Source organism: Perca flavescens, chromosome 6 (genome assembly GCF_004354835.1).
Source record: "Perca flavescens isolate YP-PL-M2 chromosome 6, PFLA_1.0, whole genome shotgun sequence".
NCBI classification, from domain to species: domain Eukaryota; kingdom Metazoa; phylum Chordata; class Actinopteri; order Perciformes; family Percidae; genus Perca; species Perca flavescens.
The window spans coordinates 27430533-27573613 of NC_041336.1; the positions used below are offsets into that span (position 1 = coordinate 27430533).

At 41.3% G+C, this 143081-nt stretch overlaps 10 protein-coding genes across 19 annotated transcripts; 7 read left to right on the forward strand and 3 right to left on the reverse strand.

Moving 5' to 3' along the window:
* The first annotated feature begins 9344 nt into the window (after positions 1 to 9344).
* Positions 9345 to 13656, forward strand: LOC114557401 (kelch-like protein 38). Its single transcript, XM_028580830.1, has 5 exons — positions 9345 to 9497; positions 10554 to 11774; positions 11885 to 12026; positions 12175 to 12280; positions 12496 to 13656. The coding sequence occupies exons 2-5, from the start codon at positions 10555 to 10557 to the stop codon at positions 12816 to 12818; spliced, it is 1791 nt and encodes a 596-aa protein (XP_028436631.1). The 5' UTR covers positions 9345 to 9497; position 10554; the 3' UTR covers positions 12819 to 13656.
* A 4294-nt stretch (positions 13657 to 17950) lies between these two features.
* On the forward strand, positions 17951 to 25794 carry fbxo32 (F-box protein 32). The gene is made up of 9 exons (XM_028580691.1): positions 17951 to 18247; positions 18708 to 18829; positions 19179 to 19228; positions 19358 to 19450; positions 22026 to 22119; positions 22794 to 22978; positions 23453 to 23635; positions 24186 to 24329; positions 24478 to 25794. Exons 1-9 carry the CDS (start codon positions 18129 to 18131, stop codon positions 24565 to 24567), a joined length of 1080 nt encoding a protein of 359 aa, XP_028436492.1. The 5' UTR covers positions 17951 to 18128; the 3' UTR covers positions 24568 to 25794.
* Positions 25795 to 27628: 1834 nt separating this feature from the next.
* prelid3a (PRELI domain containing 3A) lies at positions 27629 to 32952 on the reverse strand. Of its 6 annotated transcripts, none has more exons than XM_028580738.1 (7): positions 31972 to 32322; positions 31362 to 31530; positions 30712 to 30801; positions 30477 to 30547; positions 30321 to 30360; positions 29467 to 29541; positions 29217 to 29307 (listed from the first exon to the last, which is right to left on the reverse strand). In XM_028580738.1, exons 1-6 carry the CDS (start codon positions 32001 to 32003, stop codon positions 29482 to 29484), a joined length of 462 nt encoding a protein of 153 aa, XP_028436539.1. In that variant the 5' UTR covers positions 32004 to 32322; the 3' UTR covers positions 29217 to 29307; positions 29467 to 29481. The 6 variants fall into 6 exon arrangements, with proteins under 6 accessions (XP_028436535.1, XP_028436536.1, XP_028436537.1 ...); XM_028580737.1 differs by having other exon boundaries at positions 30258 to 30360; XM_028580734.1 differs by lacking the exons at positions 29467 to 29541; positions 31972 to 32322 and adding an exon at positions 32894 to 32952 and having other exon boundaries at positions 27629 to 29307; positions 30258 to 30360.
* Positions 32953 to 33170: 218 nt separating this feature from the next.
* Positions 33171 to 40554, forward strand: elovl4a (ELOVL fatty acid elongase 4a). Of its 2 annotated transcripts, none has more exons than XM_028579610.1 (7): positions 33171 to 33203; positions 36111 to 36193; positions 36858 to 37045; positions 37290 to 37370; positions 37997 to 38168; positions 38672 to 38799; positions 39457 to 40554. In XM_028579610.1, exons 2-7 carry the CDS (start codon positions 36127 to 36129, stop codon positions 39772 to 39774), a joined length of 954 nt encoding a protein of 317 aa, XP_028435411.1. In that variant the 5' UTR covers positions 33171 to 33203; positions 36111 to 36126; the 3' UTR covers positions 39775 to 40554. The 2 variants fall into 2 exon arrangements, with proteins under 2 accessions (XP_028435411.1, XP_028435409.1); XM_028579608.1 differs by lacking the exon at positions 33171 to 33203 and adding an exon at positions 34894 to 35110.
* Positions 40555 to 49164: 8610 nt separating this feature from the next.
* On the forward strand, positions 49165 to 53689 carry mtcl3 (MTCL family member 3). The gene is made up of 10 exons (XM_028579607.1): positions 49165 to 49294; positions 49483 to 49707; positions 50022 to 50180; positions 50727 to 50798; positions 51127 to 51446; positions 51735 to 51870; positions 52362 to 52431; positions 52646 to 53186; positions 53306 to 53440; positions 53575 to 53689. Exons 1-10 carry the CDS (start codon positions 49259 to 49261, stop codon positions 53687 to 53689), a joined length of 1809 nt encoding a protein of 602 aa, XP_028435408.1. The 5' UTR covers positions 49165 to 49258.
* Positions 53690 to 55497: 1808 nt separating this feature from the next.
* Positions 55498 to 72210, forward strand: mtcl3a (MTCL family member 3a). Of its 3 annotated transcripts, XM_028579606.1 has the most exons (8): positions 55499 to 56735; positions 57127 to 57294; positions 63378 to 63680; positions 65846 to 66397; positions 67739 to 67818; positions 67925 to 69779; positions 70671 to 70706; positions 70789 to 70880. In XM_028579606.1, exons 1-7 carry the CDS (start codon positions 56322 to 56324, stop codon positions 70698 to 70700), a joined length of 3402 nt encoding a protein of 1133 aa, XP_028435407.1. In that variant the 5' UTR covers positions 55499 to 56321; the 3' UTR covers positions 70701 to 70706; positions 70789 to 70880. The 3 variants fall into 3 exon arrangements, with proteins under 3 accessions (XP_028435405.1, XP_028435406.1, XP_028435407.1); XM_028579604.1 differs by lacking the exon at positions 70671 to 70706 and having other exon boundaries at positions 55498 to 56735; positions 70789 to 72210; XM_028579605.1 differs by lacking the exon at positions 70671 to 70706 and having other exon boundaries at positions 55498 to 56720; positions 70789 to 72210.
* A 5236-nt stretch (positions 72211 to 77446) lies between these two features.
* Positions 77447 to 80933, forward strand: echdc1 (enoyl CoA hydratase domain containing 1). Its single transcript, XM_028579786.1, has 7 exons — positions 77447 to 77520; positions 78038 to 78109; positions 78589 to 78755; positions 78918 to 79060; positions 79171 to 79223; positions 79812 to 79892; positions 80022 to 80933. Exons 2-7 carry the CDS (start codon positions 78039 to 78041, stop codon positions 80437 to 80439), a joined length of 933 nt encoding a protein of 310 aa, XP_028435587.1. The 5' UTR covers positions 77447 to 77520; position 78038; the 3' UTR covers positions 80440 to 80933.
* Positions 80934 to 82227: 1294 nt separating this feature from the next.
* Positions 82228 to 86454, reverse strand: LOC114556748 (E3 ubiquitin-protein ligase rnf146). The gene is made up of 3 exons (XM_028579784.1): positions 86253 to 86454; positions 85556 to 85619; positions 82228 to 85124 (listed from the first exon to the last, which is right to left on the reverse strand). Exon 3 carries the CDS (start codon positions 85110 to 85112, stop codon positions 83958 to 83960), a length of 1155 nt encoding a protein of 384 aa, XP_028435585.1. The 5' UTR covers positions 85113 to 85124; positions 85556 to 85619; positions 86253 to 86454; the 3' UTR covers positions 82228 to 83957.
* On the forward strand, positions 86427 to 88046 carry mdh2 (malate dehydrogenase 2, NAD (mitochondrial)). Its single transcript, XM_028579785.1, has one exon. The coding sequence runs from the start codon at positions 86579 to 86581 to the stop codon at positions 87590 to 87592; it is 1014 nt and encodes a 337-aa protein (XP_028435586.1). The 5' UTR covers positions 86427 to 86578; the 3' UTR covers positions 87593 to 88046.
* Positions 88047 to 88806: 760 nt separating this feature from the next.
* On the reverse strand, positions 88807 to 104113 carry rspo3 (R-spondin 3). 2 transcript variants are annotated; one of them, XM_028581761.1, is made up of 6 exons: positions 103189 to 104113; positions 98537 to 98731; positions 97878 to 98021; positions 97516 to 97662; positions 96032 to 96217; positions 88807 to 89894 (listed from the first exon to the last, which is right to left on the reverse strand). In XM_028581761.1, the coding sequence occupies exons 1-6, from the start codon at positions 103286 to 103288 to the stop codon at positions 89680 to 89682; spliced, it is 987 nt and encodes a 328-aa protein (XP_028437562.1). In that variant the 5' UTR covers positions 103289 to 104113; the 3' UTR covers positions 88807 to 89679. The 2 variants fall into 2 exon arrangements, with proteins under 2 accessions (XP_028437562.1, XP_028437561.1); XM_028581760.1 differs by having other exon boundaries at positions 97516 to 97665.
* Positions 104114 to 143081: the final 38968 nt, after the last annotated feature.

Here is a 143081-nt window from a genome sequence, read left to right on the forward strand (position 1 = left end):
GTGTTTGTCAGTAAGGTGGGTGAGGCCCTTTAGCCGGTTTCCGTTAACCTTCAAAGGAGACGGTCCAGGAACACAACATTCCCTTATCATGCAGCTGCTTCGACTCCCTCTAACTCTAGAGAAGTAGTCCTAAACATTTTAAGGCCAAGGACCCCTAAGCTGAAAAAGTGACGGAGAAGGGACCCCTTGCTATATATAATGTATAAAATTGAGCTGTATATTAAACTGGGATTACAATAGCATATAGTGCAGCCTAGAGCCTTTAAATATACATTTTGATGCATACAATACTAAGCTATTAAAATAATTGTTAACATATTCATATATTTATACATCATGTTTTAATGTTAAAATGTGGAACAGTGAACCCTTAAGCTTAACTATATCTGTGGATGGCTACCTTACCTATAGGCCAGTAAGCCTATCATCCATGTTGTGTAAATTTAAAAAAGATTTATCTTTCCAAATAATACGTTGGATTCATGTTAATGTATATTTTCAGACCTATACAGTACAGGCCAAAAGTTTGGACACACCTTCTCATTCAATGCGTTTCCTTTATTTTCATGACTATTTACATTGTAGAGTCTAACTGAAGGCATCAAAACTATGAATGAACACATGTGGAATTATGTACTTAACAAAAAAGTGTGAAATAACTGAAAACATATCTTATATTTATATACTTATACTTTGAGGAATCTAAAATATAAGACATGTTTTCAGTTATTTCACACTTTTTTGTTAAGTACATAATTCCATATGTGTTCATTCATAGTTTTGATGCCTTCAGTGAGAATCTACAATGTAAATAGTCATGAAAAGAAAGGAAACACATTGAATGAGGTGTGTCCAAACTGTTGGCCTGTACTGTATATATATATATATATATATATATATATATATATATATATATATATATATATATATATATATGTGTGTGTGTATGTATATATAACATGACCTGTGACCTGATGTAACCTACGTTTTTTCCTTGCCAGTTCAGCATAATGAGAGAAGCTCAGTCAGATCAGCAATGGTAGGTCTGGGCTGCCACAGGGATTGGCATTAAGAGGTTTTCTTTGAACAACAATTAAGTTCTGCATTAGAAAGTAATGCTTCCCCTAACTGAGGGGCCCTTAAGCAAGGCTCTCAATTGCTGAACTGCTCAGTGGACCACAGAGTCAGATTGTGGTTGCACTTGGCAGCGCCCAGGTGTGAATGTACACTCTGAGATTCTGAACAGCATGTTTCTAAAAAAGAAACAGTTGTTGCAGATTGGGCAGACACAGAGCAACATTATCATCCATTTGGAGTCCCGTTTTTGGCCACTTAGCTTTGTTTTTGGTCTCCACCAACTCCTGAGGAACATACCCTGGCTCTTTAGCTGCTGAGTGCTCCACTATGTTCACTTGCTAGTTCTTCAAACAGTGATGATAAGGAAAGGAATTCTTTTTTTCCATCAGAAACTTGTTACCATCTTTGTAGAGAGTAAGGTACGATAAGTATAGAGTTGAAGCCAAACCCCTTTAGAAGTGTTACAGCATTTTTGATTGGTGGTCTGTTTAATGGCAGGCCGTGCCTTTTCATGTCTTTGTAAATTATTCTTTTGTGTTATTATGGACTAACTGACCCTAACTGAATCTTAAAACCACTAATTTGCTCTGTTTTGAAACCTGACATGTTCCACTGCTTGTCCCTGAATCCACCACTCCATCTGTTCCCATCTGTTTCTCTGTCTGTCTGTCTGCCTGACAGACAGAATACAGAGGGCGAAGACTTGTTTCACCTCCAGAAACCCCGCAAAAGTGTTCTTTCTCTTCATCCCCTCTCAATATATTTTCTCTCTTTCCGTCTCTCTGTGTCTGCCTATTCATCTCCTCTGCCTTTGTATTTCTGCTGTCTTTCCTGGCCCCTCTCTTTTCCTCTGTATATTTCTATCTCACACCATTGTTCCCTTTCCTCGCTTTCCTCACTCGCCCTCTCTCTTCTAAACCTCGGGTACACCTGGCTGGCTGCTGAGGGCTGACACTTTAAAGACATTGGCTTCAGCTTCGGCTGCTAGTGGAATATCAATATCTGTTGCACACACGCACGCACGCACGCACGCACACACACACACACACACACACACACATACACACACACACACACACACACACACACACACACACACACACACACACCTACCACCCTCCCTCCTGCACATGTATAGCACACATAAAGGCACACATACATCAACAAACACCCCCTTCCATCTGCACACCACCCACTAACCCCCATAGCTGACTCTATTAGAGCAGACATATATTGAGGCTAGCTGCCATGTTGCACTGAATGCCCGCCATACTAGCAAGAGGGGAACCTTGGGAGAGCTACAGTGGAGGGCACAATGAGTAAACATAACGCATTCCCCCCTCCACCTCCACATTTTTTTTGTCGCTACAAAGCACTTTTTTCTCTCCAAATAACATGTCCTGCATGTGTTGGTTACATCTGAAGAATTTTAAGCAGCTAACTGTAAGCCCTTTAAGACCTCATCCCTGCATGTGAGGATGTAGAGAAACACACACACACACACACACACACACACACCTCCCCACAACCCAACTCTCTCTCTCTCATTGTCTCTGTAGGCTCCTCAAACCTCCCTCTCTCCTCTTTGCTCTTTGTTGATTTACGTGGACGTCTCTCCATCCAAGCCAGATTACTGCTCTTAGCGTTGCCTGGCATGGATCTCTCTGCACTTGGGAGTAATAGCCCGTGGCAGATTGACTCAAGAGGTTATCATATGATTCTCACTGTCTGTTTCCATTGGTTTGGCTATCTGTGTCTGAGTAAATGGCCATTTAAAATTCTGCACTATACGTGCAATGTTTGCAGCAGTAGATAGATTGGCGGATTACAGTTTTTTTTCGATTCCTGAACGACAGTGAGCACAACTAGAGACACATGTGCAAAACCCTAACCACAGTCTGCACAGTGGCAGTTCATGTGGACCAAACTCTAGTTTCATTGCTTGAACACAGTTTCAAAAGTCTCCACACGTGTCTCATGGCTTTAACCACAACATGCACAACACTGCCTACAGCACTTTGTTCAAATGCTAACACACTGCTGTCAAAACTGTTAACAGCACATTCAAAACAACTGATATCAACCCGGTGCATATCAAACACTGCTGATTGCAATTTCAGCTGATAGTCTTGTTTTAGACTTGTTAGTGATCATATACAGTACATATAGGGAAAGCTCAGAAAGACTTTTTTTTTGGAAATAAATCAAGTAAGAATGAAACATTTATAAATTGTACCGTTCGAGAGAAACAGGTAAAAGATACCAATATGTCCAGGTAAGATGTCTGAGGTTCCATACACAGCTATCAAAATGTGAAAACACTAGCTGTACTACGGTAAAACTGCGCACTTTCAGAAAGTAATGGAGGTGGAAGCAATGGAAACACCACATTCATTTGTATTTATAGATGATACAGATGCATGGCAAGCCAGGACATCCAATGTGTTGATTCAAACTTGTGGCTTGATGCTGGAGACAGGTAGGATTAGCCCCACAATTCTTTGTTACTATTACATACGTTTATTTTGTAATAATAAAAAAATAAAAAATAATATATATATATATATATATATATATATATATATATATATATATATATACAGTACAGGCCAAAAGTTTGGACACACCTTCTCATTCAATGCGTTTCCTTTATCTTCATGACTATTTACATTGTAGATTCTCACTGAAGGAATCAATCACCCTTTGCTCAGCAAAGCTGTTCACGGTGGGAACCAGGCATGTAGAATCCATCTGTTCACCTTTTCTGCGTCACACAAAGACACGGTGGTTGGAACCAAAGATCTCCAATTTGGACTCATCAGACCAAAGCACAGATTTCCACTGGTTTAACGTCCATTCCTTGTGTTTCTTGGCCCAAACAAATCTCTTCTACTTGTTGCCTCTCCTTAGCAGTGGTTTCCTAGCAGCTATTTGACCATGAAGGCCTGATTCGCGCAGTCTCCTCTTAACAGTTGTTCTAGAGATGTGTCTGCTGCTAGAACTCTGTGTGGCATTGATCTGGTCTCTAATCTGAGCTGCTGTTAACTTGTGATTTCTGAGGCTGGTGACTCGGATGAACTTATCCTCAGCAGCAGAGGTGACTCTTGGTCTTCCTTTCCTGGGGCGGTCCTTGTGAGCCAGTTTCGTTGTAGCGCTTGATGGTTTTTGCGACTGCACTTGGGGACACATTCAAAGTTTTCGCAATTTTCTGGACTGACTGACCTTCATTTGTTAAAGTAATGATGGCCACTCGTTTCTCTTTACTTAGCTGATTGGTTCTTGCCATAATATGAATTCTAACAGTTGTCCAATAGAGTTGTCGGCTGTGTATCAACCTGACTTCTGCACAACACAACTGATGGTCCCAACCCCATTAATAAGGGAAAACATTCCACTAATTAACCCTGACAAAGCACACATGTGAAGTGAAAACCATTTCAGGTGACAACCTCATGAAGCTCATTGAGCGAACACCAAGGGTTTGCAGCGCTATCAAAAAAGCAAAGGGTGGCTACTTTGAGGAATCTAAAATATAAGACATGTTTTCAGTTATTTCACAATTTTTTATGTATGTATTATGTACATAATTCCATATGTGTTCATTCATAGTTTTGATACCTCCAGTGAGAATCTACAATGTAAATAGTCATGAAAATAAAGAAAACGCATTGAATGAGAAGGTGTGTCCAAACTTTTGGCCTGTACTGTATATATATATATATATATATATATATATATATATATATATATATATATATATATATATATTTATATATTGAAGCAAACATTCCTTCTTATTTGCCTAGAACACTGGTTATGTTATAAAACAAAATAAATTCATGTGAAAGAATTTCACTCTTTTCTTCAAAGAAAATATTGATTGAAACTGTAAAGATGAAAAGTTTCTTATTTCTGTATTGGTGTTTGATGCTAGTGTTTTTACTCTCCGTGTGTTCTGAGTGACAGTGTGTGTTGTCTCAATGAGGATTGTTCAAAGTGTTTTGCTGCACTGAGTCTGTTTTGAGAAAAGCAGTGGTGTACGTGATACGCAGGTCTACACAGTATACCCACAAAGAAAGATCCAGGATTTCCATATACCCACTTAAAAATGCCCAATGACACGCAACAACATACTTCCCATTATATTTTTGATATATTTTGAATGTCATCTGTGTTTTTCTTCTTCGCATAGGCTAAATAAAGGTATTTCCACTGTAAATTGGTGCATAAAAGTGTATCCAAATGCAGGAAATTAAGTCTTTGACGCTCAAAATTTCCCTGGGGGAGGACACCCAGACCCCTTACTATGATATGCCCCCCTCCCCCCTCCCCCAAAGGCAGATTCTGGCCCATATATATATATATATTTATATACAGTACAGTATACCCACTACAATACATTAGACTACACCACTGGTGAAGAGCGGTGTTGTTTGGAATGAGTTTAGCAGGTGATGTGAAGTATTTAGCTCAGGTGACTGTTGGTAATGCAGACTGTAGTTAGAGTTTTGCACATGTGGCTCCAGTTGTGACCACTGTCGTTTAGCAATTGAAAAAAAAAAACTGTAATAGCGTCATGTTCTTTCTGTGAATTCTTTAGAAGAAATAGCCTAAAAATAGTTCAAATGATAGGGAAACAATTCTCATCGTACCAGTTTCTGCAAATGTTGTGTTTACAGACTGAATGTGAGTTTAGCCTTGATAGCTTCTTGGAAGACACAGGGGACAAAGTCAGCTTTTCACTACTCTGACATTTGCATAACGTTGGCCTGACACCTAGTGGATACAATAATTTTGGTCTAAAGGGGGAAGCAAGACACTGAGAATCTGTTTTCTTAAAATCAACAATCCCTTACAATTCAGCTGCAATATGACATCAGTTGTGTGCACTCTACTCCTACAAAATTAAATACAGTATAATAGTCCATAGACATAGGAGGTGTCAGTAGGTGTCTGACTTGAACTGATGTTTAATTTACAAACGGGACATAAATGTTAAGTCATGTTAATACCAATCATCCAGGTCATTTAATACTTTAAGATGTTATCAAACATCTGAACCAGAACAATATCAGCTGTGTGAAAGGCCATGTAATCTTAATGTATAATGCTTACAATTTTTATCATTTTAAACCATTTTTGGATGCTATTCATGGCTGCTATATCCATTGGATGAATATGCACTCATCAATTTCCTCTTTATGTAGAAGTTAGCGATGTAAGTGTCATTCCTGTGCTGGGTTCAAATGGTGTGCAAATGCACAAGAGATTCAAAAGAAAAGATGAATGCACATACTGGAAGAAACTTTTGAAGATGGTGGACAGGGATGCACACATTGCACATAATTTGTGCACGTTATGACATAATCTGGAAGTGCAGAACAGCCAGTCCCGGTCATTTTGAATTTGAAGAGAAACATATTTGCATCAGTACGAGTATAACTACCACGACCCACAAGCTGCGTGGGTTGCTCATTTACCTCTGATGTATTTCTGACAGAATAGCTCTATAAACTGAGTTTCCTCCTGGGCCGGCCCTGGTGATAAATAAATGTGTCATTTCAAACTGAAATCTAGGAGTTGTATTATTATGACATTCTTGTACCTTTACCACCAGTAATCATGGGTATCGCTAAATCAACCAGAACTACAAATTACCCGACCTAATGGGGGCATTTATGGCTCAAGTCTTCTTGTCTTCATAAAGCTTTATATTGACCTTGTATAGCTTAGATAACAATCCATTCCCATTAGGAATGTAAGAATCATTAATTGTATTTTTTCTACTCAAAAGTCAGGGACACAAATCACAAGCGCTGGCTAGTCTTCTTTGACACTGCTGTGGAAGCGAGGCTTGTTTGGGCTGCAAGTCTCAGCGAGCAATTCTCAGTCAAGTGCAGAATCGATGTTGCCAGGGCCAAGGCAAGCTTTATTAACAGACATGACAAAGTGACAAACCAATATACTTCAGACCAAGACTTACATTTATAATAAAACACCAGGAAATAGAGTCAGGAAGAATTGAGGGATAGAAGCAAGCTCCATACAGAGAAAAAAGCAAGGTCTATAGAGTGGTTAGGGCTAGATTAAGTGCTGGTGAGCACTGTAATCTCAAAAAACCCAGTTGTCAGGAAACCTTATTGGTTTTTAACTTTTACCTGATGGGCTGTGGAATAGCACTGTACATCGATGATACAAAGGGGTTTTATTCACATTCAAATTGATTTAATAAAAAAGGATTTGCATTTAAAAAAAACAAACAAAGGTCTCCACATGCAAAAACCAAATATTACCTGCAGCTCTGCACTAAGTAGAGTACAATCAAATGAAGTCAAGTACAGAACAGAATATAGACTCATGTGAACTCACAGTCCATGTTGCTTTCAAATAGTGTTTTATTTGACCAAGGAGAGCTGTCTGCCACACACACACACACACACACACACACACACACACACACACACACACACACACACACACACACACACACACACACACACTCACACAGACAATACTAATCAGTGAGATCTAAATCCCCTGGGTATAGGCTCTATTAGACCATGTGCTTATGAGAAGATAATCATTCAGTGATATGAAGACAGCACCGGGCAGTGGGTGGCAACAGTAATGCTGCTGAATGAAAATGCTCTGCTGCACACTGTGTGCCAAAGCCTTAACTTTTAATATAAGTTGTTGCCTGAAGGCAGACATTAATGAGTCCTTTTTGTCAAGGTGAAGGAGCAGAGATAGCAGACAATGTGTTCAACTTTAATGGATGCAATCACAGCTTTGAATATATGAGAGTGAGGGTTATAAAATGACACTGCTGTCCTCTGGGCAAACAAGTTAAGCTTTAGCCCTCGGCTAAACAGATCAATAAGATAGTTTTAATGTCAATATCACGGCAGATTTTGGACATTTTATTTAATGACACAGTCAGGGTTGTCCTGCAAAAAAGTCACAAATGCCAGGGAGTTAATTAGAAAAAGAATAGTGTTTGTGTAGACACAAACACTAGATGGTGCTGTTTAGTTTTGACTGCTTGTTTCATGGTGCATCACGTGTGAATATTGTGACCTCAGTTTTCAGTATCACACGTAAGTTCTCAGTCTGCCTTGATATATAGTTCCCTTTCTTGTCAAATTTGTTGCATCAATCAAATTCATGCATGTCGTTTGGCCATTTTAGAGTTTCACTGAATGTATTTGGTGCAGTGTAGTCCACAAACACACAACATGACAAAGTGTCAACAAAAGGCTGGTTTTTGGTCTCAGCTAGTGATTGTTGTGCAATCCACAATTAACAGCAGTCTAGTGGTCGTCGAAGCTCAAGTAGCTATTTATGGCTGATTTGCCGAGCTCTGTGTTAACAAGCCTAAGTACAAGAAAAAATGTCACATGAAAATGCGCTCTAATGTTGTTTTTATGTCGCCACACAGACCAGCGAGCATTGATTATTCTCCGGCTGTAAGGAATGGGAACCTTGTGGGATGCACTCCATGAAAGCTGGAACTATAATGAATACGCCTGCTTTGTTTCAGGGAGCATGAAACAAATGAGATGGAAATGAGCTTAACAAATACAAAGGATAGGAAACACAAGCATCTGTTGTTGATGTGCAGTTAAATGAGGACATTTCTTTACGCTTAAAGGATGAATGCCATAATAAAACAAATTTTTCTCTATTAATCTGAGGCTCTTGGTAAATCTGAAACATATTCACTGCACTCATGGCGACTTTGTTGTGATGCCAATAGTCTTAGCCAGTTTTAAATGGGGTTGCTATCTATGTGTTTATATTGCTTCTACAGTAACCTAATCCTGTTTTTGTATCTCTGTGTTTTCAACCAGCACACCGTTGGTGTGAGCAGCCAAAAAAAAAGGGTGTTATCAAGTATCAGTGCTGTTTTCACAGCTACAATCACGCAGCAGACAGAGATAGAAATGGTGGAGTAAATAGGAATGCCCTTTATACAGAAGAAAGGAGAGATCAGGCCAGGAAGCACTAAAGTAAGTGTATAATAAAAGGGAAAGAGGGAAAGAAAGACTGAGAGAAACAGAAGGAAAGACAGATATTAAGTGAGGGAGTCAGGCACATACTGAGAAAACGCTCTGTAACATGTGACATGCGAGTCTGGTGCTGTCTTGCCAAAGACAGGCTCTATTTTTAGGGGAGGAATGTACACAGAGGCCTCGTGGAGGAGACCATAACAAACAAACAGTACGCAGCACGCTCTTACAAAGAGACAGCCCCCTTTGAATCACTCACACAGCATCAACACGAGAGCAAAGAGGAAGAAAGTACAGGAAAATCAAAAATCAAGGCATCCGATTATCTGCGGAGATCTTGCTTCGAAAACAGAGCGGGACCCGAGAATACATATATATATATATATATAGAGAGAGAGAGACGAGAAACAGGTAAGTGATGTATTCCAGTAAGGCTTCACGAGCTGCCAGGATGCTATGCTGTAATGTTGGCATGGATTTAAATACATTAGATGTAAATATTAAACAAAAGCTTTTTTTATACTTAGTTAAGTGTGTACAACCATCTGTTAAAGTTGACATTTTGTATTATATTGCTTTAAATGTAGACTAATACATTTATTTGTTATTTTACACATTTATCTAATGCATGCAATGGAAAAGCTGCAGTAAAATGTATCCAGTTTTTAAGCCAAAATGAAAACCGATTTGTGAGGCTCCACATAAAATACCATCATCTAACAGAAGCACCACTTTTTCCATGACAATGAATCCAGCAGCAGAAATAGTTGTGCAGGTGTTTCTGGAGTAATCTCCTTAGACACCTAGTCTCCAAAGTAATCAGTCAGGCTTCTGTAGGCCCTATTTGGAAAATGTCTGAGTGCAGCAGCGCTGAATTGGGCCCATTCGCCCGAAGGCAATGATCTAAAGCCAATATGATAAAGTTTCTGTTATAGTTGAACAGGTTTCAAATTACTTGCAATCTGTAAGCTAGACAATAAGCAGTGGTTTGGGGGAAAGCTTACCAAGAATATTTGCAGGCTATATGTGAATACATGATACAAGACTTTATTAAATCTAATTCCACTAGCCTGGTTGTGTGGTAATGTGTTTGTTTCACTACCCTTATGATGTTTGTAAATTTTGAGGATTTTAATCAGTATGGACAGTAATTAATTCTAAGACGTCTTACGAGCAAATGTGACATTTTCTCAAAACCTTTTTATTGCTGCCCTAAAATCTATACTAAAACTAAATTGTAATCCAGTTTTGATGAATAATTGATAATAGTTCTTTCACAGCAAGCCCTCAAATGGCTACTTAGTGAGCGACCATATGGCAAAAATGCTTGAGTTTGAAATTGTGTAAGAGTATGTGACTGCTTATACAAGCTGATGGAGGAGGTTTGAGCTTCAATAAAAAACATTTTTTAATTAAAATAAGCCTTAAAACCAACCGAGTTAATAATAACATGGTCTCTCTCCTCAGCATGGAGCGACCAGTCAAGGTCTTCCACTACAAAGACCAGGAGCAGTCGTCCAGCCTGCTCCTGCAGCTCAACAGACTGAGACAGGAGAACATCCTGACTGACGTGTCACTGTGTTCAGGGACCAACACAGAGATCCCATGTCATCGCAACGTCCTGGTCTCCAGCAGCCCCTACTTCAGGGCCATGTTCTGCAACAACTTCATAGAGAGACAGCAGACCAAGATCACCTTGAAAGGCGTCCCATCGGCCATTCTGAGCAGCATCATTGACTATGTTTACACAGGACTCATCAGTATCAGCATGGAGATTGTGCTGCCTCTGATGCAGGCGGCTTCCATGTTGCAATATGGCCGCCTTTTTGAGGCCTGCTCAAGCTTCCTTCAGGAGCAACTGAGCCCTGACAACTGTTTGAGCATGATAAGACTCTCCGAGATCGTGGCTTGTAACAGTTTGAGAGACAAAGCAAAGGAGATGGCCGTGAAGAGCTTCTCCGATGTGTCGGCATCTGAGGATCTGTGTGAGCTCTCCCTACCAGAGCTCATGGGATACCTGGAGGATGATGGTCTTTGCGCGGAGGAGGAGCAGGTCTTTGAGACACTTGTTGCTTGGATCCACCATGATCCTCTATCAAGGCGTGGCGCCATCAGTGACCTTTTTAAGAAAGTTCGCCTACGTCACATCCATCCCACCTACCTCTTCCAATTCATAGCCAACGACCCGCTGATCCAGTCCTCCCCGCTCTGCACCGAGCTCATAGAATCTGTGAGACGCCTGATGTTTTCCGGCAGCACAAAATGCAACGGGGACTCAGCGGTTGGCTTCAAACCCCTCTGGGTGGCACCGAGGCGCTACTCCTACCACGACATGTTGGTGGTTGTGGGAGGGAGGAAGAACAACGAGCAGACCTCGAGGGAGGCCCTCTACTTTGATGAGAAGATCGATAAATGGCAGTGGCTCGCCAAGCTGCCCATTCGTCTGTACAAAGCCTCCTACGTCGCCCTTCACAGTGTCCTGTATGTTATTGGAGGCCTGACCGCAAACACAAAGTGCAGCCAAGTCAGTACGACTGTCTACACACTCTCCCTCAAGACCAACCAGTGGCGGACGGCAGAGCCCATGCTGGAGCCACGCTTTGCCCACCAGAGTGTCTCATATCTCCACTTCATCTTTGTCTTGGGGGGCCTGGGGCCTGACAAACGACTGACAAGCAGCGTGGAGAGGTAAGGTGGACCATAATTACCCTCAATCAAAAACTTCTGTTGGTAATAGCCTACAACACATACAGCATACATGTGGAAAATAATAACACATCTGTCAATAATGCTTTCAGGTACAACAGTATGTTCAACCAATGGGAGACGATGGCGCCCATGCCCGAGGCTGTGTTGCACCCTGCAGTGGCTGCTACTAACCAAAGGATATATGTGTTTGGAGGAGCGGATGCCATGCAGAACCCAGTCAGAATAATACAGGTATGACACAATGTTCTTTAATCACCAAGTCACGGTTTATGTTTCGATTAGTCTGCGGCCCTATTCATTCACCCATCTATCCATTCTCATTTATTCACTCATGAAGCATCTATTTCCCTTCACCCCTGCTCCCCCTCCCCTCCTGTAGGTGTATCACATTGCCAGGAACATGTGGTGTAAGATGGAGAACAGAACAGTTAAGAATGTGTCTGCTCCTGCGGCCATTGTTGATGACAAAATCTACATCATTGGAGGTAGATACTAGCGGTGATAAGAGCTAAATAATGTATACGCATTGGACCTTTGATTCAGCTAAGAAAAGAGGGGAAAAAAATAGAACCTTATTCATTTTGCTATAATTCATTACTATCGATTTATGTCTTGATGAATCAGATTGTAGAGTTACATCACGGCATTCTGCTTGAGCCACACGTGCTGCTCTCTCAAATGAACGTCTCTCCTGTCACAGGATACACCAGGAGAATGATCGCATACGACACCAAGGCCAACCGGTTCGTCAAGTGTGCCAACCTGAAGGAGAGGAGGATGCACCACTCTGCCACCGTTCTCAACGACAAAGTCTACGTCACCGGAGGACGTCACATCAACGGCCACGACGTCATCGAGGACTCAGACAATTTTGAGTGCTATGACCCGAAGACAGACACTTGGACATCTAAGGGGTCTCTGCCGTATAAACTGTTTGACCATGGCTCGCTGACTCTGACGTATTTCTCAAACAGACATGGGCAAAATCAAAGCTCTGATTCATATTCTAATGGTATTATTTGAAACCGGTTTATTTATAACTGACGATGTAGAAAAAAGGACTCATTTTAGATGATTTCATTTTGTAGCAGATCTGCACTATTCCCACTTTAATGAGTAATGGACTTATTAAAAAGTCCCTGACACATTAAATCAAGCATACCTCAAGAAATCAAAATATATATATTGTGTGATTTGTTAAATGCGTAAGTCATTTTTATACCTGGAAATATACTTTTATATGTATAACATTTATATGTTTTATATGTCTTTCTATGTTGTCTGTGTACAACTAAACCTATGAAAACAAGCTATCCTGCTCCGCATCCCCTTTTCAACCTGTCTGACTTCACAAAGAGTGAAAGTGCTATTTTCAGCCTGCTTTAATCATGAGATATGTCATGTTTAAACCCCGGGGCTGTGTACGGTTTGGTACAAGTCAAAGCTGTGCTCAGCTGTTAGGTCTGAAACTACTGCTGTGTCTGGTGAATGTTTGGATCACTATCTGTTGCTTCAATGCAAAATGATGAAAATATTATGAGACATCAAAAATCCAAATATTTCATGCAGTGTTGAAATCAAAATAGAAGCAATGAAATGTAGCTTTAGACTAAATTCAAACAAAAACTTTGGTAGTGTTTTTAGGTTTTGTATTTTTCCACTGCTGTGGACCCATTACCCTATGTAATATATTGCACAACATAGTTCTGCATTATCAGCATATATATCTACTGATATATATCTACTGTATGCTGAAATAATACCTGACTTTGCTTTATGCATCTGTGGCTAAAGGAAAAGCCTCAAATTCTGTATTTAGTAAGGTACAATTTAACCTTTTTTTAAAAATGTTTTTGTACAGTTTTTTTCTGGTTTTGTTTACTGATTTTTCACAATAAAAAATTCAATCCATATATGAGGCCTCTCCATCTGTCAGTGCAGCATGTCTTCACAGTGTTTAGTCAGTTGACAGTGAATGCAATCTGAGCGTCTGTGTGTCCTGTATGTGTCATCATGTGTCCGTTTCCACTCCTGTCCACACAGGCCTTAACATGCCCAGGCAGGTTCCTGACATCCACACACAGGGGGACACACAGGATATTATAGAAAATGTATAATTTTACAAAGAACAGCTTTAAAAATGATCCAGCGGGGAACAGGATGAAATGGCTTTGCTCTACCTGTTGCAGGTGGAATTAAAGCCAGGAGTGCCCCAAGGGGTCTCAGCTGGCTAACATGAATTTGTATGTTTCTGCTCATACAGAAAACTAATGAGCTATGTCCCAATCAGGGGCTGCAGCCTTCGGAACTGCATTTGTAGACCGATTGCGTCACACCGGCGCAACAAAGGCTGTCCCATTTCATTTCATTTCGAAGGCGCCTTCAAATGCGGTCGACAAATGCGGCCTCCTTGAAAATGGGAGACATTAAAGCAACACAGAATAACAATAATACTACTAAAATGTTCATCAATTTAGAGGGCTGGAATTGTTAATATATATTGATGCAGACAATTCAGATCTTTAGTAAAGTAAGAATCAGCAACAGCGATTACATTACATTAATTTCATTCATCAATTAAATTTAGAGACCAATGTCAGCTGTTTTGTGTGGAGTAAACATAATGTGACCAGACGATATATTAACACAGGACTCTCTGTGTGCATTTCTTTAAAACTAGAAGTAACTGGGTCAGATGTTTCAGTTGCTCACTGCCAGCGAATAGAGTCCAGGGGACAGTGGGTGGAGCGGCTGAGAAAAGGTGGGGGACTGGAAAAACTATAGGTGATCTGATGTTATTTTGAGAAACAAACAAGAGGGTGAATGTTACACCATGTGAGGCACATGGTCCTGCCGGTTGCCACGCAAGCTGGCAGATGTGAGAGACGACTTAGAGAGAGAGAGAGAGAGAGAGACTGATGAGTGGGGTTTCACAACAGAGAATCTGAGCGTGTGATGAAACTCATCCAGGAGGAACAGCAACAGGTGTGTGTGTAACTATGTTTATATGGGAGAGTGTGTGTGTGTGTGTGTGTGTGTGTGATTAAGGTTTTTGGAGGATAAGGACAGCTGTCTCATCTGGTCACAACATCACAACAAAAACAGGGATCATGGACAGAGGAGAGAGAGAGAGGGAGTGGGATGATTCACTACTAACCTTTAAAATCGCTTATCGTTTAATTTGCTACTTAATCTCATTATTACAAACCACTAATGTGATTTAGTAATGAATATGGTTTTTAACAAAACATGAGAGAATAAGTAGTGACCACTTTTAAAAAGCTTCATTACAACTAAATCTGGGTTTACAGTGTAGGCAACAAAACGACTTAGTTAAGTTTTAGTTGAGTAATAAGATCGTCGTTTGGGTTAAATCAGTACATTTGTTAAGCTTCTTCTGGTTACGCGCGTGACGCAAAATGTGATGTACTTCTGTTTGTTACGCCATTTACTTTTAATTTCAAACAGGAAACGGAGTCTCGTGTTTGAAAGCCTGTGTTTGTTTGACCTATCCAGCAACCTAACCCAACTCGTTACGCGAAGGCACTCCCGTCATAATTTCTAAAATTAAAAATCAATTGCTGACATTAGGAGAAACTCATAAGAGGTAACATTAATATGACCATATGGTTTGTAATTGCTGATTGTACAGACGATTTATGAAGTCGTTATTATGAAGGAAAGTCTCACAAAGCCACATCACTAACACTAAACCATGCAAATCTCTGATTCAACATTGTTTGTGATTCACTGAAAGAACTAAACTGATACTCTTTTCAGCAGTAGGTCATAGCTTCCTTCTCAGTTAGTCAGCCACCAACTGACCAGACACTTGCAGGGACTTTCCATGTAATCCTGTAGTTTGGCCTAGTCTAGAAAAAGACATAATTAAATTTCAGGGACTCAAAACGTCATACACATCACTGTATACCCCCTTCACATAATTCACATAATAAGTTCACATAATAATAACTTGTATAGTCTCAAAGTTCCACTTTCTACACACCACTGGGCTCTGTGTGGTTATATGCATGGGGAACTGTTGAACTATTTCAGCGTGGCTCACTTCTGCAGTGACTGAAATTGTAAGTCATGATCAGTACATCTAGTCAGAGTACATCTGCTCAATGTGCTTTGACATATTCTCCTGTGACGTCTTGTTGACAGATTTTAAAATGCAGAGTGTGTGCAGAGCTTTGACCTCTCGCATATATCAGGGTGTTACATCAAAACCAGCAAGACACACAGCCCCAGATGCACCTGCTCCAAAAACCTCAGCAACACATGATCTGTAATGAACAGTGCAGTAATGTTTGAAATTTCAATGATTTCAATAACACTGAGATTGGTATGCACTTTTGCTGAGGGAGAACCACTTACCATACTTTATCGTTCTTTGTGAATGTCACAATAAGGCAACTAATTAAACAGAAGAACAGAAGGAATCAACAGAGCCATTGTCAAAAATAAGTTCACTTTATAGCACAAAATGGTAGTTTGTAACCACAATTGAAGAGCCTGCATTGCGTAAACCAGATTAGTTAACAAGCCTGGTTATGCTATACACACGATGTGTCCAACACAAGCACTGAATGAGGTGAAATACTGGCCTGTTGGTTCTTGGAAGAAGTGCACATTTGTTGTGCACCATGTGATGCTGCTGACAGGTTTTCCAGATTGTAACCGCTTATATTTCCAGAATGTGTCATGAATTATGAGGACCCACAAGGTAAGAGACAGGTGAGACATTAACAGCAATTCCTCAATTGATGCCTTTGCTATTATCCTTACTGTATGCTGATAAAAAAAAATCAAATACACAACACTTTGGTCTTTCCCGAAAGCCTCACAGATGAGTGTGCAAACATGTCTTGTGTTTAATTAAGCTGATAAGAGTTGACCCAGTGGCCTGGACAGACTTAGTTACATAATGTCTTTGATGACACCATCCAAAATAAACAAAATACCCTGATTCAGTCTTTACAGATCAGTTTTGGGATAATTGAAATAGAATGGTACGCACACACACACACACATGCACACACACACACACACACACACACACACACACACACACACACACACACACACACACACACACACACACACACACACACACACACACAATCCACAATCCACAATGCAACATGATACTCTGGAGGACAACTTGATCTATTTATAATACCAGGAGTGACTAAGAATCAGGGGACTTTGTAGCTACATTACTGTGAGGCTGGATTTTTCCTTTATATTTACAATAACATAAAGCCAGTACTGAAAAGCCTGGGCAAAACACTTCCTGAACAGTAATTACTTTTATCAACACCAATACATTAGCCATTAAAAACTGTAGTGCTACTATTGTTATAGTCCAGAGGTTTTCAAACTGTGGGGTTCCTGAATGGGGTCTGTAACAAAGTCAGAAGCAGGCTGCAGTTTGGTTTCACTATTATATCACATACTTGGATGAAGAGTGTATAGGGATGTAAGCAAATTGGCAATACCACAATATAAAAAAAGCTTTAAGGTTCTGCATAGACAATTCTACTTCTGTAAAAGGACATAGTATTACAGGGGCTTTTGCTCATTTTGGTTGTGGGACAGGTTACAAGGCAGGGCCTTTAATATGGTCCATAATAATGTATCATATTTTATAAGTTGGTCATATGTTTGGGTCAATGTCTCTACAACTACAAAAGACTCAAAACAACTACAGAGACACAAAACAACTACAAAAAGGCTAAAAACAACAACGACAGAGCGACACAAAATTAGTAGAGACACGATAATCGGTCCCTGACTTGTTAAATAAATGTAGTGAAGTAAGAAGCACAATAGTTCTCTCTGAAATGTGGCAGAGATGAAGTACAAACTATCAAAACTTGGTAACACTCAAGTAAATGTATGTATTTTCAAAGTGGTTAACCTACACAACAGTCTCCCAAGCCGTTTCACATTTAATACATGTATTAAATGCATCGGGGATGCATCTTATTAAAATCCTTCCAAATTAAGGTGTCCTCTGTCTCTACCTTTCCATGACATGACACAGTTGTGTTACCTCGGCTGTTCTCTCCAAGAGATTTTGCAACGCTCAAGTTGATAAACAAAGCCACGTGTTGCGGGGAAGTTTCCAAAGAGGGCGGAGCTCATGTATTTCCGGGTTCTGAGTTGAGGATATAAGAAGAGCTGCGCAATGACAACATTAGACCAGAAATACGTCCCGAACACATCGCTTTCACGAAGGGATACACATTAACTCAAACAGGGACTGTTTCCTGCTATTATTATTATTTTTTTAGATTTATTTTAACTCGACGTCATCGAACCAGGATGCCTTTCCTCGGACAGGACTGGAGGTCGCCGGGTCAGAGTTGGGTTAAAACCGAGAAGGGGTGGAAAAAGACCACAGCAGACGAGAAAAACAACAACAACAACGTCTCCGTGGAGAGGTTGGTCATAAAAACAAGTCCTGACAAATGTCGCTGTCTGCATCAGCAACAGTTTGCGCAACTCTTAAATGCGCCATCATTAGTAGTGAGAGGAAGATGGGGGTGAGGGGAGGGGGGAGATATTTTAAAGAAAGTCCAAGCAGCATTATGAACAAAGGCAGAGTGGTGGACACATAGAAGGCCTAACACCTTCATGTCTTTTTCCCCCCATCTTATTAATCTCTTTTTTTTTTTTTTTTTTTTCTGAGGCCATATGTTCCTTTTCCAGGCTAATCACTGAGCTATTAATAAGTTCACAACAAGCCAGGGGATTAACAAACGTCTGTTGAGTCTGTCCACTTTCCAAAATGCCCACACACTAACACGAAAAGCTTGTTGTGATGAGTATGCCCTCTGTCCTGAAAAAGAAAAAGAAATTGTAACGTGGTGGCTTAATGAAATATGTGTGGTGTTTTTCCAGCTTCTGCAAAGCCGAGAAGGAGGAGTGTTTCAACAAGGAGAACCTGCTGCTCTCTCTTAGCTTCGACATGTCTGCCAAGAAGAGGAAAAAAGACCAAATGAACAACAACACCAAGGTCCCCTGTGAGTCAAACATGAAAGGGGCCACACAGTGCAAAGGATAATATTTTGTAATTTAATGTGTGTGGTTATAAATCGCATAATAAAATCCCAAAGTTAACTTCCAGACCAAAAGTATTGACAGGAGAGGGTTGTGAGGATGTTATGCAATGTTCATGAGGGGAACACTTCCCTGATAATACTGTTTTATGATTAATTTTCCATCATTTATAAACTATTTCAAGAACTATACTGACTTTGAAATTGCTTACTTATTGATGCTGTGTTTGTGTGAGTGTTTGCATTTGTCAGAATGCTTCTAAGCTGCTTAATGAGGGCAGGCCACTAATATAAACATTCTGCTTTCTCACAGATTTCCACAGGGAAAACTGGATTTATGTTCATAAAGGAAGCACCAAGGAGGTAACCAACCAACTCATTCACTTTCCCATCAACTTTTCATATCAACATTGCTAATGTAAACATGCTGAGGAAACCTAGTACTCCTGCCGAGGAGCTCAATCTAATACCCTGATAATTGAATTTCCCCAGCGCCACGGATATTGTACACTGGGAGAGGCCTTCAACCGCTTGGATTTCTGCAGTGCCATCAAGGACACAAGGAGATTTAATTATGTCGTCAGAGTGAGTCCTCCTCTCTTTCTTTTTCTTCCAGTTTCTTCTGTCCCTTGTGTTAATAGGTCATGTTTTGTCAGTGGCAGAGAAGAGGTTAAGGTTAAGCGGGGGTGTTTGCTTCTGCCTGGCTCTTATCAATGCTCTGCAGACAGAGCTCTCTCAGTGGTGAAGGTACCAACCCAGGGAGTGTATGTGTGTATGTGACATAGCATGACCTTTTAGCTGTAAAGCCATTTGGCATCCCTAAATTGAATCAACCCAATGCTTTCATTTAAAAATCCAATTCCTGTTTGCTAACCAGTGCAGTTTATTCACTTCAAGCATTTTATATGACTCTGAATTCGAAGTGTACACCTGATGCACTACGTTTCCATAGTACACACACTTGGGATGCCAATAGGCTTTGTGAAAAATGTCCACTAGAAGTAGGATGTGACATCGTCAACCTTCATTATATCATTATCAATAATGTCATTGCATTATGGGATATCAATAGAGAATCCCTTAGTTGAATTTGGAGCTTTTCCCCTCCACGTCAAAGTGTCATCACACTGAACCAAACACCAGCTCTCCCACATGTGCTCCCATGTGAGCTGGATGCATGGGGTGTTCTCCTGTGCCGGGTTGGGCGGGGTGGGGGCTAAGGGCGGGCGACAGCTGTGCGGTGAGGTGCAACCACTCGACAGGGGTTTATGAAACCAGACCCGGCAGTTGCCAGGGGATACACACACACACACACACACACACACACACACACACACACACACACACACACCCCCCTCTGGCCTCCTCCTTTTGCGTTAATCCTGCTTTCTTTTATGTCTCTCTCTCTTTACCAAACCTATGCCTCAATTTTCTGTTGAGCTTCCTCGTTCCTGTTTTAAGTGCCAGCCTAATGAATGTGATGGGATGTACCAATTGCTGCTTGACCAGGAGGAGACATACTGATTTTCCATTTTGGCCGGACAGTAACATTGCAGAGGATCATGTTTTATGACTTTTTTTTTTTTTTTTTTTTTTTTTTTTTTTTCTACACAGTCATAAACACAAGTGTAGGGTAGATATATCCAAAATATAAAATAATTCATGGTTCCACAAGTGATCTAAGTTTCTAATCTCTTCACACAGAACTTTCAACAGAAAGTTTGACATTTGTCTCTGAAGTTTTGAATTGACCTTTTAGTGCAGGTTTCAGCTAACTAGTGCAGTGCAGTGTGGTAAGCCCAAAAAACAATATCGCTGTGTAACCCTAGCATCTAGTCTGGACACGGTGTCCTAGGTCACTGCTCTTCACTGGTTGTGTCTGATGGCATTTGCGGGTTCATTTAACTCCGTCTCCGTTACACGGATCGGGTTCTTCCACAAAGAGACAACAAGAGGTCCTCTCTTTTCTCAAAGCAGACAAATGGAGGCTATTTCAAGGAGACAGAAACCTTAAAATGAACGTGTTTTAGCAGAGCCATTATAAAATAACAAGAAGATGCAGTGCTTCTGATACTGTTGGTGTGTTTCTGGAAAACTATTGAGCCGCGCACCAAACTGTGAAGTGCAGTTTAGCGAACAGTAGGAGCTAAAAGTAGATATGGAAACGCACATTGTTCTGCGCCGCTGCTCTACAAAGAGAGGAGTACTTGATGAGCTGCTAAAAGAAGAAAGGCATTGGATTAGGTTTTAGGAATGGAGCTGAAAAAAAAATGTAAAAGGGGAGCCAGAAGGAAGCAAAGAAGCTTAAAATTGGTAAAAACACAGGCACGAAGGGTGAGGATGTAGCAGAAGTAATTTAGTTTAAAGTTGGGTACTATTAAAACCCCCAAACTCATCTACTTTTCATTTAGGATTTGGCTGAATGCTTACTTCCAGTAGGCCCAATTTGTAGTAATGAACCTGCATCTTTTTGTTAACCAGTTTTATGAGCTTAGATTTATGCAGTGAGGAATGTTTGTGCTGTCTTCTTTTTATGCCTCCCATAACTTACTATCACGAGCATCCCCTCCAGTTTACCAGAACGCTCCCAACAATATGTTGACGTTGGAATGATGACCAAGGTCATATGCTCCGCTCAGAATTGAGCAAGGGGGAACTTAAGTTTCTCCATGATGTCACAGACATGCCACCTTGGAACCCACTGTTTGTCCGCTAGCCAATGGCAACAACTGCACACACACACCCACACACACACTCATGGACGCATGCACAAGTGCAGACACACTCTGTCAAATGATTCAGACAATTCACATGACCGGAGGGTCAGGAGTCAAATGATTATACGCTTGTTTGCAAAGGCTGATGATGATGACAGCACGGGCTGTTATCCAACACCTTTCCAGTAACCTCTTTCCAAAAAGAGACTCTGATCAAGAGTAATCAGAGCCAAACATGCTGTTATGTGGTTGTTGGATCCGTTGAGAGTAATGACCGGTCGGAGCGGCTCCAAATTTGTTCTGGACAGCATTTATTGTTAGGATTGCAAGTGCCTTTTCTAAGAATGCAGCATAACAAACAAAGTATCGAGGCAGTGGAACAGAGAGTCTCAGCAGCTGACAGGATGAAATTTATGTTGTGTTTCTTTCTTTCTCTGCTCTAGCTCCTGGAGCTTATCGCCAAGTCCCAGCTCCCCTCGCTCAGCGGAGTGGCGCAGAAAAACTACATGAATATTCTGGAGAGAGTGGTACAGAAAGGTGAGCCCTGTCGCTCTTCTCCCATTCTTTTAAATTCATACTCAACTAGTTTGCCTCTCAGTTTCTCTCCACGGGTTGATTTTCTTTTTTTTTTTTTTGCTACACACTCATACGTACATCTTCCATGCACAACAATACACAAACTTACAAATTGCCCCTCATTCAGTCGATTTCATTTTCTTCATTGTTGGATCAAATGTTAAGTAGACTCCTCGTCTTTCTGATAGACTTAAATTCATACGAATGAGGCCTTCCTGCTCTGTTTGCAGCAGTAGGTGAGGAAATGAGCCCTAACGACCTGTAAAGAAGGCAGAGGAGTGAATTGAGTGCTTTTAATGGCACAGTGAAAAACCCTGACGGTCACCAGACTCCTCAGCAAGCCTCAGTGTAAACTAAATGTTCCCTCTGCTAAACAGAGCTTCAGGTTGTTTAGGTGGCGTTCTGAAACCTGTTGGCCAGATATTATAAACGTCGCAGGCGAAGAGTACAGCTGCTCCAAAACATTTGCTTTAATAATGTGCCTTTCGATGACTCACAATACATACTTCACTTTTTAGCTGTTTGCATGGGAGCTGCTAATTTATCTGTAATACCCAGGCTTTAAAACCTCACTTATTAGTCACGATTGGCGTAATAAATTGAGGTAAATGAATCTCTTTTGATTTCCTCCATAGTTCTGGATGACCAGCAGAATGTTCGCCCCATCAAAGAGCTGCTGCAGACGCTCTATGTCTCCCTGTGTGGTCTGGTTCAGGACATGGGCAAGTCTGTCCTGGTGGGGAACATCAACACCTGGCTGCACCGCATGGAGAACATCCTGCAGTGGCAGCAGCAGCTAGACAACATCCAGATCAACAGGGTAAGCATCTGCCCAAAATACAGGGCTAGGAGCCTGATTCACCAAAGTTCTCTGCACAATTAATTGTAATTTTATCGCAATATGGACTAGTGCAATATCCCAATAGCAAGGGGCGCAACTATTGTTAAAGGCAAAATGTGTGTCAAACAATTCTTAATTCGGATGGTGCTGCCTACAACGGCATGTCCCGGCCTACAAATGCTATCCTATAGACTAAAGACAAAATCTTTGTTTGGTACAGATCCTCGCAAAAATCCCACTATAATCCTTTTTTCATTTTTAAAAATTTAAAATTTTATGAATGAAATGATCATTCCCTCCAAAATCGCAATATCAGTCAAAATAATCGCAATTAGATATTTTCCTCATATCGTGCAGCCCTACTTATGATCGAACATTTTGCCTTTTGGCCTAAATGCAAATGTCCTCCTACTGTATATTCACAACTTTCCTTATGCCTCCTGTTTTCTCCAGCCCACATCTACAGGCATGACCCTGACCGACCTGCCTGTCAGTCTCCAGTTGAACATCATGCAGCGTCTGACGGATGGCAAGGACCTGGTCAGCCTGGGCCAGGTGTGCCCCGAGCTGGGGGGCCTCACTGAGGACCGGCTGCTGTGGAAGAGACTCTGCCAGTACCACTTCACAGACAGACAGGCATGTAGAAATGAATGGATGATCCCTAAATGCGTATAAAATGAGATTGATGCCCTCTTCCTTGCCCTTTACACACATTTGCATACATGGCATGTTGCCAGTGTTCCTTGTTGTCTTCACAATAACAAGGTTACATACTTGAGACCCTAGACAAATAAGACGACAGAGCTGTCTTTTCGACATACACGTCATTAAAATCATTCTACGAGAAGTTCAAGCATCTTTGATAAACGAGACTTGCTACTGGAAAATAGTAGACCTTAGTGTGCATACTGACACTACAGTAACCTAGCACCATGCTCAAAAGCATGCACTTGATAAGCGAGACGTTCTCAGGCGTTAAAAGTAGGTTACAGTGAAGCTTTCCTACAGGTTGGAGTGGTTTTAGATTTAGTTGTCCTATCTATTAATGCTCCATCTTTTACTCTGTGTGTAGTAGCAAATTGGGATACAAAAGAAATTCTCAAGAACGTTGACATTTAAAGTAGATATTTCAAAGTATTTTTCTCTCCCCGGGCCCTGTCTTAAAGTCAGTTTACCTCTTCTTTAGATCCGGAAGCGCCTGATGGTGTCAGACAAAGGGCAGCTGGAGTGGAAGAAGATGTACTTTAAGCTGAGTCGCTGCTATCCTCACAGAGAGCAGTACAGTGACACCCTGCACTTCTGCACACACTGCCACATCCTTTTCTGGAAGGTAGTATTTATTTTATTTTTTTATTTTTTCTTCTCCTGTGCACTTGATCAAAGTGGCTAAGAAACTCAAATGTCACTATTGGTAAAGCTAAAACGGAAAATAAACCATTTAATATTGATTGTTGTGTGTCTTTGGTTTCTTTTCTCAGGACACAAACCATCCCTGCACAGCCAACAACCCAGACAGCTGCACCATGTCCCTCTACCCTCAAGACTTTATTAACCTTTTCAACTTCTGATCCCCCCCCTCTAATCCACATGAACTGACTGTACATACTGTAAATAGAAATGTACAACATTGTTTTTGTTTAATGGCACAATCAATTCCTGGATGTGTTTTTAGTTGAGGTGTGACAGGAGGGGGTTCAGGCAGTGGGACATTATGCAATCGAGTTTCTTTTGAAACGGTACGGAGACCTCTGGGAGAATTCAGTTGAAAGCAAGTGAATGTGACGGAGAGGAAAAGAGATGTAGCAGTCAGTCGGCCCGTGGGTGAAGGAGTGGCGGATAAAGGCAACACTCAGCTGTCAAGAGTTTAGTCTTAGATCAGTTTTTTTTTTTTTTTTTTTTTTTTTTTGGAAGTACACCTCCAAAGTAAACAGTAAACCTGTTGACCTCAGATGTGTGCACTTGTTTTTCCCAATTTGGTTACGTTTTATTTTTGGTTTTCAACCCTTTTATTTTTTTTTAATTCAAACCTGTTTGAAATTGTGATTTGTTATTTTATATTACAAAGCCTGCTCACATGGGGGAGATGCCACGTGTTGACGTTCAGATCCAATAATATCCTGTGCACTGGGACGGAGAGATGGAAATCTCGAGTTGCTGCAGAGATAATGAATGTAAGCAAGGGAGTCAAAATTGATCAGTAGACTGAGTGATGATTCCATATGTTGACACACCACAGTGTGTTTTCTATTTTCTTTTGTTTTTCACTTTTATAAAGATTTGATATGTCTTTTTATTGTTGTTATTATTGTGTGTTGTTTTCTGCTGTGGCTGCTCTAGCAACAGCACGGGAGTGCAGTATTACCAAAGATTGTAATCAAAGTCCGTATAAAGATGGCATGTGCCTTATCACGAAACTTGAAACCGGTACAGCTAAATCCTCATTTGCAATGTTTTCAGATCCTGATGCTGTTATTATCCTCAACAAATGTCTCCTTTACAGAAGAGTGGTATTTAAGATCTGATGCTCTGATACCAAAGTTGACGGTCTTGTTGAAACACCTTGTTTTCTTTCTGTAGCCTCCTGCATGATTTTTTTATTTTTTATTTTTTAAACACCCAGCTGATTGTGTTTACTTATTTATTAAGATTCTGGCAAGGAATGGAAATATTTGTATAAAGGTGCAATTTGACCCAGACTGTCCTCTATTACTGCTCAGACAGTGAGGAATGATGTACATGCTATGCAATGCATTCTGTTTATGTTCTGTTGAATAAATAAAAGAAAATAAATCTTCCCTCCACCATCTGTTTTTATGTAGTCATCCCATCTTAAGCACACACTGAAGCATTATGTAGGACAATTGTTGGTGAGTAAGAAGCCAGGCTCTGGCCGACGGCAAAATTGTGCTCTCTATTGGACAAATGCTGAACTGCAAGGTAGTGGTTAAAATAAATCCGAAATCTTGGTATGGGTACTGTTTGTACTCAGGACATCCTTACAACAACTATCTCTATGAGAGATGATGTTTTCTCTGCCTCAGTTTCCATCTCTCTTCATACTCGAGTGTTCTTTTCTGGAGCAGAGAAGTGGAACGTTGCTTAGACGATGAAACACTAAGCTGAGGCTCTAATAAAAAACAAATTGCATTCCCCTACCACTCGTAATCACTATCTTCAAATGCAAGTGGACCTCTCCAGTAATACCTCTGGTGCATTAGTGTTAATTAGGCAGCAGTATAATAACACTAGGTTGATAAACAATGACCTTTTTGATCAACAACACTATGTTCTAGGCCAGTGGTTCCCAACCGGGGGTCCGGGCACCCCTCAGGGGGGCAGCAAAGATAACAGGAGTCTTTTTCTGGTTTGAGGTTGAGGTAAAAAAAAATGTTTGCACATGTTAAATTATGATAATACTGCTACAGCTCTGTGTCTGTCCCTCTACTTCGGTTTCACTCACCTCTGAGTCTGACTTAATGTCCCGCCCACAACACTATCGGACTATCTTTTACTGTGTATTATGTTGAAAGTTTCTAATTTATTAAATAATTGCAAAAAGCATCTAAACAAAGTTTTATGTTGGAGCTTGTAACATTCCAAAATCTTAAAGGACAAATCCGGCGCAAAACGAACCTAGGGGTTAATAACAGATGTGTACCCACCCGATTGATGTTTTCATGCTAATCGAATGTGTTTGTAGCTTGAAACAAGCTAGCGCGGACCGCTGATTAGCTGACAACGCTAGTATTCGGGGCACAGGGAAAGTAAAAACGAATCGCTATTTAGCTATACCACTAAAAAGGCTCAAAATATCACCACACTTCAACGGTAGGATAATGAGGGTTCCTACATGTTAACCGAAGCATTGAGAACATTGTAAGTGTATAGACAGTTTATTAAAAAGTTTAGAAAAAGTTTAGAAAGACAGTAGCTCCCAAGACGGCGGCCGCCTCTATACGAGTACATGACTGTCTTTATAATCTATCTTTTTAATAAACTGTCTGTACACTTACAAAGTTCTTAATGCTTCGGTTAACATTTAGGGACCCTCATTATGCTACCGTTGGAGTGTGGTGATATTTTGAGCCTTTTTAGTGGTATAAATAGCAATTCGTTTTTACTTTCCCTGTGCCCCGAATACTAGCGTTGGAAGCTAATCAGCGGTCCCGCTAGCTTGTTTCAAGCTACAAACATATTCAATTAGCATGAAAACATGTCCCAGAGAACGATCGGGTGGGTACACATTGAGCCGGAATTGTCCTTTAAGGCAACACTATGTAACTTTTCCCACTTCGGTCCCCCTACAGGTTGTCTCATTGGAACTACAGCTCATGCTAAAAGTTACATAGTGTTGCTTTAATTTTGACTTAAATATTTTCATTTTCACTGTAAATGCATATTGGTTCCAAATATCGTTTAAGGATTTCATTAACTACTAATAATTGGTATCAGTATCGGCCTTGAAAACGAGTATCGGTCGAGCCAGCTTCAGAAAGTCATTTTCTCAAACAATTCTTTTAATTTTCAATAGGAGAACAGTTGAAGTTAAAACAAAATGTAAAAAGCAAATGGAACATGTTTTTCTGCATGACATTCAGACAATATAAACAATGTAATAATTGACTGCTTGTTACACAATGTTTTTTTAAATAAATAATACTTCTACAAATATGTAAATATTATTCATTTTAACAAAGAAATATGATTTAGCACATACGTCATTGTAATTGTGTGCATCTTCCTCTGCAGTGTTGCACACACAGTAGAGCCCTGCTCCTCAGGGTGTGTAGGTAGCTTTTACAGAGAAGTCCAACATTTGGTAGCATCGTGTGCGTGATTTGCAAAGGCATGAATAATACAGCTGCCAAAGCAATAATACACAGGTATCATTTAAGGCCATTTAAAAAAAAGAATCCTGCCCACAGATTTTTTTACTATACTGGTCACAAAATCTAAACATACATCTTCCTCTTTAACACTTTGAGGGCTAAGAGCATTTTCACATATCTACATAAGTTGACCTTTTTTAGGGTATTTGCATATACCTGATCCCCACGTGTTTCATATCAAAATGTTCAGAACAAACTCAGCTTTCCGTATAGTGATGCCTAAATTTTTTCTAGAGCAATGTGTAAAGAGATAATTTGGCGCTAAAGCTGGAACGTTAATGTTGGCTTTTTGAAAGTCCTCAAAACTATTTTGAAAACAAACCTTAAGTTATGATGTGTTTTACAAGTTGTTTCAGTGCTTAAAATGAATTGACCAAAGTCTTAGGTTATATATAATTAAAATAGTAAATAAATGTCTGAAATGAAATTTTGTAATATTGCTTTTTGAGTAGGAGTTTTGTCAAACATTGTTTGGACGCGCCAGTGCGTCTTTCATCCTCAGAGGGTTAACCCAGCTACAAATCGGCTGGTTTAAGGCAGTAATGCCCAGAATGTGTACATCAAAAAGGAGCCCCTGTATTGTTGCCTTGACAGCAGAAAAAGAAGGCAATATGTCAACGGTACATTCCCATCTTTTTTTTCTGACATAAACAATATCATTTCTTTTAATTCTTTCTATCTAAAGCTGCATTAGCAAATGTATAGGCCACTACTACAGATTTTTCTTTAATTACCCGCCTCCCCTTCTTTTTTTACGACTATCATGCAAACGTATCATCAACAGTTTGTGCCTTTTGAAACACATAAGCACCAGTAAAAAACTTTCAAATCTAAACTCCTGCAATAGGAGTCTCCCGTGTTTGACATTACAGAAGAATTACATCAGTTCAAATAAAAGTTATGAAGTTTGTTGCATATTGTTATTGTGCCATACCTTGCCTTCTAACAATGTGTGTACCTTCTGCATTCCTCCTCCTCTGCATCTCTTCCACAGTATGCTAAGCTATGACATGAGAGCAACGGAAATGTGGGGTAGTGATATTATACTTCCAACCAGTGAAGTCTCATGATGTTGACAGCAGCACCCTTACATTTTAGACCTTCAGTTTATTTAGCAGTACAGCTTGTTTAACACATGGAGGGAAAAATGTCCTTTTCACCTCACTTGCCTCGATTAGAATAGCTGTTAATGGGTTTTAAAGTACTGAGTTAGCACTGAGCCACACCTACTAGACTTGGAACCACAACCCTTAAATCCAGCTCTATAACCATTCAGCTTTGGCAACATTTCACTGTCTGTCTGAGCTTCCAGTGCATGGCGTATAAATACCAACTGCAGAGGATCCCGAGACGCTGAGAATCCCCCGGTGGTGTATGAGGTGTAGCGGGGAAAGCAGTTGTCACTGTAGAACTGCAGTCCTGTGTATGCAAACAAATGAGCACTGAGCATCATGTGCCACGTGCATACACACATGGAAGACTTTTGATTTTTGTAGTTTTGAGAGAGAACAAAAGAGTGTATGTATAATGATCTGGTGAGACTGAAGGTTGCAAAGGAAAAATAAGGAGAAGAGTTACCAGAGTTAGTAAATGTCACAGAGGTATGTTCTCGCTTTCAGAGTTCTGAATAATCCACTCAATAGCATCCCAACCCTACAGATCCACACAGAAGAGAAGATTAAAGAGGAGAAGAAAAAGTCATACACAGTGATAGACAGCGCTGGAAATAGTAACTTTTGACTGAAGGTCCAGGGAACTCGCCCTGTAACTGCAAAGACAGTGAAGTCCCAGTTAGAAGGCATGCAAAGCAATGTGTTTATAACATGCATCGAAGTTTAGACTACATGCAAAAGATACAAAAAACATATAAGTATAAATGTACTGATTTGTATTACCAGGGTTGTTCCTGCATTTTTGGCACCCCCAAAGAGGTTATAGCCAGCCCAAAAGGGAAATCAGTGCCAAAATGAGAAGAATTGAGAGAAAAAATAACAATTCAAATCTTCTTTGACTGTGTTTAATAGCAATTTACCAAACAACAGTTGAAAAAGCAGAACATAAACTTAAATAGGAGTGCTGATATCAGTTTTACCGTCCAGAGTCTGGCTCTGTTGGACTCTGGTATTTAAATATTAATATTACTTTTTTAAGCAGTTTTGTTGATTGGGGTTTCACTTACTCAGGTGGAATCAACGTTTTTGTTTATCAAATTATCAGAAATAACAGGCAAATGCGTATCGATTTCTGTCAAATAAGGTAACACAGACTCATTGCTTTTACTGTACGCGGACAGATCATGCTTACTGTTGTGCATAGTCGTCCCCCCCCCCCTAAAAGGCCCATTCTGAGACAGGAAAAACCCTGGTTACCTTCCTGGCGTTAGCTGACATTCTCCTAGCCATCATCCCCTCCAGGTAACTGCTTAGACTCACTCCCTTGACTGTGATGATGGCCTCCTGGGTCAGGACGGTACTAAGGAGGGAGGGGGACAGAATGTGATTACTGTAAGACATTAACAAATAGAATAACACACTTACCTGTACCCAGAGATGTTTCCAGAAATGAAATAAAGTTGAACAAATACTTACACCTCGGGGTTGTCTGGGTGCGGTCTGTAAAGAAGCCTCTCATCCACTGAAATCAGGTTGGTGAGAGTAATCTGGAAGATAAAATACATTTTTAATTTCCTTATTTATGGAATACTATGAGGCAAACACAGTGCAAGCCATTGATTTGGAAATAACAATTTCTATTATAATGTACCATGGTATTTCCTGTAAATTAGGTTTATGTTGGCAGTTGATGGACTCAGTATTAACTTACATTTGTTGAGCACAGCTCCATCTTTTTCTCCTCTGGGTCCACTATGGAGTGTTCCTTCACATACGTCTGCGTATGGTTGGTTCCCAGTATCTATACACACACACACACACACACACAATAATACACATTGAGTACAATAAAATCATTCAAAATATCACTTGCCTTGTGTATGCACGTGCCACAACTTTTAATTTAATTTATTAATTTAATTTATACTGTTTATTGATCCCCAGTGGGGAAATTACAATTTACACTCAGTTTGTTAGAAATCACTACACACAGGCCTGAAATAATACAGGACACATTTTGAATTTTTGCTCTGAAGACCTTGATGGCACGGCTGCTGAACGACCCATTCTAGAAGCTGTGGTTTGTTTCTACAGTGCGGTACTGTCGGTGGGGAATGGACAGAATATACAGTCTATGGGACAGAGTCAAACGGTTGTAAATTACTTCAGATGAATAACAATACATTAGCTGTCCAGACCCCTGCAGGTCTCTGAACACCCAGTCAAGGATTCTGTGTCTTAGTGTTCTCCATGTATGCACCTCACCTGTCTGCCTCTGACTGTGTATTCTTCTATATTTCTATACATCTCAATGTGTGTGTGTGTGTGTGTGTGTGTGTGTGTGTGTGTGTGATGACTTACCGCTCGCACAATGCCCGGGAGGCCCCACTCTGTGCTGAGGAGTCTGTGGCTGTGCAGGCGTCCCTGTGTATCCAGGCTGCGGTCCAGAACATCCACCCCGACCACATTAGTGTTCATGGGGTTTGGGTACTTCCTCATGGCAGCCTTAATTACCGTCTCCCATGGGTAACTGCACACAAAACATCCACATATTCAATTTTACTACTGGCTAAAACATGCTGGGCATCTTTTTGATAAACTGACTTAACTGACAGAGTGTATGGAACTATGTTTTATGATCTCCTTATTAAGTCAAGTGTGCAGGGTTATTGCAGAAAGTGATCAAAAACCTTCCCTAATGTGCTTCTCTGGGACAACACTGTGACTGGAGAGGCTATGGTTGCGGCTGACTCCTGATGTTAAAGACTCATAGTGATCACCATCACCATGGGCTATAATATAGAGCAGGTGGAATTTACCGACCAGAATCATAAAGTCGCGAGCTTCAGAGTTCTGTTAAATTCAGATTTTAAACTAGTAATTGGAGTTGAAGGTCCCATCAACCTAGCCCTATATGACAGACCAGTTCATTCTGCTTTAGGAATGTCCTAAACAATAACCGATGACCAACCTGAAAACATGTTCCGTGCTCCAAATTTTCATTTTTCAAAAGACAAGTCTTGACCTTAGCGCTGAGAATCCCTTCCGTGATCGGAAACTACATTTCACCGGACCATTTTCATATGAGGAACTGGCTCCAGTAATCAGATAGTAACGTTACAGGGCCTATGATGGAAGCTCACGACCATCAATGAAGTGAGTCCGGAGAGCGCATCTCTGCTTTTCTTCGCATATCAACCTTGCGTAAAGACTGCGCAATATGCTCTTCTGATCCCCCAGTCACAGGAAAAACAGGTAATTCAGAGATTCGAACAGACAGCTCGTACAGTAGAGGACAAGAGAGACGCCGGCTGGTGCAACAGCGGGGAATGTCAAGCCAGACAAAGTGAGAAAGCCTACAGGGGTATTGTCAAAGATTTCAAAATAAAACCATTCACCTGTCACGATTGGAACTTTTGTTTAACCGACATCATCCTCAGCCTTTGAAATATCTGATAAAGATATACAGCCTATGGTTTTAGAAACGTTATACAGTTTGAGGTAATTAAAAAGGATGTTAGACGAGGCCTTTTCTTTGTAACACAACAAGTTTGTAGGCCTACAGGCTAGTTTAGGCCACCCTTTTGAACAGCTGGGGATCAAAATACTTTAATAGCCTACTACCTATTATCTTAATAACCAACTCCTAAACTCATAAACATTTTTGCTGGGTGAGTCATTCAATAGCCTACGCTTTATTAGGCATATATGCATATATCCATTACCCACTTCTATCATTAGACCTTAATGCACTATATGGTGCTATTCTCTTGGATTTATTTTACAGCGATGCTGACTCACTTTTAATGTGTTATGTCCACCAAGAACTTGTATGTACAATTGTTATTTTTGTCCAATTAGGCGACACAAGACCAAAGCGTTTCCTGCCTTACTCTGGTTGTGACTGGCTGACTTGACGAAGCTGATATGTAGCCTTGCTGCTGCTGCATCCGCCTCCATTTGTGCGCATGCGCCTAGCATCTTTCCATCATCCCGGTCAAGTGGCACCAAAAGAGCAAAGCTGTATCAAGCTAGACACAGGCAGCAAGAAGCAAGCAGGAAATATAGTGACATCGCTTTCAAGCAAAAGGATTTGGTTTGGAGACTAAAAGAAGAATCACTAGGGGCCAGTTGTTCAAAACATTTAATCTGGATCAAAATGATCCGGATTTGGAAATCCCATTTTTTGCTATTCAGGATCAGGTAATGTCTTACTTTTATGCCGGTTTTTCAGAGCAACCTTGGACTGGATCACCCTGATCCAGATACACAGTTTTAAAGATTACCAAATCCAGATTACCAGTGCTCTAAATGGGACAACATATCACAATGTGGGCTACCAGCTATGTAAAGAACAGTTAGAAGAGCCAACATGGGGTCACTGTAAGTATTTCTTATTTTGAGACAAAACACAAAAACAACATAACCATCCACTTCCATTCATAATTTCTTTTATGACCCCTCATCTGAGCCACAACAAATAAAAACAAATATACAGTACATTAACAAATACATTGTGGATATTTTGAAAACTTCTTAAAAAAAACAAAAAGGCTAAATGTCCAATAGTTAACTAAATAAAGAATGTTCAGGGTTCTTCATCTGAAGAGGAAAGACCAGCATTTCCAAGCCCTGCTTTTAGGAGGTGGATCTGAAGTTTGGCTTTGGTTTGCTGCAGTTTGGCCAGCTTGATTTGTTCCTCTGGCAGGAGTATTCTGCTCTTTCAGTTTCTCATTTAGACATGGGGACAAGATCATTTTTATTTTTATTTTAACTTTACTATACTGAATAGCTTAATTGGTAGCCTATGTCTACTTTATCTACTTTATCACTGTTACTTGGTTACACAAGTCAAGTGCAAAATATAAATAAAAGTATACACTAAATGATACAAATGTATTATTTGACTAATTTTAAAGTTTTACTACATTTTCTTCATGGAATCCACCTTGAAATCCTACCCCCTGTTGGGATAAGGATAATCCTGTTTTTTTGGATCAAAGTTATCCAAATCCTACTGACAAGTTTTGAACAACACAAACTGAAGGTTTGATCCAGATTAAAACTAGGATTGGATTCCGTGATCTAATCTGATTTCAGAATCCTTATTTCCCTTTTGAACAACCCATTTTCAAGATTTGATCCAATCCGATAACCAAAATCCGATCAGATTACCTTTGAACAACTGGCCCATGAACATGCCCTCTAACTGCAGTAGTAAAATACGTGAAGGATAATGTAACCAGTGGTGTAGTCTAATGTATTGTAGTGGGTATACTGGACTATATATTGGCCTATAAATATGGGCCATAATCTGCCTTGGGGGTGGGGAGGGCATATCATAATGGGGGGTCTGGGTGTCCTCCCCCAGGGTTATTTTCAGCGTCAAAGACTTTATTTCCTGCATTTGGATACACATTATGCACCACTTTATGGTGGAAATACTTTTATTTAGCCTATGCGAAGAAGAAAAACACAGATGAAACTTGAAGATATATCAAAAATATAATGGGAAGTATGTTGTTGCATGTCATTGGGAATTTTTAAGTGGGTATATGGAAATCCTGGGTATATGCTGTGTAAACCTGTGTATCATGTAGACTACAACACTGAGTAACAAATCATTGCCATTTAGGTTTCAACTCTAATTTAGGATTTCATTCATTTTTTGGTTGGATTATTATTAAAATAATAACATAAGATACAATCTTTTTTTTTATTGAATTGATTTAATGGCTATGACACATTACACATTTTGTAAATTAACATTGTTACTGTGCTGTAAGGAAAACCTGCGTTAATGCATTTTTATTTTGAAAGTTTGACCGGTAGTGTAAGGTGTATTCTCGTTGTCTTGCCGTTGGTGTTGTGGGGGATCAGAAGAGGAATTCAGTGAAGCAGACGCGCAGTGTAGGCTAGTGTGGTCCGTTAACGAGGAATTCATGCCATCACCGTTTATCCAGCGGCCCGTTTATTTCCCTCCGGATACGGAACACTCCATCAATCCACACATAGAGAACAGGCTCAGCCGATCACAAGCCGGGATAACGCACGCTGCATGACCTTGCATTGAATGTCATTAGACGGGTTTTTTTTAAAGCACCGACACGGTAAGGTAATAAGCATCTTCATCCGCACGGAGTAGCCTACAAGGCGAGACCAATGTCGATATTACGGGGATAGTATGTCGCCTGTGTGCCGTCCTGATTTTGAGATAATATCTTTTATGGACTGTAATCGTGTTGTGTTACAGATATGTAAGAGGAAACAGCTCAGGCGTTTTGGAAAAATCATATTGATGATAGGACTGCTCATGCAGCCTAGGTGAAGGCCGGACTGCATAGCCAACCGCAGAATGCAAATATTCGCCTCTCACATAGTTAATAGTCCTGTTGTAAATGTATGAGCCTTTAAGCCTTTTAGAAAGACACAATTTGCGGTAAAATGCTTATTCTAACAATGATGTATGGTTTATTCTCAGAGCGGTTTACGAGGACAGCGCGTGCGGGACTGAGGCAGATGCTGCAGCAGCGCTTGATCCTCTCAGGGCGGAAGAGAGAGAAATAGGGGGGGGCGTCATCTTTTTAGGGATCATTAAATCACACTGTGTCCGACTGTACACCCTGCTACTTATCAGCGTCGGTCTGGTGCCGTATACGAGATGACCCATTTCAATGTAAAAGTGGGGCACGGTGCCCTTATAAGGGCACACCAGGTTGGCTGCTGGTCGTGTTCACGCCAAAAATCTGCTGACACAATGCGCTCTGCCGGCCGGTGCTCCCCAGCTTTTGTGCGTAATGAAGCCTATAGCCCACCTATCATGGCCTCATGAGGCCACAGGCTCCTAGGCTTTCAACTGGCCTTGTGATGGCCTGGGCTCCTTTCTTTTAAACTTCACACTATTTAAAGATTAATCATAAAAAAAAACTAAAAAATGTTTATTGTTATGTTTTACTATAAAAACAAGCATATGGGGACATTGTTGATTACTGATCTTTTGGAAGATGACACCATTCTTACTCAGTGGATCCAGCGCTCTAAACTAAATGCTGGTTAAAAGCTGAGATTTTATAGAGGCCTCTATTCTCACACATGTCTCTTTAATTCCAGGTCACTGGCCACAGCCATGGAGATTGTCACACATTTCATTAATGACACCATAGAATTCTACAAATGGACCCTAACTATTGCAGGTAATAATCTTGTATGTTTGTCATTGTCAGATCTTTTTGAGAGGAATTGTGTTTTTTTGCAAGTGACTAAATACGCAAGTTCTTGTGTGTGCACTTGTATACATCTACAGGTATGTTTTTCCTGCAATGAGTCAGTAGATGCATGGATGGTGCTTCGGTGGGAATTTGCGAGAGGATGAGTCAAAGTTGCACCATTGTTGAAGAATGTGTGTATGTGCTGGGACATTGACATGAAATATACAGCAATATATTGATACTTAATGTGTATTGTTCCGTTTGGCTCCTTCATTTGTACCTTCTTTTTATAATTAAACTGGAATCAGTAGGCCTACATGAAAACATGCAGTAAAGGATTATATCTTTCACTTTTATTCACCCACTAAATCAATGTATGAATATTGTATCCTTCACCTCATAAGATTATTAAAATTCACACTCATATATAACATTCTGAACATACCACATGCACTGTTAATTAAACAAGGGTGTCTACATCAAACGGACCCCCAGACAACTCACCTCTGGACAATATCTGGCATCTGTCCTCCTGCTGTGTTTGACCTGCACTCCCCTTAAAATAAACTGCCATGGAACCCACGCTGTGTCAGTGTAACGCAAACATTAAGAATAGTTATGTAATGCTATGAGAACCTCTGTCCCACAGACAAGCGAGTGCAGAAATGGCCTCTGATGGACAACCCCCTGCCTACGCTGGCCATCAGCATCTCCTACCTGCTATTCCTCTGGCTGGGGCCCAAATACATGAAGAACAGAGAGCCCTTCCAGCTCCGCAAAACCCTCATTTTCTACAACTTCAGCATGGTTTTCCTCAACTTTTTCATCTTTAAAGAGGTAGGTTACTGGTAACTAGATGTGTTTCTGTTTAACGGCATGTGTGCAAAAACTGTAGTGAGTAATGGTGAATCTGTGGAAGTCTATCCACCCCCCTCCCCCCCCATAGATTTAGATTAACCTTATTACAGTATATCCAGCTTTCTGCCTGTACTTAGTCTCTCTGTCACTTTCACAGTGTGACTCTGCCTTTGTCCATTAACATCAGTGATTCAGTAGAGGTATTCTCTGTTTGTTTTTTTAGCTGTTTATGGCAGCACGGTCAGCGAGCTACAGTTACATTTGTCAACCAGTGGACTATTCAGAGGACCCCAATGAAGTCAGGGTGAGTGTTTGCAGCTGAGACACACAAACAAAAGACGGGGTACACACGTACACCCACTTGTGTTAAAACGAAAATGCAACATTTACCACAAAGGATCACACTGCACCTGCCCTATTATGTAACTTACTTTCTTATGGTGTACTGTGTGCAGTAATTAGCTTCCAGAAGTAACAAGACACCTCTGCTAATTTATTACGTTGTAACATGTCTCACAGATACATCTAACTTTACTTCAGTGCTCTACCAGTACTCCAGTGATTAAGAAAATCCTTTCCAGCGTGCCAGGGAAGCTTCACGCTTAGTGGATTTTAGAAACATGATCAGCTTCTGTTCGTTTGGACCAGGCTTTTGTTATCAGAAAAAGTGCGAGCTGGCAGAGGGATCATAGAAGGTGTTTGCTTTCACTTTCCTTCCAACTGCTCCATGACGTAGTTACACATCTGACACATATGTTGCTGGGTTCTCAGGTGACGTTGTAGGATTAGAAAAGAAGTTAGAAATGAGAGTCCAACTACTCTTCTATTTCTCTAACTGTCTGTGTTTCCCGCTTTGTTTCTATTTCCTTCCTCCACCTGTGTCTATTTTCTCCCATCGACCTCCCATTTCTCATGATCTGTGTGAGACAGGTGGCAGGAGCTTTGTGGTGGTATTTCATCTCTAAGGGCATCGAATATCTGGACACAGTGTTTTTCATCCTGAGGAAAAAATTCAACCAGGTTACTTTCTTGCATGTTTACCACCACTGCACCATGTTCACGCTCTGGTGGATCGGCATCAAATGGGTGGCAGGAGGACAGTGTGAGTAGCTCATGCTACAATAGAGTTCTATATTGTGCCCAATGCTTAATTCTTAATAATACATTGTCACTCAACAATGAAAGTTGTGGTCTTTACCCCCTATTTCCTATAGTTCAAAGGGCTTGATTGTGTGTTTTTGTTTTGCTCCTGATCCTAAACTGAGTCCTTTCCTATTGAGCTTTTTGTGGTGGTAAGGTAGGAAGAGGAGTCTTTTACATGTCTGTGCCCAGACTCTTTGTGTCACAATACGTCCATGTCAACAGTATTAAAAAAATGTGTGCCAAATTATTTCTTGGTAAAAAAAACTGTTAATGTGTGTCACTCTTAATCTGAAAATTAATCAATACTGTCAATTATTCACAATTTGTCGTTATATTATTAAAGAAAACTACCATTATTGACCTTAATTGGAAAAAATTACAATAAAGTGTTAATTTGTGTAACAAAACTGTATTCTAGCACCACAGTTAGCGTGACAAAACTAAACTTTCTTTTATTTGCAGCATTCTTTGATGCACACATGAATGCGGCAATCCATGTCTTGATGTACCTGTATTATGGCCTGGCCTCCTGTGGACCTAAGATCCAAAAGTACCTGTGGTGGAAGAAGTACTTGACCATCATCCAGATGGTAAGCTATCACCTTACCATGTGGCTAATCGAAATGAATTAATTCCTTTAAAGTGCTCATATTATGCTCATTTTCAGGTTCATAATTGTATTTAGAGTATATTGTATTTAGTTATATCAGAATAGGTTTACATGGTTTAATATTCTAAAAACACAACATTTTTGTTGTACTGCACATTGCTGCTGCTCTTCTTTTCACCCTGTGTGTTGAGCTCTCTGTTTTAGCTACAGAGTGAGGCATCTCACCTCTGTTCCATCTTTGTTGGGAGTCGCACATGCGCAGTAACTAGGTAAGGACTACTAGCCAGTCAGGAACAGAGTATGAGGGAGTGCCACGCTAGCAGCTAGGCGAGCATTATAACGTGTTACAAAGTGACGCCCGTTTGTCTCTGAAGTAAAGGCTGGACTACAACAGAGCCGTTTGGAGCAGTTTGTGAACAGTGTTTTCTGTTGGAGATGGTAAGTCCCTTTGGGGTGGACTTTAGACTTTTTTACTTTGTAAACCTATAACGTGCACAAAAAATATATATAACACAATAAAGGAAAGGGGAAAAGCCAAAAAGCATAATATGAGCACTTTAACACATTTTGGAAGGTTAACCCTAACTCGCGTCTTGAATCTTACAGTGAATCTCACCGATCTCTCTTTGTGTCTCAGATCCAGTTCCACATCACCATCGGCCACACAGCCTTGTCCCTCTACGTCAACTGCGACTTCCCCCACTGGATGCATTACTCCCTCATCTGCTACGCCATCACCTTCATCATCCTCTTCGGCAACTTCTACTACCAGACCTACCGCCGCCAGCAGCCCAGACGCGACGCCTCCTCCAAAGCAGGCAAGGCCCTCTCTAACGGGACCCTCAACGGGCTCAGCAAGGCCGCCAACGGAGCAGCGCTGACGGGGAGCAAAGAGGAGAAGCCCCAGGAGAACTCTGGGAGGAGGAAGAGGAAAGGAAGAGCTAAGCGAGATTAGAGGAAGAGGAGCGAGAGAGGTAGAGGTGAGGTAGGGCCTTGCTTTGGGTTCTAGGTTGACAGTGCTAAAAACATTAAAGACTTCATCTGAGTACGATTTAGATGGATGGATGCGTTAAGGCGAGATGTGTTTATTTAAGCCATGATCTGAGTTGTTGTAGATAAAATATGAGACAGGCTTGTGTTGAGAGAGGATCATTCTGTTAGTAAGAGGTGTCAAATGCCATGCCCAAGGTGGCTGTTCTCACAAATAACCCCAAATACAGTTGTGTACGTTACGGTACGGGATAGATCTTACAGTAGTATTCCCTCTCTTTATTGTGGTGCCAAGTACTGTAGTTCTGGTTTAAAAAAGTGACTTTCAGCTACTAATAAATGAGCCTGGAAAGGAAACAAAGAGTCGACCAGGCCCATTTGGCATGCTGGGAAAGCTACTTTAATGCGCCTGAGCTGCTTGAAAAAGATGATATACAGTACCATTTTTATTGTTACTGCTGTATTGAGACAGGAATACACATAACACGTGCACACAACCATTCATTTATATTTGAGCTATTATTTTTTGTTCTTCACCTTTCCAGATATAACTGATGATAATGTACAGTACCATGTCATTTTTGTCCTCATCTTATTCAAGTTGTCATTGATGTTCCGTGAGAGAGACTTACGTTTACAGCTCTTGTTTACTGAATAGACACCTCTGCAGTTGTCCACTTATTTGTGAACATTGAATTGTCTTATTTATTCTTATTTATTTCTAGTTGTGGACTCAGCTGCCACTCATATTTGAGCTGTCACCCATTAGTGTACAGTGACATTCTGAAGAAGGAAAATAAATCAATATCCACAGGTAAAATGTACATAGAAATAGAAATTATAGATCTAATCCTTTGAGACTTGGATGAGATTGTTCCATCACTGGTTTCTGATGGAACAATCGCCAAGTGTATCTCATAGAAGGTTAAAAATGTTCTATTTCTGTATACATCCATAGCAGGTTTTATATATCCCTACTTGTATGTAATGCGATGAAATGTAATGAATATTATCCAGAGAAATGATGGATCTGATGATTAGCTCAATGTTTCCCGTTTTGACAGAAAAGCCGGTGGACTGAGTTTTGTCGCTGCAGATGTTTACCTGTCTTTTTATATTATAACTGACGTTGTTGTTTGTCTTACATGCTGGTGAAAATGTGTGCCGAACAAAGAAATGATGGTGGAGAATTCAGAACTAGCTTACAGCCAGTTTTTATCAAGTTAGTTAGGCCTACCTTAAGCACCATTTTCTTCCCATGTTCAATCAGATATCTTTTGTGTCTATGTTTTCAGGCTTAATCTGAACTGGCTTGAATGTACATTTATCAAGGGAAAGATTTGGATTTAAGAAGATAAACGTTATGAATTATATACAAAAAGAGCTGGTGGACCTCTATAGTGACTTTGTATGTTATACTATGATGAATAACTTTGCTCTGCCTGTAGTATATAGAGTATAATTCAGTCGCCGGCTCTATATCAGCAAATCAGCTTTATGTCACCCATTAACCAATGCATTTTGATGTTATTTATTGTTGTTTTTTTCTATTTATTTTTATGTAAATACAAATTTTCATGTTATTGAAAGTGCTTGTCTGTGTATTTGTGTTATTTTTGTGTTGTACATATTACATTGTGATATTTTGTACACTACACATTTGGGAATGTTCCCAGCTTGTTAGCTTGGACAAAACACCTCCACATTGCTTCTGTGTTGTTTTTTTTATTTTTATTTTTTAAAGTATTATCATTTTGAACTCTCTTCAAATTGAATTAAACTGAATGCCTGTACAAATGATGGCTTCCTTTTGCCACTTCATTTCACTGGATACATAATGTACATAATCATGCTTCTTTAATGATGATATACATCAAGGCTATGTTTTGACATTGATGACTTGAAAAGACGTTATGTAGTAATGTTACTGATTAGCAGAGTGGCTTTCCAACACTAGAGGGCACCCTGTTTGCATGACAGTAAATTAACATCAATGTTACTCTACAGTATGCTTACTGTGTTCCCCACGATTTCAACCAGCCACCGTTATTATGTCTTATTTATGACTTCTCCCCAAGATAAAGAACATAAAGTTTCAAGAGGATTACAACATAAATGCGACCAATATATTACATGATGTGTGTGTGTGTGTGTGTGTGTGTGTGTGTGTGTGTGTGTGTGTGTGTGTGTGTGTGTGTGTGTGTGTGTGTGCCAATACAAATACAGTTAAAATGAGCTCCACCTTGACCAACTACAACATTACAGCACTGCTTCCATGTTAATGCATTGGCAATACTAATTAAAAAATCATATTTTAACACTCTGAAATGGGACATTCGGCCAAATTAGTTATTTATTTACTTTTTATACTTTAAGAACATTTAGGTAAGACTACTCTTTTACTTTTCCCTAAGTAACAGTTAATGCAGGACTTCTACTTGTAATGGAGTATTTTTACATTTTGGTATTGCTACTTTTATTTAAGCAAAGAACCTGAATACTTCTTCCAACTCTGTGGAAGCCAAAATAGATACCTTGAGTTTAATTTGTAAATATCTTTTCACGGGTTTTCCCAAACTGTTCAGCAGTGAAAGAAATCCTGGTGTGAAATGTGTTTAGTAGGCCTACTGTTGCGATGCAGCTTCAGCTTTTCACTTTGCCATATATGTCTGTTTGACAGTTTTGTTTGGTTATGAACAAACTAAATAAACTAACAACATTACAATTTTTTATTGATTTTAAAAGGCCCCTACCCCTTCAGCAATCCATATTTATGGCAAATAAGCATAACAAATCTGTAGCGGTATAGAAGTGTGGTTCCAGTATAGGGTGGAGTCATGTCTTGAGTCATATGTTGCTTATATGTTACTTGCCTGATAAACTGATTTTTTTTTTTTTATTTAATAACTGTGCTAAAGGTTAATCTCTGGAAACCTGTTTGGTAGACAAAAAGAGAAAACCCTCCTAAAATTTAATTTATTACATTGCTCATCCCATCCCTGAATTCTCCTCCCATTTTGACGAGCATAGACAAAGGTTTCCATGGAAACCGTACACAGCAGCTGCCTGACCCCTCCTACCCACCCATCCTCCCCCTCCCAAATACCTTCCAACCCCACCCACTGCATCCCCTCCTCCTCCTGCTTCTGAATCAGCTGTGGTCTATGTGGGAAACAGTACCAACGCAATAAACTATTTAACAGTGTTTTAGTGCTTGTGTGTGTGGGGGTGGGTGTGTGGATTAGAGATTGGAGGGTTCATGTGTGTGTGTGTGTGTGTGTGTGTGTGTGTGTGTGTGTGTGTGTGTGTTTGCTTGTGTAATAGGTGGAGAGATTGAGAAACACATTAGTATGTGTGTGTGCGTTTGAAATCCCCCGCAGAGTTTATGAGTGGGAGGCCTCCACTAGCAGAGGGGTATTACATGGATGATGTTTGTGTTATTCTTCAACCCAGAGCAATAATTTCACAACTCGGTAACAGAAAACCATAACATCATCATCATCAGCAGCAGCAGCATTTCCCTTGGATGGTGGCCCCATATCCTTCCAACTGTTTCAGCCCTTTCCTCCAGTCTCTTCTGCTTGACAAACACAAGCGCCTTGAAGTCCTTTTTAAATCGTAAGCCATTACACATCTTTTATAATGGACACAATGGCAGATTTGGCCTGCGGGCATCACTAGCCTTGTCTGCCAGTTTATCGGTTACTGTGTTAGTTTAAACCCTAATTAGTGTAATATCATTAATGTGTAGCTTTTCAATTTCATGTCAGTCAACCCAATGCATTCACTCTTTTCTATATCTTCACACACAACATGAATAGAGCATGAGCGCTAAACACATCTAGATTGTGTAGGCCATTATGCATATATGTCTATGTGTTTGTGTCCACAACAGGATTCAAATGACTACATCAGCATTTATTTAAGTGGGTGTCTTTGTCTGTGCAGAAGCACCTCCTTCAGTGAAATCCCATGTGGATTTCACAGCAAAGTAAAAACATTTTCCTGCCTGTCAGAAGCTCAGTTGATATCTGGAGCACAACAACTGAGACCGGAGACAGGTGTGTTTCTTTTATGCCTCATGGGAGAAACGTATTGCACCAATAAGGCACAGGCTTCACAAAGCCCTCCTCTGCGTATACCTGCCAGAATAAGGGCATAAAGACTTATTTTTCATTTCCTCATTCATGGCATGGCATTGTTTTAGCAATAATTATTAATGAATAATGAAAATGTCTGTTTATGACTTACTGTACGTGAGTTGTTCTCCCCCTGATCTTTGTTCTTTTTCAGAAAAATGTATTTGTTTACACTGGAGTTTAAGGCCAAAACCAACAATCTCTATGTGAAATTCTGTGTGTCCTCTTTTAATATGGCACACTTAATATGGCAATTATGCTAATGTGTCAAACTTCATGTGGAAAGGATAGGATGCAAAAAACGTTTTATGCAGCCATCTTAAATAGCACATAGCAGTTTAAAAAATAGGAAACTACAGCATGACACTGCAGATTATTCCTGACTGTGTAATAAACAGTGACGAGTACAGCGCCTGGGATCCCCCTCTACACATGGTGTTACTGTGATGATCCGGGGTAAGGGTGTTTGTGAATAATAGAGAAAGTGAGAATGAGAGAGAGAGACTTGGGAGTGTAAAATGAATGAGGGTGATATTTTTAGATGAAAGTTTATCAAGGACTCTCTCTCTCTCTCTCTCTCTCTCTCTCTCTCTCTCTCTTTTCTCTCTCTCTCTCTCCCTCTCAAACCTGAGCGCTCTCACCAGTAAATGATGTGGGATGAAGGACTGGGAAGTGAAAGATGTACTACTCAAGATGGACACAATGGGAAAAACTAAAACAATTGTCAGTTGGGGTTGCATATAAGTCATGTCAACATGTTCTGTCATGGGATAAGATACAGAGAGGCAACTTAAAGTGCAGAAATAAGTGTTAATAATGTATTTTAACAAAAAAGACAAGATAAGACATTTGATCCACGTTGAAAATTACAGTCGATTAATGTATTTCGTCCAAACATTGACTTATGTCCACTGTAGTGGACATTTGAGTTTCATTCCTCTCCTTGGAATCTTTTGTGCAAGTCTCTTAATTCCTGCTGTACTGTACAGAGGACATCCTGGGCTTTTCAGTGATGTGTTATTTGATTGGCTGGGAGGCCAGGAACCGCCTCTATCTTTCAATCCAAAATGGACAGCATAGGAACAAGCACATTTTATGGAAAGATAAGAGATGAGTCAAATATTATTTGTCTATGGTTTTGTTACTATGATAATCATATATTTTCTTGTTCATTAAGGTGTTAGGAATCATATATTGAGTTCTGATAGAAACTACATTATGTATCTTTTGAAAAATTTGCCATTTTATGAATGTCAATTATAGTGGACATCAGGACTATCTTCATGTAAATAATGACTCCACATCTACCAAATTTGTCTTTTTTCGTACTCAAATGATCCTGTTGTCCACTACAGTGGACATTCTTTAAATAAATAAAAATAAAAAAATGTAAATTGTAAGATGTTTTTTTAACCTTAAACAGTTATGGAATCACAAAAAAATCTGATTAGGAAAAACAAAATTTTCCTTGGTTCTCAGGAGGACTGGATGGGGTTTAATGTAATTATGAAAGAAACTGATGTCTTCTCAGAGCGTGAAATGACACTTTCTCACCCTTTTTTGTTTTACTTCAGACAAAGCAGTATTAGTCATCTTGTCTGACACATTGGAGCCTCCATGATGCAGACATCTGTCACTTTAATGCAAGCAAATGATTGAATAGGGGCAGAAGGAGAGGATAGGTGGGGGGGGAGTGGTGAACGTGTGTCTATGTGTGTGTCACTGTGAAAGGGAGTGCAAAACCCCAAACATCTGTTGTCCCATTCAGGGAAAATGGATCATCATTCTTGGCCAAACTGGCTGATTGGCAGTGCAACATCTTGTCGGGTAATTAAAATGTGATTACAATAGAGAGCAGTCTTATTTCGGAATAGATCAAGATGTAGTGTTGTAAAAGCCTACAGTGACAGAAAGCAAATGGATTGCACAGAGGTAGGAGGCTAAGAGCAGCTGTGGTTAATGAAGCCTTAGCAGTGCTGTGGAGTTAGGTCTGGCAAAGGCCGACTACTGAAGCCTTAACAGAAGCTAAAATCCATGCCATAAAACTTCCAGAGCAGAGAAAATCCTAGCTTTCTCACAAGTCAATCCCTTTCTTCCTGCAAACGTACTTGTTAATTTACTCAGGAATGATTCATGCAACACCAGTCCGCCTCCTTTGCCGTGTATCTTCAAACAACATTGGGTGTGTGTGCTTAATCTTGTCGGCACTGGGCCAAGAGTTAAAAAGTCCACATGACTGGTGAGATGGGTCTGGTCTGCTGTAATGTAATTCAATCAAAGTGAAGACGCCTTAAGGAACCAATGAGAGTTGGGCCTGTTTCCAAACAGAATAAAAAGTCCTCAGTAACCATTTCCATTGGAAAACCTCACACATGAACCTGTTTTCAAACCAAATCCAATATCATTGCACATTTCCAGTTTGTTACACAAGATTTTAAAAAAAAAAAAAAAATTCTGGGAGAAATGAATGGCAGGCAGAACTCCAAAATGAAATGTCTTATTTATCCCTTGACAACGTTAAGTAAGGCCCATTCGCCCCTTTCCAAACACTAAAGAGTTTGAGAAATAATTCTTGTGCATTTATGGAAAACCTTTGTCCAACGTCTTCAGTTTGTGGTTTGAGAGAAAGAAAGAAAGAAAGAAAGGAAGTATAGGAAGAAAGGAAGAAAGGAAGAAAGAAAGAAAGGAAAGAAAGGAAAGAAGGAAGAAAGGAAGGAAGGAAGGAAGGAAGAAGGATGAGAGATGGGAGAAAGCGGACAGCAGCCAAGAAACAATATATATATAGCATATAGAACAATGATGGCCAAAACTGTATGAGACAATCCATCATCACATCCTGTACAGTGTGTTGAAAATCCTAAATTCTTGATAAACATGCTGTGCGTTACTTGCTGTAGTTCGATGACAGCGGTTGAATATTGTCCATTGAGGTCTTAGTCCTTTTTTACTGGCATAATGTGCAATGCTGTTCCCTTGGAAAGTTAAACGTTTTATAAAACTTTGGAAGAGTCACATTCTCTCTAGTGGTTAATTTAAATCCATATACTTAAGGTCACATCCAAATGACTGAATGCAAGGTGAATGCACAGTTGCAAGTGGCAGCATCTAATCACTGTTGAGACAGCCAGACAGAGAGAGAGGGAGAGCCAGACAGAGAGAGAGGGAGAGAGAAAGAGAGAGAGAGAGAGAGAGAGAGAGAGAGAGAGAGAGAGAGAGATTGGGAGGGAGGGAGGGAGGGAGAGAGAAAATCCAGTTTTCTTCCAATGAGAGCAGCGTGCTGCGTGCAGCTTCACTTCCGTGCAGCCCCGGCCCTCCCAGCGATGATGTAATGTCATGAATATTGAAACAGGTTGTTTGGTGATCGGGAGGCGCTCCAGTCAGCATCCCTTCTGCCTCCCCATCACCATTACCCTTCAGCATCCGACAAAACACCCAGAAAAGGTAAGAAATTGATTTGGAGCTTCATGATTTTCACGTGATAATCTATTGTCTTTGAGCACACATGCGTGTTTTAGATGAATGTGACAACAGTAAACTGTACGAAGGGCAAATGTCTGACTGTGGTCCACCCTGTGTTCTGTGTACTGTCAGGCCTCCAAGGTGGTTTGATTGACTGTTGCTGCTCCCAGTTGTTTATATGAAGAAAACACGAAACGGGGTTATGCTTTCTTCCTTGTTTAGACTAATTTGATATTCTTTATTTAATCAGCACTGAGTGAGAGATTGTGTGGCTGGCAGTCGGTTTTTTTGTGTGTGCTTTTAATACCAAAGAGACAAAAGAACAAATGCATAAACTGTGGAACAGGTCAAAGCAGCGTTGTGTCCGTTGCTTCTGATACTTTCATTGCTCACCTTCCATCCACTTGAGTAATGATTCATCAGGCATGTTGGATATATGAGGAGTAAGATGACGGCTGACGGAAAACGGCAGAACTCCTGTAAGCCTGCATGTGGCTCATCAGATCTGATCTATCAAGAAACTGGACCGTGCTTTGTTTCTTTTGGGTCGATCGAGGATCAGATCAGAGGCCACTCAAACCCTTATTCTTGTCAAGTGAACAGGCGGCGCGGATGAATTGGCTGGCTGCTGCTCCAGGTTTAACAGCCAATGACATTTTTCTTCTCTTTGCTCTCTCTCTCTCTCTCTCTCTCTCTCTCTCTCTCTCTCTCTCTCTCTCTCTCTCTCTCTCTCTCTCTCTCGCCCATTGCCCATTCGGAAGCGCACATGACGCAAATGGCTGTCTAATTACCCGAGCTGCAGCTGATCTCACACTCCTCTCATCAAACAAGGGCTGAATGGCCGAGTGCATAATCACTGGTGGTCACGTCCCTGTCTCTGGGCGTCAGCCTGATTAGCCTCGCTTTATGTAGCCTAAAAACCCATCTAAATCATTCACGGTGCGTTTTTGGAGTGCCTGTTTTTCAATAACCACATCTTATCGTTTTTTTTCAATCTGGTGAAAAACTTGGACTATTTGGTCGACCTGTAGAGAATCACCTTTCATTGTTGAGTTTTTTTTCTTCCAACTGCAGGGATACTGGAGGAGGGGATGGAAGTTGTTGGTGAGGATGAGCTGAACCTCTGACACCATGATGAACCCATCCTCTGCCGACTCACCGCGGCAGCCAGACAATAGCAGCCGGAAGCAGCAGCGATCGTCGTCTCCGGCCGGGCTCAAAGACAGTGGATCTAAAGCTACACAGAAGGGCAGCAACCCGTCCAAACCCATCACGTCAAAGCAAGGAGGAGTGGGAGGGGGAGGGGGAGGAGGAGGAAGAAACAGCCGAGGTCATTCTCCCGTTTCCACAGGCAGGGAGCGGCAGGCCGGAGGCTCTCCTGCCGTCAGAGGCGCGGCTGCTGTCCAGGCTGCTGGTGCTGAAAGCCCGACGCTGAGCAGGCCCGCGGCGGCAGACAGGGGTGGCATCCAGACAGCAGAAGACTCCCCCCGCCTTGTCGCTGACACCTCCTCATCCTCTAGAGCAGATGCGAACCGCGTCGTCTCCGACCAGCCCTGCGCATCCAAATCCCCAAAACTAAGGAGCAAAAATCCGAGAGGTGGGGAGGCGGCAGCGGCGACGAGCGGCAACAAGAAGAGCTCCAAAGGCACAATAGGATGCGGACCCGGTTTCTGGAAGGAGGGATGCTTGCAGTCCGAGCTAATACAGTTTCATTTAAATAAGAGCTTGGGGAAGAAAGGGACAAAGATGCAGACGAAATCATCATCCCCGCCGAGCTCAGAGCCGGAGCTGTCACCCGAGCGTGACAATCCACGAGCAGCTCCACAGCCGGACACGAGACTACAAGAAGATATGGAGAGGCTGGAGGAGGAAAACGAGGATCTTAAGGTAAATTGGTAACATATTACAAGCCTAACAATTTGTATTTGTTTATAGAAGTTGCCATTTTTAGCGTGCGCAATGGTTGCACCTGTTGAATTTGGTTACCGGCTGGATAATGACTAGTCCTTTGGAGGGCCAGGTTGGATTTCATTATTTTGAGACGCATTTTCGTATTTTTCTCCGTGTTTTGCTAGATTGAAATCGAGGAGATGCGGGCAGAAATGGATGAGATGCGGGACACATTTTATGAGGAAGACGCGTGCCAGCTGCAGGACATGCGCAGAGAGCTGGAGAGAGCCAACAAGAACTGTAGGATCCTTCAGTACCGACTGAAGAAGGCCGAAAGGAAGAGGCTCCGGTTCGCAGAGAGTGGCCAGGTGGATGGAGAGCTGCTCAGAAGTCTGGAGCAAGACCTCAAGGTGAGTCTGTGGCGGGTTGAGCATCATTATATTATATCCTTCTCACTTTACTTCTGCCCAGGTGAATTATTATAATCATCTATTTTGAAGTACACTCTTAGACGTGTATATATATATATATATATATATATATATATATATATATATATATATATATATATAGTATATGTTAAATATAGAGTATAAGTTAAGCACAAAAAGTAAAAGTATACTTAGTAGTAGCAATACATTTTGTATACTTGAATTTTATTTCTAATTCACTAAAGTATACTATGTTTTCACCTGGATGTCTTCTGTCTCTGTCCCTCTCCCAGGTGGCGAAGGATGTGTCTGTGCGCTTGCACCACGAGCTGGAGAACGTGGAGGAGAAGAGGACGAAGACAGAGGACGAGAATGAGAAGCTGAGGCAGCAGCTGATAAAGGTGGAGGTCACCAAGCAGGCCCTGCAGAATGAACTGGAGAAAGCCAAAGAGGTGAAGGGATAGTGACAGTTGACAGTGTTGCGTATTGTTTTTTTCACCTACTGTGTCAGTGTGCTTATTCAAGTGCAATGCAAATTTGGCCTGAACCATATTAAAGGTCAGGTTGAAGATATTCCAAAATGCCAGAGCAAGATATAGCTTATTTTCGAGGCGGTAATGGTGCATTCCCATTGCCCAGATTTATGTCCTAATATCCTTTGTACAGTACAATTTGTGATATACTCATTCATACTTACAAACATGACAAAATGAAAAAAACAAATACAATTTCTTTTTGGGGGTATTTTTCACTTTAAGCCTATACAATCACACTTGCACTTTCAGATTAAATTGAATATTTTCATTTCATTTCATTTATTATACAGGAAAGAATTAAAAGTAACATTAAGTTACAGTTTAAACGGGCCTTTACCAGAAAGGTTCTTCCTGTTTTTCCAATACTGAGTCTTCAGTGCTCCATAAATCTGGATGATATCATTGCCTTCAGTAAGAAAACAGTGAGCTGATGATAATGATGTAACCAATGTTTCCCTGCAGCTTTCGCTGAAAAGAAAAGGAAGCAAGGATGGGCAGAGAGCAGAGAGAAAGACTCCACAGACCCCCACCGAGGTGAGTCAGCAATTACATTATTAAATCATAAAGTTATAGACTTCGATGAAGATGTTTAATAATGAGGTTGTTGTTGCAATGCAATTTCCAAATAAAAACAAAATGTTCCATGCAGAACTAGGCATTAGAGAGTCACAATTTGTAGTGAGTGCAAGTAATATAAGGAAAAATGTGCTGAGGCAATGAAGCTGATCCCAGGAATGTACATTCATAACTTACACGTGAAAAACTACATTGCTAGTTTTTTTTTAACTTTGTGATATTGTATTTACAACTCAGAGGACTGAAAGTAATGGGCAAATGAAGAATGGTTCCTCTCTCTCCACAGGAAGAAAATGATGATTTAAAATGCCAGCTGGCCTTCATCAAGGAGGAAGCCATTTTGATGAGGAAAAAAATGGCAAAGATTGACAAGGAGAAGGACCGACTAGAACAGGAGCTGCAGAAGTACCGCTCTTTCTACGGGGACGTGGACAGCCCTCTGCCTAAAGGTGAGGCTGGAGGGCCTCCCACCACCCGCGAATCAGAGCTGAAACTCCGCTTACGCCTGGTGGAGGAGGAGGCAAACATCTTGGGGAGGAAGATTGTGGAGCTGGAGGTGGAGAACAGGGGGCTGAAGGCTGAACTGGATGACATGAGGGAGGACAGGTACTTTGCACTCACTCATTAGATCTTGATCTTGATTCACAAGACTTGGTGAAATGTAGTAATAGTTGTAATGGAAAGGACGTGAATCATATTCCCATATTAGGGAGAATTCAATCCTTAATTTGTGACAAGGAAAATAATTTTCATTGTTGAGTTTATCCAGACTGTATAGTGAAAATATTGTTTAAAAGAAAAAATGGAATAGAAACGAGGGGGCTGTAAAAACATTCAGTCACAGTTATCAATGCTTATTTCCTCTCCTAGTCTGGTGGCAGCAGGAGTGGACAGCTCTGGGATTGGAGGTCAACAGTGCAGAGAGCAGGGCGAGGCCCTGTCGGAGCTGAGGCAGCAGCTTCAGCTGGTGGAGGATGAGGCAGAACTTCTCCGCAGGAATTTAGCAGATGTGGAAGAAGAGAACAAAAAGGTAGATGGATTAGACTGTGCTCCAAAAAGGGCCAATTTCCTCAGCAGGTCCATTGCATTGTTACCTAAGATCCAAGGACAAAACTACTCACAGTGGGACTGGTATACAATAACAACTTTATACATCGAATGGAAATACTTTCCCCTTAGTTTCTCTGTCTGGGACTGCTATCTATATAGTTCGCCCTCAATTTAAAGCCTTGTTAAGCATTGTGACAATTTAAATGTTTCAGTCAAAATGGCAACAGACTGTAAATAGTATATGACGTATGTTTTCTGATATTCATAAAAATGTTGCTTTAATTTCAGCGATGTAAGATGTAAAGTGTCTCCTCTTCCCTTGAGCTATTATTGGTATCATCAATGACTTTTGATGCCTTTTATAAAAGCCGTCTGTTATCTAAGCCTCATACATAAGAAATTTGAATGTGTGAACTAATGATACTCGCAGCACTAAATACACTTGGGAATAACATTCTTTTCCATCTTTAGGTGACTAATGAACTCAATAAACTGAAATACAAGGCTGGATCCCATGAAGCTGGATCGAGACATGGAGGAGGTTTGTTTAGTTTTCATCTTTTCGGTGTCTGTCAGTAAGTCATTGTTGCAGGAGACAAAACAACTGCGCTGCAGAGCGTGAGATATCTGTGCTTTTTTTCAGCTTGATAAATCTCTATCGGATGCAAAATGTATGTTTCACAAAGCCACCAGGAGCTCTCATTTGCAGAGGTGTTCCACTTTTCATTGTTGCCTTCTTTCAACCCCAGGAGGAGCTGACCCCGCTAAAGTGGAGGCCCTCCAGGAGGAGCTGAAAGCGGCACGTCTGCAGATCAACGAACTGAGCGGCAAAGTCATGCAGCTCCAGTACGAGAACCGCGTGCTGCTCTCCAACATGCAGCGCTATGACCTGGCATCCCACCTGGGCATCCGCGGCAGCCCTCGGGACAGTGACGCAGAGAGCGACGGAGGACGGGATGACGACACCCCCTCAGCCTCGGCGTCCTCCCCCCGCCTCCTCCCTCCCCACCGCAAGCGGGAGGGCCCTATTGGAGGGGAGAGTGACTCAGATGAGGTGAGGAACATCCGCTGCCTCACCCCGACACGTTCCCTTTACTCACCTGTAGACAGCCGTTTTTTATCCAGAAGCCTGAAGGACCGGCAGCACATGATAGACATCCGCATCGAGGCGGAGAGGCTGGGTCGGACCATCGATAGGCTCATCGCTGACACCAGCACTATCATCGCCGAGGCACGAGTATATGTCACCAACGGGGAGCTGTTTGCAAGGCTGGATGAGGATGAGGAAGGTGGCAGGTATAAACATATGACAGCGGTTAGGAATCATAGTATTTCCCCATTCAACTCACCCTGACCCCTAAAGCATGTCAAAGCGCTATTTCGAGTCCAAAACACACTCTACCTGTGCTCAACAGGATCCGAGAACATGAGCTGCTGTATCGTATCACCGCGCAGATGAAAGCCTTCAGGAAGGAGTTGCAGAGCTTCATAGACCGGCTGGATGTCCCCAAGCAGGAGGACAGACAGGAAGAGGAGCCACTGTCTGTAAGCTGACGCAAACACATGAACGAATGACATGAATGACTGCAATTTCTGTGTTCTCCAATATTCACTTTTCTTACGAATTGTCAATCTGCCCCTCATTCCCTCTGCCCCCCAACCTTTTAATTTACCTGTCATCCATCAAGATGTTCCAGCCCATTATTTTGCTGATCCTCATTCTTGTTCTTTTTTCCTCACTCTCTTATGCTACCATTTTTAAATTGGTATTTCTTTTCACCCTGTTCTTTGTTCTGTAAAGCACACCCTCAATATCATATTATGTACATTTTTGAATGGGTTCTTTTTTTTACTTATTCATTGATTTTTCATTTCTGTTATTTTGAACACATCACATAAGGTCACTCAAGGTACAGGACATTATCATTTTTCCATGTATGATCCAAGCCACTCATCTACTCAGATGCTTTCAACATTTATTGGAGACCAAACACCTTGGAGCGACACTAGACTGTTAGGTGAGTAATGAGCTTTTTGCTGTCAATCTGATTTCCTTACCTGATTAGACACTTCTCGTGATCTGTCTCACTTTCCTGTTAGTTTACACTTTTTTTCACTCTCATTGGAGATTGGGGGCATTATGTAATTCTCCCCAGCATAGCTTGGTCCAATTTCAGCCTAAGCAGACATCTAATCAGCCACAATAACTGAAAAACACCTGTGTGATGGGTGTTCAGGGTCTTTTATTAGATTCAAAATGTTATGTTTATAGTGGAGATTTGAATGGGTCTGTAAAGCCAGAAAGTCAAAAAAAATGGTTTTACCCACACAGATACTTGAACCATTAGGCTACTGCTGCAAATGTCTATCTACAGTATGAAGTTTTCACATGACCGCAGCAATAATCAGGTCTGTGAGCAGTACATTGTAAATACTGACGTTTGTGTTATGACTGTTAGGGCAATGCACACAGACTATACACAGACACTGTGCGTGCCCAGTCACAATAATTACATTATTATTACATAACATTGTCATTCACACACTCACACACCATCTGACATCAAAACAAACAATAGGCTGTGTCTTTCAAGTTCTTCTTCTGCAACTGTCTTGAGTCATGATGGAATGTCAACATAACCTGTAACAAATCATACAAATGCCCATGGGGAATATGATAGGAGCGTTGGCATTTGGATTTGACTTATGGGACTCTTAAAATGCCCTTGGGTGGGTCTGAATAATCAAGGAAAAAAATGTGCTGATCTGTTTAACCAACGGACCTGACCACCAGGACGGGGGCGGAACAGGTCCACTTCTTTCATCCCACCGGTGGGAGGTTTTACGTCACATATTAGGGCCAGCTGTGGAGAGAGAGAGAGAGAGGGAGAGAGAGAGGGAGAGAGAGGGGGAGACATAGGAAAATAGAGAGAAAGGAGGATTTTATTCCCGTTAATGAAAGCATCATTTCAGCTGTAGGCTGTCGCTCTCCAGTTGTTTTTGCCACCGCATTCCAGCCCAGACTTCATTTCAACTACTTCGTTGGCTCTTGTGCCTGTTTTTCAAGGATATTTATTGCAACTTTCAATATTAGAGGAAGAGGTAAGAGGGTCGCTTCATCCAAATGGCACGTGCTTCATATGGTGAGAGACGGGAGTCGTTTCAAGTTTGTTTTGGCGCTCGAGCGGAACAAAAACCGTCAACATCAGAAATTTTGTGTAGAAAGCAAGCTAACTCGCGCGTTATTATTACTACTTAGCTAGCCTACTACTAACGTTACTTCGCCTATAGGCTACTATGTCGCGAGTAACAAGAGCAACGGGTTACTTTTTTCACAGACAGGCTACAGGTCCGGCTACTTGTTATCTCAATCAAGATGAAAAACCCCACCCTACCCTCTCTCTTTCCTCGTGATACTCATCCCCTTCTCAGGCTAAGATAGCAGATGAGAAATGGCAGAAGAGTGGGAGTAGCTACTAGGCTACTGCTACGGATGAGAAAAGAGGAAAGGTAACGTTAGGCAAAATAGTTTTTTTTACGGGCAATGTAAGACCAACCGCTTATTTTGCGAGGGGCACTCTCATTTAGTGCAGCTTACAAATACTGCCCTCAGGTCGTAGCCTACTAAGTGGTTTATTGCCTCTAAAATGAGTGACAGCTACTGCTGTTTTGTTTTTAGCCTACTATCAACGAGTCTACCACGGCGCAAATTGATTTGTTGCCATGGATACAGCGCACGGGGGTATCCTGCGACGTAATTAGAGCAATCCGGTGTTTACTAATTGTCGCTCCTGCTGCTTCTTCCAGCTAATCTGGCTCTAGGGAAATACTCATGGTTACAGTGGGTAAAAATACTCCACTGCTCTTACATCAGTGCGCTCCGTGTCCGTGATATTTTTGGGAACTTCTCCATTTGCGTCGGAGTGGTATAAGCTACGGTGTCTGTCTTTGCCAGCCCTGGATTGTCGCCTGCAACGACTCGCGTCCTGTGATTTCGAGATAAAACATGTAAAAGGAAAACAGCGCAGGGGTGCAGCAGTGAGGACGTCTTTGAGATAAAAAAAAAAAAGCACCGTGGAGACTCTGGCGCACGAATGGCGGTTTGACCTTGTCTCTGTGAGGATATGGAAGGGACCAAAGCGTCCCGTCCCCGTCGCCTGTATGAGCACAGCGGGGGCTGCTGTCCCGAGCGGTGCTGTGCGGCCGACGGGGGATTTGGCCGGGTTTGGATAATTGACGCTTTCAGTTTGTGACCGGTCACCAACTGAACAACAGTTTCAACAGGAGATGGCTGAGTGAACTGCAAAAAAGTATTTCACTGTATGCTCACAGAGCAGAAATGGATACTTACAAAATAGCTTGGTTGCAACTTCCGATAATTTATCTCATTAAGTTTTTTTTTTTTTTGTTTTCTTTTAATGCGCTGGAGAAATGTGGAGTGCGTTTATGAACGGCTCGGGGCTGCACAGCGGGGGCGGTGCTCGTGGGGGCTACGTCCCGTCTCAGGGATGGGAGTTTGTGCCCTGCTCCGGGATGGAGAGGGCAGATAGAGGCAGGGGCAAAAGTCGCAGCCCGTCGAGGAGGATCTCTTCTCCGCCCACCGTCTTCAGTCACATCTACGATTCCCAGTTCGGTGCTTCACCGGATGGTAGAGAAGGTGGAGCAGGGACACAGCTTGAACTCCTCAGGGGACAAATGTGGCCGGGTCCCGAAGACCAGCAGCAGCAAACACAACACACGCGGCTTAAAAAGAAATTTGAGGATTTGAAAAAGCGACACGTACAGGATAAGGAAGGATGGATGCGCGAGAAGGAGTCATTGTTGAGAGAAGTAGCTGACATACAAGTGATTGAACATATTTACTACCCCTGGGAAAGCTATATCTGTGTTTGCCTTTAATGCGTCTGTAGTAAACATGCCTTCTTTTTTTTCTGTGCCAGTATAGCCTATTAAATGGGAAGTTAGTTTGTCAATGGTACACGTGTTCACAGTGAATTTGTTGTGTTTTATGGTATCATCTCTTATATTCCCAGAATATTCCTCAGGGGTTCAAATAAAAAAAAATAATGATATACTTTGATACACCATTGTAAACATCTGTTTATTATAAAGTACTGATTTCCTTAGTTCTTCTCTGATTGCACTGTGTGATAGCGTACTGACTGACTAACTTTTAAAAATATGTTCATCTAGCATATTTGGTTGACAAGATTGTTGTCAATGTGTTTCCATGCAGGGGGGGGAGAACAGAAGGATTCTGCTGGACCTGAAGACGGTTTTGGAGGAAGTGCAGGCAGAGGTGAAGAAAGAGGAGGAGAAGAGGGGCGAGCTCCAGCTGCAGTACACCAGAGACAGATGTGCCTGGGAGCTGGAAAAGGCCGAGCTCAAATGCAGGATTGCACAGGTAACTCAGGAATGGTGATGTGTGGGTTGGTTTTGAGGGTTAAGTCTGTATTCAAAAGCATCTCCAAACAAATAATTAGTCAGTTGCAATTTTAGTATTTGTGTGTTAGAGCAATGTATAGCTGTGCACGTCTGGTGTGTGTGTGCTTGAGGACAGTTGTCCAAATACAAATTAACACTAATCTTGTTTAACAACAATATCTAAGGAACTTCACATAAAGTATGCTTTATTGCTGTTAATATCTATATTGTTTCTTGTGTGTATTATGTTTGTGTATTTTGTCATGTCTTTGCATGTCTGGCCTCCAGTTTGGTGTAAATTGGGATCGCCACGTTTGCCACCCACATGGCAGGGTGATAAGTCACCCTGGAATCCATCCAACTCAAGCTTCAGTTTAGACAAAAGATTTGCACCAAGTAGACAAATGTTATCCCCGCTCGGCTAGACACAGACGCCCAACTTGGCTTTTAACAGCTAACTCTAAGAAGGTAAAATATTAACCTATTGTTGCCTTTGGACAGCTACTGTTAAGTGTTTCTTGAAATGGGCAGAAAATACTTACAGAGTTAAGTTTGCATACCTGTGCCACGCTGTGTCAGGCATTGCACGGAACACTTGAAGGACCATGGCTTTTCTTCAAAGCATTTTAGGGATTTAGTTTTTCTCTGGTTATATCAGAAGATGGATTTGTATGGTTGCCCAAAAGGGGCTGTACTCAACATACTAAAATAAACAGCTGGCTAGGATTGCCACCACAGGGCTCTCACAGACCGTTCCCCGATACATGAACTATCTAGTGAAGTTGACCTTTGACCTTTTGGATATAACATGTCAGTACTTTATATTTTTATCCTATTAGACATTCGATTAGCGTAGGAATTCCTGAGTTATGGCTAAAACCGTGTTTTGTCAGGTCACAGTGACTTTGACCTTTGACCACCAAAATCTAATCAGTTCGTCCCTGAGTCCAAGTGGACGTTGTGCATAATCTGAAGAAATCCTGAGAAATTGTGTTCCCATGAATGGGAAGGGTGTACGTACAAACGGATGGACGGAAAACCAGAAAACATGATGCCTCAGGCCACGGCTATTTCCGACGCGGAGGCATACAAATTAAATGATTCTCTGAGTGAAGTGATGAAGCTCAGAAATGTGGTGCTGGAAGGGAGAAAAAGGTGGTGTGCAATGACACTGCAGAGCAGTTGGGCGAGACCGCTGCTAACACGACGACACAGGAATGCAACATGTTAGCATGGCTTTCCCGGACACAGATGGTTTAACTGCCATAATGTCATTCCCTCTATGTGAGTAGATGGCACAGTGTTAGTGTTCAGCTCTTCTCTTTGTCCTGCTGGCTCTGTGCCTTCTCACAGTGTGGTTGACAGAGAGCCTTATAAAAACAGAGACTTTTACTGTTCTGTTTTGTGTTTGTAAAGCCCATTGTGGCAGTGGGAGAAAGAGGCTTAATCTACTGCAGGAGGTTATACCATAATCACACACACACACACACACACACACACACACACACACACACACACACACACACACACACACAAATGTTATCCCTGCTCAGCCAGAGAGACACCCAACTTGGCTTAACAGCTAACTGTAAGACCCCTTTCACACTGATGGCTCAATTAGGGTTTATACCCAGGTTGACTGTGTGTTTGAATGGGGTAACCCTCATCGATCTACTCGGCTTCCCGTCCCATGTCGCCAGGTGGGATTGATCAGGGTAGACTAGGGTTGATTTCAATGTGAATTGCGCACGACCTGGGCCGCTAACAGCCTGGCGGGGCAAATTATGTGATTGGTTGGAAATGACAGTTGGACAGTCGTCACAGGTCCCCGCACACTTTGAAAAAAACAACAACATAAACTTTGTCTCACTGTGCTTTACACTAGGTTTTCACCATAAAACTAGGATTTTCACAGGCAGCTTCAACAACAGCAGAGTGGGTGCCTGGATGTTCCCTAGTCTGCCTTTTGCAGAGCGGTAGCGGAGTTTTACAGGCAAAACTGCCTGTAATCATTTGTTTGGGACAGGAGAGATGTCTGAATGATTTGTTTCTTTACATATTCGCAAAGTGCTTATGGAAGTCTTTGTGTTTTTACTTGTGTGTGTGAACATGGGTCCACAATAATTTGGAATGGAACGTGAACACACACACACTATGCAGAAATGTCTATATTTGTTGCACAAACAGACCAAGGGGAAATGTGACTTGGAGTTAAGCCATGCTGGGCGGGGATTGCTCCATTGTAAAAGTTGTTTTGTCTTGATGCCACATCCTCCAACAATTTATAGTTTTGGGTATGTGTTTACGAAGTGGTAATTTGGGGTTGCTCATCAGGTTCAAAACACATCAAGTCAAGTTTTCTGAAATCATTAGCAGCTCAGTAATCAAATGACTAATTTACAGACTTTACAGATTTCTAACTACCTTGCATCCCTCATTGGGCAGTTTAGAGTCAATTTTTAATGAGTCTTTAACCAAAGTTTGGTCAGCTTTTAGTTCAAGAAAGTAGAATTAAACAGAATATGGCTATTGATCTTAGACAAGGTTTTTGAATCCTATTTTCTATAATCAATGTAATTCACTCTTTTATGCTACATCAGACAGAACACAAAAATTAATAGCCTGATAATCAGACTGAATTGCCATTTTGTTTCACTTTCATTCATATATATATATATATCCCTTGTATTGTCCTTCGTGTCGTGGGTACTTTTTAGTTTATTTACATTTAGTATTAGCCTGTCCAAACACGTTCGATCACAGCACGGGTCTCTCTCTCTATATATATATAAAAGGCTGAACAATGTGGGGGAGTCGAAGAAATGGACAAGAATGCATGCAAACCAATGCAAGGAGGTCAGTAGAGCAAATGGGTGTAACTTTATTTCACTTTGAAATGAAATGTGTACAGTTTGGTGCGAGCAGCTGTGAAACTCCTCTCTCATTTTCCACATAGTTGGCTTCACTGTACCAGTGCAAAGGAGATCCCATTCATTTTTAGCTCAGATGGAGAGCGAAAACAGAGGGTGTTAAAGAAGGTAATTGTTAGGTAATTGTTTGAATGCTGATACTGATCATGCTTCTAACAATCCAGAATAGCGTTGATTTGAAAAGTGATTGTACAATTATAATGTATGTCTGAGAAGAGCCTTTTGAGGTAATTAGCTGAATGAGTCATACAGTAAAGAGGGCTCAGCTGAACTCTTTCTTGCAGTTTGCTATGATAAGCTTGTTGGTATTGCACTGTTAGCTGGACAGCTAGCTTTTGTTCGTTATTGCACTTTGACTTTAAAAAGGTAGCACAAACCCATAAGGAGGCGGCCAGAATACTGTAGAGGATTATCCAAGCAGCCAAGTGTATTATACAATCCTAAAGTAATGAATGGAACAAGTGGTGGCTACTTTAGGACCTGGGTCTAGGAAGTTGGAATTTTGAGGTCACTTTAAGGGAAATGGCATTTGCAAATCATGTGTCATAGTGAAGATATCCTTATCTGTACTTAACCAGGAGAGTGTGATTGAACCCACAGACTAAAGTGCTGCATAATTACCTTCCCCAAAAGGTTATGTTTTCCGTTCAATTTGTCTGTTTGTTGGTTTGTTTGTCTATCAGCAGGATTATGGAAAAACTACTGGCCCGATTTTCTTGAAACTGTGGAAGGGTGTAGCATTGGCCAAGGAAGAACATTACATTTTGGAGTGAATGCAAATCACGGGCGGACACACAAACTATTTATCACTTTCATTGGCTTTGCAAGATAGGGCGATTGTGCTGCATTCATGTGGTTTCAGAATAATCAAATGACTGAATAAAAATGACTTCCCGACTGGGAGAATTCACACTGCATTAACATTGTAAGAAAGGGCATGCCTTGGTGGAGGTCTTCGCTCTCCCAGTGCCCTTCTAGTTGCTTTTTAATCAAGTTTCATTCATAAAATTTCCACATCTTAGATATTTTTATGTATTTCTTAGCTGTGGTTAGCAGCCAGTTTACGTCCCTTTTGTGGGTCAACTGATTGGTTGAGAAACTAAAGATCGGTAGCTACAAACAGTTACATGCTTGTTCTATTCTTGCGATTTTAATTACACACCTTTCCTCACAGTAGGATATGGGTGTGAATGTAGCTACTGTATGTCGGTTCCACATCCCTTTTGGGCACTTCTACCACCAAATACCAGGGGAGCATCAAAGGTCCCATGCCGGATATTTCCTGGCATATTTCTTCGCATGCCACTGATTTATGAAAGCTGCGGGCAGCTAGTAGACATGTCACTCTGCCTTAGCAGCCAACTCCCCTCCTCCTTTTACCTCGACTCCCCACCTCCTCTCGGAATGTGACATTGTACAAGGCTGTGTGTCCACTATTTATAGTGGGTCACCGTGGTGACACAGTTACCTTTATATACCCTGTGCCATACAGTGACAGAATGGGTGTCCAAGGCTAGCAGGAGATGGCTCTGATAGAGTTGTGTGGGTGCATGCATGGGTGTGTTTTCCCTAAACTGGCTAAAATGATGTTGACCCGTATCCCTTTAGAGTTTTCTTTTTAAGAAGACACTTTTTCTTTGCTGTCTCAAATAATAACAAAACGTATGTGCAAAAACCTCTTATTTTTGCACTTTCACTATTTGTTTACATTTGGATGTTTAAATAGACTGTGGACAGCACCCATCAGCATCCGTCTGTAATTGTGGAGAACTTTGAGAAGAGCCACAGGCAGACAGAAAGGGTTGACTTGTTTTTCTACACCATAATTTCATGACCCCAGGCCACAGGCAGAAATAGCACCATGACCGAGGCTTGTAAGAAGGCTTTGGTCGCTGTCTGTGACTGAACACTGAAATAACACACTCAGGCATGCTCATATGCATTCTCTCCCTTTTTCTAACACACACACACACACACACACACACACACACACACACACACACACACACACACACACACACACACACACACACACACACACACACACACACACACACACACACATATGTGCATATGCTCAGGCGTTGTCTTGGGCTCTTTCCAGAAAGCCAACATTTCTTTCCCTTTTTTTACGCGCAACAAAAATGCACATATTTACCACAGAATGCACAGATCTATGCACACCCTTATCCTTAAATACTACAAAAAAAGGGAAAGCGTCTATATCAGATAATTCCTTTGCATTATCTCGTTGGTAGAGGACATTTCAGATTAGTTTTCCTAACACCATTATCTTATCCAGATGTACAAATCAGACCACCATGACAAACCTTTGATGTTATCAAATTCAGTCCGTTTTTCAAGCCCTTTTTTCTAGCATTTTTTGCAATATTTCTTAGTCATTCTCAGTAACGTAACAACATTTCTTTGGCTTAAGTTTTTGGCCCAAACACAGTGAAATTTCCAGGGGAAATGCCCAGGCTATTTAGCTTGAAAAGGGCATTGTGCAGGGGCACTCAGTAATATTGTCATTAAAACAAAAACATCCAATTGAACTAATAAAATTGGCATTTTTATAATGTGTTGAAAGGAATCGGAAGTCCTGTCATATCTGTGTTGAAAGATCCTCTTTGTCTGAATCTGTGTTTCTCTGAAAACGGATTATCATTTGACTGAGGCCACATGCATCCTCTGCAGACACATTTTTTCTGTGCCTGAATCTGCCATATCCTGCGCTGCATCCTGTGTTAGTGAAGTACCTTAGAGAAGAGACTAGAACCCATGAACCATGCGTGTGAGTTCTTACAGGATATTTTCATCTCTCTTCTCTCTTTTCTCCCTCTTCCCTCCTCTGAACCCACTCACACTCGTTCCCATGGTGCATTATTCCCCCACTTCCTCCACCTTCTCTTCCTGCCACTCCTTCATTCTCTTAATTCCACTTTTAACAATTTCTCTTCACTCCTTCCTTGCTTGTCTTATCATCTGGCTCTCATCCTCTTTTTCTCCAACTGTAATCTACCCTGTATCACCACTGACTGTTTTCTCCCACTCTTTCCCATTCCATCTTCCTGCTCCCTTCTCTCTCCTCCTCTGTGCCCTCTGCACTCCCTGTCTGTTTCCTTCGCTTCAGTTGGAGGCTAGAGAGGGTGCTGGCTTGATCAGCGGAGGGGTCCAGTCAGCAGCAGGTCCTGGCTCTGTGGCGTCACGGAGCGCTCGAGAACAGAACGGCGAGACATCCATGCTCCGCCGGGATAGGGAAGAGCAGCGGAGGCTCCTGGCGGACACACACTCGACAGCCATGGACCTGCGCTGTCGCCTGGAGCACAATGAGAGGGACTGGTTAAGGGAGAAAGCCGAGCTGCTGGAGAGGTTCGACGTGGAGAGGAGGGAATGGGAGTGCCAGCTGAAGGATATGCAGAAGAAAATTGAAGAGGTGAGATACTCCAAATGTGTCCAACTGAGAATATTTCTGCATTTTGTCTTGGTTTAATTATTTGCTTTGGGGTTAAGGTTGGATTTAGGTAAAAGCTAGGCAAGTGAATGACTAGATAAAGGAAAACCCTCAAAAGTACTGTATGTAATGCCATTTTCAAACGTATGAAACTTTGCTCCATTTTTTGTGTATGATATATGGCTTCCAATGCACTGAGCAGCCTACAGTGTGTAACACTTCCCTCCTACACATCCTGTTCACCATCAACACTGTCAAAACAATATCCCTGATCAGTGCAGCTGCAGAGTATGAGGAAAGGAAGGAGGGCGAGAGTTCTGCTATTTCTCTGATCTCTGTGTACTGGCAGGCTATGACCTGGACTTATGTAGACAGAAGCTGGCATGTAAAAAAAAGAACATTTAAGAGAGAGATTACTGTAATATACTCCTCCATAGGTGGCTATGATCATATGTGATAGTCAAAAGACCAAAACAGAAAAGCTTATTTATTGACAGTCACATCTTTTCATTTTGTTAAATTGTTTTCATTATTTGTTGCATGTATTCACAATGTGCATTTACATGATATAATGACAAATGAATGAATGAACAAGAACTTTAATGTTCTTCTTCGTTGTTTGTGTTTGGAAATATTCCCGACTACGTCAGTTAGAGCAAATTAAATATTTAATTGATTTGTTTGTATACTTAAAATGCTCATCGTGCGTCACTTTGTAACACAGGTTATAATGCTCGCCTAGCTGCTAGCATGGCACTCCCTCATACTCTGCAACTGACAAGCTGATGTGCGACTCCTAACAAAGATGGAATAGAAATGAGATGCCTTACGCTGTAGCTAAAACAGAGAGCTCAACACACAGGGTGAAAAGAAGAGCTGCAGCAATGTGCAGTACAACAAATATATGGTGTTTTCTGAAAATTATACCACATAAACCTATTCTGGTACAACCTCTAAATACAATTATGAACCTGACAATGAGCATAATATGAGCACTTTAAGCAGAAACGTGCTAGGGGGAATATGAGAAATAGAGCTAAAACAACTAGTCAATTAAACAATTAGTAGAGTGACCAAAAAGTAATATTTTACAATTTTGTTAATCAATTAATTGTGAGCTCTAGGAACTTGTTATAAGCCTATTCCATTATTTGACAAACCAAGCAATCAATCAATTCATTGACCAAGTATTCAGCAGATTTATTTATAATAAAATTAAATGTTAGCTGCTGCCCTAATGACAAAGTTGAACTTTTTCAGCTTGTTGGGTTGAAAGGCTCGACTTAGATGAGAATTAGTAGATAAGAAAGTATAACAGGATAAGGCCTGTCAGAAAGGGAAGTAATTCAGAGTAAATTAATGGCCCTAAGAGAGAGGGACAAAGCATGGGTTGTGGCAAAGCCCAAGTCAAAATCTGACATGCCCAGAGGAGCAGATTAGTGTTTTTAATGAGGGAAGCCATACAAAAGTAGTTGGACAGAGTGCGAAGGCACTGGAACAATTTTCTATGAAAAGAACATGTGGCTCTCATTTGCCCCTCTGAGAGCAGAAAATGAGAGAGGAAAACACCAGAGGAATAAAGCAGGCGAAAACGCACTAGTCCCATCTAGACTTTGCGTGAAGGGAAAGGAGCCCAGTCAACATGAAATAGTTACTATTTTGGGATCCCATGGTAGGAGGCCAGAGGTTATCCAATTTTATTTGAAAGAATTCTTTGAATGTTTTTTTTTTTTCAATCCTCTGTGGCCATTGCCATTCTTTATATTCTCTCACCTCATTCTAAGCATCCAGTGAGAGTAGATTCCTAATGTATGCCCCTTTAAACACAATACTCTACTTACTACTCTACTTAGGTGTACCTTCTTGATCTAATAGACAATATAATAATATCATTAGATCAATAAAAACAAAAGAATAAATGTCAATATTTAAATAAGTTTTTGTTTATATTTGGTGTATTTGACTGATATTTGATTTGTTGAATGTAATATTGCGTTTGCTCAGTCTCTGCCAAATCTAATGTTGAACTCTAATCTTTAAAGAAAACATTTTAAAATGACAAAAGGGTATTGTTTGTTTCATTCAACATAAGAGTAATGCAGTAAGGCTAAAAAAAGATGACCTCTATTTCCTCTTCCTGTTTCTAGCTGTACTGTGATGTGAGGATCAAGCGAGAAGGGACCGGACTAGACAGTGGGAGGCAAGCCGACGATAATGTGCACAGACTCAGCGTACGCTCAACCAGCACCGGATCCAGCCTGCTCAGTGACAACGAGCCGCTGAGCAGCAGCAGTCTGTCAGAGCCAATCAGACATCCACCTTTACCTGGTTTTGGTCGCAACAGAAACATCAGTGGCAGCGATTGCGTTGGCAGAGATGGTCACCACTCCACTTGCTTCCAAGCAGACAGCCTCTTTGAATTTGGTGTCGGTGGTCAGGCCACTCAGAATGAGCATTCACAACCTGAGCAGCTAGATGAGTTAAGATCCAGAGGCACTTGGCAGCAAGACTCAGCCACTGATAGCAAGGAAGCTGTGGATACAATGGAGCTGAATCCTATGCTTCCTGGAGCTCCTAGATGTGGAGTGCCACAGAAGAACGTCTCATACGGGAATGAAAACAATTTTCGTCCTGAAGAAAGTCCTCTTCAGCTGAGTTACAGCAGCGACAAGAAGAAGAACACCACTGCTCTCAATGCTGTGAGTGTTTCAAACCATGTTTCTATATGGTATAGACATTGGTGTGGTCATCATTCCTTGCCTTATCTTTTTTCTTTTTTTTTGCTATGCAGTTTTGGCCATTTCTTCGCTGTTTTTTGTGCTTTTTGCTGGCAGGTTTCTCTATAGCGCTCCCCCTACAGCTTCGGTATAGATATTTGGCAGCTCTGATGTTTACTTGTGTCTGACTCCTCGCTCGGTCAGTTTGCTGTTTCCTCTTTCTCTGTTCTTCCGACAATGCTTTCCTAGCTTTCTGCTTCTTTTTTGCCGGCTCAGCTATGACGATAGTGTGAAAAACTCATAGACAGTATATAATGGACCAATAGACCCCGTTGCTCTGGACGGAGACCAGTGAAGGATATTAGAAGCACTTTTCCGGTGATCTCTTGCTTTACTGCGCAGCCTCCAACTGAGAGAGACAACGTAAATGTGACGTGAGCAACGTGTCTGAAAGTTGTAAGTCTTCTTGTAGCTGTGCCAAGAGAAATCTCAATCATTCCCAATCTTACAGAGATGGAGAGCTTAGGTATATGTAAGGAGATAACATAGGCACAGGGTAATTATTGCTAACTAAAATGCTAGTTAACATTAGTAATTAAACCTGAAACAGCTCATGTAAGTCGAAACTGCCTGCAAGCTTCTCCTGTACTATACGGTAATTCCTCTACTATGTGACACAATCTTTAGCCTATTTTTACAAAACCGTCTACTACGGAGCCATAACGTGAGGTACAAGGTAATGGAGCCTTTTATATATTGTCATGTTTCTCTAGAACTATGGACAAATAAAGTCTTTAAACGCTTCAGATGGAAAGTTATTTGCTGTCAATTGACGTCAAAATGAATGCTAGTCAGTGGAATGCTAACGGGAGGTGATACCTTTGTAGCATCAAAATGGCGCTATAGGAGGTTTCGAGTTCCGAAGCGAAGCTTACCCCCTTGGAAAAACTCCATCGCTACCTTGTTTGCCGGTTCCTGAATGGGCGTATGTGTGCAGTGACGTGAAGCAATTCGTTACATTGCGAGACCTGATATCACGCGATACTTCATGACGCTGAGTAAGTTGCAAGGGTGGTTATAGTCATATAACCATTCCAATGACTCCGAAGCTGTTCAGTTAAGGTAAATTAAGCTAAAAAAACAGCATAGTTCCCCTTTAATCATCAGTGTTACTGTACAGTCACTCCTTGGTTTCTATAGTCTATATAATCCTCTTAAACTACCTCATCATCAATTTTAAGTTTTATTTTTACGGTACTTCAACAATACACAGTATCCAGCATGTCTGATTGTATCTCTGTCTCTCCCTTATCTGTGTCTCAGGCTCTGAAGGAGATAGCTCTTGTAAGCGAGGAGCTTTGCAGCTACCAGGATGAGATCAGAAAGAAGAGTGGGGATAAGAGGTAATTAAATCCCCTTTGCTATGGAACTATGGTAATCACTGTGCCTGTTATGTCTTGATGCTCTTACTATAAGAGTGAATGCATTTCACCGTTTCATTCCCTTCAGGAATCGGTTTGAATCCCTCTGCCTACCTGAGGAGAGTGAGATGTTGTTTGGCCATGATAAAACCCTACTGGAGGTGGAGGAAGTTCCCTGCGACCTCAGCCAGATTTACGAAGACCTCCGGGCCTTGGAGAGGGAAAACTGGATCACCCAATCACCAGATCACACCTGGCACGCCGACAAAGGAGCAAGCAAATCCTGGAGAGCAAACACTGTTGATCCAGACAGCTATGGAGAAACACAGACAAGCCCTGGAGTACTCTCTGAGATTGATACGGCAGGTCCACCCATCCCTCCCCGCACCTCCTCCTGGAATCTGAGCTCCCCCACCCATCCAGACACAGAACTCCACATCCTGGAATCCCCCGTGATGACAGTGAGGAAGTGCCATAGCCCCTGTGTTCTAGTGGACAAAAAAGGTAGCAGCCCGTCTATTGTCAGGAAGTTCGAGGCCATGCTACAAGAAAATGAAGGAAAAGTTTTAATAGACGGTGTTGTAGCATCGTGCTCTGTACCTGCTAACCCTGAATGTAATATGGGCTGCTGCCACAACCGCTGGTCCTGTGATGCAAGCAAATTCACTAGCAGTAAACTGTCAACATACGGGACTGTCCAGAAAAGCTTCTCTGAAGTCAACATATTGACTGCTGGAAAAGACTTGCGCTCAGAGTACTGCCCTGGTTTCGGGAACTTGAAAAGCTCTGAGCAACAAATGCCTCAGATTGTCAAAGAGTTGCCTTTAGATTTGCTCTTGTCCTCTCTCGAAATACCACCTGCCAGCCCCAACCTCCAGGGCTCTAAAAGAAACATAATGCTGGAACAAAAAACAGCTGAGTTCAACAGAACTTTGTTTCAGGCTGAGATGGGCCGTGGTGTAGATGAACCAAACAGTTTTATACATACAGATGCCGGCTCAGTGGGTTGCCAACCAGTCTTTCCCCCAAGTTGTGCATCAGATGAGATTTTACCTCCCAGGGAGAAAACATTTCAGCCTAATTGTACTGATGTCACCACTAGCGTCATGGGTGTGCATCCTGAAGTCACATTTTCTACAAGTCAGAACCCCAAGCTCCAACCAAGGCGAATGAGATGTGGTACTGGAGGTCAAGAGGTTAAAATGAAGCAAGAAATCCTTTCTGACCATTCATCTGAACCACAGCCACAGATTATAAGCTCTCAGAGTCCAGCACACCATTCTGAGGTCAAGCACAAAGTTCCAACAGCAAGCAGTCCTTCCAGGAAAACACAGCACAGAGGGGCCACAGAGGATCTCTTTTCTGAGTCTGTCTTGCCTGCAAACACCCAGCCAGGTCCGAATGTGGACAGTTACAGCTCCAAGAATGAGAATCCCCATGGAGCAAGGTCTCAGTCGGCCAGAGCTGGTGTTTCACTCCAGCAGCCGTCTGCTGAGAACAAACAAAGACAGATGACACAGCCAGGGCAACAGGCACAGCTAAGGCATGCGTCTGTTCTTCCTTCCCAGTCAGACTCCTCCAGACCTGGGCTTCGAATGATGAATGACCATCCCTGGAGGGCCCTTACTCTGGCTGCGTACCCACGGCCTGAGGGATCCAGATCCAACTACGGTGCAGTGGAAAGGATTCTGAAGAATTACGAGAGTGCAGCCCGGGCTCAACAGAGCCAGAGCCAACCGAACGAGATGGCTTCAAGTCCTTGGGTCAGTCTCAGGCAGGAGGAGAACGTCACAGAACTGGACATGCTGGACATGGACCCTCTGCCCTTACCACCCACTGCAAGACACACACAGACTTCACACACCTCACAGACGCACACCACACATGCACAGCTCAGCAGCCACTGCGCCATGGGTGTGAAAGAGATACATCTAACAGTGCAGGTGGGTAGCATCTGAAAAATACAGTCTGCATTCACACTTTCACATATAAGCTACTGCCTTGCCACTCAGCAGGTGTGCTAATCACTCTACAGATGTTAGGATTTAGAGGCACTCTCTTGGAATAATAAAATATGAAAGTCTGCACTTTATTTGACTAAAATACAATTAAGTCAAATTATATTTTCAAGCCCAATTATACCAGTGGACCTGGGTGAACTTGCACATTTCGTTCTGTTTCATTCCATTCTGAAACACTAAGCGATTGCCCTTGACTGAGTACAGCTCCGGTGGGAATGTTGTTTATTTCTGGTATGTGCTAAGAGACAGAAGCAGGCCAGAGCCTCCATTATTATCTGGGCATCTGGGCCATTTCATTGCTTAAAGGTTCCTAACAAAAGGAACTGGCAGTGTGGCATATAAAATACTTGGCAGGAGGTTTATCACCCTCAACAACTTGTCTTTCATCTTCCAGTCTTTCTATGGGGCCTCGTAGTGGAAGTGTTTTTCTGGCCTTTGTGTGGTGATTACAGAAGTATCTGCAAGAAGCCAGCTGAATAAATGCCCTTGGCAGAGCACAGAAATGATAAAAAGCCGAAGTGATTATGCTGCTTTAAAGTCATGCAAATGTTAACGAAATCGTTGGAGCGATTATCAAACCAATTTTATTTGACCTCATAGAAAAAACGTATTAGAAGGCACCACTTTAGATTAACCTTAACCCAGGAGCACTGTCCAAAATAAAATGCTGAAGATTCTGGCAGCAGAACCACAGCACGTGTAAGGTATTCCGCTTCAGATGCTGTTCTCTCGACCAAAAAGAATGGGATCTACTTGTGTGACCTTTCCACATGAGCATGTTCCTGTTTGAAATATGCCTGTTGTTTCCCCCAGGGTCAAGAAGACTTCCGATGGAACACGTGAGAAAATGTAAAGTATCTGAGTGTGTGAACTGAATTGTTGATAGAACGGTGTGATAATCCTAAATGGTAATTCATTTGTTTCTCCACAGGAGAAGGAAGAGACCTCTGTCTCCTCCTCCGTTCAGAGGAGCTTCTCGAGACCTGCCCGTCCGGCCAACCGACGCCTCCCCTCCCGATGGGCCAGCCGCTCCCCCACTTCCTCCTCCTCCGCCTCCCCCTCCCCCTCGCCCTCTACCACCCCTGTTGTGCCTCCAACCTTCCCCCTCCAGAAACACAGCTCCTCTTTTACCTACTCACACGCCTTTCACAAAGAGACTGTCATCATTTGACATCCACCTCCCCGTATGATTGAACCGACAAGAAGTCTTCAGTGATAACCTCTGAACATTGAACGTTCCCTTTTCATTACTGTTGTACATACCAAACCCAGACTGCTTCTCCACTCCTACAGACTCAGAAGTGCTTTAGTTGTGAGTTCATCCACTCACCTTTTAGAATGTATGTGGCATCCAGTGGAGCCTAACTGACCAAGGAAGGCAAGAAAAGGATCTGAAGCAGCTTTACTTATTCATTCAGCAGTTTGCTCCCATGAACCTGCCAGGCATCATGCATAGACTCAGAGGACAGTGAAAACATCCCATCCACTGATCATGCATTCATGCCAACCATCTGAATGGATGCCCAATGCTCAGGTCTGGATTCTAGCCTTGACTAGTGTAGCCTTGCAGATCTACCAACAACACACCCTCCTTCTGTTCTATAAACTGTTTTTACACCTTAAAAGCGATGCTTGCTCATATTCAGATGATCCAAAAACTTCCAGCCAAATGAAATCCAGAGTGATGTATGTAATATGTACTGTATTTTGTATTTTGTGCGCAACATGTTTTGTGTGCTTTTTGCACAAAATTTGATGTTACAAACACAACATGCAGCATCATGCTGGGTCGGAGATAAAGTGGCAGTGAAGGAGACATTCCCCCCTAGCCCTAGCATCACTCTGTGTGCTGAATAAAGCAGTGTTGGTATCTGCCTTCTTGAATATTACCTACAGTACATGCCTGGACTGTACCTTGCCTGTGACTTTTGACATTTTGCTTTCCATCCATGACTGGCTTTACATGTTTTTCATGATTACAGTAACACAAATGTGATAGTGAGTTCCTTTTTTTTTTTTTACAACTTTGTACCAAAGGCTGGTTTCTTTATATGCATTTTCCTGATTTCAAAGTGAAATGAATTGTGTGGAATGGCTTTAATTTCTTGCTATCAACTCATTGCTAATGTTTTCCAATCAAAATGTAAAACATCATTCACGAGAGCCTGCTTTTGTGCATAACAAATAATTATGCTTGTGACCATTTTTCTACTTTTACTAATTCTGAATGGTCATATATCAGGACATTACTCAGCTGAGTAGTACAGTTTTTTCGGTCAAAGTAGTGAATCATATGATAGAGGTGAGGCCTTTGCTGTTCTTTTTGTGTAATAAACATAAGGACTTAATGCTTCCTCCTCTCTTTTCACATCACATACCAAAGTATCTACATTTGTAATAAACTTGCATTATACTGTACAGTATGTGATGTTGTCATGCTGTGCAGCTTTGACTGATTGAATACTGATTACACTTCTAAAAATGATTTATTGGCATCTTAAACCCATTTGTGAAGCGTGACTGTGAAGGCACCAGTACAGCATAATGCATTTTGAAGAGAGCGTTATTATACAGTAGTGTTTCAAAAGTTGAGTAACCCTGTGCACAGCGCAGGCCTCTTTAATCCGTAGCCTACAATTCAATTAATCAAACATGGCACAGAAATATTTCTGCATCAAGATGAGTCCTAGGTGACCGTCCAGCTCACAAAGATGAAGCACCAGGACCAAATGACTGTCTGGCTCCTTCAATCTTGTTGGCTGACATCTCTGGTGACACTGTGATCTCTTCCTCTGAGTGATGGCTGCAGAGCTACGTGACAGCGGCACAGGGACCATCCATCCCTTTGACAGCGTGGGTGTGTGTTGTTTTTATGTTTGTGTTCAGTATGTATGTATTCCTCCATAAATGTGTGATGCATTGTGTTGTCTAAATGTGTGTGATTCTGTTTACGTTAGATGTTGTAATAAGCGCCATTTTACTTATTCATGTTTCTGTTTGCCTGTCTGCACTGTCTGGTAAATTATTTAGTTTTGCACCTACACACAAATATGCCCATTCATTATATAACATACAAAGGGACACACACATAGACACACACACACACACACACACACACACACACACATACACATACACCCACACCATACACATCCTTGGCCCTGAGAGGGATGGATACCCAACCCATCACCCTGAAACTTTGCACCCTAGGCTGACTGGAATAACAGGTGCAACAATGTTATGGTGCCAGAAATCCTACCCTGGCGCTGATATAAATATAAATATTGTCATCTTCTCAATGCCTAGCCTATAGCGCTCTGTTGGCTGTCTCTCACTGTTTTCCTGCGTCAAGGCTGGGCAGGAGCGTGGATTCCTAGTACTACTGGCCTGTGCTCAAGTCTGGAGGTTTCCAGATGCTGAAACCATTATATAATCAGTACTAACTGTTTTAAATCAAGTGCTGCTTAAAACACAGTAACACTGAGAAGAATGTATGGAACAATGTGTATTGTATCATACAAACACAGAACACAGGTTCAGCCAGAGACATGGGTCTAATCAGAATGCTGATACAGCTTGTTTCCATTGATGCTCCAATAAAGGTCCACATAGACAAACCCATTGGCCATGTACACTGTTTGATCTTATTTGATTTGATTGGTAGGCCAGTACTTTCTGTAATCCTTTTACAGCCTTGAGTAGAAGAACTGAGATATAATTTTCATACAAACAGTATACATAGTTAAGCTTGATTGGCCTGCAAGGAAGCTCTTGGCCATCTTTAGCACTGCTATGTCCACTGCAGTGCATAGCCAACCCATTAGGTAGATCTTTGCAGAATATTTCCCTCTTATGTCAACAGAGATGAGGGTCGTATCAGATACCTTAGGAATGTTTTTGACTTTTTAATAAACCCGTTTGAATTAATACCACTTTTGCTATTTGGTCATATGGTTTTTACAGTTTAGGACGATTGAATTTTGTCTTTTAATGGCTGAGCACAAGGAGTTGCTGCAGACACATCCCAGTTGCTGCTGCTGTGGAAAAGTGTTTATTGGCACTCCAGCGTCTCCTGGCTCTCTGCCCTCCAGCTCCACTGACCTCCCACACCTCATAGGAAACCTCCAGGCCCCTGTGAGTCTCTGGCACCTGCCAACCTGCCATTCTTCCTGCCCTGAAATAGACCCTTACTGGCACATATCTGGTGTGTGTGTGTGTGTGTGTGTGTGTCTGTGCGCATTGGTATAGAGCAATGCTGACTGCAGTGCATTCCCTGACTTCCTGTGGAGCCCCAGACAGCTGCATATTGATCAGTACACTGATGCATCACTATAGAGGCTACATACAGTACACACAGCACAACACACTGAAACACACACACAAGCAAAGGCATTTGAGCATGCATATAGACAAATGTGAGACATGTGTATGTCTCTCTCTCTCTCTCTCTCTCTCTCTCTCTCTCTCTCTCTCTCTCTCTCTCTCTCCTCCCATTAGCCAGTTTGTAATTCCAGACAGGCCTCCATTATCAGCTGGAGTCTGTGGCTGCATCACTGATATCCGGACAGATCATAAACCAGCAGGGCTGACTTGAATCAAAATGACTGAAAGGGCTGAGCGCAGGATGAATGGAAGTGGACAGGCACAGTGAGATAATGGTTAGGGAGTAAGTGTTTTTGAAAGAGTACAGGTAGCCGGTCCATCACTTACCTAACACACAGACACAAACTTGAGGGCAATTTAGATATTATGTATGCAGATTCCATGAAGCCACCATGTTCTCCAGGTGCTGCACTTCACAGAGATATGTAGAGACAGGTTGCAGGCTAGCTGACCTAGCTGAAAGAACTGTACAGAGCAAGAAGGAGAGTCAGCGTGTCTGGAATGCATGCCTGGGATGAGTCCCACCGACCTTTTTGAATTCCTTCCCCCCTTTTTAAATAGACCGGAGAGGTATGGACTTTTGAGTCTATTGCAGTCTTGGATGCAGTAGAGTACACTGTATCCTTGTTGACCTTTTTGCAGTACAGTCTTGAATGAACTTGGTTCCACAAAGCCATCCATTTAGGGGAAAAAAAAACAACCTTTGATTGGTGATTGCAAACACATAATATGATTTAATCTAATTCAATGGTGATTATTATGTGAATACAGTACAATACACAGTAAATTTTGCTACACTTGAAGGAGACATGCTTCATTTCAGATTCATACTTTTATTTAGGGGTTTACAAGACAATGTTTACATGCTTTAAAGCTTTAGTGCGTAACTTTGTTTCATATCAACGAACGTCCGTTACATTCAAGCCATTTCCAAATGAGTTGATACAAAGCTAATTAAAATCAGTTTCACAGAATACTCTTTTTGTTAATATGGCGGTGTTTAGAACATGGTGTCGTCGGGAAACTTCTGCACGCAGAAATTCAAGTGAAGATAATTACCTCTTCTGTAGAGTCCATCATGTTTTTTTAATCCTCCGTGTCCTCCTTGACTACAAGTAACTGTGTGAAGGAGGGGTGGGGGCGGTGAGCGATTACGGAAGGCTTGTGTCATGTGGATGCAACAACAGTGGTGTTGTCTTTACTTAGAATTCCTCATGGGGGCGACAGAAACTACGCACTATAGCTTTAATGTTCAAAATAACACATTTTTCTTATTCTGTCCATTGCTGCAAAGAGCAGAGAGGCCACGTCCCTCCCCTTTAAGGTGTCCCTAATGGGGCCTTATTTCAGAAGAAATATGTATGGTAGTCAGTGGCGAAAGATAAATAATTTTTCAATCCTGTTTGAATGTGCCATGCATTATACATATGATGCTTGCCAATTTTCAAGATAATTTTGCAAGTGAAGAAAGTCACAGTTTGTCGTGAAACTGTTGAAGTTTTGAAGGGATGGTCAACTAGCTGGAGGTGGTTCTATGGCACAGAGAACCCCATGTGATGCTGTAAGGAGCTGCAAGTCCCACTGGCTCGATGTTACACACGTTTTCTGATAGGTAGAGACGGAGAAAAACAGAGAACATGGTCTTTTGTCATACTTTGGGGTTCTCTAGACACACCAGGGACACATAGTCTATTTATGTTTAAAAAAAACATGAAAAAATGTATTTTGTATAATATATCACCTTTAAATTAATTTTAGACTTTTGATTCACCATGTCTCTGGAATCCTCAGTGTTTGTTTACACAGATATGTTCAGGGCTGTGAATAGCAGTCAAGGAAAGAAGTGAAGGATTTATGCTCCCAGTAACTATAGATCAGACCAGGAAGTGTCACCCTTCCTCTGTTTTGGCACATTTTTCTTCCTTTTCCTGCACATCTCTTGGTCTTTAGATCCTCCTCTTGTTCTTGCTTGTTAATGCTTGTTTCTGTTTGTCTCACTGTCTGAACAACCTCATTTCTTACTCTCACTCACTGAATATTACACTTATCTCATATCTCACCAACATTGTACAAATCCTTTCCAAACCTCAGTATTTAGACAGATACTTCAGTTATAGTCAGACAAATTATTTTAATAACACGCCTACAAGTCTGTGGTAGTTTAAGTCTGTCTGTGTTTGCACAGTAGAATGATCCCATAGCAATTCACACATTTTACTGCCCTTCAGAAAGGTGGTAATCCCTCTTGGTATGTTATGTTGAAGAACAAGACCATTTCTCAAATGTGGGTTGCATTTTCTAAGGATGCTTTTTAATGCCAAAAGTGCAAAGCTAGAAAAAAACTATTCCCCTTAGATCAATAGTACAAGTAGCTAAGTGTTGCTTAACCCAAATCCTAACCTCAATTGTAATATTATTCCAACCCCATTATGTTATATCTTTGAAAACAATACCTATTATGTTCATCATTGGAATCTGAAAATGTATTTAGTGCGGGTTGTTTAGCCTGACACAAAACCAAATCTAAGAGCATGTTTTCACAGTATTATTAGACCTGAAATTGTCCACAGCGATGTTACCTTTAAGATTTAATATCAATATCATAATAATAATATAATAATCAGCTCACTGGTGTCAAGAAAATGTGTTTAAGGGCTTAAAAATAACACAAAAACCTGCTATTATGATGTTTTAACTTCACACAGACACAGTACAATAATGCAAACTTAAGTTGACAATAGGCTAAGTTAATATAGCCAATATCCTATAATATAATTGTCAGCTGCCTTTGCCAACGCTGTATTATAACTCAAAGGCATTATTTATAGCCCTCTGTCCATACTACTGAATAAGGACATGTCTGTAGAGTCACTTCCCCGGTATTCTGTGTTTATTCTTGTGACAGACAAAGAGCAGATCTTTCTGCGCAGTGCATTGGCCAATGATGAATAATATTACAGTTCATATTGAATAAATAAATTATTAAAATATAGCTTGTAGAGTGTTGTGTAAAATGTGTTTGACCCAAAAATCACAATGACATACTGGTAATTAATGGATATATTTGCCTTTATGCAAGAGTTGATAGAATAGGCCTACAATTTAACCCCAAATCACATTTTTTCTGCGTGGCCAGAGCCGTATACGGCTCTGTGCGTGGCGGTATTATTCCGCCCCCTGTGGGGACGTTGAGGAACTACATTTGCTTGCCATTATCTGCTTCCTGTGACCGCTAGTTTCCGGGGGGACGAATTTCAGAGTAACACCACACGATAAGAAGGTTGGTGCTGTGCCTGCATTTTTTGTTTCTAAGTGGTTTGTAATTATTTTAGTGTAATGTTAACAAATTAAAAAAATAAAATAGTTTTACGGAATGTATTCATTTTCTCAGCAGCTCGTTTTATGCGTAACTTACGTAGGCTATTAAACGTAGGGACACTTAAACCTCGTATGACAGTCATTTTCCAAATAGTCTCGAATGGTTTAACGTTACCGCAAAATAAGTTTTTTTAAAAACTTCGATGAAAAGCTAACTTGTACAGCATGCTAAAAAAAACAATAGCTGCTGCAGTTAAAGGATAAAGGTGCCTTGCCTTGTTGTCATAAGAATTATTTTCGGTCAGTGGGCTCTCTCTGTCTCTGTTCGACTCCGCAGGGTACATTTTGGCAATGCTCCCTGTACTCAAACTTTGATCCCCTGTATGTGCCCACCTCCTTTTTTTTTCTTTCTTTTTTTTAAATAAAGTAATATGTCTGAATATTTCCGCCCACATTTCTCCATCTTCATGCTGCTGCAGGATGGTACTGTGTGCAGTGAGGAGACATCTCCTAAAGAGCAGCAGCAGCAGCAGCTGTGGAGCCTGGGCCAGGTAAGGGCTCAGCCGGCGTCGTTTATCACCATGCAGGTCACAGCAAATCAAGTCATTCATAAAGGAACAACAAGTCTACCGAGTTGAACCTGCATTATTTGTTCACAAATCATAAACAGAAACCAGTCAACAGCCAAAATGCATTTCTGAGGTGCTTTTTTTTTAAATTCCAATCTATAAAAGTAATAACTTCTCATTCTTGTAAGTTTGTTTGTGTGGCTCTGTGCTATGCCTCCTTCAGGCTGATTTACAGGGAGGTAAGGGAGTGCATTAAAAGCATTCCTCCTCCTCCTGTTTGTGAGTGCAATCATGAACGGTCAGTCCTGAGCAACACAAGTCTGATTTCCATTAGTTTTCGTGCCGTTTGTTTATACCCTTACAATTACACATGCATTTTCATTTTGATTTGAAATAATTTGATTGATTTGATTTTAAAATCACTCTAATATCATTTACTTTATAAATGCTGTTCGTCCAAGGCTGCTCCAGAGAGGTTGTGTGTACTCCAGTGTCCATTGCTCGGACCAGGGGGAGATCAGAGAGAAGCTGCAGGCCTTTCCTGGAGGATCCGTTGACCTGCTCAAACAGGAGTCTGGCATCGCTGTGCTGACCATCAACTACCCGTCCCGCATGAATGCCTTCTCCGGTAGGGTGACTGTACATTTAACACTGTGTATATTCCGATTGATTACTGCCGATTTTTTTTGTTCTCAGGATGAAACTTGTTTGTACACAGTCAGTTGTACACAAACTTAAACACATGACTCTGCAGCCCAGTTTAGTGTTGTGAGTTTTTCCTTCCTCCCAGGCAGTATGATGGTGGATCTGGAGGAGAGGGTGAGCCAGCTGGAGAGCTGGATAGACTGTAAAGGCCTCATTGTTCAGGGTGCTTCTGGAACGTTCTGCTCTGGATCGGACCTCAACGCTGTCAGGGCGATATCTAACCCACAGGTGGGAAAAGTAAAGTAGTTTACAGTATCTCTCTGCTGTGACTATCTGCATACTGCTGCAGGCAATCTCTCTGCATCTCTTTACCGTGGTCTCTGCTTATTTGCTTGTAGGATGGGATGAAGATGTGTATGTTCATGCAGAATGCTCTTACAAGACTACTCCGGTAAGGGCTTTCATTTTCCTCTCTACTGCTCTAGTAAATATCAATGCAGATCCACGATGTTCCACTTCCGGGATAGCTCCGGTGCCGACGGAAATACGCCGGATGTCCGTTACCTTCCGCTTTCCATGTGTTGTAATTTCCGGTGGATTTATGAGGACTATGGTTAACTCCTCCTCAGATCTCTGCAGGGTAAATTGAGGCAGCTAGCTAGACTGTCGAATCGAATCAGAATTTTCTGTTGCATGACTAAAACAACTTTTGAACGTACACGTGTTCCACCAAAACAAGTTCCTTCAAGAGGCTATTTTGCAGCGGCGCCGTGGCTCCGTCTGGCGCTAAGCACGGCCCAAGACGGTTGTGATTGGTTTAAAGAAATACCAATAAACCAGAGCACGTTTTTCTCCTATCCCGGGAATGCTGTGTGGACAAGCCAGACCCTCCTCCTCAGCGCTGTGGAGGAAGGTCTGGCAATGCGAGACTAATGCAGACTAAATCAGCAGCAACCCATCTGAGATAAAGGAGTTGGAGGTCAGCTGTCATGTAACGTGTGCACCACAGTATGCTGACAGAGTAGTTCTCTCAGTGCAGGCTGCCTCTGATCTCTGTTGCTCTGGTGGAGGGGAGAGCGTTGGGAGGAGGTGCAGAACTCACCACTGCCTGCGATTTCAGGTAATCTTTTCTTAATACAAACGAAAAAAAAAGTAAAATCCCTTAGGATCTCTTTTACGCCATCACCTTTCATCCAAAGGTTTGCTAATAATCTAACTTGTGTCTGTCATCTCTCTCTCTCTCTCCTAGGTTAATGGCATCTGGCAGTGTGATCCAGTTTGTCCATAAACACATGGGCCTGGTCCCAGGCTGGGGCGGCGCCGCTCGACTTGTCCGCATTGTCGGAAGCCAGAATGCACTGAAGCTGCTTGGTGGTGCTGTAAAAGTGGATCCCGAACTTGGCCTGCAGATTGGACTGGCAGATGGAGTCCTGGAGGTTCCCCAGGCAGAGGAGGGTGCCGGGACTCTCCTCCAGCGGGCTGAAAACTGGCTCAGTCACTATACAAATGGAGCTGCCCCAGTGGTCCAGGCTGTGAAGAAGGTAGTGCTGTCAGGGAGAGAGCTCCCTCTGTCAGAGGCTCTGAGGACTGAGAAGGATATATTTGGTACGGTGTGGGGTGGTCCAGCTAACCTGCAGGCTCTGGCCAGCAAGTCCAAACACAGATGAGTGTCTGTGTTCACTTTTCTAAGAACTTTCTTAGATCAGCCAAGATGTTCAACTGACACATTTTTGGAAAGCCCTGTCCAACGTCACAATTGTGTGGAAGAGAACTGCTACAAACTGACTCTAGATTAATTAAATTAAGACACTTAGTTAATAATTAATAATCTGAATGTTTTATTATTTTGCTTGCAAGGACACAGACTTAAGCTGCATCATTGTCTCTAATCCACTGATTAGAGATCAGTCATTGTAGCATACGTTAATGGTTGTGATGTATTTTGTTTGGTATCTGTCTATGTGACATTATAGCTCATTATCACAAGAGGAGCTGAGATACAAATTTATAAACAGTGATACTGATAATGTGCTTGTTTTGTTCATATATTGCAAACATACCTCTGTGGGAAACGTTGGAATTAGGGGAGTTTTATTATGGGATGAAAACTGAATTAACACCATGAATAAAAACTCCCTTCCTTTGGGGTTATAGTTTAGAATCTGGACTCTGCAGCCTCCTGTTTACAACAAAACATGTATTAGTTGTGGTGCAGCGTCAGCTGACCTGACAAATGATTTAGTTTCATTAATACTCTGTACACTGATTCCTGTATATGAAGACTGAACGGTGAATATGCTATATTATATATTATATTCTAGTCTTATATTTTCAGTATGGATGAAAACAAGGGCCTAAAGGACTCTGTACTCCATCATCTAAATCCCTTGATAAACACCAGGTCCCCTGAAAAAGTGATTATGGTAGTGATGATTAGATCATGCCAGGGTGAGCCTAACTGAAGCAGACCGATACAGTAGCAGCAGACACATGCTGATGAGGTATAACAAGCATGAGGCATCAACATCTGTAGAGTTATGCTGCTGCACCTTTTTCCGCTTTCCCTACCAGTTTTGTAGGATGGCTCAGCGGATCCTTTAGATTCCTCTGTGCTCCTTGTGTGTCATCGAGCATCCCCACACTTTCTATTTTACTGGGAGATTAGTATTGTAGCTGTAGGTAGGAGCATTATTTGGTTCTGCACATGCACATTTTTTTGTAAGGTCAGGCACCAATTTGTAGGTCATTTTTCATTTCACATTTAAATTAGCCCATGCAGCAAGTGAGGCATTACAAAAGTGCACCGACTGAAATGTCAGGAATAGGACAGATCCCTGGACGACGCCAGGCCTTTATCTCCTGTCTCCCTTCCAGAGCTCGTGTTTCCTGGCCAGACACCCAGCTGGAGTGTTGATTGCTGCTGCGGCCAGAATACCAAACACCTACAAGGTGAGTGAGGGAAAGTCAGGAGTTGACCTCATTATGATATGCAGTTATACAGCACATAAACACTTGTTTGTATATGGTTTCCCCAACCACAGGAAAAAAAAAGGTTGTGTTCTTGTGTTATGGATGAGTTATCAGTATCTTTCTTGTTACACCTTTGCTGACAATGTATTTATAGCTACCCAGGAAAACCACCATGACTTCTCCTTATTCTGAAATAAGTTGGTTTGTCAATGTGTCATGTGGATGCTTTTGTTATATGAAAAATAGATGAATATTTCAGCTGCATCCAGTGGGAAGAATGTTTCCCCCCCCCTACATAATACTTGAGGTGGTAGTGTGGAAAAACTGTGGTGAAATCTTACAATGGGTCCATTGATGGTGCTACTTATGTAACACGATATATTCTGTGTATATATATTTATTAAAATTAACAAACTCACATGCACCCTATTACACAGTAAAGAAAGCAGAATCATATACAAATAATCAGACAAGGTGCTCAAATATCATTTTAGGATGATGAAATGACAATTTATTCTTAAATTACAAACCATGTAACAAAACGTTGCAAAGCAAAACCTGTTACACACTAACTTTATTCTCCAGAATGGAAAGTCAGACTGAGCTGATATCGTAAGCATGTAAGAATTATAAAAAAAAAAAATTAAAAAAAAAAAAACATAACTTGAAACCTCTGCAGCATGGCCAATAGCAGTGGCATGTTCTTGTTCTCTTACTGCCTCAAGATATCATAAGAGGATTTACAACTTTAAGGAACGCATAAAAACAAACCAATGAAACAAAAAGACTTACTCAAACTCAACCAAAAAAAAAATATTTCTCATCATCCTGCCAACCAGTAGTGTTCAAATAACTCTCTCTTCAAACATGCACAAATCACAACACTTTAGAAACACCAATTGAGAATACTTTAGTCCGGGACAATGAGAATACTAACGAGGCTACAGAGGCCTCAACAGCTTTAAAATGAAAACACTGATACTTCACATTAAAACGCCAATTATTTAAAGCTGGGAAAGGTTAAAATAAATTTGATATGTATGTACTTCTATTACGCACTTTCATGTAAAACATTATTTGTAATCTACACAGATTTTAGAAGCTGTAGGTTAATTGAAATCAAAGACAAACCACCAGACAGATAATCCTGTGGGCTCCTGTTGTTGCACATTTAAAGACCTACATTGCATAATAGCCTACATTGCTTAATAGCGAAGCACTTCTGTGTCCTTTATCTGGATAAACAACCTAAAAGATTTTTGTCGATCCACAATCTGCTCTGAAATGACACACTTTCAAAAGTTAAGTTACATTTCAGAATGTTTAAGGAAAGGCTTCATAATCAGTTAAATCTTCAGTAAGGAAATTATTTATTTAGGTATGGTGATGTTGGGAAGAAGTTATCAACGATTAAATTTGTTGCAAGAGTAGTCAGATGGCTTGAGCTCGAACGAGCCCAATTCTGCGTGCTATGTTAGCGGAGAGAGTTAACGTGTAGATGATTACAATGCAGCTGTTCATGATGATACGGACACAGTTCCATTTCCAGGAGTAACATCCCCCATTCATGCTTTCTCCCTCGACCGTCACAGATCTGGCTGAGACTCCCAGAGACCCTCCGGGTATTAGGATAATCGATTTAAACACCAGACTACCTTGGATAGGCAGAAGCAGGTTGCCAAGCCATTTTTTTTACATTTCAAATCCCACTTTTGTGGAATTTAAAAAGAACACTCGATATGCCTGCGACCAAATGGCAAAAAGTGAGCAGACCGATGGCAGCTGAATGTCATAATAAGTCTGTTACCTCACATGATTGGCTGAATTGGCAATCAGGAAATGCCACGGCTCACAACAACATGCTGTATCCATCGGACTCATTACCAAGCTGTACCTCCCGTCTCAGTACTAGAACGCTCAGTACCAGAGCTGAAAACCCAACATTACTTCTACTTACTCTATATCTATTGGATGAGACTGACAAACAAGTCATACAGATACAGCCACAGTCATTGTGAGCCAAATATAGGCACCAAATTTGACAGCTAAAACAGAGTCGTTTACCTAAAAACATGGGAGTATGTTATGCTTAACTTCTTTTACCAAGCAATCCACCCACATCCGATCCGTGACAGAATGAATGACAGCATACAGTGAGGAATAAATTAATGAAATGGAACATAGCCGTTGGGTGATGATGGTATCTTTGATGACATCACACTTCAGTCACTGTACACTGGCCATCAGGCATTCTGGACCTTCCACTGCTACTGGATGAAGAAGGGGGAGAGGCGGACTCTGCGCCAGGAGGGGCTCTGTCCTCTGGATTCAGTCTTTGCCGCCGTGGCCTATCCTCCCAGGGCTCCACGCGCTCTCCATCTCCCCCCTCTTCTTCTTCTTCTTCCTCCTCCTCATCGTCGCTCCAGTCGCCAGAGCCAGACTCGTCCACGGAGGTGTGAGGGTCAGAGGACCTGGAGGGTGAGGCCTCCTCTTCCTCATCTTCTTCCTCTCCTTCCCCAGCCTCAGACCGCTCGTGAGAAGGTGTGGGCCTGGGGCTGATCTGCAGTTGGGAGAGAGCATCCTCCAGAGTGGGGCTGCTGCTGCTGCTGTCAGGCTGACCACCAAGGGAGGTGGGAGGTCTGGCTGGGGCTGTAACAGTAGAGGGGATACCTGTAACCGGCTGCTGTACACCTGCTACTGTGGTATCAGCCCCATCAGCAGAGTTCTCTCGACCGGCCGCCCCAATGGCACCAGGAACAGTCTCAGTGTCCAAACGCAGTCCCGCCACTCCCTTCTTGGGGATATCCAAAACGTCCCTCTTCATCTTGCGTCTACGGCCGTGCTCGTTGCGCCTGTACTGCACCATGTTCTCCAAGTCGGCTACATACAAAAACCCAGCAATCAGCATTTCAGCCGTTTTCTTGCCCTTGGAGAAAGCGTCCTCCAGCTCGCGGCTGGTTCGCTCGTCATACTGCCACCAACCATTACGGCCCTCATAATACCAGGCATGATCACTTGCAGCCCCACCCCGACCACCCGCCGATGCCTTTAGCTCCTCCGGAGAGAGAAGTGTAGGCCTTTCCAGGAAGTCATCCGGTACTTCCTGTCTGCAGAGAGCACATCGTTTGCTCTGCCAGGATGCTCCCTTCACACACAGGAAACAGAAGACGTGATGGCATGGCAGTTGGACCGGGTGGACGCAGCTCTGCAGACAGATGGCACACTCTGGTACAGACAGGGCTGGGGATGAGTTGCTGGAGCCAGAGCATGAGGATTCTGCACTGTTCCCACTGCCACCACCGCTGTTGCTGCCTTTCTTACTGGATGGAAGCGAGCTAACAGAGTGGTCTACCTCCCCACAACTAGCCATCCTTAGGAAGTACTAAGGAAAGGGGACAATGGTAAATAATGGTTATAGTGAGCATGTTAGTTGTTATCTTTTTTATCAGTACTATTCAATTAATTAATTAATTATATATATATATATATATATATATATATATATATATATATATATATATATAAATAAAAGAAATCAGTATTTAAGATCATTATTGTTGTTTTAAGGTCCACAACTGATCAAAACTTCTAGTGAGACAATATATAATCTGCAATGACAGCACTTATATATATTTTACTGCTGGTGTCCATGATCACATCAACTGCAGGTCACTGCCACTAAACAGCAAAAAGTCCCAAGATGAAGTTAAACTAAGAATCATAAAGTATAGCATATAGTATCGAATGATACTATACTCTATATGTCATATGTAACCTCAAACAGGGCTGACAGACATGCTATTTGATACTTACTGGAATTACCCTTAATTCTGATGTATCATTAGGAGAGCCGATGGACCTTCAAGCTTGCCACTGCCTAAAAAAAGAACAGTCGGTGAAATGCATTTGTTTTCAGACAGTCCTGAAAATAGGTACAATTGTGATGCATAATATCAAGTTATTCCTTATGTAAACCTTATATGACAAGCTGGCCTGATGTGAAAACGGATTAGCTAACGTTACAAGCGTTAATTCACTTAGCTATGACTAAAATGCAAGGGTTTACTTAAGTCTGTGGAACAAAGGGCTGCTCTGTTAACTGACTACAAACCGTAAACTGTGTCAGCTAACTAAACCCAGCTGACTTATGACAGCGGTAATGATGAACACAGCTATCGCTAACACAGATCTAATATTCGCACTAACTGGTGACAAACTAGTTAATAGCTAACGTACAAAAAAAGCAAGCGGTTTGTTGTTACAAAGTACAAACACAGGTCAAACAGTAAAGAAGGATTTCTCGACTGGCAAAGCGTTCATAACAATAGGACCTGTTGTAGCTAACTGGCCAAGCTGACGGCAGCATTCTGACTCCAGCAAATAGACGGAGATCATCTGACGGCGCTAGCTTCTTTTTTTTTTTTTTTTTTTAGCAGGGAGACACAAACAACAAGGATAATCGTTTTTTTCTCACGATAGAGGCAATACAACGACTGCGTAGGTAACGTACCTTTAGATGTTGCTGCGTTGGTCTGGTATGTATTTACAATTCGTGTAACGGCACTAATTTCTATCGCTAATTTACCGACTTCCAATGTTAACTGGCTTTGTTTTCCTCCGAAAAAGGAGCTGAGATAAAGACGACGACGTAACAGTACGCACTGACGCAAATTGACGTAAAAACGCACGCCCTTTATACTCTGTACGCATGACAGTGTGTGCTTGTCTTCCTGGTTGCTCGTGGCTAGAGGACGTTGGAGTCACAGAAGAGAGCGGCTCGTCAAACATTTTTATTTTCACTAAAGTAAAAAAAAAAAAAAGAAGTAACCAACAAAAATGTTTGCCCGTGCAGTGAGACCGACCGTGAGCCTGGCTCGGAGCCTTTCCACCTCGTCGCAGAACAACGCCAAGGTGGCGGTGCTGGGAGCGTCAGGCGGCATAGGCCAGCCGCTTTCTCTGCTTCTCAAGAATAGCCCCCTGGTGAGTCACCTCTCCCTGTATGATATCGCCCACACCCCCGGTGTGGCTGCAGACCTCAGCCACATCGAGACAAGGGCCCAGGTGACCGGCCACATGGGTCCCGACCAGCTGGATGCTGCTCTGCAGGGCTGCGATGTCGTGGTCATCCCCGCCGGTGTGCCCAGAAAACCCGGCATGACCCGCGATGATCTCTTCAACACCAACGCCACCATTGTAGCCACCTTGGCCGATGCCTGCGCCCGCAACTGCCCCGAAGCCATGATCTGCGTCATTGCCAACCCTGTCAACTCCACCATACCGATTACATCAGAGGTCATGAAGAAGTATGGCGTTTACAACCCCAACAAAGTGTTTGGTGTCACAACCCTGGACATTGTCAGAGCAAACGCCTTCGTAGCAGACCTCAAAGGCCTTGACCCAGCTCGCGTCAATGTACCAGTCATTGGAGGTCATGCTGGGAAGACCATCATTCCCCTCATTTCCCAGTGCACACCAAAAGTGGAGTTCCCTGCTGACCAGTTGGCTGCTCTGACTGGTAGGATCCAGGAGGCCGGCACGGAGGTGGTGAAAGCCAAGGCCGGAGCCGGATCTGCTACCCTCTCCATGGCCTATGCTGGTGCCCGCTTCACCTTCTCCGTCCTGGACGCCATGAATGGAAAGGAGGGTGTGGTGGAGTGCGGCTACGTCAGGTCCGAGGAGACAGAGTGCAAGTACTTCTCCACACCTCTTCTCCTGGGGAAGAACGGCATTGAGAAGAACCTTGGGCTGGGCAAGCTGACTGCCTTCGAGGAGAAGCTGGTCGCCGACGCCATGGATGAGCTGAAGTCTTCTATCAAGAAGGGCGAAGATTTTGTGGCTAATATGAAGTGAACAGGGGGACATTATGTCAGTTAAAAACAGACACAAGCAGTTGTAATTGATCATTTGTTCCTGATCTTAACTTTAAAGGCATCCTGGTTAATTTCAAGATCTGTCAGTGTTTCCCCTTATGTTTTTGTTTTAGCAGTGAGATCATCTTAATCAGAAATCCTGGTTTTAAACCAAGGTCGTATTTACTGTGTATAATTTCTATTTTCTGCCCAAACATGGCTTTATTTTGCACTTATGATTTGTGTAAATACTGTACTGTGACTTGTCTATATTTTGCCAATGTCAAATTTAAACAAATTCATATATTTTCATGTACAGTCTGTATTAATGGGGATTTCTCTGCTTAATGAATGAGGAGGAAATACTGTGATCATGCCTGAAGATACCAATGTAGATGTTAACGATGAGCAAAATACTCACTCCACTAATAAACAGTTTAGCTTTAAAAAAATGATTCTTTTATTTTCTACAAACATAATCTGGCTCGACAGTGTAAGGACCGCCTTCATTTTACATGTCTAATCTAGTTTATTGACAAACTTTATAGACACTGAAATAGTTAAGATATGGGTTCAAATGCATGCAACTTAATATTAGAGAAGGTGTTTAAATTAATTATATGTACTACTATGATTGAATGAAATTAGAAAATAATATATATCTTGCTGTGAAGTTGGAACTTCTTGATGCTAGTTGTCATAGTTTCATTTATATATTTATTTATACATATTTGCAGAAAAATTAAAGAGGGCCTATTGTCCCTGCAAACTAATAATTATTCCAATAATTTTGACTCGAATAATGACTGGAGGTAGCATAATTACTTTAAACTGCATGGTTGATGATTCACAATATGTGCTGAGGAACACAACATAATAGTTAAAATAGTGATCTACCTTCCTTGCTACCATGGACATAACCGCTACTGGTATTTATTGGTAGCTCTGTATATTTCTCAATTGCAACAGAAGATGTTCTATTTCTCTTTAGTGACACTAAGAGATACCAGTCAGTGTCTGCGACAAGTGTTCAGGTATGGCAGTGTGTTGATGCTCTACTACACCTTCAGCTTTCACCCAAATGAGCCCATGGCAACCTTTTGAATCAACAATGACTAGCAGCATAGTGTACTGATAGTGTACTTTCACTTAACTTTTACTCTGAGGTTTTAAGCATGTTCAAGTGGATGGCAGAGGAAACATAACAGACACAGGTACAAACCCATTATAGTTTTATTTGACATACAGGTGTTTTTGGTTCCTAGGCAAGGAGCTTTACTGAGAGCACAGATTCCATTTACACAAAAAAGAAAAACCAATGGTAGATTAGATTCAACACTTATCTGGATCAAACTAGCTTTTGTTCAAGACATACAGAACACATGTTAATGATATTCAGTTTTTGACCATACTCCTTTGATTCACAGCATGCAGGTTCTCCTACATCTGTCACTTGTAGTGATTATGAAGATGTCACAAGATGGCAATTAGCAAACTCACTTTTATTTTTTCTTTACAAATTCTGCACCAAATAAAATAAAGAGATCTACAGAACAGGAACAACAACAATAAACAATTGTTCTACATAATGTTGCAAAATCTACATTCAAAAACCAAGACGCGCGATGTACCAGGGCCCCATTAAATAACCATATCAACAAGCACATAGTATAACGTCTTTGTCTCTCTGTCTGTCTGTCTGTCTGTCTGTCTGTCTGCCAGCCCGCCAGTCCGCCACACAGTCACAGACATTTCTCACTTTGTTCTTCAGTCCCAATAGCAGTCTCAGCAGTGTCTCCCGCACATTTCAACAGAGAGACACTCTCTCAGTGGTGGAAGTGAAGGCTACAGGTTAGGGAAAAAAAGACTTTTTAAAGTCCATAGTGGCCCAAGCCTTGTGGCTGAATGTGCCCCATCCCGCTTGTGCATAAACATTATATTCAAATCATACAGGTAGCAGCAACACCCCTGCAGAGAGGGGTCGAGGGGGGTGAACAGTGGGTGAAGATGGGCAAGTTTTGGAGAAGGAAGAATGGGAGGATAACAGGAGGAGGGTGGGGAGGTGCTAGACTTTGTCTGTCCAGAGCACTACTGTACAAGGCCGTCTTCAGGGGAGACTGGGTCTGTGTCGTGGCCTCTGCGATGCCTGTGCTCCGTTTTGTTCCTGTTATCAGAGTCCTCGCGTTCACCTGTGTCCCTCTCTCGCTCCCTTTCTCTCTTCCTCTCCCGTCGCCCCTCTTGGTTCTCCTTATCTTTTCGGTTGTTGCGATTCCCCCGTTCTCTTCGCTCATTCTTCCTCCGTCCTGGAAGTTCAGAAAATTAAATAAAGATTAGTGAAGCGAGGAAGAGGGTGAAGCTCGCCATCTTGTCCCCATCAATATCAGGAGATAGTATTCAGTTAACAAGTCTTTCACTATAGATGCTTTTCATACTGCTAATCAATATATTTCAATAAGAACGTTTGTATCGTATAATGCAATTGATACAGCAATAGAAAATGTCCAAAATGTAGGTCTACATGTCAAATAGTACCAATTGTTATGCATTTGCCACTTAATAAATCAATCTCGTAACATATACACGTTTTGTCTAAATTAATGTGTATAATATTTCAGCTAGGGAGCCTCAATCACACATGTTCCATACTAAGATAATTTCTTATACAGTATTTAGCTGTGGCTATATTAAAGCTGTAATCTTTTAGCTCAAAAAAAATAAATATATATATATATATCAAAAAATCCCTTCAAGTAAGTGTAGCAAGACTTGTTGAATTAGCATGTTACAGGGTGCAGTTTTTATCACAATGCTCTGTATTCACCACTAGATGCCAGTCTTTAATCACAGACAGCAGCCCTCTCCCTGTGATGAGCAGACCTTTGTCCAAAATAGAAAACCTTTAAATAAACCCCTAACTTATCTGTTCTTGCGACACCATCTCATAAACAAAACCAAGAGTTTTGGAATGCTGAAGGTTTATCTCTGCTCGAGCTACAGCTATTAATGATAATAACAAGATCCATCCCCAGGGAGGTTGGAGACAGGACCTGCAAGTGAAAGCAGAGGAGGCCCTTTCCTGTTGTTGTACTGCTGCTGTTCATGTGTGAGTGGAACGGAGCAGCACGGCCTGCTTGGCCCGTTGGCTGGCCAGTCGGGGATTGTGAAACTGCTGAAGTAGGCAGTAGGCACAGACACAGGGAGAGAGAGAGAGAGAAAGAGAGATAAAGGGAGAGCGAGAGAAAGAGATCTCTCTCTGTCTCTGTCCTGTTTGGCCCCCTATATGCTCATCCTCTCCCTCTCTGTCTGTTCATTATACAAGCCAGGGCTCTGGTTGGACCAAGGACCATATCTGACCCACACATTCTGGGCTAGTGATACCAAGCTCTACCTGCCCACTATGTTTAATCTTCTTCTGGAAATAATGAAAGAAGACAGGAGATGGACTTGTGCATATGTGAATATTTGCACAAACTGTAGTATGGACAGCACAGTGTTCAATTGCAAGATAGTGAAAAGTAAGTAAGAAAAAGAATCAAAATCAAAGATATTGAAGATAGGCGGGTGCATGGATCGATGGATGGACAGATGGAGTAATCTGGTGCACTGACTCATTCAGGGTCTGTCCCCCGTCCTCTATAAACACAGGAAGTCCCCTACGTTGTCATTGTTTTCTCTGTCCTGACACCATTTACAACTATTTACAAGTTCAGTGGATTAGTCATACTCCGTGGATTGGCCCTCCTGCTTTTGTCGAGCCACAGGAGAAACCTAATCCACGCCAGTGTTAAAATGATTAGGAGCGTGTTTATCAAACCAACCTGCGTTTAGTTCGTTGGAACATTTTGGGATTTTTGTGTAATGGAACTGTGTAATGACATGTGTGTAATGGTTGATTTGGAGACAACGCATGAAAATCTTCCAGTGATTTTATGAACTGGAACTGGAACCTGCACCTGTGATGATATAGCTTCATTTGATTTTAAAGGTTTAAGAAAAGCTTCCACGTTTGCCTTAATTAAAAGTGGAACTGCTCACATCACCAATAAGTCCTGTTCTGGCTGAGACTTGTACAATATGCTGTAAGGCTGCAAAAGTACTACATAAAAATATATAGAAATACATTTTTTCTACAAAATAAGGTGGTAACGTTGTGTTAAAGTTTGTCCAAAAGTGACGATAGGATTGTTCAGGAATTGTAATATTTGACACGGACAAATTATCGAAACTATTACTTCATATTGTATCACTTACACGTATGGCACTGTAAATATGGTAGCTTTTGTCCTAAGCTAAGCTAACAGTCTCCTGGCTCTGGATCAGTATGGATTTATGAGTGACGGCAATCATTTGCAAAATGTTACACTTTTCTTTTACATGGTTTCCGTTGATGTAACTGACACAACTGTAAAGCAACTGAAACATTTATTTAACACCCCACTATCTATTTTGTTGTTTAGCAATGGCTCATAAAAGTGAGTACAAATATACAACACAAATAATGTTGTTATATAAGAGAGCATTTGTGTTGTCACTCTTTAACCTGTTACCTCATTATATAGCCTATATATACACTATACACTTAAGATTTTGTCATTTGTACTAAGACTAGATACGCTGTAAAAGATTAGTTATGACCAATACAGTATAAATATTGACATTAATTTCAAATGAGAGCAAATCTGGATCCAAAGTCTGGAACTTCTCTTAGGTTCCACATATAATTAGTGCCACATTCAGGACGCAGATTACAAGTATTTGTCATCAGTACAACTGAAAGAACATGTGGCTATAATTTCTAGTTAATGAGGAAAAATGTATGCAGAAAAAGATGTTCTCATTTCATCCTGTGTTATTCCTCTAAAAGCTGCACAGTGTAAACACAGACACTAGTGTGGACCTGCTGAATTGTCTGTGTAACTTCTAGAAATCTGTTGCAGCACATTGACAGAGGACAGGAGTCAGTACTGAGTGGGACACTACGCACTGTATGTGTGTGTGTGTGTGTGTGTGTGTGTGTGTGTGTGTGTGTGTGTGTGTGTGTGTGTGTGTGTGTGTGTGTGTGTGTGTGTGTGTGTGTGTGTGTGTGTGAGCATGCTGGTGAAAGAGACATGGAGAAAGAAAGAGAGCAGTCGAAGAGATGAATAAAAATCCAGAGTATTAAATGAACTAAAGATAAAGGTGAGAGTAGGAAACCAACAGAGAGAAAAAGAAAATGAGAGTCGAAAGGCACACTGTGTGTGTGTGTGTGTGTGTGCGTGTGCACACGTGCGTGTTGGAGGAGCACTGTGTGTTTTATGGTGGCACATCCTCCGTGGCAGGCGTTCTGTCGTCCGGGGAGCTTTTGGCGGGAGCCAGGCTGGGATTAAAGGCTATGGGCTGTCCCACAAGAGGAATGCCTGCAGCATGGCCGCCAGGATGTCATGAGGGGGGTTCTGGGTGTGTGTGTGTGTGTGTGTGTGTGTGTGTGTGTGTGTGTGTGTGTGTGTGTGTGTGTGTGTGCGTGCGTGCGTGTCTGAGAATCAGTCCTCCTCATTGTCTGGTTGATGCTATGTAGCTTGCTCAACTGTATGTTTTTCTGTCTGTATATGTGTGTGTGTGTGTGTGTGTGTGTGTGTGTGTGTGTGTGTGTGTGTGTGTGTCTGTGTCTGTGTGTGTGTATGTGTATGTGTGTGTGTGTGTGTGTGTGTGTGTGTGGGGAGTTAAAGGGGGCTACAGTTTGCAGGGGGCACACGGTATATCCGGCCACAGAGATAGAGAGGTGAACAGCAGGTCGATCGAAGGACAAATTAGCCAGCCTTAACTTGAGAGGGACGGCGGTGCGGATGATTACATTCGTAATCCCTAGCCGTGGATAACGGAGGAACAGAGCCAAGTTTCTCTAAGAGTCTTAGTCCGAATATGTCAGCATTTTTCTTCCAGTTTTAACAACTTTTCTGACACGATATCTGTAATTTAAAACATTGTTTCGGGGTTAATCAGCACAAACTGGAAGTGATTTGCAATGGTTCTGTAGAACTGGATGAGGTAATGGCTGGAGGAATAAGTTTCAACATGTTCAACATTTTAGGAAATGCGAGTTATATGACAAGATTGATACCTCTCTCATATCGGTGCATTAAATATGAAACTGTAGCCAGGAAAGGATTCGCAAGCTAGCCTGGCATTGGTTAAAGTTATGAGAATTCACCTGCCAGCACCAAAAAATAGTTTTAGTGCGTAACTCATAGAACAACAACTTTCTGTTTTGTGTTTGCTTATGGATTAAACAAACAAGATAAGTGTTCATTTGTGAGCTTTAAAGGTGCTGGTAGGCAGAGTTTTAAAGTCTTCATGCTAAGCTAAGCTAATCACCTGCTAGCTTAAGCTTAATTTTTAATAGACAGACACGAGGGCGGTATCAGCAGTTGTATTTCCCAAAATGTCCAACTACTTTTAAGAAAGAAAGATTAATAAGTTAGGGCATACAAATGGTGAAAGAAGATGCGATGGGTAAAGTAGTAGACTCGTGTGAAGGAGTAAAATGATATAGCGAGGAGAAGAATGGGAAAAGGAGGGGAAGGACGGAGAGGGAGGAGAAGGCAAAAGGAGAGAAAGTGCAAAAGAGGAGGAAAGGAAAAGGAGGAGGAGGATGTATCAGTGTCTGAGGGCTGCTGGAGGATTACTGGGGGCTCTCTGAGGTCGGACCACTGACCCTCTAGCGTGTGCAGAACGTAAACAGTGAGGAGAGGACGCGCCGAAGCAGATAATTAGCTCTCATTTACTGCGGATGCTCTTGGAGCAAGGGCAACCGGGTAATCACAAGCAAGGGGCAACATCGATAAACTACACACAGCTTTCTCTTTTTCTTTCTTTCTTTCTTTCTTTCTTTCTTTCTTTCTTTCTTTCTTTCAATTCACCTCCCTTCTCTCTGTACCCCCTCCTTTCACCAGGCTCAGGCTAGATCAACAGAGCCGTCGACTCCACACTAAAGTCTCGGCCCCGACCCGACTGACTGGGAGCGCCACCAGGGAGCTTATATGGGGGTCTGTGTTTTCTTTGGTGTGGTAGGGAGTGTGTGTTTGTGTGTGTGTGTGTGTGTGTGTGTGTGTGTGTGTGTGTGTGTGTGTGTGTGTGTGGAGGGGACGAGGATGGGGCAATGATCAGTAAAGAGATACAGACAGAAAGTTTGAGAGAGAGAGAGAGAGAGAGAGAGAGAGAGAGAGAGAGAGAGAGAGAGAGAGAGATGGATAGCAGGGGTGACAGAGGGCACATTTCACAGTCTGCCTTACAAATCATGTCGACCCAGTTGACTCTCTTCACAAGTTACCACCAAGAGCAACGGCTGTGTAGTTATTTTAGTGAGACAAAGATGTTATGTGCGTGTATCTGTGTGCATGTGTGTGTGTGTGTGTGTGTGTGTGTGTGTGTTGTTTTGTGTGTGCACAAGTGAGTCTGCAAGTGCGTATTTGTGCATTTGTCTGAAAGAGAGGGTGTATCTGGATCTCGATTTGTGCATGTGTTGGTTTGCATGTGTGTGTGTGCATGTGTGTATTGGCAGCTGTGGGGATAAACCAATACTGATCCCCTGGTCGCCGCGTGCCTCCCAGGGGGAGGATGTTGATGTTGAGCTGGCTGTTTCTGCTCCAGAGTCAACTGCTTTTCTGCTGCATCTCACACACACACACACAGACACACAGACACACACAGACACACACACACACACACACACACACACACACACACACACACAGACACACAGACACACGAATGCATGCACGCACGCATGCACACACGCACACACACACACACACACACACACACACACACACACACACACACACACACACACACACACACACACACACACACTGTTTGTTCTGTAAGTGTGAGGCCCCAGGGGGCTGGATCTCAGCCTCCTAGCCTGTCTGCGATCTGTCATTTAACACTACAGATCCCAACCAGCTGTAGCCGCCGACCAGCACAGTAACCACACACACGCAGTACACACATAACAGAAAGTGGTCGTAAATGCGCCACAGCATCGGGCTTTATAAAGAGTTGTCCCCGTCTGAAAGCAGTTCACTCTCTTCATTAGAAATGATCACGCTATTCCCTGTTTACTAGGAGCAGAGAAAGCAGTTTTGCTGTTTAAAAATCCAAAGAGGTCTTGTGGGAAAACACACAACATACCCATTGCAACACCACACATGTGTGTTCCCCCCACTGTCCTCACTCTAACCACAATGACAATGCTCTGAGTAAACAGTCGTAGTCCTGAGCGGAAGACCGACTAGCTCTGACGGTACAAGCTGAAGCAGCAAGGTCTGGAATTCATAGAAATCGTACCATGACTTATAAATACAATGAGTGTGATCGGCCAACAGCAGCTACAACAGACAATGTCTATGATGTGCCCATTTAAAAAAAAAAAAAACTGTAACTTTGATAATGTTTTCTTTACCTGGACATTTCCTCCTCTTGACCAGACACTCTTTGGTTTCTGACATCCCAGGGCAGGGATTGCCAAAGGGTGATGGAGACTGGATGAGCTGCCGTGTGCGGGTCTCCTGTCCTCGCTTGAACCCACAGGTTTTACCGGACCGAGAGCAGGGGCTCCACTCGCTCCACTCACCCACCTCGCAGTGCACTAACAGGGGAAGAATTGGGACAAAGAAGTGAGGGTGAGAAAGTGTTTAGTCATCAAGAGCCAAAAAAGTGGCATAGGGCTATACCAACATGATGGCATCTTTTCTTTTCTGACACAAACACACACACACACACACACACACACACACACACACACACACACACACACACACACACACACTGTAAACCCAGATGTAGTAGTAATTAAACGTTTTAGTGGCCACTACTTATCATTTTGTTAAAAACCATATCCATTACTAAATCACATTAGTTGTTTGTAATAATCAAATTAAGTATGCAGGGCACAGATCTTATTAAGCACAGATAACTAAGGATCTTACAGTAAATTTCTGTATGGGAGGGGCGGAGTAACTGATGGGATCTGGGCAGTGAGGAGAGCACATTCACTGTCATGTACACAGATTGTACACTAGTAACTCTTGAGTGAAAGTTTCCATGAACTACTATACATTGGAAAATTTGAATGTTTTACATGGGTGTTATCAATCTGTTTTAATGGAATAAATGTATTGAATGCAGCGTTCTTAAAGTCAGGCTGTCATAAAGTAAAACAAATTATATTTGTATGATAAATTATTTCATAGTGTTGGTAAGTAGTCTAATGTTTTGTATGTGTATGTTTCTTTGCATGTTTAAAGCCATAGTGTTTTTTTTAGGAATTCTAAGTAATGACTACAAAACTTTCGGTGTGTCCACATGCTACAAGCCCTCTGTGATCGCACACCACCCCCACCCCTACGCCACGCAGCTGCTAGTAGCCAAGGAGGACACGGAGGATTAAAAAAACATGATGTACTCTTCAGAAGAGGTAATTATCTTCACTCGATTTTCTGCACGCAAAAGTCGCTGGACGAAACCAGTTTCTGAACGTAGCCATACTGAGAAGAACTGACAACTCATTTGGCAATGACGTGAATGTAACAGACGTTCATTAATATGAAAAAGTTACGGACTAAAGCTTTAACTTAACATGCTTATTTTAGACAACAAAAATTATTTATGTTCACTACTGATTTTTAGTAATGACTACTATGTAAACTTGATTTGACTTGATATCTGTGTTAATACAACTTGACCTGTTAAGTTTGACCTTGTGTAAAAACTTAGACAATTTAGGGCAACGGGATTCCATGCAAATTTCTAGTAAAGTCAACTAATTTAGGATAACAGTGAACACACACACACACACACACACACACACACACACACACACACACACACACACACACACACACACACACACACACACACACACACACACACACACACTGGACTGACCTTGTGGTGTGCACTCCATGAGTATGTCACTGGGCTCGTAGTCCTCTGGACAGACATGGTGGCACCTCCCGCTGAGCTGGTACAGACCTGGCCTGCACCGCGTGCATGTCTCACTGTTCACACACACCTCACACTCTGCAGGGCACCCTGCTAAGACAAAAGCACAGTTATGTATCCACAGTAGTGGCCAAAGTTTACACATAAACATGTTGTATGTGTGCTTCATTCCAAAGTCAGAATTAGTAGCTTAGTAATTGTTTTCATGAATAATGTGGGATAACTAAAAGGTAAATAGAGTTAAATAAAGGGCAAAACCTGTGTTTTTGTTCTGTCCCTGAGAATTGTGAACTCTAAATACTCACTGGGAACACACTCCCTCTCTGTGTCACTGCGGACCAGCCCCTCAGGGCAGTTCTCCTGGCACTTGCCCAGGTGAAGGTAGAATCCTGCTCGGCAGTGTGTGCAGAAGTTCTTGTTGAAGCAGGAGTCGCACTCCAACCTGCACTCTGACAGAGAGAGACACAGACCCACCGCCAGCGTTTATTTAAACTGCACAAGTTATCGCGTGTGTCCTGTGTGTTAAATATACAGAGTGTCAGTGTGTATGTGTTCGTGTGTGCATATCTCACTGGAAATACAGTCAGGAATATAGGCCACGGCAGTCAGATTGTGTTACACGGTGGATATATGATTTTCAGTAAAGCAACGCTTGGTTTAATTTAATGTCAGCAAAAGGAAACATACTTAACAGGGTTCAAGTTACTTGAGTACATACCGTATGGATATATAATGCTATATTTCACAATCAGGTCTTGAAACTTCTTGTAAAGAAGGTAAAACACGTTACGAGGCCACATTTAACTCAAGACGAGGTATGCCCGTCCCTTCAGAGGGCAATTAATTACACAGAAGTCTGTAGGTGTGGTAATTATGTTTATTCAAATCGGGAGCATGTAAAGCCAGGGATATTTACATTCATATTTTGCTACACAAATACAGTTAGTTGCTCGTTGTGGCTTACTTGTGCAGGTGTTTCTTTCTCGGGAGCGTGTGTCGTAAAAGCCTGGAGGACAGGAAGTCATGCACACCCCGATCTGCTTCATCCCAATCCTCTCCAAATGCATGAAGAAGCGCGGCTTGCAGGACAGGCAGCCATTGTAGTCAGAGCAGGTCAGACAGCCACCCTGCTGGCACCCTGAGCTCACACCAGAGATCTCTGTTGACAGAGGTATAACTTTTTTACTTTTCAGGCATTTTAATATATGAAAGTGGAATCATATGGATAGCTTGCTAGATTTGCACAATTCTAGTGAGATGACAGCATTTGATAAGCCACAGTGCCCCCAATTCAATGCCAGGCACTTTGTAAGTAGTAACACCAGCCTCCCTGTTATTCAAAGCTCATAGCAGAGAGTCACTTTATGTTGGTGCCAAGGATGGACGTACACTAGTAACCTCTGGTAGCCTCTCTATAAAATTGTAATCAATTTATCACTAAAACATTTTTGTTACGGTGCCATGCACAAATCAGGATCAGGCTGATAAATGAATCTACAAAGTTCCAACCAGATTGTGGAAGTTTTGAGTTTATACATTTTAAACAGTGTGGGGTCAGTGCAGTGCAGATATCAGGTCAGACAGTCCTGTGGCACCACTGCAATATGCTTGGCTCTACTATACCAACATCAGTGGATTTTTAAAGATGCTTTTAAGTTTCACAGTGGATCAACAATGTTACATTTTGTTATAGTGTATGTTACATCTCACCTATCATTCTTCCAGTTTCAGTAAAGAAATCAGTAACAAAAAAGAAAGAAAGAGAAAATTGTTTTAAATATTTTAACAGAAAATACTGTACTGATTTAGCATAGCATCTTCATACAGGTCTTTTCAAATGAGGAAACAATCTGAAACTGTGTGTTTTAACATCTGATAAATAAGTTAATTATTTGAAGTATTAAAATATTTCAGTCAGGTTTTGTGTCATGTTTTTCCAACAATGAGGGCAAAGGGAAAGCAGAAAGTAAACTTTATTACGAAGTGTTAATTTACAGTATCATATATAACTAATCACCTACTGTCTCAGCAAAGTGACAATAACAATGACAGCTATTTATACTATGTTTATAACCCTGTTTATGTACATACATAAGCCCTGTAGTGTTTAGTTTATGTTGATATATTTTACAGTAGGGGTTCCATCCTCCACTCTTTACTAATTTGTGGGATGATTCACCAGACTTTGTCTGCCATGGATGAAAGCTCTGGTTGTAGGTTTTATTCATTTTAATTGTATGTTGACAATTTGTCACATATATTTTAATGTCTCTAAAGTTACAGCATGTGCATTCATAATAAAAAAAAATCCAAAGATTTGAAAAAAATAGGGCTTAAAATATTAAAGAACTAATTGTTTTAAAGAAAAAGACATTTAGTGTGATTTCTTGCAGCCAGTTTCTTGGAAAAGCTTGTACAGTATTTCATCTTTTTCAGTATCTGATTGCACTAACAAAAACAGTAACAAAAAGAGGGCTTGGGTGGTTGGATGGGGATGTAGATATGTTCTGAATGAGAACGTCAACTCAGGGACAAGCATGTTACAGCCTACTTATATATAGGAGCGACACCTGTGACATAAAGTCAATGTGTAGGCATTAGACATGAGAGACGCTCTATGCTTTACATACTTATGTGCACCTATGCTGTATTGGTACTCCATTACCAAAGACATTGATTAGAAAAAGTTGCAGTACTCACACATGGTAGGCAAATCAAAAGCAACCCCTGTAAGTGTCCTAGGAATTGGTTTTCCTCTCCAGCCTTGGCATCTCATGCCAGTGCTTTAAGCTGGCCCTCTTCCTTCTTCTCTAAGTTTGGGGTTTGGCTGCCGGTTTACCATAGATCATGGATACTTTGTTTGAAATATCTCGACAATCTTTACAACTGCTGTCCATTTGCCCACATGTGTTCCTGCCAAGTTGCCCTGATTCACAGAAGTCTTAAGACACAGGAATTTGGCCTTGCTCTCGCACTTGCACCAACAAAACCTCAGTTGGACTTGCATAACATACCAACAAAGTCACATATGAATAAACACATTCACATGCCTGCACACACAAACACAGATGGTTCATGGAGAAAATAGAACTGTGCAACAAAAAAGAGGTAACATGAAAAAACAGTGCCTTAAGTAATGAATGTGTACCTCTATGTTTAACTTTAAATCAAATTTTAAATAACCCAATTTTCATCCTCCGCTGAGCTGACCTGATAAACTATATAATATATATAAACCCAACTGTTAGCACCCACATGCCTTCATTTGTGGATGCACCATTGCAGACAGGAAGCCCAGAGCTCGGGTTCAGTCTCTGCATGGTAATTTTTGGCTAGTTGACTCAATGGTCATTGACTCCCCTCTTACTCTTACCCCCTTCTTTCCCTCCGAAGTCTGTACTCATTCAACCCTTCACCAACTAATTCTTCTATCCATCCTGATATCTCTGGAAGTGTTAGATATCTGCATCCTTGGAGGAAGTTTGGATTCTGTAGAAGCACTTGTCAATTAATGGGTAGAATGGGTTAAAAGTTGATTTCCTTACTGCAAAACGTGAACGAAACCTTCAGCTTGGAAAGAAATGAATGAATGCGTTGGTGCTGCCATCTCACAAGTGAATTACATCATGGTTGAGTCCATAAAACACATTTTCGGCATCTCATTTTGAACCAAAACAAATTGATAATAAACTGTAAAATGGAAACAAGAAGCACACTGTTAACACTGTTTTTGTTTAGGGGGAAATAAACATTCAAAAGGGAAAATCTGCATGTCTTGATGCAGCGTATGGTATAAAGCAGACTCTGCAACGTCTAAATGTCCTACAATAGTACAACACAGACACACATTTAAGTGAGAATAATCAACCTATTCATACAGTAGGAGATGCACCTTGACTTTTATCATTAAAACTGATGTCTGATGCCATTATATGTCAGTTTGCTGCAGTTTAAATAAGATCTATATATAAAGGCTATGTATAGGCTGTTTCACCCTGCTGAACAGAAAAATACGTCCATGCTTAGTTTGTCAGGTCTGACCTAAACTACATTGAACACAGCTTCCAAGAGCAAAGGTTACCCCAGGACCCCTTTAAAACTACATAATAAACACACCGTTAACCCCAGATGCTGCAACTCCCTGCTTTTTTTTTATCACTACTTTGGTGGTCAAGAGGGAAGAAATTGCATTGAAATCGGTCCAGGTGCGGATTACAGATTTGAGCTCTGTGTATAAATGTAAAGAAATGTTGTGATAAGTTTCAGCCCCAGGTGGCAGGGCTAAAAACATCACTTTGAAGGTCTATTATTGTAGATCACAGGCAGTTTTTGGCCACGCTGGCAAGCGATACACAAAATATTTCAGTTGTCACTGCTCTTCTCTAACAGACTTAGTCACAGAGCACATCTGGAGACCCTCAGTGATAACGTGTGTGTAGGAAGAATAGAAAAATATACTTTATTGATGTATTTCAGTGTCATGGAAAAAGGCTGGCCGTAGCTCAGGAGATGAGACATAATGTTGGACCTCGGGGAGATATATGGGAGATGAAATACCACCAGACTTGAAAGTGTTTTCAGTATGGAACATCTCTGGTGTTTTATGGAGCCTGCTAGCAAATTTGCATTAAGTCAGATTTTGAACAGTAAAAAGAACAAGATGGGACATGATTTTAAATTATGATAGAGTTCAATATTCTGACTGGCATAAAGATGAATACTAGCCTACTCTTTATGATCTGGGCCAACATCACAAAATGAAGTGTGATGATCCGCATGAAGTCCAAAATGTGGCAGCGTGAGGGAGTGAATTGAACATGGAGACTATTTAACGAAACATAGCGAGCTATGAATATCCATGTGAGCAGGCCAGGCAGCCGGGCAGCACACTCCGCGCCTGAACTCTGCTGCTCTGACCGCTAGAGAGCGACGGGAACCAGGAGACTGTGCGCAAAGAGCAGCGGCTGCAGGTGACACGCACAGCAATTCATTTATTACATTAAGGAAAGGAAACATTGTGAAAGTGGTTAAATTACTAAAGGTATCATGGATGGACCATACAATCAAAGAGCTAATAGGCTGGAGCATGCATTGGAATTTCATCAACCAATTTAAGAGTAGCTCCCCCGTTTTATCACAGCAATTTAGTAAGTTGGAGTGCGTAAACCTCATAATGCAGAAATGCTTTTTGGGAGAGTGGAAATTGGCGATAATATCTCTATTATCTTGAATAGCTTTAAATCACTCTTATATGCTTATCTTATATGGAAAATAAGTTGAGTTTTGATCTTGTAGTTTTTAATCATAGGATATGGAGAGAGAAAACAGCAAAGATCAGAAACAACTTATATCGAAGGAACATTATGGCAGTTGCGCGCCTGTGTAGGATTGTTTAATGACCTACTGCTACAAATTTACCAATTTACCATTCATTCATTTAGACATTGGGAATAGACAATTGGATTCGCACTTTTGTTAGCAAAAGGTGTAGAATGTAGGGTGGAGACTTGACGACTCTTTGAGTAAAACAGGCCAAGAAATGCTGTATAAAAAATGAATAATAAAAAAAAAAAGAACATGCACACGTGCACACGCATCGTATCGCACTTTACTTACGTTTATTTGGCCGGTGCCTGGAGCTGCTGTGCTGCTGACAACCAGTGTAATCCATGCAGTGCAAGATGATCAAAACAAAGGAGATCAGTTGTAATTGCATAGTAGCCCAGAGATGAGACTCTTAAAGCCAATGTCAATGTTTACCAAGTCACTTATTGGATACGATTCCGTGTTCTTCCCCCCAGACGGAGGCAGAGTGTGGAGGGTAGATAATTCCTAGATACAGCAGGACCCCCAGCTATGTGGTGATATGTGGTGATGGTAGTGTACGGTGGCCCAATGATGCCTGGGCCTCTTAGACTGTAACATCCTGGATAGGATCTTCATATGTGCCAAGAAAGCCAGACGGAGTCAGGGATCCGTTATCCGTGCTGTGATAAAGACCATGCCTTCCAAAAAAACAAACAAACACGACAAAAAGCTGGATTCTCATACGGTGTGCGCAGGAGGACAGCAAAACCAATCATTAGTGTAGGTCAGAAAGATGGATATAATTATTGTTATTTATGAGTAAACATGACCCTCAAAGAGTTTGCGTTATCATATCCATGTGCAGAACTCCAAATGGACCTTTCTCCCCCTCTCCCCGTCTCTCTCAGTGGAGATGCGCCGTGCGTCCCGGTGTGTGTGGATACTCTAATGTGCCAGGCGCGCCGAGGGTCTCGGCTTCATCTCAGCATCAGCTAAAGCACAAACAAAGTGAAAAGCTACCACAGGACCAAGACTAGAAAAGACAAAATAAATCTGTAAGTTGAAGGTTTCGTAGTTCTTTTGGCTATCAAACGCACTCCTCCTCTCGCTCGCTGTCGGCGGCTGCAGGCAACTGAACCAAAGTAAATCTCCGCAGTTTCAGCGCTTTTGTGCTTTGCGTGCAGGACCCATTCACTCCCCTCCTGCCGGCCGGCTGATGACTTCAGCCCTCTGCTGTCTCTCTGTCTCTCTCTCTCCCCCTATGAGCTCCAAAGTTTATTTAGAGGGCAAGCCCCCCCGCGTCAGAGAGACAGAGAGAGAGAGAGAGAGAGAGAGAGAGAGAGAGAGAGAGAGAGAGAGAGAGAGAGAGAGAGAGAGAGAGAGAGAGAGTTTAGAAATTTGTACTGGGGCTTCTTTATGATTCCTGTCTGGCATTGTGCTCCCTTACAGCATCTTTTAACATGAACTGCATGTAAAAATGATGGAAATGAATAGACTCAACTAGAACCCAACTCCTCTTTTTTAACTGATAAAATTGATATTTTTTTCCATTTCTAAATTGACAATCTTGTTATTTGTTAAGTGTTTTTTTTCATGCATGCCATTCTAACCAATAAAGTCCTTGAGAATGATTTTTAATTTGGCAAACACAACACATGCTGGACACAACCCCAGCAGCCAGGTTAGATTCCATCAGTGCTAAATGAGAAAAAGAATGGCTCCGTTATGACAGCAGGTGTTACTCAGTCATTTTGTCATTTGGCTCCTTTCTTCCAAATGTTAGTATGAGTTTATGTTCAAAGAGAGAGGTGACATGTCATTCCTTATCCTGACTGAGACTATTATTTATCCACCTTGACAATGTGAGATTAGCACACATATTACGGACTTTACAGTCACCTTATAGTAATATGGATTTTCTTCAGGATATATTTGTGCATATGTTTATGAGATTACTCTAGGAAGAATGGTTCCTTGAGAAAATAAGTAGTTTGAATAATGTGGCCAGTATTTGTATTTCCAATTGTGACATTTGAAACTGATCTGCAAAAATGCACCTAAAGATGTACTGGTGTACCAGAAAGTAATGTATTCATGCTCCAGGTAGTTTATAGGATATTACTGTGTGGTCTAATAACTTTCTGTTATTGAGTAAAGACTTTTTTTTTCACAGAAAAACTCAAGCAGCAGCAGCAGCAGCAGCAGCAGCAGCAGCAGCAGCAGCAGCAGCAGCAGCAGCAGCAGCATCTCATCTTATGACCTCTAGAGGGAGTTAGTTCCACAAAAGCTTGAAGCACATTGTCATAACACACAAGCATGACTATCAGTGTGTCATTTGCTGTCCAAATGTGATGTTGTTTGTATTGTCACAATATGGAGGACTGATCAACAGGAAAGAAAGCCACACAAATTTAAAAGATGTATCTTAAAAATCCCATGACAGGAGCATTCCGGACTTTCATCACATTGAGCAAATGATAATACTAACTTGCCGATCATCAATCATTGTTCCAGATCAGTTGTCAGAGCCTCAGTCGGCAGGTTTGGGAGTTTTGGTGATAATTGGTTTTATATGAAGAGACTTTGCTGTATACCGCCAGGCTTAGTGAATGGTGGCCTCTTTAGATGGAAGCAGAGCGGCGTAAAAGGGGGAGCTGAAGCCTCATTTGTCTAACTGGTGTGTTGATGTTTAGGGGGAACAGTATGCACAAGTCCAGTGCTTCTCCTCGCTGTGGCTTCTGGGCTTTCATCAGTCACTGTGCTGAGGAAAGCAATGCAAACACACCCTTTCACATCCACTGAGGCAGACTGCTGAACCCAACTTTACATGTATTAGGCATGTGCCTGCATTTTTATTTAGATTTATATTTGAACAAAAGCACTGTAATGTAATAGAGGATGGAATTTGAGATCACATGTAAGCTCATGTGTGTTAAATTAACATGTTATGCAAAACAATAGCGACAAATTGTAAAATATTGTGACGAAATTATGAAATCTCCCTCCTCCCTATCCTCCGTTTGGTGTAAGGGATGTCAAAGAATAATGCTCGTCTTTGTGTCCCAGCCTGAACTAGCCCCACCATCCCCTGGGGGTAGGAGCGTGTGTGTGTGTGTTTGGGTATGTGTGAGTGCATGTGTATGTGTGTTTGGGTACGTGTGAGTGCGTGTGTGTGTGTATGTGGCATTGGGGTGCGCAAGGTTAAGGTCACTTGGTCAGTCCCTGTGACCGTCCAGTGAGTGAATCAGTCGACACCTGTAAATGAAGTCGGGCAGGTGCATAAACCCTCCCGAGCAAGGATGGATGCACACTACAACTTTTTTTTTTTTAATAATACCACATTTAGTCCTGTTTTAGCCTTACTCTAATGTAGGCCTTGCACAAAGGCCTACATTCTCTTTTGGTGATTGGCTTTGGTTTACAGTTGGTTTATCAGAGCATAGTTGTTTCTTCCATTGTTAATATAAAGCTATTGATTACAGCAGCATTAAGGGAAGGTTGTGGAGTTCTTGTTTGAGTGGGTCCCTGGTACGTAATATTAAATATAAACATAACTTTTGTTTGCCACGCAGGGCTTAAGAGGCTGGAGTTCAAAGTGTATCAGAAGCTAATTACATTTATCATTCCCCAGTCTAAGCTACAATCACAGGTTACAATCATAGGCTAATATCATTCAGTTAAGCAGATGTCCACTTTGTTACATTCATATGACATTGCACGGATCCATTTACGCTCTTAATCCTCAGATCAGAGTAACAAACATACCACTACAGCACAAAGCTCATGTCCGTGATCCCCAAACTGTTCATTCCCCGGCCTATGACTCATAAAATTCCCAGATGACAGTGACAACGTTGATCCACTGTCCTGTCATCAGTTAATGAATTAGGCCGGGCTCAGTGTGGACAGCAATTGACAGCATGTGTGTCTCGCTGGGGTCTGTGAAAACATAGTGGCTCAGTCTGTGGCCTTATATGCAGGTTTTCCTGACGTTGCATCTATTAAAGCTGCAAATAGCCAAGTGGCAATCCTGTGCATTCTCTCAGCGTGAAGCAAGAAGAGAGAGACAGGGACACGGGGCAGCAGAGGCTGTACAAAGTTATGAAAATAGCCATGCACATACACACACACACACACACACACACACACACACACACACACACACACACACACACACACACACACACACACACACACACACACACACACACACACACACACACACACACACACATAAATACAGGATCTAGAAGTTCCAATAAATAATTTTTGATTCTTGAAATTCTATTATACACAGAGACAGGGAGGATTAGATTAATATGAAGAAGGATAAGACAGGTGCATGTGTTGTGGGGCGGAAGGTGGGGCAAACTCATCTTAAATGTGTGTGTGCATGTTTGTGTGGCTGCATTTCTGTGTGTATGCTGGGGTGATTGAGGGGATCATTTCATAGTAAGAGGATTGAGAAGGTAGTCAAGGACAGATAATCACTGCGAGCAAGAGCTGTCAGCTGTACACACAGAGGGAAAGCAGGTCAGAGTTCTGCATAGAGAAGGTCAAAAGAGAAGGGTACGTGTGTGTGTGTGTGTGTGTGTGTGTGTGTGTGTGTGTGTGTGTGTGTGTGTGTGAGAGAGAGGTGGAGGGGGGCATTTACCTTCCCGACTTTACGACTTCCCACTAAGACCTGTATTCCCCTCAAATAACAATAAATAATCCTCCTGTGTTAAATTTGTGTTAAAAGCAATAGCTTTTTTTTTTTTTTTTTTTGGAAATCCTCTTTTTCGCTTCCTGCTCAGAGTTATTATACTAACTATTAACTATTGTAACTCTCATGTGTGTCCGTTCAATATGAAGCTGCAGCCGGTAGACGTTACTGTAGTTTAGCTTAGCACAAAGATTGGAAACAGGGTAAAGCAGCTAGCTTTCCATAGATAACAAAGTCTGCCTACCAGCACCTCTAAAGCGTATTAATAGGCCATGTTATATTATTATCTTATATCTTTTTTGTTTAATTTGTCCCAACACTGCCGGAAGCAGTGACTCTCTGCAGTCTTGTCATCACCATGAGGTTGCTTGGCAACCAGCAGAGATGCCAGAAATTCATTGCACCGGGCTAAGAAGTAGTTTGGAACATAACCCCCATAAAACTACAAATTGTAGTTTTTACACGTTGGTTTTGTTCCCTTTGGACAGAGCCAGGCTAGCTGTTTCCCCCTGTTTCCAGTATTTATGCTAAGCTAAGCTGATCGGCTGCAGCTTTTTATTTACTGTACAGATATGAGAGTGGCATCAATCTTCTCTTGGTAATAAAGCGTACTATTGTGTGTACTATTCCTTCAAGTCTGTGTTTTCTGAAATGGTACAGTTTTTTTGAATGCTGCTCACATTCGCCATGTCCATCAGAGACTCCCCTGTATGTGTGCTTGTTTATAGATGACCGTGTATTTGCACATGTAAGTATGGAAATATCCGGTTCATGTGGATGTGATGTACTGAAGTGTGTTGTGCTTTACTGTGGAAGTGACCCCAGGAGGAATCCCCTCAGCAGGCCTGACTAATTTGGCCATGAGCGTGGCATTAACTACACATTCCTTCCAAAGCGGTGTCTCCTCTTCCCTTTCCCCCTTGACAGCAGCACTTTAAATAAACGGAGCATGGGGCTGTTAAGAGAGGCCACCACTTTCTGTGTCTGACCCTCTGTACGACCTTAATTGATGTATTTCCTCTTCTTTTTAGCCTCTCTTTGAAAAACGGTACTGACCGGTGAATTGTCAAAGTGACTAGTATGACAGGAGGGGGGGAAAGTGCCGTGAGTCCTGAGTTCACTTGAGTCAGGGTGGTGGTGGTGGTGGTGGTGGTGGTGGGGGGCTTCATTATCCTCCAAAAATTAGAGGAAAAGTCAGTGAGAAAAGCCAGCCACCTCTTGACAAGAGTGAGAAAGTTTATATATTCTCTTCCCTCTTGCTACCCCAGCGCGGGGTTTCTTATGAAGCCGTGGAGAGACAATGACAGCATACTGGGGATCAAACACTGCTACCCAGGAAATTTTAATCAACGGAGCACCACCAGCTTTTTTTCCCATCAGTTGTTGCCAGGCAACAGGTGAGGCAGACCCCAGATATTCTGTATGTGTGTGTGGTATTGCTGGTGGGGGAATTGGGCGGGAGGGGGGGGGGGGGGGGGTGGTTGCATATCAGGGTGTGTATAGAAGAACCTTTGGGTAATTTTATTAATCTGCATGGGGAGTCTTTTCTTTTTCTTCTTGATAAAACCCTTTCAGCTCTTTCTTTACGGCAGGCGGTCCTTCTGCCCTCGACTTTTGTCCTGTGATTATTCCGCTCAGCAGGGACCCGTGTCAAGCATCCCCTCAAAGAGAGCCTGTGTGAGAGGAGGTGTAGATCTGTGTGAGAGATACAGAACATTGTAGTCATTAGGGAAAGTTTGTCATGCAAATACTGTAAATCATTTTTGTTGACTTTTTCAGAACACATGGTCCAGGAACAGCCCTCGAGAAACTTTGAGATTACTCGCTATAGAAAGTTGAAAGAAGGCAGATGGCTTAAGCTTTATTTTTCTAGTGAACAATTTCCTCTCAATCTAAGAGATTCTAATGGAAAGACCCTGAATTAAAACATGTGTGAAAGTCCAATTTACCCCTTCGTTTCTCACCCATGCAGAACAACCCCAGCGAACCACACTGAAAACATTTTTTGTTCTGAAGTAAATTAGTGCTGACATTTTTCCATCCTGTGAAAAAGTTCGGACTCTTTCCCTTCTCCAGCAAAGCTGAGCGTTGGCCAGATCTGTTCTGCTGGAGTTACCAGTGGCTAATGTGAGGTTGTTGATTTCAGGAACTGTTGAGACAGTGTGGTTTTAACAGTCAACACATAGCTTCTCAGATGTTCCAAACATTAAGACACTGGAATGATGCCTCTCCTCTCTCAAATGCATCGCATAATATCACACTGGAGCACTTGGAAGACTTTTGAAGAATAATTCCTGGATGTTGCCTCTTTCCACATTGTTTTGAGCTGATTCAAGGACCTTATTGCAAAGGAAGTATAATTCACAGTATGAAGAAATTGTACGTATAATTGAATACACAGAAACTAACTGTTATGAGCCAAGATAAGTTATCCAGACAGCTTCCACCCAAACAAAATGCAGACTGATCCTTATTCTGAACAAGATTGTTTACCGTCTAGAGGCTTTGTCAGGCAGTGCTAAGGCACAGCGGTGATAAATGCTAATGTCAGCATGCTAACATACTGATGTTTAGCATGTATAATGTATACCATGGCCACCATCTTAGTTTATTGAGTTAAATTAGATAATTAGCATTAAACACAAAGTACAGCTAAAGCTAGTTTTGTTGGTAAAGTATTGGTCAAATTAAAATTGTGACCTGATGATGGTGCTAGACTAGAGCTACAGTGAGGGCATGACCAAAGTTATTAAAAGTTTACCTTGGGGAACATTAATGTGTGTACCAAATTTCATGGTAATGTATTCAGGAAGGATGAAGGATTCATCCTCTGGGGACCTTGAATATCTGTATATAATGTCATGGTAATGCTTCCAAAACTTTTGAAATACAGTGTGTATTGCATTGTGCACTGGCTGACATTGCCATCCCTAGAGCCACGGAGCTAGTGGTAAAAAACGACATGCAGTATTTTTCTAGATGTTTTTCTAGGTGGCGTTACATAAGAGATTACATAATACCTTTGTGAAAGTCAGAAACCCAAATACAAGAAGGTCGTGATGTTTATAAGGAAAATAACATCAGTTATCTGTCCGCGCTGATGCTGTTAAATTTTAGTTTCACATCGTTATGGTAACCAACAAAAGAGAAAGAATCTCTTCCTCCCAGAGGCCGCAGGCTCTAAAAATTAACAAGTGTTGATTATTCGCACACAAGCAATCCATTTCATGTTTGAAAACCAGTCATATAAAAATATCCAGGACCCATAAAACAGCAGGATTCAAAGGCTGGTGTTCTATAATTAAAGCCAAAGCTCATTCCTGCTAATGACCAGAGTGGGAATGTTTAGCAGGGACAATGCGTGCTCCACACAGGGTAAATCTAGCTGATGTGATCTGCAGCGGCTGTAGAACAGAAAATAAACTAAGAGAAACTAAGAAAAACAACGACAACAACAACAACAACTGGGAAGTGAAAATGTAAGCATGAGGGAGGGAAGAGAGTCTCTGAATGCCCATCTTTTTGAGCCAAGCCTGTAAGTGCAGAGCTGGTCTGATTATAGTTTTACATTCTGGATGGTTTGATGTCATGAACCAACTCAAGCAGGGTTTATTAAGTACTGGAGCTGTAACCAAAGTGTCCAAGCAAATGTCTAAAGAAAAGAGAAGTGCCATACATTATGATGACACATTGTAAAGCAATGAATCATTCACTTCCAATGATACAGCACAATATAGAATATATGTATATATAATATTGTATATTACTGGCATATAATTGCTCACAGCGGCATGTGGTTTCATATACTGTACTGTATCGTTATCTGAAAATATTGTTTATTACTAACTTTTGAGAAACTGATGATGAGAAACTAAGAATAACAGAATTGTGATCAAATAACATTTATTACATTGTCCAATTTTGAAGAGAAATCATAAAACCTCCGATGATGTTAATAAGTTGGAAAATCTTTTTCGACCCAAAGGCAAGCATGTAATGGTTCAATGGTAATGAAAAAATGGAGAAAGAAAGTCACCAATGTTTGCAAATTCTTTTTAGACAACACCAACAATAGCAACCACAACAATTACGGTGATGTAAAACTCTGTTGTTTATTTCCCAGAAAGTAATTGTGTTTCAAATCATAATCAGTGCCTGCCTTGGAGATTATTATGTGATCCCTCAGCCCATTGGAATTTACTTACAGTATTTAGCCACAGAGAACTTAAGTGGAGCTGGACAGCACACATGCTCGACGTATGTGAAGCACATGAGGCCAGTAAAACAGGACTGATCCTGCATCTGACCAAAAGAGAGGGGCAACTGACTACAGTGGCTGTTTATAGCCAGTGATAATGGCCTCCATATAAAAGCAACAGTAGGCTAATTGTGCTCGTGTCGGGAGTTTGTGAATTTTGTAAGACAGATGCATGCTGCAAAGTGCATTTTTTATATTGACGTGTCAGACAAAACATTCATGCTGACTACTACAGATTCATACTAAAACCACTGGTTTAATATTTAATGTAAAATTTGTGGAATTTTTTTATTTTTTATTATTTATTCAGGGAAGGTTCACTGAGAGGCAGCCTCTCTTTTGCAGGAATGCCCTGATCACATTCACATAGTTCCACATTTATACCTGGAAGCTGCCCAGTACAACCACAGTCTGATCTGCTGGCCACTGAGCAGCTCCAATGGAGCAGTTGGGGTTAAGGGCCTTGCTCAAGGGCACCTCAGTGGTGGTAATGAGGGAGGGGACAAGCGCTGATCTTTCACTTTCCCCACACAGATTTTAGCCTGTCGGTCTGGGGATTGAACCGACGACCTCCCGGTCACAAGATTGCTTCTCTAACCTTCAAGCCACCACTGCCCAAAAAAGATTTTTTCTGCATGTTTTGCACTATTTTACCTACAGACATATATGAGCCAAAAACATACAGTAGATGCAATACAAGTAGGCATGTGTTAGTGGAGAGGGGCAAATATGGTCAGTGCTGCAAATCTCCTCCGAAATCTCTTCTCCTTTGTGGTAGACGAGGTATTACACAATTCCAAATGGAAGCTGTGGCAAAAGGTGAAAGCACTGCAAACATCTTTGATTTGTGCTCATTTATATTATCAGGGCCAGAGTGGGACTCATTTTCAGCCCTGGAGTTTCATGCCTTAGACCGGCCAAATTTTACTTTACGACTTACTATATTCAAATAATGTAATTCAATTATTAGTAATTAGTATATAAGTCTACAATAGCGCACTGTTCTCTACAGCCTTGTAATTCAGTGGATTCGGTGCAAACACATTAATTGTCGCTTCACAATGTAAATGTATTAGTTAACAGTTAGCAACATCTTTACAACAACACAATGGTGTTCAACAATATCAGAATCTATTTTCTGTGCAAATAAGTGTTCACAGATATCCAAACCTTGAAAGGAAATAAAAGAATAAAATAAAATGCATTGCACTTTCTGATGACACATAATCTATTTTTGCCTTTGTATAATATTTCATTTTACATTCATCCTATTCCCTTTCAGTCGTGGGCTTTGTATATTTACTGTCCTACGTTTGATGATAAAAGGCATAATGGGTCACTAGTAGTCTATATCAACTGCGTTTCATTAACGTCACCGTTCAGGTGCTGGATGTCCCTCATTTTGGCCGGATGTCCGTTACCTTCCGCTACCTTCCGTTACCTTCCGCTACCTTCCGCTACCTTCCGTTACCTTCCGCTACCTTCCGCTTTCTTTGTGTTGGAATTTTAAACTCTGGTGGATTTCTGAGGACTATGGTTAAATGCTCCTCAGATCTCTGCAGGGTAAATCCAGACAGCTAGTTAGACTATCTGTCCAATCTGAGTTTTCTGTTGCACGACTAAAACAACTTTTGAACGTACACATGTTCCACCAAAACAAGTTCCTTCCCGAGGATATTTTGCAGAGGCATCGTGGCTCTGCTCGCCGCTTAGCGCTGCCCATGACTATTGTGATTAGTTGAGAAATGCCAATAAACCAGAGCTCTTTTTGTCCCATCCCAGAATGCTGTGTAGACAAGTTAGCAGTTAGCCATCCCAACACAAATTGGTATCATTCTTAACTAGTTGTGAACTATGTCCATATGCAAACCTCACCATCTGGAAAACAGACTCATCTTCTTGGTTGACAAGGCAGACAACATGCAAAAAATATTCTCCTGAGGGTGAACAATTACTGATTGCTATTACAATCATCTGTGGTGGTTTAGTGTTTGACGCCACGGTCAGGTTGATTTAAATGTGAATCAGTGTCTTAACCTTAAAGTCCAAACCTAAAAAGGTTTTCTGCACAGTCCCTAAATGACATGAGTCCTAATGCATCTGAATGAGTCGGAGATCCTGGATGAGGCTGAATTTCCTTTGATTGCACCCTGACCGGAAAACGTGTTCGTCAAAAACCTTGGCATAGAGCATTTTTTCAATCAAGTGGACCTTTGTGTCCTCAGAAGAACTCTCACCCAGATCAAAGGTCAAACGTCTCTGGACATAGACCGTCATGCGATGTGGGATTGGCTGTTGGGAAGGGCTAATGCAGCACAGAATTGGGGGCGCTGAGGGACTGTGCTTGGATGTGAGTTATATGGGCAGGTTTATTGTACTTGGATGATCTGTCTGGCAGTAGATATTCCCATCCTAAATCGTGACTGCTGTGAGTTGGCTCCGATGGTTCACACCAGGAGATACCACTTAGCTTACTTTTAGTACAATGTACGTGTATTATAATCATGCATCAAAATTACCTTAGGAAATACAACCTAATTGAACAGAAAAACTGTGGTGAGCTACCAAAAGCCTGGCGGTGGAGTCGCATGAGAGCACACACACACACACACACACACACACACACACACACAAATGGTGGATATCACCAATCATCATAATAGATGACTCATTGTCATTTTGATGTGAAACTTACTAAAATTTTCAAATTATCAACATGTGTGTGTCTGTGTGTTTGTGTGTGTGTGTGTGTGTGTGTAGGCCTTAAAAGCAATAACATAAACATTACAATGCAGAGATGAATGATATATATATATATATATATATATATATATATATATATATATATATATATATATATATATATATATATATAAAATCATACACTCACACTTAAAAAAACACAATAGATTAACAGCTGACAGCTGTTCTGCAGCAGTCGCGGTTAACATCAGCTTGCTGAGTCTCTTACAGTCACTGTGGCTCACACTAAACACAACTTCTTGTATGCTCTGCCACATGAAGCATTGCTTTCCTTTTCTATTGCCTTCCAGTCCACCATATAACTTTTCTGAAGCCTGACTAGTGGTGAATAGTATTTTGCTGGTGAAACAGTCTATCATTTAACAAAAACAAACGGCAGAACAAATAGCTGCCAGCAGCTTCAGGCCGACAGTGAATTCATAGATTGATGTGTTTGTTATAAGGTGTTAAATCAAAGTTATTAGGCTATAATCATTTTTTCAAGCTGAGGATAATGGCTTGATTCCCTGCTGCTGTTGTTTTGTGTATGTTTGGTTCTGGGAGATAAAAACACATTTTCTCCATCAGCGCTCTGTGCTAAGGAGGATTTATGATTTCTTTTGGTCTTTTGCCTTCACCGTGGCTTTACAGCAATGGTTGTGGATTTACACCAGGAACAACCACTGTATGTCTTCCACTTCAGACTGTTGGAATTTTTAAGCAGTAAACCAATTGGAACATTTATACGTCATAAAATGTCCACTAATATCCATGCTGTTTAAATTACTCCACAATTTCTGAATCATTCTGATTTCCACAGCCACAACTTAACAATGTTTAATCAAAGACACAAGCAAAGAGAAAGAGAAAGAGAAAGAGTGGGAGACAGAACAGAAAGCTCAGAAAGAGAAGAGGAATGCAAGAAGAGACAGAGAGGGATGGGGAAAGTTGAAATGGCATGTGTCTGCATATAAATCAAACACCCACAACATCCTTCTGTGCCAAAGTGAGTGATGACAATATAGCGTAAATCACTTAGCAACTGACTTAAGTTCAGTTATTACAGAGCAGATATTTGTGAGAAACTTTCTGCAGATCAAATCCCACAGAGCCCGACCCCACTGGATAACAATCTGAGAGGAGACTGGCCACAAAGACGGATTCTCGCTCTTAGTCTGCAGTATAAGGAGTTGTCTTCCACCTATTTAAGCAGAGATGTTTTAGTGCTGGTAGTTAAGTAGCGAAGAGTTATTGGTGTGTGGAGAGGTGTTGCATGAGAACGGAAAAACATGGCCTTGCTGAACCCAGCAGTGTGGATGAGGCTGACTTTGGGTCGAGCTTTACCTCTCTCTGGATCGCAATCTCTCCATCAAGCTGCTGCCTCCTTCCTCTATCCATATCTCATTTACAGCTGTGTCATAATAACTCTGAACAGGCCCATACATTTGATCCTGAACACTTCTTGGCTATGCAAGGACAAGTCTATGTGTGTACAAGAGAACACACACTAAGAATGTACACGCTCTTGGAGGAATACCCGCTGCAGTAAATATGTCTGGCGTCGTAACGCAGCAACACATCCCAGTAGTGTTTTCATCAGCAACTGGGTAAACAAATACACTGAACCAAGTTGAGTTAGTGGGTAACAGGTGCCAGGGCGCCTTGGCTAAACAACGCAAGGCATTTATTTCGCATGAACACCACTATAGTGATGACACATGCAAGCAATGTAGAAATGCAAAGTCTTGTGCTTAATGGCACACACACACACACACACACACACACACACACACACACACACACACACACACACACACACACACACACACACACACACACACACACACACACACACACACACACACACACACACACACACACACACACACACATGCACACATGCACACACACACACACACACACACACACACACACACACACACACACGCAGACACGCGCAGGCCACCACTACAGTGATGACACATGCAAGCAATGTAGAAATGCAAAGTCTTGTGCTTAATGGCACACACACACACACACACACACACACACACACACACACACACACACACACACACACACATGCGTGAGCGAGCGCGCCCACACACATACACACACACACACACCAACTGATGCCAAATTACAGTAATTACAGTAAACATGCACAGCTGGCGAAAAAAACTGCTCACCTAAGATTTATGACATTTCTAATATAGGCTATTGTAACATTCTCAGTGAAAAAGAGCACAAATTAAAAATGTTAAGTTAACCTTTGGTACAGCTAAATTACAGGACTGTTTTATTAATCCACAGTGTGTGATCTTTGGCAAGGTAATCTCTTCGAATAGATGGCAGGGATTGTGAGAACAGTGACAAATGTTCAGGGCTCAGGATGACTACAGGGGAAGACCTCTAACTATTTGTTTACTCTGCATCCCACTGAACATTTATTTTATAAAAACACAGCTTTTTTTTTTTCTTACTTTTGATGATTATAGATTTTAAGTTTACCCAAAATACTTTTTTCTTTCATATTTAATATTTTTCCTATTTCAAATACAGGTGTGTTTTCTTTTAATTGTTTTAATAAAAAAACGTTTTGGAGCCTTACTGTGTGTGTGGAAACAATTCCAATAATTTCCTCCCCCAAGTCAAAATGACATGAATGTTGTTTCCACATGTCATACTCTTATCATGTTTAGGTAAATGTGTTTAATGATCAGAGACTTTTTTAAGTCAGCATTCCTGTGTACTCTTGTGTGCAAGTAAGTGTGTGTGTGTGTGTGTGTGTGTGTGTGTGTGTGTGTGTGTGTGTGTGTACATTTAATTGGTTTGGAACAAGATCGCCCTCAGGGTGCAAAGGGAATCTCCACTCTCAGGACTTATAAACACCTCAGCACGGGGCTACGAGTGTGTGTGTGTGTGTGTGTGTGTATGTGTGTGTGTGTGTGTGTGTGTGTGTGTGTGTGTGTGTGTGTCTGCACGCCATGCTCTGTTTACACACCTACGTAGACACACTCCCTTTGCCCTGTATGTGCCCTAAGAGAAACATGCACACCACATTCACACATTTTATGAGCCATCTAGAAAAACAAATAAAAAAAAACTCCACAATCCCACTGCGCAATGGCACACACACTCCAAAAACAGACATGCACTTTCTCTCCCGCTGTCTGTTTGTGTGTGTGTGTGTGTGTGTGTCTCTCTCTCTATTGATTTCTATTACTCACTATCGCACAACTACATACAGACATGCGTACAGATATGCTAAAAGAAACATTTAAATAAAAAAGACAATTAAATAAGGACTGAAAAAGAGAGTGTCCAGTATCATTACATAATCAGGAATAATACAGTCAGATAAAAAGTCCCTTTTAAATTGACATTGTGTCACCTCCCCCTGCCTTGTCAATGAAGATGCTGTGGCCCTCTCCATAAATCTCCCTGCCTTCATCTCTTCTCACCCTCCTCTCCTCTCTCATCCCACTCTCCCCTCCTCTTTCTCTCAAAGTCACGGCTCATTGGAAGACAAACATCCTGACCCTCCACACACCAGCACCACTCCCCCAGGCCCATCTATAAACTATCCCTCCCTCTATTCCTCCCTCTTATCCCCTCATCCCTTTCTCCCTCCCTCCCAGCTTAGCTTGTAACCATATCCTACCTGCAGCGTATCCTTTACATGCATTCATCAACGTCAGCCATTTAGACAAGCTCTTAGAGGGCAAGAAAAAACCAAACACAACACTAAATTAGCGGCAGAGGGAGAGTTGTTGTGTGGTTGCTGGTGTGATGTGAAAGGAGGTGTCCTGGAGAGAAGGCATGCGTGGAATCAGTAGTATGGCCCCTTGCTGAGCCTGAGAAACACTGATTCAGGACATCGCAGTGACAACTATGGTTGTGTTCTTTATTGACTCCAGGAGGATCCATATGCTGAACACAGAAGAATTTAAGTTAGCTTTGGTTCATATCACAGAAATTCTTATTTTAACAAAACTACATAAATACATGTTGACTTTGTCTGCATGGTGCAAAAGTGGAGGGAGACAAAACAGATGGGAGCTCCATCCAGATGAGGCAGGGCCAGGCAAGTGCTGGTACGTCTTTTCTCCAAATTGGGACACGGCCTGTTTAGCTTTTATTGTTAACGTTGTTTGAGTGGTAAGTCAACACTAACTGCTACGTTGTAAACTCAAAACCTCTAGCCTACTACTTACACTACAACTTAACCAGGTGGACTGAATGAAGACCCCCCTTCAGATAAAATGGGAGACAATTGAGGAGGAGGAGAAGGAAAAGAGGTGAAGAGTTCATTTCTTTCCCGTTTTAATGCAGGCGCAGACTTTTTTTAGTACAAATATTTTTGATATTCAGCGTTAGTTTGATTTTGAGATTGTTGAGGTTGATTAAGGTTACTGTTGGCAAGCACAAGACCCAAGGGCTCCATAACAAGTGTGATGCCGCCACCAGTCAACCACCATGTCTCTCTGCTTCCTGAATCAATTCCACATTTAGGAAGCAGGGCGCATCACCAGGAGTGATCCTCCATGCTGGCTGATGGGCCGATGCTCGCTCTGTAGAGAAATGACAATCAAAGTGAAGGAGATAACACAGAGGAAATGCTCACCTTGTGTTTGGGTGCAACCAAAAACAGTTCCTTGGTTTGTTTTGAGTCCTGTGGGTTTGCTTTTGCACTGAGGTCGATTGTTAAAATTGAAGCTGGACAGCGGAAAATATGAGTGCAGATAAGCAGAGCAGCCAGGGTATGGACGGATATTAAATAGACTTTGGTGAACAAGTAGACAGTCTAAATGCTCTTGTCTGGAGGGAGGTAGTAATCCTGTCTGAATTGTTTTTCTCCACTGTGATTAGAAGCTGTAATTTCCTTACCAATAGGATAATTGCTTTGGAATGAAATCAAACAAGATCTCCATTCATTCATGCTGGATTTATACTAAAGCATGCTTAATGCTATTTCCCCTGCAGATGAGAGGTATGACTTGACTAAAGTAAAACCTAAGAATAAAAAAGATGATCCTGTTACTGAAGAAAGGGAACAATAAACATATTTTACTAATGCGCTAACCTTTTCAAAAGAAAACATGTTAAAAAAATCAATTTCTCAGTGATCACATGCATTTAAAGTTGCATATGCAAAAAAATGCAACGGTGTTGTATGACAGCAAATGTTTGGTACCTTAGTGTTCAGACAAAACTGAAACTTTTATGTCGTTAAAAGCAACCTTTTTCAAGCTATTGTTGGGTGAATTGGACAGACCCTGACAGGATCAAAAGTCCCAGAGTGTTGCTTTGTTTTCCTGTGTGTCATTCTCTGGCTGGACTGCGAGTGTTTGAAGTCAAAGCCCTTCATTGATGAGCACAGTGCGTTGCAGAGCAAAAAGAAGTTCTCTGGAGTGATGTGTCATGCTTTCATCTTTTGCCTTGTTTCTGTCATATGGTCATAGCTTCTCAATGACAGGAGAGCTCGAGACTGTCTGAGTCACTGACTGAAGCCAGTGTGGACTTTGTGGGAATGTCTTTGAGGTCATTGGGAACAATGAGAGGTTAATAGTAGAAATAACGGGTGAGAGAAGAGGATGTGTTCTGTCGGCATGCACTGTGTTCTGACATGCAGAAATCCTGCATTAAAGTGTAACAAGTGGGTAGGTTGGTAAAAGTTCTGCTGTTTAAAAATGTGGGCCGACCTAGGTTTTTTTGTCGTGAGGCCTAGGACCTCTAGGGAAACCAAGCTGTTTTGCTCCAGTCACATTATTACTGACTGTGGGCTCATTTTTCAATCTATCTGCAAGTCTGGCATCTCAAATTAACAAGCACAACCATGGCAAGAAGTGGAAATAGCTCCTAAATGTCTTTTGAAGAGTATAACACAGTTATAATGCCATAAAACATAAAAAAGGAAAAACGTAAGGCTGTACATCATTCACACAAAGAATTATTTACATTTTTACAAACTTAACACCAGTGGTAGAATGTAACCAGTGTATGTATATTCTTTTCATGCTTAGGGAAATTAACTGGCAAATAAAATGCCATTCCAATTAAAGCTTAGATTTGGTGCATTCATCTCAGTAATGGTTCTCTCATTAGCTTAGCCAGCAACAGCAAACATTAAAACAACAGCAACATAAACAAAGCACACTCCCCCGCCATGGGCAATCTATCAAACATGGCTGACTTTGTGGGTGGGAGGCCAGTAAGGGACACTAAGTGTGGGTTACTGCACTGGTGAATCTGGTTTGTTGGGTCACCTGCACAAAGGATAGGTGGGGTGTCTAAGGAAATTATTGTGAACCTCTGCTCATGTTACACTCTCCAAGTGAAGCTTATTTGCCGGTAGGTGATGAGAAGAGGTTGGTTTCTCCATTTATCACAGGGGCACATGGTCCGCATTACATCTCCCCACTCCAACAGAGGAGTTAGCAGTGACCAAGGCTACTCAATTGGCAATTCAAGATTGGTTGGAAAATGCAGAAAAGATAAAAATTAAACAAAGAAATACCAACCACCCACAGCAAAAACTAACCCTACCACAGATTTTTCTGTTTTTTAAAATCCCAGACAAAAACATTCTTCAACTAAATGAACATTATTTCCAACAGGATGAGTAAGTGCAATGAGTAAGAATGGGAGAATGTGTTATTGGCTGAATTGTGTGTCAGCTACTGTTGGCAGCCAACATTTCTGGAAAATGGCGATACTATCTGTATCCATGTGCTGCAATCACGTACCAGGGAAGTCCCAGATATATTTTGGCCTATTTAGGTGCTGCTATGTTGCTCTGATGTGACTATACATGATTATTGTATACCAACAATCATATCCATACACAGTATTTGTTATGATAATGTGCATTAGAGTGCATGTGTGTGTGTGTGTGTGTGTGTGTGTGTGTGTGTGTGTGTGTGTGTGTGTGTGTGTGTGTGTGTGTGTGTGTGTGTGTGTGTGTGTGTGTGTGCGTGCATGCGTGCACTGGATATCCTATCTGTCCCCTGTTTCCGCAGTGTGTTCAGACAGTGGTACAGTGGATTTCCTTAAAGTAATAATAATCTATTTGGATTACTTGTAAAATTCCTATTTTCTGAAACAGTGCTTACATTTCTCCATAAAATTAAATGGCATTGGTTTTTTGAATGCCATAAAGAAAAACAAGAACAACAAAAAGTAATTCAGGAAATGTTGCACATCCAGGTAACTTCAGATGATGGAAATGAATCCCCAAGCACCCTCCGAATAACAGCTAACATCCTCACATCAACCCTGTGCATGCTTGACTGATGACTTGGAGGACTCCCCTATAACTGATGGAAAGAGAGAATGGAGGAGAGGAGAGGAGAAGAGGGAGAAGTGGAGGGAGCAGAGAGAGGAGGGGGTTGGAAGTATATGCTTGGGCTCTTCAGCCTGTTGGTTTCCGTTCAGTGTTGAAAGACTATCCTTTCATCTCTACTCATATACTGGTGTCTGTCGTCACACAAAGGAACGCTAGCGCAGCTTATCTTGCAGAGATTTACAGAGAATTATGAGGAGCCCCAGTGTTCCCGTGTGTAAGTGGTCCGACTGATAACGCCTTCAGAGATCTCTGTCTGCGACAAGATGTGTGGAGACCCGTGTACAGCTACTCATGTCGGAGATGAGATTGTAGCAAAAACTCCGCGTTGTGCAGCACGTCAGATTTCAGATAAAATAGTGCGCACCAGTGACTCACACAACCTTAATGATGGGCATGAGTGTTAATTATGGTTAAAGATAAACTACCATTCTTGTTTTAAAATTCAAAAATATTCACTGAAATATGTTTTATTCTAACATTTTTAAACTTATTTATTTCAGCATATTGACCACCCGTGGACAGCCCTTAAAAACATATAAATCAATATGAATAACTAAGATTTTACAGAGGCACCAACATTCTAAATATTGTAAGCACGAAAGACTGTACAATTATTACAATCATGCTTAACAGACACTGAATGAATTTAATGTAATGTAAGTCAGTTCCAATGGACCAACAAGGAAGTGTAATCACATCCAGGATTTGTCAAAATTGTTTAATATGTGCTTGAATGTTTTAGAATTGCAAAAAATGTACTTATACTGTATGCTAAATTAGCTTCTTGATTTGATTTTGTTATCTGTTGTAACTAATTATACATTCACTGTCCAGGGTGCTGAAATATGTGCTAATAGGGCATACTGTACAGGATATATCCCTGATATCAGAGAAATAGAGTCATGCCATTGCATGTCTTAGACATTGTCATGAATGCAATAAGTGGTTTTAATAGCATCCAGTATAGTGTCCTGGGACCTTAATGTGTGTTTTCTCCAAGCACCTTTTTTGCTTCTACTACTTAGCTTTCTTCAAGCTCTAAATAGTCTACGTATTGGCTTAAGCATCAGAATGAACCTGTTGCTGCCTGACTAAACATTCTTCCCTTCTCTCTGATAGTCCTGCAGCTTCGAAGTTTTAGAGACATGAATACTCTCAAGTAACTCAGTGAAAAAGGAATCACTAATAATCCTAAAAAGGTGTTTGTTTTCATAGTTCCTTAAGGCTGCACTGCAAACCCAGATTTAGTTGTAATTAAACTTTTTAGTGGTCACTTCTTCTTCTTTCATGTTTCGTTAAAAACCATATTCATTACTAAATCACATTAGTGGTTTGTAATAATCAGATTAAGTATGCAGTGCACAGATCATCTTAAGCAGCGATAACTAAGGATGTTAAGTTTCTGTATGGGAGGGGCGGGGTCATTTGACTGTTCCTCGTTAAAAGCGGTGCAAAGGCTCATGGGAAGAATATATATGTTCTGAACGGTTTCTGTCCCAGTTAAAGTGTGTTTTAATAATTTTCTGTCAATGTTTTGGGTGTGCATTTATGTTATCTTGATTTTAGTTTTGTATGGTTGATTTAATGTTTATGTTTATCTACATTTATTGTTGTACCATGACCGAGACCCGGGGGGGTGGTGGACTGATGGGGTCTGGGCAGTGAGAAAGTGTATGGTCAAATATCTATGCAGAAATGTTGGAAATTACAATCTGTGCATCATTATCCTTTCTCTTTTACTGGGATGAATGTATTGAGTATGTTACTCTTGACACTATACTGTTATAAGAAAAAAACTTATTTCTAAGTTTAAACTCTTAATTGTTTTGATAAGTAGAGCCTGGTGTTTCATATTTATAATGTTTCAAGTTTCATGTTTACTAATGATTATTAGTAATGACTACTTATATGAACCTGATTTGTCTACTGCATCAAACTACCAGTCTGTGATAATACAACTTGACCTGTGAAGTTTCACCTTGTCTAAAAACTTAAACGGTTTAAGGCAACCGGTTTCCACGCAAATTTCAAGTAAAGTCAACTAATTCGGGATAACAGTGTGGATGTGTGCATATCTGCTCGGCTCCTCAGTCACCCTGCAGAGCCTTACAGTTCATACAGAATTGGACGCGTTGTTCTGGAAGATTCTTCTTATCAGTTGCAGATAGGCTAAACTGCAGGTTGTGGTCCAGCTCCAGAGAAATGTACACTAAGTGCACTCACCATGAAAGCTTTGCACATAGTTCAGCACGTGGATGGTGGAGGATCAGCTTCCAGGTGGAGATGATATCTTACTGTGTGTGTTTGTGTCTGACAGCTGTGTGTGTTTGTGAGTGTGTGCATGCATCATTTAATTCAAATGTTTGTGTACCAGTGGTGGGATAAAAAGCAAGGCTCTTGGCTCATAAGGCTTGGATAAGCGCAGTAAGATGTCAGCATCTGCACCATTTTGTGCAATATCTACGTCAATATATTCAAACTCATTCATGTTACTTTCTTTTGTATTTTTACTTTTGCTTTACTATCTAAAAAATGACTGAATACTCCAGATGCAATTTATTTTCTGTATTGAAAGGAAATGTATAAAAAGTTGGATACTTAGAGAATTGTTACTTAAAGGTGTTCTAAGCGATGTTGGGTGACGTTACTTCTTGTTGACGTTCAAAGTATTTTCAAACAAAATGAAGACTAGCTCGCTCCTCCCTCCTCCTCATGCCGTTCCCTCCCTTCTGTGCTTCAGCGCACTGACACCCCCCAAATCTTTCTTGTCCATTATTGGCTGAACACTGGAAGACGGTTTGTGTATGTTTGCATGGTCCTTTCACTTTGTTTTTGTTGGCGTGTGTGGACCCTAGGCTGTCTACAGAGACCGCGTTGTTTTAACAGTGTGTTCAGGGGACAGGCAGCTCACGGATAGTGAGGAGATGTTTGCTGTATGTGACAAAAAATGTTGTAGCCTAAAAAACGCGTGACATCTTTTAGAGTACCTTTAATAGTTACCTACATTGGTCTGAAAGCGAGTGACATACTTTTGTCCTTTCAACTGTCACATCAAGACAAGTTCGCTTCCCACAAGTCCGCTCAGTGAATCCTCAACTTGTATCCCTTCTTACTACATAAACCAAGACAGAGGGAGAGAAACAGACAGAGACAGAGGAACAGAGGGAGGAACGGTTGAGAGAACCAGATGGCAGTCCTTTGATATCTCCCCTCTTGACGAGGCCAGAAAGTCAGAATACAGCCTGAGACAGAGAGACAGTACAGACTCAGAGGTCCACATCACTGTGGTTTGGGGTGCTTCAAATCTCCAAATCTCCAGCAGGCTCTGAATGCTTGAATAAACACATGCATGCACACATACTGATCAGTACAATACATACACAGATACATGAATGCACCCACAACCACATACACATACAAACAAACTCATACAGACACTCAACCGCATGCGGCTGAAAAAAATGTTTAAGCTCAGAGGACGAGTTAGTGAAATCAAAATTGGTTTTCAGATTTCACAAAAATGGAATGTTATGTAATTGAATGTGGAAGATGAAATGACCGCCTTCATAGTTTTGGTGGCTAAATACCTGGTGTGACCACTCTGTTGATATGCAATCTATAAATCTAATCACCCTTTTATGTTAAGAACTACTATGTTTTTAAGAAGTTGCAGAACAGTAAACAAAGATATTTCCATAATTATAGAAAGTGTCAACATGATTCACAGACACAGTGGATTCTTAATCTGTTATACTTGACTGGATTTAGTGTCCCAATGGGACAATTAAACAAGTCTATTATTGTGGCAAACCCTCACCCCACCCATTTCAAATCCCATCCGACCCTTTAACAGCTGAACAGTGGCATAGACAGTTTGTCTTCTTTTGATATTTTATGACACTGAGCTTTGCCTGGAATGTACATATGGACGAGCTGAATATCCAATGGTGTGTAAATTGTTAAATACATTTATCACATTTCTCTGCTTTAGAGTAGCCCTACCTACAAGGGCCTCTGGCTATGAGTCAAAAATGTCAACTTGGCCAGTTCTCCAGAGCACTTGGCGTTTATGTAGGCTTAATATCAGATTGATCTGAAAAACAATGCCGTGTTCCTATGCCAGCCAGCCAGCCATCCGAGCCCAGATTGAAGTTTTCTTTTTTTCTGCAAAATTGCAAGCAGGTGTTTGTCCCGGTTTTTCTCTCCTCCTGCTACCCCCATAACCTGCTTCCTTAACCCTCCCACCCCCCACCTCATGCGTGTAAAAAGAGTATAATTCAGAATGTACCAAAAACCTCCCTGGTTAAAACTAATTTTCAAAACCAAAGGTATCATTAAGATGTTGACCTGCGAATGCATAACCAGGAAATTAGATTAGGATCACTCTCGTTCTCTGTCAATACCTCAGCACTTACTCTTAAATAGTCACATTCATATCATCACAGTCATATTATTTCTTAACTAAGCAAAGCAGAGGAGGGGAGCTATGCGCAGAGTAATGTGGAATTTGACAGCCAGCCAGACTGGGATGCAGTTAATTTATGCAGCAAGTGTTTATTTTGAAACATGAAGTGGAAAAGAGGGATAAAGAGCTTTTACTTTTTTATGAATACAGGATTGCATGAATTATTCCTTGTGAGAGGATTATGAGTGAATTAGACACACCATCTTCATGTGTTGTCCACATGAATATGTTTAGCCAGCAGACAGTTATAGGCAAGTAAAACCATGTTGAGCTGAGATTAGATTTAAAACAATCCTAAAACGTTTGCTTAAAAGGGGTAACTGTTGCAATAACAGGATAATCTTAAATATAGTGTAACACTAGCACAAGACAAAAAGAGTCATGAAGTCAGCAAAAAAATATAGTAGTCTTTGTTGCGGAGTAATACCTATGTAAAGTGTGACAACATTAGCCAACATAAGCTACTGGTTGTACCAGACCAAATAAGGCAGTGCGGTCAATTGAACTGAACTTTAATTTGTAAAAGTAAGAATATGATATATCTTATTTTATTAAGTTCAAAACTTACTTTACATAACCAACAGCTTTGTTACGTTAATGTTCAACTTCAAAATGTCTTTTCATAAGCTGGGAAATGAAGCCAAGTGTCAACACTAAGCTGCTTCATGTTCATGGGTTTCCTCATGTAGGAGGACTACATGTCAAGCTTAGAATGCAATATTTGCGTTACTCACAGGTTTACACCAATTATACTTGTGTCATGTGAAGGATTAGTATCAGTATCGCTGCTTGGCGATGTGCGAACGTGCACACGTTTAAAGGAACACGCCAACTTATTGGGAATTTAGCTTATTCACCGTAACCCCCAGAGTTAGACAAGTCGATACATACCCTTCTCATCTCTGTGCGTGTTGTAAGGCTGTCTGACGGCTCCAGCGGCATCAGGCCAGCACAGAACATGCAGGTGAATGGTTCCAGCAATCCTACTGTGCCGAATAAGTGACAAAATAATGGCAACATGTTTCTATTTACATGTTGTGATTTGTAGAGTCAGTGCGTGTACAAAAAAACAACGTAACATGAGACACAGCCATCTTCTAACCGTAAACAAACCGGGATCTATACTCTCAGGCGGAAGAATATAGTACTTGGGTGGAATGATTTGCTTTGCAGCAAGCCTGCCTGAGAATATAGTTCCCGGTTTGTTTACTGTTAGAAGATGGCTGTGTCTCATGTTACGTTGTTTTTTTGTACACGCAGTGACTCTACAAATCACAACATGTAAATAGGAACATGTTGCCGTTATTTTGTCACTTTTGTCACAATTCGGAGCAGTAGGATTGCTGGAACCATTCACCTGCATGTTCTGTGATGAGCTGCTGCCGCTGGGGCCGTCAACAACCTTACAGCACGCACGGAGATGAGAAGGGTATGTATCGACTTGTCTAACTCTGGGGGTTACGGTGAATAAGCTAAATTCCCAATAAGTCAGCGTGTTCATTTAAGGAGCTGATTGGAGAACCTTCGCTGGAATTGTACACGTGACAATAAACAATTGACTGATTGGTGGCTTTTCCCTAAATCATGCTTGAAATCAATTATTTGATGGCTTTTCTCTAAATCATGCTTGAAATCAATTATTTTGAGATGCTTGTGTGTTAAATCATTACTGAAAAAAACATCACTTGATGAAAATACAAAGTGTGTTCTCTGTGTTGTAAGCAAAATGTAAAGAAGAAAGCAGGTGCCAAGACTCACCAGTCTGGCTATCACCAGACCAAGCTCAATCTTTTAAGATTGAACATTAGTCTGGGGAGTCCGCTCTGTATTTTCTACTGCACAAGAGGCGTGATCAATGGGCATAGTTCAAATGACTCTGTTCGCAATTGGATAGTCCTTCAACCAATCAGACCAACAATCCGGGTGACGTAGCAGCGACAGCGGCATCAACGGGTTGCTGCCATGAAGTGCTGCCATGAAGTGCTGCGCTTCGGTGGCCGCCATGTTGAATGTAAGCAAGAAGCTGCTTGGTCACTTCTCTATCTGTCATCGTGTTAAACCCGCCAATAGCTCGCCAAGTGGATAAGCCAGTTTGTGATTGGTCCCCGCAAAATTGTAACGGAAGCAAGATAGATAAATGTACAGGTTTCCAGCCTGAGCTGCAGGGCAAAATCAAATCGCCTGCAGATCGGGCTGGGTTTACCCAGTCTAAAGACTCACTGTTACTCCCCTTATTTCAGATCAGACAGTAGATAAGCTTGAATTGAATCACCCTAGTGGAAACTTTTTCAGGAAATGTGTCTCTTCTCTCTTCCTCCTTTACCCTTTTGCTCCTGTCTCCTTCCTGCCTGTCCCCAGTTTTCCCTTTCCCCTGCGACTGTACCCCTGAACTCAAAGTAGCACATGAGGAAAAGGATGTGATGCTTCTTTTCAAATCCACTGCGCTCCCTGCATGAGAGAAACAAATCCAGCAAGCTCTTACCATCTTGAATCTTCATCTTTGCTCTCCATCTCCCTTTGCTCCTCCAACCACCTCTCCCGCCCTCTCACCTCCCTCTTCTTCTAATTCGTCGTCCTTTGTGTCTTGGCGTCGTCCCCATCCCCCACCACAAAAAAAGGACTCAATTTGTCTCGATGCTTCTGGGAAAAGCTCCTTAAAAGGTGCAGCAAAATCCCTTGGATATGAAGAAGGCTCTTGTCTTTTTTCACCCCAAGCAGGTTGAGATTGATGGACCTCGTAAGTGCTCTTGTTCTCTTCTTCTATTAAATGCATCCATCAACCTTCTTCCCAATTATGAAGATGAGATAAACAGCAAAGGAGAGTCTAAGTGCTGGATTGCATGGTTACTACTGCTGCTGCCTTAAGTGATTAAATAGCATTTAAGAGGTTTGGGCTCCTCACTCATCTCCTCTTTTAAATGTAGTTCTGACTGATGCTACATTTCACAGGAGAGGCCATCAGGATGTTTGTGTGTCTTAGCATCAAGCCCAAACATCATTCTATGGTGAAAAACTAACGTTGAGCTGAGCTGTGCGGCTCAAGCTCATGATGAATTGCTGAGCGGATTGAGACTGCAAGAGAAATAATGTACTGCGCTGTCCGGCTCATTTCCTTTGAGTTAAATCATCCTGGTAAAGTGTTTCCCTGCGCTGTTGAGGCTTGGAATTCTGTTTCAGTGGGATGCTGTATTTAGGGCCTGTCTGACACCGTCAATGTTTCAGCAACACAAAGATGTAGATTTAGAGATTCAAAGAGCTGTAACTTCTTTTAACATTCCGATTTTACACACAGCTGTCTAAAAAATACTTGTATAATTTGTTCTGCAACTCTGTAGAGAGCTTTCCAAAGTGGGACTAGCATTGTGGTAATTGTAGGATGGATTCAGCGGGAGGATCATCGGAGGTTGACCCATACTAGAGACAGTCAGAAAGTCAGGACATTTTGGCCTCTGCTGCAACAATTTTGACCATTCCTTTTAAAACCTGTCTCTTGTGAGAATTGTGTAGAGCAATACTACATTTCTGGAGTAGTATTGTAAAGAATTCATGATTATTAGGATGAAAATGCAATAACAAAACAAAGAAACATTTTGTTTGAAAAGGCAAGACAAAAGCAATTGTGAGTTCACTCTTGCCAATGAGATCATATTCTGTTTCCCTCACTGAGGTAAAGGAAAGCAGTCAACACATGAACTACTGTAATCATTTTAACCACAGCATCCACCCAAAAACACTGTACATGTTTCAGGTACAGGCTCTATTCCAATACAGTTGCACTTCACGCTGGTCTTACTGCGTTTGCAAAGCTGTAATAGTGTTCCTGTTCCTAACATGTTTTCATTTACAGTAATAATGTACTCTTTATTTCTTGCTGATAGGGGAGTTTTATCTGCATTTTGATATTTATTTGAAATTCTTGACAGACTGAGGTCATCGTAAAACCAGCACCTGCTGCACATTACTCTCACTGGCGCTGCTGTTACAAAGTATTGCTTACACTTGAAACATGCTTTAGTTTTCTTAATCCGTCATTTGACTTTTGTGTGTTAAAGTGATGGTAATTGCGGGCTGGATTTGAATGTTTTCCTCGTCATGAATACAAAATATACTTACTGTAACAAATTTGGAAAGAACAAATATTTGTATAAAACAGCATTAATGATAATGGTGAGTTATTTCCTGTCACGCATCCATTGCAGGTTTAATATCAACACACTGGTTAGAACACAAGTAAACAAAGTCATTGTGTTGCTTTTATCGGAGATTTTGTTTGTTTGATTTATTTTGGCTACTTGCTGTAAGCTTACACATGTGCTCATATCCAATGTACACACACACACACACACACACACACACACACACACACACACACACACACACACACACACACACACACGCACACACACTTGGTCTCTCTGTCTTTCGTGGGTGGTTTTCATTTGCTTCCTGTGGCCTGCCCACCATACATTGCACTGCAGCATTCCACCAGAACAATTTATGGATTTTATTAGATTTCTATGAATGTATGCTTTTAGCATTGTTGAAAAACTGTGGCAATCTCCAGGATGAGGTTTTTTGAATGAACATCTCACACACACACACACACACACACACACACACACACATATACACACACACACACACACACACACACACACACACACACACGTATATATCAGTTCCATCTGCCTCTCCTAATGAGAGCTATCAAAGCCGGCAGCAGCTCAGTCTAATGCGAGTGTAGTCCCCTCAGCTTTCCGCGGGGGTAATCATATCTAGCTTCTGTCCGACCAGGAAATTCAGAGGGACAGGTCCCTTCCAAGCTCTGCCAGCAGGAATATCTGCTTTTTTTGCCACTTCTTCCAAAATGTGAAACACACAAAGAAGCACAATCTGTTTTCTGATAAGGACTCCCATGTGTTGGACAGTTTTGCTGTTGACTAAAAGCTTTGTTTGTTGTCTTCTTTCGCAGTAATTAGCCTAGTTGCTAAGCCTAATAGAGTTTTACCTTTTTTCCCTTGTCTCTTGGTTGGAATTTGATGATGATATAATACAATTCAATTGAACTAACTTGTTCAAGCAACAAACTCTTTAAAACAGGTATACTTATACATTCAAGTAACCAATTATGACTGTTGGGGGTGGCAGTAGCTCAGTCCGTAGGGAGTAAGGTTGAGAACCAGAGGGTTGCTGGTTCAAGTCCCCGTAAAAGAGTGTGGACTGGTAGCTGGTGAGATGCAGATTCCTGGGCACCTGTTCATCAGCCTCCTCACTCTGACATGTCTCCATTAGTGCATGTATAGGACCTGATTGTGTTTGTGTGTGTGTTTCAGGGTGGGATCAATGATGAGTATAAAGAATAAGTATTTCCATGACTATGTACAATATGTTCATCCAGATGGCACAATCATTGCACACAGAAACACACTTCTGACTTCTGAACTGTCAGTAACAGAAATTCCCATGTTCCATTATCTCCCATAAAGTCCTCACAGTGACTGTGAGAGAATGTCTGCATGTGTCACCTTTTACCTGATGGACATGGATGAGTAATTCACCTCTTTACCACAAACAGAAAAAGGTTGTAAAATGTTGTCCCAGTGGCATGAAAGTCAAAAGGTTATCTCAGGTAACATAGGTTGGATAGATAGGTGAAAGGACATATGTTTGGGTTAGACAAAGGAGATTTTGTTTTTTACTTTAAAGATGTTAAAGAAATGGTTTTAACCTACACTTGACTTTCTTAGTTTCTCATTCTGCTCACCAGCACCACCCATACAGCATTGGTTCCTCCTCCTCGGCATGTTAATAATCCCAGTGTCATGTCAAATAGGAGGCTAAAGCATGGCAACATTGTTGAGTGTTTGTTCAGAGCCAACTGGGCCGTCCCTGTTAAACCACAATCGCTGACACATGTAGAGGTTTAAAGGCATTAACCTCAGTGTGTAGGCCTGAAAACCACTTCCTCTGTCAGAGTTATGCCCCTCAGTTGTGCTCGTCCAGGGTAGGTACATTCAGGATGGTATGTCCCTGAAGTTTTGCAACACTGATAATCTGGAACTTTTTTTACAGTAAATTGTCTTAGTCATTCATCTGTTTCTTCCTTAAACTCAGTCCAAACTCGACTTTGCCTGTGATAAGTTGTAACTATTGCCAGGCATACTGATCGTTAGATGCATATTAGGATGGCCGGTTTTATCTCAGTGAACAACAGCCCAGGATATATTGTACTCAGCCTGCAACACTCCCTCAAAGGGTAAACGTCTTCTCTAAGACATTATATCAGTTTGTGTTTGTTTGACATTGCAATCGGAAGTCGCTGTATAGCCGGCCTCAAAGGTTTATATACAATAGACTTGTGAGGGATTGTGTGTGGTTTTCTTTTTTAGAATGGGGACCTTTCTGCAAACATGTAGCTCTGAGAGCAGACTCAGGTTGCTTCAGTCAAACTATGTATCTCTTTTCTCTCTCACTCTCAAGTCCTTCAATTGATCACAAGATAGTCACAGAAAGTTATACTACCACAAAATAGATTATAGAGAACAATGGATTCCAGCAAAGGACAAAGCATTATAACCCAACAAGACAACAAAACAAAGATGCAAAACAACCAAGAAGCATGGGAAGAACCACAAGTTAATGGACAAGTATGCTTTGTTGAAGAAGAATTAACATCAGGTTGTTTTGACAGTCCCGCAGTGGAACATTTTTCCAGAATAAATCTGCAATGATCTGTTATTATTGTGGTTTTCTGTATGGTAGTCATAGAAACCATAGACTAATAAAGGCAAACTTTGTGTATGAACTAAATGATGGCAGGTTTTATTATTGTCTCTCATGATTTTAGAATAATAAAAAAAAAATAGTTTTGCCTGGCTCCTGGTTGGCTGCCACATAGATTATTAAGATAAATAAAATAGATTAAATGTGTAAATGAAAATAAATATATACATTATACATTTTTATGTAATCAGTGTAGTTTTGCTGAGAGCAATCTTGATGATTGCCTACAGCTACAAAAACTGACACGTGCACTTCCTCAGCCAAAGCAGCCCTAAACAATCATATTCATAAAATTGTGGTTTTCATAGCCATGTTCAAATTGCTTTAATTATTCTTCACAATAAATGCACAATGTCAAACTGAATCAATCAATCAAAGAAAATTACAGAGGGCATCATCATTATTACTGCCATCAAGCGAAAGTGTGATGTAGATCATTAGCGAAATGTTTAGACAGACATCATTCTCTTGGCATGGCATAAATGATCGCATGGAATTAATAAACAACACATTGTTTTACAGTATATTTGAGACTCAATTAACTCATATTGGAATGAAGAGACAGGAATGTGACAAGTGGTTAGTGAGACCAGCTAATTGATGTTAAAAGGGAAACTGTTCAAATATGTTGTAGACATTATAGCTTCCAGATAATATGCCAGAATCCCATACATTCTGTTCTTTGTGGGGGAGAAATTCCTGGGGCTTTCTCTGGCTTTGATAACTCAAGCAAAGCTGACTGATTTTTGGATTTGTGTAAATTCTCCTAAAACATTTTTTTTCCCCTCTCATCTGTCTTGTTACTGAATATTCTTTGTGTTCTTTGTGGACTTTTGACGAGCTATTTGATCCTGTGTGTTTCACAAGTCCATGAAAGGAGCTTTCTTTGTGAGCTGTAACAGTGTGAGCTCCACACACATATTTTCAATTCTACATGAAAAGATGACTGACAGACATATCTATATATGTCATCTCTCCAACTTCTCTTGTCCTCTCAAACCAGCAATATTAAACCACACACAAAGAATACATATTTCTCTGTGTCGGCTTGAACCCAACATCAATATAATATAATATAATAAAATATAATATATATATATATATATATATATATATATATATATATATATATATATATATATATATATATGCTATTTTTGTTTGCTTTGACAGGTATATCAAATAGCTCTACAAGATTGTTATCAATAAACAGGAATAAAAACAAAGGAACTTTATCTAATGTGTTATTTCACCTTTAACGAGAAACATTTTTCTAGCAACTAATTTGTTAGATCTGGCTCCAATCAGGGATAATTCAAGCAAACACAAATGGTTTTGTTTCCTAACATTTAAGATAAACAGCTCTTTGGTCTGGAAGGTCAGCCAAAATCTCCAAAACATCATTGGCTGGGTGTTTTTCGCTCGGGTGGAGTGCTTCATGGTCACTGTGTGTTGCCAGTGAGTTCTTTTTGAGTTTGCTTAATACATTATGAACACTTGCATTCCAATCAAAATCGTTTAGGCCTAAGACAAAACAGAGCGGACCAGCTAAACACATTCCAGAGCTGATATGTCTGATTTTATACCACATGAGATACTTCATTTTGGATTAATATACAGTATGTAATGCATGTCATGACTGTGCATGTGCTGTTCATTTGCAGTGTACACAAATTTGTCCGTAACAGTATACCACATCTTCTTCTCCTCTCTGTGTTTGCATGCAACTGCAAAGGAAACTGGCACGATTCAGTAGATGGTATACAATCAGAAACAACAGTCAGATTTATGAAAGAACACAATCTTTGTTTTACCCAGCCAATCAAATGCAATCAACGAACTGGAAATCATTTATCTTCAGGTAATAAAAATCTGCTGTATTTTCCTTTTACACAGAATAACCACACTCTGAATGGTTTGAAATAGTTTGGTTTACAGATGCATCCTTCAGTACCCTGTAATTTGTCTGATTTCTGAGTGTTTCCATAGTTTTATTTATACTTTGGTCTCAAAGGGTTACAGGCTCAATGTTGTAAAGAATACATTCATACACAATGCATTTATTCATTCACTGCTGCACAATCCACAGTGCATCCAAACTAGAATAAGAACTATGGAAACTAAATGTTTCAACTGCAAATGACACACGCATCAGCTCTAAGTTTGAATCACATCAAAACTGCAAATGTTTTCATAACCTTCAGGTCTGGACCAAAAAAACTGTTTGAGGGTCTAATTCTGTTAGCTGCCCACAAGCAAAGAGTTTGGACAGAATGTGAAGCAAGAGGTTTTCATAACCTTGTGTTCCCCATCTTCCTTTGCTTGGAGTACAGGTTTCCAGCCCTGGGATGTGCTGTGGAGTATAGGCTGTTGCTGTTATTTCTTCCACCAGACAGCTGTGAATGGCAAATGTTATTTCCTTTAAAAAATATTAACTTGGAGATTGAGGCCAATTATTAGTGCCAGAGTAAATTGTTAAAATTATGACTCAGATTTTTAAGGTTATAAGAGGCAGACGGGGCTTTAACCTTGCATTCATTTTACTGTCAAGGGAGTTACTACCCAGTAACGCGTTACTCTAATCTGAGCACTTTTTTCAGTAACGAGTAATCTAACGCGTTACTATTTCCAAACCAGTAATCAGATTAAAGTTATTTATCCAAGTCACTGTGCATTACTATTTGTCATTTTCCTTAGTAAAAATATATATTTTTGCTTTCTTCTTGCGTCTTGGGGAGTGAAGTCACGTATGCGACAAGTCACGTTTTCAGCATGTGGACAGTTCACGTTTACCACGCAGCAACACAAACGTAAACAACAATCGAGGGAGGAGAGAGATGGAAATACAGTCACTATTTAGAGTTTGTGTCAGCTAAAGACGGCAACATTAAGGTTGGTTGTACACTATGTGCTGGTGGCGACTACGTCAAATCTGAGGAACCATTTGGAGTCGCAGCGCTGCAGTCAAACTTACAGAGCAAGTCCCAGCAGGTGGAGCGAAGCAGAGAGGAGGTCCCCCACCACCCACACAAAAAAAGCTGGACTTCGCTGCAAAACCAGTAAGTGGGGGAGAGTTGAAGAAGTTGGTCGGGCAGTAGGCCTATGTTGTAGAGGAAATGCTGCCCTTAAAGATGTCTGACTCGCTCTCTTTCGTGCCATAATAAACCAGATCCGACTACTGGCAATGCCGAACTGCCTCACAGTAAACAGGTTGTCATTTTTATGTTGAGGCTGTGGGGGGGTGTTGTCGGCAGCTGCTGCATGTAACTAATAAAGTAACTTGTAATCTAACTTTGTTACTTTTAAAATCAAGTAATCTGTAAAGTAACTAAACTACACTGTAAGAAAAAATACACCATATCTACTCAATAAAAATGAGGCAACAGATTACAAGCAATATTATTAATTAAATTTCACATGGTTTGGTATTGAGTAAATATTAATTAAATGAGACCATTAATAGTTATCCATTTAATATGAGTAGATTCAAATAGAAAACATTACAGAACTAATTATAACCTAAACAAAAATATTGAGTTGATTTGAAACCGATAAACTCCCTAATGTGTAAATAGTACAAATAAAAATTAATTTAATTCTACATATCAATGATATATAATTAAGTAATAATCATCTACATTAATCTGCCAATTTGAATTTAATCGATGCAATGAATAAAATCTAAATATTCTCTCTTAGGAATAACTAGTCTATGGCCCAGAAAATACAGAACTTAACAAATACTCGACCCATTGTAGTAGTGCTGGGCGGTATACCGGTTTGTACTGTATACCAGTGTTAATTTCCTGTATGACACCGGTGCATTGCCGCAGAGAACACTACGGCCGAATTAATCTGCGAGTGACTTCAGAACAGTAGCCCTGTTAACTTCGTACCCTTGTCACTCATGGTTGTAACTTTATTTTTATATATATATATATGTATATATTAGGGCTGTCAAAATTAACACGTTAACTTTTGCGTTCATTTTTTAATATTTAACTCATTAAAAAAAATTAACGAAATTAACGCAGCTGTGTTTGTTTACTTCATGTGGCGGCTGAGAAACGTAATACGTCTACATAACAGCAGGCAGCGCTACTCTGTATTGTTGCCCAAGTAATTAAAACCGGCAGCTGATTGGACAAACGCGTCACATGGGTTTGTTTTATCCGGAAATCCAAAGCCAGACTGTCATGGCGGCCGTTCAGAATACAATCTCATATTGTACTAAAATAGTTCACTGAACATGTTTCTGAAAACATTTTAAGCGAGAAATAGGCCTTGCAGTTGCTGAATCTGTCTTCATTTCAGCTCAACAAAGGTCAGTTTAGAAGATTTTCGTCAGATTTTGAGAGACTAGTCACCGCATTCCGCTCGCCATTTCCGGGTGAGTCCCGACCGCCCTGCCGGCGACTCGGCCGAACTCTCGGCTCGTTGGAGATGAACTGCGCCTCACCTGTAAAGTAGACGAGAGCAGGCGACAGCAGCCGGGGACGGTGACAAAAATCTGCTCTCAAGTCAGACAGTTTCTAGCCGTTTCCAGCAGCCTTCAGCAGGACTAAATAAGCCAAATTGTTGCTGCTGTTCTGAAAGATATTAAACATTCTGAACTTAGCAGAACCTTTCCTTGTTTGTTTTTTTTCTTCATATTTGCAAAGTTAAGTGATTTAGCATTTAAATATCCATTATTATAAGCTTCAGTCTCAATTTAAAAAAGCAATTAATCGTGATTAATTACAGCAAATTGTGCATTTAATTAGTTAATTTTTTTTAATCGATTGACAGCCCTAGTATATATATTAAATTAATAACCCACAACTAACTCTCTTTAACAGGATAAAACACCATAGCACACAACTAGTTGTTACTTTAACAATTTCTAACACTAATAATTTTACATTTACAAATTTACACAGCCGAACGGCATGCTGGGTAACATTATAGCTGCTAGCTAGCTAGGTTGACAGGAAGTGCTTTTCAATTAAAATTTGCCTGATTACATTAATTTGAATTAACTCAATATTCTCTCTATTTGGGATTAGATAAATATAATGATTATGTTTTATTTAACTAGAATGGGTGGATTTTATTCCAAACATTTTTATTTGAAATTTAATTAAATATTGGCCACAAAATCAAAAACACAATCATATTGAATATATTTTACCTAAATACATTAATTCAAATCTACATGACCACAGAATCATTTCTTACAGTGTATTTTTAAAATCAAGTAACTAAGTTACTTTTTCAAAGTAACTGTGGCAACACTAGTGGAGGGAATGCAGAGCAGGTTTAAGCAGATGCCATTTATCAATCAGAGGGATTAACAAGGAGACAAGCCTCTATCTCTCAGCTAGCTAAATTAGCTGATAAGAGAGATGGGATGTGAGGTGTGTACTATCATCAGCCACTCAGAAATTAACTCCACATTCAACCAGAGATGTTAGGATGGGGATTTGGATACTGGTGATTTGATAAGGAGGCATGCAGCGTGTTTTGCAACTTTATGAAGATGTTCACTTGATGCTTGCAAGCTGTTAACTTGCTGGCTAAAAGGCTGTAGCTATACTATCAAGTGTATAGCAGTATCCAGTACAGCACATTGCTGATTAACATTACATGCACTGCTTGGTGTTGTTTCATGAAGAAAGTTCGCTTCAGGTCGGTATCTTAATGAAACTAATCACATTTTTATAACTCTGAGCGGAGGAACTAGGACAAGCTGGACATTTTAGCATTCAGGTGTTTGTCCGGAAGGAAAATTTGTCCGTTGCTTGTTGTTTTAGATTTAATATTAAACATCCATCACATCCTGCAGTTAAAATAATCAGATGGCTTAACCTAACGTAAGCAGATCATGTGTTGCTTGTAAACTAAATGCCCATTAACTGACAGATATTTGTTTACACCAGCTTTTGTCAGACCAGTGAAGACAGAAGTTTGGCTTCCTCAGCCAAACAGGGATGAGCAGGCAGGTTATCTCCATTTCTATCAGGTCAGCCATCCATGGAGACAGATAAACCTCTCCATCCCACGGTAGAGGAGGTCTGAGGCATGCCTGACTTTGGGACTGTGCTAATTGGACCTACATTGGGCAGGTTTTATAAACTGGTAAAGAGTTGTCTATATTGTTTACAGTGAAAGAGAAAAAAGGACTTAGCTGACAAAATACTTTTGTTTTAATCAAAGCCCTACAGCTTATTATTACAAAATACTAACTGTCCACAGGATTATATAGAAGAAAAGACAAATACTTAATCGGCATGTTGCTAGAGAGCGTTCCACAGGAAAAAGCTGCACTTTTCTTTTGCCGAGTTTGCACCTTATTGTTTTCCTTTGGATTAAGCATTGAGCCTTCAAGGGCTGGGTCAACACTATTCCACTTCTTCATCAATCACTCTATGCCTCCATCCATCCATCCGTCCATCCATCCACAGGCTCTGGAAAAACACACACTCCTCAAGTTCTGGGGTTGCAGTCATATGTGTAACAACAACTTGATGCTGCAGGAACGGACACATTCTCGACATTCCTCCGAATGTGTGTGTTTGTTTGTGTGTGTATGTGTGCGTGTGTGTGAAAGTTTGTGTCAGGACAGGGGAGAGGATAAAAACAAGCAAAAGAGGAGGAAGGGGAGAAGAATGAAAAGAGATGAAGTGGTATTTAAGAAATGCGGAGAGAGGACCAAAGAAGCTGTTCATGGAGGTGGGAGAACGGGTGGTTGAGAGTATATAAGGAAAGCAGAGAAGGGGTGAAAAAGGAAAAGGGAGGAAGAGGTGGAGAACTGTGAGAGGAGAAGCAGGATCCTTCAAAACAAACGTGTGTGTGTGTGTGTGTGTGTGTGTGTGTGTGTGTGTCCCATCACAGATTCTGTCATAGCCAGATGGACACTTGAAACCACAAGGGGTACACTGTATACATACTGTATGTCAGACTACACTTTCAACACTTACTCATCATAATCACATCCCATGTCAGGACTTCTATCTTTAGTCGTCCATTTGAATGCCAACAGCAATATTTATATGTGTGTACGTGGGTGTGTGCGTGTGCAATTACCGTCCGCTCAATGCAAACAGCAACAGCTGGGGCTGAGAGCCACATGCTCCACCCTCCCCACCTTCTCTCCCTTCAAGATGAGAGTTCACTGAATGATCAACAAACCAGACTGACAGTCAGTTAAAGAGCAGGCGACCCTTTGGCTCTTAATATTACATCTTTGTGTGTGTCGAGAGAAAAGCATTTTAACCCATTTAGAGAGTGTGTTCCCTTTTAAACCCTAGAGTTCAGGTAAGAAGTTGGGCAAGATGTGACACAATCACTGAATGATACAAATCCTTATGAATCTGCAGTGACATAATCCCTTTACTTCATTTACAGTGTCCACAGAGGTCATTTTATTGACTAAATATGGAACATATTGCCATTACTTAACCAAAAGCTGGTCATTAACAGTTCAGTTTTGGTCCAAATTCAATGTCACATGGGTGTCTATTTCATGTCATAAAGCTATCACTAAACAACCTTCTTATCAATCTGAAAAAACACTTTTACTTTTAATCAAAAATAGGCCTATATAAATAATATTTTGTGTTGCTTGATCTGCGCCAGTGACTGTAATTGTAAAAGAAATGTAGCCAAAGTTATTAAAAATAAGCAACAGATATTGGGCCGGGTGTTACATGTCTGTCAATGAGCTGCACTGCCATATTAAACCCCAAATGTTTCAAAATACTGATTGATAGGCAGATAGGCCAGAGACACAGATGAGGACCAGCCAAACAATTGTGTGTTTGAGTAGAGTTGTGAGAAAGAACTCCAAAACTTTGGCAGTAGCGTGGCGTTATTATTGAACAATAAATAATAAATTCAATGGGAAAAACTGATTCCTTTCTTGTTGTGCACCTGTCTTGCGTAGAAGATTTCACAAGTACATAGAGAAAGTGTCTCAGTGTGTTGATATTACAGTAACAGGTGGTGTGGAGGGACCACATTAAGCTAAGAAAGTATTGCTTATATGTTAGATATTTACAATGTAGTTCTAGAAATTACTCTTGCCTTATATTATTGCACAAGGTCACACTGGATGTTTTTTTTTATTGGATACAAACCTGATGATATAATTTATGCATGAGATGAAGCATAGTGTAAGTTCTGGCAGGTCACAGAGTCAAGCTCGGCTATTATCTCAGCTCATAGCCGACAGGGCCTAAGACACTTCATTTTGGATTAATATACAGTAAGTAATGCATGTCATGACTGTGCATGTGCTGTACAGATGCAGTGTAAACAATCAGTGTCGTGTCTCTTTCATTGATGCTGCTCGGTTCTGTACCCTATGGGGATCCTGCACTGCTGCTCTCCCCGCTTAAGACTTTCCATACATGCACATGGAAGGGTAGGAAGGTGTGCTCTCCCTGCCTCATGCTTTCCATGTATGCACGTGGAAGTGTGGGGAGGCCCGAGAACAGAGCCATACCGCCAAAAACAAATTGCAGATGAATGAATCTATTTTGACAAAGTGAACTGGCTGAAAAGATGGGACTAGAGGCGGGGTTTAGCCGATCGTTCAGTTTATGAATTTTATGCAGGGTCCTCTTGGAAGTAGAAGAGAGGTACTGCGTAAGTAGCATATGCTGTGTATGCCACTGTGTACAGTAGAGAAAGGGGAAAGTATTTTCCCCTTGAATGTCCGGATCTGATGTGTAAACCTCAATGTGTTCCAGCCGTGCTGAACGAGGCAGAGATGGCTTGATGTTTCCATTCCCAGGGAAATCCTATCCATCTGTGTTTAAGCATGTGTGTGTGTGCGCATGTGCACGGTCATATAAACTAGTCATTTTTTTTCTCCTTTCACAACAACTTTACAACTCTGTGTTCATCCCGATCGCTCCTCTTCCTCTCTGCTCCTTTGTCTCACTCTCCTCCTTCAGTCCAGGAGATCCAGGATAATAAAAGCCAGTGTAATCAGTTTTTACTGAAGCCACTATTTTTTCCTCTCTTTTCAATCTGCAAACAAAACACAAAGTAAAAACAGATGTAGTGGTTTGTTTTAGACATGCAAAACAGCTGAAACCAAGCCCAAGGAGTGGGTGTGACATCCCATGAGTCTTTGGGGCCATGCACATTCTTTTGGCCAAACCCAGATACCAACACTCACCTTCAATTAAGCTCTCTGTCTAAGTGCAGCCCCTCTGTAAACACACTGTTTCGTTTTTCCCAGTTAAGACAAACATAAGGCGGGCTATTATATGATCCAATATAGAGACAAATAATAAGGTGTGTGTAGAACAAAAAATAAGAGGAGTATCTATGCCATGTCAAAGCAATCTGCAGCAGCTGTCAGAGCCTTCAGTGGGTATCCAGCCAACCTCAGTTAGTGCCCTATCCGCTAAACCACAGCTGGCCTTGAAAAACTCAATCTATGGCCTCAGTATTTATATCACGTGGCCTTTTATGAGATTGTTGCCAGCCTTTGAGCAACAGGTTTTAATGGCCTGGCCGGTTTTACAAATGGTGTGTACAAAACGGAATCTAAATTAAGAAATTTGGGAAAAAAAAACTAATTTACAGTAAATAATGGTAGAAAAGTTCAACTCTGAAATTCATTAGGAATAACAATTGTATCTTTTGAATTTCAAATCATTTTAATCAGTATAAATTATTCATTACACATTACATTTTTGAAGGTACTATTTGACAGATTAGCTTTTACATCACTTGGTTAATATAAAGTCATTCATGTGTCTACTTTTATGACAAAATAACTTACCCATACCAGATACTGATGTTGGAAGAAAAAGGAGGTGGGGGAATAATATCACTGCTTACCATTATTATACATTTTTCTATCTCAGCATATTTGTTTAATGGTAAATAGTATAATGGTTTACCC

Coding starts and splice junctions, on each gene's coding strand:
- elovl4a (XM_028579610.1), top strand. CDS start 36,127: ATGGAGATTGTCACACATTTCATTAATGACACCATAGAATTCTACAAA. Junction 36,194..36,857: donor ATGGACCCTAACTATTGCAG/GTAATAATCTTG, acceptor TCTGTCCCACAG/ACAAGCGAGTGCAGAAATGG. Junction 38,800..39,456: donor ACTTGACCATCATCCAGATG/GTAAGCTATCAC, acceptor TTTGTGTCTCAG/ATCCAGTTCCACATCACCAT.
- mdh2 (XM_028579785.1), top strand. CDS start 86,579: ATGTTTGCCCGTGCAGTGAGACCGACCGTGAGCCTGGCTCGGAGCCTT.
- mtcl3a (XM_028579604.1), top strand. CDS start 56,322: ATGTGGAGTGCGTTTATGAACGGCTCGGGGCTGCACAGCGGGGGCGGT. Junction 56,736..57,126: donor GAGAAGTAGCTGACATACAA/GTGATTGAACAT, acceptor GTTTCCATGCAG/GGGGGGGAGAACAGAAGGAT. Junction 63,681..65,845: donor TGCAGAAGAAAATTGAAGAG/GTGAGATACTCC, acceptor TCCTGTTTCTAG/CTGTACTGTGATGTGAGGAT.
- rspo3 (XM_028581760.1), bottom strand. CDS start 103,288: ATGCAATTACAACTGATCTCCTTTGTTTTGATCATCTTGCACTGCATG. Junction 98,022..98,536: donor AGAAAGAAACACCTGCACAA/GTAAGCCACAAC, acceptor TCTCTCTGTCAG/AGTGCAGGTTGGAGTGCGAC. Junction 96,218..97,515: donor CATGGAGTGCACACCACAAG/GTCAGTCCAGTG, acceptor TTCCCCTGTTAG/TGCACTGCGAGGTGGGTGAG.
- mtcl3 (XM_028579607.1), top strand. CDS start 49,259: ATGGAGAGGCTGGAGGAGGAAAACGAGGATCTTAAG. Junction 49,708..50,021: donor GTCTGGAGCAAGACCTCAAG/GTGAGTCTGTGG, acceptor TCCCTCTCCCAG/GTGGCGAAGGATGTGTCTGT. Junction 51,447..51,734: donor GATGACATGAGGGAGGACAG/GTACTTTGCACT, acceptor AGGAGTGGACAG/CTCTGGGATTGGAGGTCAAC.
- echdc1 (XM_028579786.1), top strand. CDS start 78,039: ATGGTACTGTGTGCAGTGAGGAGACATCTCCTAAAGAGCAGCAGCAGC. Junction 79,061..79,170: donor GGGCGATATCTAACCCACAG/GTGGGAAAAGTA, acceptor ATTTGCTTGTAG/GATGGGATGAAGATGTGTAT. Junction 79,224..79,811: donor GCTCTTACAAGACTACTCCG/GTAAGGGCTTTC, acceptor CTCTCAGTGCAG/GCTGCCTCTGATCTCTGTTG.
- LOC114557401 (XM_028580830.1), top strand. CDS start 10,555: ATGGAGCGACCAGTCAAGGTCTTCCACTACAAAGACCAGGAGCAGTCG. Junction 12,027..12,174: donor ACCCAGTCAGAATAATACAG/GTATGACACAAT, acceptor CCCCTCCTGTAG/GTGTATCACATTGCCAGGAA. Junction 12,281..12,495: donor CAAAATCTACATCATTGGAG/GTAGATACTAGC, acceptor CTCCTGTCACAG/GATACACCAGGAGAATGATC.
- fbxo32 (XM_028580691.1), top strand. CDS start 18,129: ATGCCTTTCCTCGGACAGGACTGGAGGTCGCCGGGTCAGAGTTGGGTT. Junction 18,248..18,707: donor AACAACGTCTCCGTGGAGAG/GTTGGTCATAAA, acceptor GTGTTTTTCCAG/CTTCTGCAAAGCCGAGAAGG. Junction 19,451..22,025: donor GATTTAATTATGTCGTCAGA/GTGAGTCCTCCT, acceptor TCTCTGCTCTAG/CTCCTGGAGCTTATCGCCAA.
- prelid3a (XM_028580733.1), bottom strand. CDS start 32,003: ATGAAAATTTGGAGCACGGAACATGTTTTCAG. Junction 30,802..31,361: donor TCCCGGGCATTGTGCGAGCG/GTAAGTCATCAC, acceptor GTGTGTGTATAG/ATACTGGGAACCAACCATAC. Junction 30,548..30,711: donor TGGAGCTGTGCTCAACAAAT/GTAAGTTAATAC, acceptor TTTATCTTCCAG/ATTACTCTCACCAACCTGAT.
- LOC114556748 (XM_028579784.1), bottom strand. CDS start 85,112: ATGGCTAGTTGTGGGGAGGTAGACCACTCTGTTAGCTCGCTTCCATCC.